Source organism: Brachionichthys hirsutus, chromosome 11 (assembly GCF_040956055.1).
Source record: "Brachionichthys hirsutus isolate HB-005 chromosome 11, CSIRO-AGI_Bhir_v1, whole genome shotgun sequence".
NCBI classification, from domain to species: Eukaryota; Metazoa; Chordata; class Actinopteri; order Lophiiformes; family Brachionichthyidae; genus Brachionichthys; species Brachionichthys hirsutus.
This window is the reverse complement of record NC_090907.1, coordinates 12,520,747-12,664,213: the sequence shown is the minus strand read 5'-3', so window position 1 is coordinate 12,664,213 and position 143,467 is coordinate 12,520,747. Positions and strand designations below refer to the sequence as shown.

Genomic DNA, 143,467 nt, shown 5'->3' with positions numbered 1-143,467 from the left:
TTTTTTTATGGTTAGTGGACCGTCCATATTTTAATTATTAAAAAAAAAATTAAACCCGCAAAAGCCTGTTTTCGAACGTAAGCGACAATGGTGAGTTCAGGGGCCATCACAAATTTACAGTCATTAGATTTATGCCTGTAAACAGGTTTACAATAAAGTCAGTTCAACTTCGGAAAAAAATATATAATAGTGAGTATAATCTCTTCTTCTTTTGTCTGTGTTGGTGTAACTAACACTACAACACAACACTTAATGTACTGTACAGTACTATATATATATATATTTAAATTTGAATTGATTTTGATTTTGTAAAGCTGCTACCTTAGCCAGGTCTCTCTTGTAAAAGAGAGTTATAATCTCTATGGGTCTTCCCATAGATAAAGATAAACAATTAAATAAAAATATCACAAAATCTTTTCTGTGAGGACTGTATCTGAATACTCTAATCAACCATTCTGCTTTCTAGTACAACTTTACTTGTAAAAATTACGGATATTGTGACACAGACTCCCCATTTATGATCTAAGAGACACAAAATAAAGTGTACACATTTTAAAGTATTTGGTTTTAATATTAACCACCCTGCGTGTGTTCCTGAAAGCACCATCGATCGTCGACTGAACTAACAGGACAGAAAAGATGGCGGCCTGCGCGCTGCGCCGAGGGTTGTTGAGCAGTGTCACTAAGTACAGCAATAAACACACGCACAGATTACTGCGCGTCGCTGACAGCAGCAGTTTGTTTGAGGTCAGCAGACCGCAGTCACAATGCCGAGTCTGCGGGGTGCCTGGCGGTGTTCAGCAGAGAAGGTTCATGTCGTCGCGGTAAGAAACTTCGCCAGTGTCCGACACTACCAATGCTAGCTAGCTAGCTAGCTAAAGTCCTTAGCTGTCAAGATGGCGCCGTCAATACGCCGGCGTGGGAGTTGCTGAGCGGACGGATCCGTGCAGAAAGGCTGCATTGTGAACACGGTGTGCATTAATGACCTGATATTTAGTTATCGAGAAAAAGTACCTCTATTTTCTGTTGTACGTTAGCGAATAGGCGTTCTGGAAAAAGTTGAGTCGTAATTACAAACCAACTTAAGAGTTGTTCAGACTGCTGGTCCTACGAATGCACGTTCTGGACATTAGCATTATTAGCATGTAGTATTAGCATGTATTATTAGCTTCTGTTATGCTAATAATAACTGTATGCGCACTGTTAATTGAAAGAGCTACTTTTTTGATCAGTGGATTCTGCAGAACATTATTAAAATGTTAAACAAGCTAACCACATTTCATGGTAAATATAATTTCTTTCCTCCCTGGTGACATTTAAAATAGATTATTAGTAATCCTCCGTTATCTCATGCTCTGTTAAAATGATGATTAACCTGCCAGTTTGTTGTAATCAGCAAAATTACATCCAAAATACATTTTGTGCTTAAATATTCACGTCAATCTGATAGGGTTTACATAAAATATTTTGTTTGTGAAGATGAAACTCCATTTGTAACAAGTCCATGCCAAATTTCAGCTCTACATTTGGTACTAAGTCAATTATCATTATTGCTGTGTCATGTTTACTCAACAAGTTGTGACTCAGCATTACCAAACCAAGATTAGTTTTTTCTCTCGGCTCTGGAATGTGATTGGAGCTCATCGGTGCCGTTGTGAGTAACATGGGGACTACATTGATTCTGTACATTTTAACAGTTTCATTGTGGTTACAATTCTGCAAAAGTATCAATTCAGACCAGAAAGTTGCTCTAAAATACGGACAGTTTTCTTAGATTTTAAACATTGCATCTGATCGACCAGAAAAAAGTCATTTTATTATGAAAGATCAGGGAAGTTCCTGTTCCTGTCTTAAACTGAACTCTCACAGTGAACTGGACTCCTAGAGCCTCTGTAAGAAAGTTAAAGTTCATGTACAGGAGGGTGTGGGTTCCAATGATGATAACATGGTGGCCAGTGTTGAATTGGCATTTAAGCAACATTTCTGTTTGAAAATGTTTCTGGATAATTTAAATTATAACTATATTAATTCAACAGCACGTCCACATACGTATGTAGTCCATGCGCATTAACATCTTGGACAGGAGTTTCAAATGACTTGCAGTGATTCCTTCTCTCCTTAGATGATGAAAGCTCTCACTTTCTGCCAAGTTGTCCCCAAAGTTGTCCCCAAACTCCACAAGCTCCAGCCACACCTGGGTGCAGCTCAATGAACGGCTTGCCCGAGGGGGTGGGGGGACAACTACCCTTCACTTTATGGATGCTCATGACTCCCGGGGAGCATTTCGGTCCTCTCTGAACCTACACAGACCATATTATGATGATGTGTCAGCCTCGGGTCTCAGTATTTTTTCTATTGAATTGAATTGGATTTTGTGATCACATGCTTGTCTTTTGATTGCTCCAAGTAGTTTTACACACAGAAAGTCCAGTGTGTAATGGTGATTCTGTATCTGCCAGGAACAGGCCCGAAGGGAAGATTTTAGAGACGGTGGGAGTGTTCGAGGCTGTGAAGCAACATGGCAAATATGAAACGGGGCAGGTAAGAATTGTCCACACGCATATTTAAGGTCACACGTACCTTTCACAAAGAGATTGTACAAAGGCACTGTAATAAAACCTGTTTGTTTGATTTATACTGCGTTTATTCAAATGTGGATTTGATGCTGATACCGGCTCAGAGGCGGAACAGTATCGAGCTTCATTACGCCTTTGTAATACAGTAGTCCCTCATTTTCCGTGGGGGTTACGTTCCAAAAACAACCCGCAATAAGTGAAATCCGCAATGTAGTCATCTTTATTTTTTTTAAATTATTATACATGTACATACATGTTTTAAGGCTGTAAAACCCCTCACCACACACTTTATACACGTTTAACAGTCAGGCATTAATCTAAATAGATTGTTTCAGTATTATAGAATGAAACCAAAGATTAAAACCTTTTCAGAACTAAACATTTGTTTGAGGAATATAAATATATAGTACGTACAGTAAACGTTTTCCTGTTAATAATGTTAAGGCGTGCAGGTCGAGGAAAGAGTCGCTCGGAGTGCAGAAGAACAAATATTCTACTCGTGCTGTCTTTAGCCTCTCATGCTGCTTTATTGGATAGCTTAGCACAGCGGAACGGCAGCGGCTACATGTATAAACAGGAAGAAACAAAACCCAAAAGGGACGTGACGTTTATGGTCCTACAAAATAAAAGCCTCTTTTTACACAGAGAATAAGAGCACTATAAAACAAACGCTTAAGAAATAAATAAGATAGCTTTTAGAAATAACTAATTTAATTTTAATGATCAACCTACGAGGTTGAACACATAAGAAGTTATTAATAGCAACTCGCTCGTATTTCACAGTTCCTCCGACCGCGCCGTTTCAAGACGCGTTCAAGTACAAAAAAATCTGAAATTGCAATAAAAAACTTCGGAACTGCGGAAGATGAACCGCATTATATCGAGGGACGACTGTATTTGTCTAGAATAGTGAGGCTTAATAAAGGCACCAGTCCTACCTTAAACGGTGTGTTTACAAATGGCTTGTTTCAGCTTCAAATGCTTGTTAGTTAATTATTTAGCTTACTTTCAGACTTTGAGTACACACGTACTGAACACAGAAGTGCTCTCCTGTGTTTGCGCTTATTTGTTAACACTTAAGCCTCAACTCAATTTGTCCCTGTTGTGTTCCCCTCAGCTGTTTCTCCACAGTGTGTTTGGATACAGAGGCATTGTCTTGTTCCCCTGGCATGCCAGACTCTACGACAGAGACATCACCCCACCTGTGTCTGACAGGTGAACTTTCATTTCTGGAAGCAGGACTGCACCAAACGGAGCCTTTTTGATTGACTTTGTCGGATCGGCTTGTATACTGGAGATCATTTTGTCCCTCCTGTTTCTGCAGCAAACCTGAAGCCCCAGGAGCCCATGGCTCCAAGGAGGTCAAAGGAAAGACCCACACCTATTACCAGGTTCTGATCGACACGAGGGACTGCCCTCACATTGTAGGTCAATTTACAGTGAATTTAGAATGTACTGAACCCGCCACTGATTTCTTGATTTTGTATGCTTAAATCAGCGGTCCCCAACCTTTTTCATGCCACGGACCGGTTTCATGGGGGGGGAGGGTAATAAAAAAAAAAGAGGAATATGATCTTACCAATAAACTTTATATTATGCACTTGCAATAACTATTAAACAAGTATTACACCAATATCTGCTCACCATAAGCCGTGGTCTCAATAAATTCCACATTCTTGTTTTTTAATCCAGGGTTCCTGGTCTCAATGTGCCGAAGCAGTTTTGAACCCTTCATTTCCTCGTTAACGAAGCCAGGCAGCTGTGGATAAACCGAGTTTTAAGTCTGACTCCTGGTTTGTCTGTTAAAAGACTTTTATTTTCTTGGAGGTCGTCGACTCCTCTCCTTCCTACTCAGTTGGACTTTTCCCTCTTAGCAAAGAAGCTCTCCAAAGATTTTTATTAATTTTCACGAGTTCACGTCTGTTTTTAGTAACGTGTCACGTACTCACCATACCATCAACATTTGTTTATTACTGGTTATATAAAAAAAACCTACAAAAATCTTAGCTTCTTCTCAACTGGGTCTGAGTTCTGTTTTAAATTATTTGCGCTATTATAAATAAAATGATGACGACCAATATGGACAATGAAAACAGTAGTGAAGTACTTGTACACCGTGATGCTCTCATACATTTGTGTGTTCTGAGATTAATAATACTCTGAAAAGCTCAAAATACAACTTCCTCCAGGTTGTTGGGGAAGAAATCCACGGTCAAGTCTTCCGTTGTTATTTATTTATTTGAAAGGATAAAACCATCTCGTTTTCAAGAGGGTCCTCAATCGAAACATTGGTTATTGGTTCTCGATCGGCCAGATCCCCGTTACCGGTCTTACGACAACTTTCATTTAATTTTATGACGTTCATAAATGTTAATGTGGACTTGTTTTGCAGTATTGTCTGAGGAAATCTACCCACTCATGATTGTTGGTGTTGTGCTTGACAGTCTCAGAGGTCGCAGACAGAGGCAGTGACGTTTTTAGCTAACCATGATGATAGCAGAGCGTTGTACGCCATCCCAGGTATGAAGCTACAGACTTGATGCCACTAGTCTGACCACAGATCCAGCTTTGAATGGGGCGTTAATGTTGGGCTCGGTTTCTTCCCTTTAGGTCTGGACTACGTGAGCCATGAAGACATCCTGCCCTATAACTCAACAGAGCAGGCCCCCATCCAGCATGAGCTGTTTGAGCGTTTCCTCATGTACAACTCTACCAAATGTAAGCACTCACCATCGCTTTACATACAAACCCACTTCATCAGAAAGCATTCTTACACTGAACCTACACTGACTTTTTATATGCCGTATTTTTTGGACTATAAAACGCACCTTATTTTTAGGCGTAACTTCATCGGGCGGTTCTATTTTTAGACATTACGCGCAGCGGGTTCTAAGGCGCATTAAACAGGCGGATAAGTCGGAACTTCATTCAACTTATTCTCAAGATGAAACTCGCCCGGCGTCGCCTCCCTGTCTTGGTGAACGTGTGTTCGCCGTCTGTAATCCGACGTTCCCACGCAGCTCGCAGTTTAACGTTGATTTTGAGCGCGGTGTACCACATCAAATCGGTTTGAGGTCAGTGGCCACAACCAGAATGAATACACAACGCGCACCGGCTATAAGGCGCAAGGTCGATTTTTATTTTAGAAAATTCAAGGATTTTAAGTGCGCCTTATGGTCCGAAAAATACGGTAACAGTTTACATCGGGTTGTGTCCTGTAGCAGTGGCAGGTTTTGATGTGTAATTAAATGTTTTTAGATTTAGTTGTCCTCCTTAAACCACTCACCGAATTCACAAAAGAATGAATTTCTCTGATGTGAAACAAGTTGTAGGTAGTGACCAGTGTCTCGTTGAAGTACAAGAACAGACCATTTTAACTGCATCTTGTGGTTTGCCCTCCTGCAGCTCCTCCATTCACAACCAGAGACACTCTGAAGGCGTGGCAGGAGAAGAACCACCCCTGGCTGGAGCTTTCAGACGTGCACAGAGAGACCACTGAGAACATCCGAGTCACCGTCATCCCCTTCTACATGGGCATGAGGGTAAAGGACCTGCACGGGCTCTTCCACCACAATGATGCTGCAGAAGTAGAAGCTGCGGCTCCAGATTCACACCAGCCTGAATGCCATCGACATTGAATTAGTGTCCTTGTGAATCTGCTACGAACAAAGTCAAAGAAACACAATTTATAAACGGGGCAGGAGACGAGGCGTGATCAAAACGGCATCGAAACAAAGAAACGAGGGGGGAAAAAAAGCTCTAATTGTTTTACGGTTCACGCCTCCGTGCCTCGTGATGTGGCCACCCAGAGTCCAAAACAACAGTCGGCTTTATCTCCAAGCCAAGATGGCGCTGCTGGAGTTCAGTTTTCATGTGCATAGTGGCGCCAAAGTGGCCGAATCTCCCGTCCCTCATGTGGTCTGTCCGTCCAAAGTTGGACATCCTAGTTGGCAAGCTGGACTATTTTTCTTGCTGCTGAAGTTATAATCTTTTTTTTTCCTCCCCTTATTTTCAGGAGGCCCAAAACTCACATGTTTACTGGGTGAGTATCAGGTTCTGTTTTTGTTCAGAAGGGTTCAGTCTCACTGGGTTCTTATTGATACTGATACTGATACAGATACTGTTTGTGTCTCCGTCTTCTACAGTGGCGGTACTGCATCCGTCTGGAGAACATGGGCAACGAGGTGGTTCAGCTGAGAGAGAGACACTGGAGGATCTTTAGTCTGTCAGGAACCCTGGAGACAGTTCGAGGACGAGGCGTCGTAGGCAGGGTTAGTAGGATTACTATGTCTTCTTTACTCCTTATGATAGTTGACTGTTGTTGCTGATAGTATAAAAGAAAAATCAATTACAGTGGAAGCTCGGGTGTCGAACGTAATTTGTTCCATAATACTGTTTGAAAACAGAAAGTATATTTCCCATAAGAAATAATGGAAACTTGATTAATGTGTTCCTAAGCACCATATAAGTGCCCAGTTACATGCCTACAGTTATATTATGTAGCCTAATGGGTAGTGCGGTTAGCAGGAGCTAACGTAGCATTGCCAGTTTCTCCCTTGTGCTATGCAAAAAGAAGTGTGCATATTTCTGGAGCTTTGCAGAATTCTCCTAAATAACTAAAGATTAGGATTTGTTTTGAAATACAAAAAAAGCTACTGAAAGAAATCAAATGGCTCCATAGCACTGTGACGACGTAATTTGTAACAATTCCGAAAGTTAAGATCACCTGAAGAAAAGTGACGCAGTGTCTGGTTTTGGACGCGTGTGTGTCCTGTCCCAGGAGCCGGTGTTGTCTAAGGAGCAGCCGGCCTTTCAGTACAGCAGCCACGTGTCTCTACAAGCTCCTAGTGGACATATGTGGTGAGTTTCTTCTGGTTGCTGTGGAAACCGACACATCTCTGCGGCCTAGTCTACTGCTTACATCTTCTGAGGGCCAAGCAAAACGATTCACCCGTAATCAGTCTGCTGTGCCATGTCATTAAATCAATTCTTTAATTTATTTTAAGGGGAACATTTCGGATTGAAAGGACCGACGGCTCCCACTTTGATGTTCGCATTCCCCCATTTTCCCTGGAGAGCAACAAAGATGACAAAGCGCCCCCTGCTGGCTACACGTTCTAACTGCGAGCAGCTGCCTCCCTTCCCTGAGGCCCTGGACACAGTCAATCCCGGCCCCTTCTTGCTGTCCAGAATTGTCTTCCTCCTGTTACTTTGCCGCCGCCTCTAAAAAGACTTGTGTGTATCAGGTTATTGGAAGCACAGTATTGTTTGAATGAAAGAAGGCTCATGTTAGGAATATGCCCTCGGATTAAATCACATCGGTGAGGAAACTGATTGGCGGTCCTGTGAGTCTTCACACCGTGTTGTGTTTTACAGAGAGAGGGAACATGGAGGTGGGGAGAGGAAGCGAGGGCTTTTTATAATCAAGTGGAACCTCTGTTGTCGAACACGAGTCTAAATACTGTTCAAATACTGAAGATATATTTACCATAAGAAATGACGAGAACTCGATTAATCCGTCCCCAAGCACCAGATCAATGGTTACAGTTACATTAATATGTAACTACGTGTATCTCAACCACAGATAACACAGAAAAGTGTAAACGGTACAAAAAAACAAAAGCATCATTTAAGTAAATGTAACTATTCTGTATCGTTTGCAAGCCTTTCAGGCTGCGCTTTCAGGAGGGAAGGGTTGTTCCTTTGAAAGGGAGTCCCCCCCCCCTCCATAAAATGACTGGGTAACTCTCCCCCTGGGTTTTTCCTCTTCTCTTTCTCTCGGTCAAATGAATCTTCCTCTGCAGTTGTTCCATCTTTTTTTATTTGAAGTCTAAATCATTTATTTCTCCATCCCGTACTGCAGCAAGACCCGAGACCCGGACGCCATTTTCATCTTCAACTTCTTCAGTTCAACAGTAGTTCTCACTACTTTCCTCTTTTGTTTTCCAGTACTTTTACTGCTGCCTTTCTTTGGATCCATGACAAAGGCCTAAACTAAGCGAATGAAGCGAAAAACGTGCACAAGAAGTGAAAAATCTGTACAGTCTTTCTTCTATGGCAGGTCGACTCAAACCGAACCTACTCGGGTAGGCTCCGCCTTCCTTTGCGTGTGTTCGGCTCCACTTCTGACAAAAGCAGTAGCATGAATTCTGAAGTGTTTTGGGCAATATTATCTGCTCACGTTAAGCCAAACGCTTCTAAACTCATTGGACAATGCGTCACAATTCAGATGGACAATGACCCAAAACATACTGCGAAGGCAACCAAAGAGTTTCTAAAGGCAAAAAACTGGAAATGGCCAAGTCAATCACGTGACCTGAATCCGATCGAGCATGCATGTCAGGACAAAACTGAAGGATAAACGGCCAAAGAAGAAGCAGGAACTGGAGACAGCTGCAGCAGAGGCGTGGCAGAGCATCAGCGTCTGGTGATGTCCATGGATTCAAGACTTCAGGCTGTGGTTGACTGCAAAGCATTAAAGAGTGACAATTTCATTTATGATTGTGGCTTTGTCCAATTACTTTTGGTCCCTTAAAACGTGGAAGGCACCTATAAAATGTGTTTTAATTCCTTTATCATTCAAATGATTTGGATGTAAATACTCTTAAATTAAATGTCGTGTGCACTTCAAGCCCGTTGTCATGTTGCACAGAGCTGGAATGCTGGAAATTATCCAAATATGTATTCTCCCGTACTCCTCCCTCCTCTTTAACGTTTGAATTTATGAAAACAAGCAACATGTTTTTACCCTGAATGTTTTTTTTGTTTCTTTTTCTGGTTGGTGACAATGAAGAGGTATTTGTTTGGCTGATTGATATCATTGAAACGCAGTTTGACACCGATCAAGTAAGGGGAGCTGCCATAAAGAAGCCTTTCCACACCACGATGCCGTTTTCAGCAGGATGTCTGACTCTCGCATCGCAGGTTCATTTCCGTTTAGCTCAGCAACGGCATCCTGGAACTCATTTTTGGCCTCAGTCTGCAGTTTTTAAGGATGGCTTTATCTTCATGTGGCTGCATTATGATGATCTTGTACATTGATACATCCTTATCAGTGTTGGTTACTATGGCCTGTCCTAACTTTGTGCCCAGGATTCGGTCATCTGCATTGCCAGATTGTGAAAAGCAGCATTTAGACATTATAGATATGTTGAACCCAGATATCACTTGATAATACCCCCAAAACACCTTTCTTATCTTCATCAGAATACTTTAATAATCCTTAACGCTGCTCTTGTTGAAATCCAGGTTTGACATATTTACACATTCTTCATTGTCATTGTTTAAACTTGAATGGGTTGCAGTTCTATTTTCTGGATCAGATTCTCTTCTCATTCTCATTCTGACTGATTCAAATGAAAACTCCACATGAAGCCAAAGGGGCCTGCGTGTGCGTACTTTCATTCAGCAGTGAACCGTGCGGCTGCCAAGGAAAGCAACCGCAAATGTGATTGTTGACGTACTGTAAATAACGATGTCATTAAAGGCAAAACACAAATGAATACATTTTGAGAAGTGCTCGGTATTTCTTTTGTAAGACCAGTGATGCACCTGTCAGGTAAGTTACAGGTGTTGTGTGAACATGAAAAAGAAGCAGGAAGCTTGATGTTCACTGAATCACGTGATTCTTGTCATTTCAAGTCTTCGGGAAACGCTTTCGTTGCTGTTAAATACACAATCCTTGGTTTTCGAGCTCGAACAGCCCAGCAGGGGTCAGTCGTGGTCTCTCTACCGGAACTACCGCGTGATCGTGACGGACTGACAGCTTTCCGGTTTGCCGTCATAAAATATCCTCGTCTGATTAAAACGCCAGAATAATCGATATTTATTTATATTATATTTTTATTTTTTATATATATTATATTATATATATATATATTTCTGTCTGGATATTCTTCTACTCAGAAAAGCGAACTATCCTAGAAAACAATATTTTTTCCTCACACCAAAATACATTTGTAAAATATATATATATATATACATCAATATATATATGTATAAACAGAGTAGCGTGAATCTGAATATTATCAATTTGGCAAGTGAAATGAAACTCGCTCAATTAGATTAAATATGCGGACGCGTTGAATCAGCCAGCAGCGCAGACTCCTGCTCGCGTGCACGCGCTGCGCGCCCCCCACAGTTGCAGGGTGTGTATGCATGATTCGGTCCCAGCTCGGGAACACCACCAGCCTCTCCGGGCAGGGGAGCTGCAGCCTCGGCGGACCTCGGCGGACCTCGGCGGACCTCGGCGCGGCGGATGATGAAGGCTCATCCTTGAAGAAGCGCGGATGCTGTTTTGCGGGATGTGCGTGACTTCCAGCGGCCGAGCGGCGTGCAGACAGGCAGCAGAGACGTAAACATTGCCATGCCCTGCTTCATGCACCAGCGCACATCCGCTTCCTCCTCCTCCTCCTCCTCTCCCTCTGCTCAAGGACAGCCCGCAGAGACCCACAGACTTCTGACGCCAGGCTGCGGTCGAAGGTAAATCTTTGATGAAGTTGCTCCGAGCTGTTGGGCATCCTGAATCCCGGCTTCGTTGCCACGCGACAGGCAGCATCTTCCGCCCTGTCTGGGATCAATACATTTCCAGAAGCAGAGCACTGGCACTCTTTCATCTTTGGACCATTGCCCCATTTTGTCAACGTGATGATGAGCGTTTTCATAAGCAGCACAAAAGTTTGCCGTTGCAGAGGCTCGTATTTTACCGGCGAACGATGAACTCGGCGCCGTGAGTCCACGATCTCCGTTCCAATGGGCGCCAAGCAGACCAAGGGCCGGGGGCCCGGAGGGGCCAGCCCTCAGCACACCTGGAAGCGGACCCCCACCAAGGAGCGGGGGGACATCTTGGCTTCTCTCATGCTGAAGTCAGGGGACCGATTCAGCCGTGGTGGGACGCCGCCGCCGCCCTACCAACGCCGCATCGGCATGATCCAGGAGATGATGCTGATGGCCAAGCAGGGGAAGCAAGACGAAGCCACAGAGATGCTCAAGACACTCCGACAGGTAGCTGCTGTGTGTGCGTGTGTGTGTGTGCGTGTGTGTGTGTGCGTGTGTGTGTGCGTGTGTGTGTGTGCGTGTGTGTGTGTGCGTGTGTGCACGTGTGTGTGTGCGTGTGTGTGCACGTGTGTGTGTGCGTATGTGTGTGTGTGTGTGTGTGCGCGCGCTAATCGTCTCTGCCCCCCCCCCCCCCTCCTCACATTTCGCTTTCTGTCTTGACTTTTGCGGCTCCTTGTTGCTGCTGATATCGATGTTGGTGTGAAACGAAGAAGCAGCAAAGTTAAAGTTGAATTGGGATATAGAAAGCTGAAAGACTTTAGCACAACTACTGCACTTCCTGCTTGTCCCCTGAGGGGTCGCCACAGCAAACCAACGTTCTCCACTTCACCCTGTCCTTTGCATCGTCCTCCCCAACACCAGCCACTCTCATGTCCTCCCTCACTACGTCCATGTCTCTTCTCCTGGGTCGTCCTCTAGCCCTGTTCCCTGGCAGTTCCATCCTCAGCGTCCTTCTACCGATATAGTCCCCGTCTCTCCTTCAGACCTTCCCTGCACTTCTCCATTGCTAGCCTCAACGCTAGCATTGCGTCTGTGGTACTCTTCCTCGGCATAAAGCCATACTGCTGCTCACAAATACTTTCTTCTGTCCTTAGTCGAGCCTCAATAACTTTTTCCCATAACGTCATCGTATGACTCATCAGCTTTATCCCTCTATAGTTTCCACAACTCTGTTTGTCTCCCTTCTTCTTGAAAATGGGCACCTGAACATCTCTTCCGTTCCTCTGGCACCTTCTTCCCCTCTAGGATTGTATTAAACAACCCCGTTATAAACTCTACAGCTTCCTCTCCTAGACACTTCCACACCTCCACAGGTATGTCATCCGGGCCAACTGCCTTCCCATTCTTCATCAACTTCATCGCCTTCCTAACTTCACTGATGCTACTCTTTCTCACTTCCTGGTCCACAACAGGTTCCTCTACTCCCCTTTGTTCTCTCTCTTTTTCCTCATCCATTCATTCCTCTAAATACTTCTTCACACTACTGGCCTCTGTCAACACCTTCCCATCTCTACCCTTCATCACTCTAACATGCTGAACATCCTTCCTGTCTCTGTTCCTCTGTCTGTCCAGCCTGTACAGATCCTTCTCTCCCTCTTTACTACCTAACCTGGAATACAGGTCATCATAGGCCCTCTGTTTAGCTTTTGCTAAGGGAGATGAGACGCAACGCAAAGGAGAGAAATTCTGAAAAGTAAAAGTCCAACAGAAAGGAGAAATAAATGGAAAGCAGCTGGAGCAGAGTGAAGGAGGAAATGGATTCATGTGCTCTTATCTTGTGGACAACATTGAACGGAATCAATACGCTACCAATGTTCACTGTTTATTAATAACCCCTTATGACTCAGAGCCTCCAGCTTCTCCATATGAACACACACACACACACACACAGCTTCCACGGTTCATTAGGCCCGAGCGCCTATCCTAGGCGTAAGGGGCTATTTGTTTTTGCTTTCTTTGGAGATTGATATAATGTCTGTGTAGTTTCTTCTGATGAAGCCCTTTAAAATTGATCATCCTTCAATCAATGGCAGAGCACAGCAGAGTAGGTCCACATATAACAGGTTCATTATACGTTTGGCTGGTTCCATTATCATGTGTAGGAGAAGGAGCAGTTCAAAGGAGGCTGGTGACTGTAAGGTCGTGGTAGGAGAGAGTGTAGCCAGCCAGCATAGGCTGCTGGTGAGGAAGATGACTCTAGTGGTGAAGAAGAGGAAGAGGACGAAGGCAGAGCAGAGGACAAAGTGGTGGAGAATAAAGAATGACGAGTGTCGTGTGGCTTTCAGGGAAGAGGTGAGACAGGCTCTGGGTCACTATCGCTAGCATTAGCATCTATAGCTTTATATACAGCTCTTTAGTCAGTATCTTGTTCAGCAGCCTCTATGCTACATTTTGTTTTTATCTGCTCCTGCTCTCTGTCTCTCAGCCCAGCCGGTCAGACAGATGGCCGTCCACCATGAGCCTAGGTTCTGTCCAAGGTTTCTGCCTGTTAAAGGGAGGTTTTTCCTTGCCTCCGTTGCCAGAGTTCTTGCTCTTGTGGGTCAAGTTGGGTTCTGTCTTTCCCTGCTACTCCTGTAAAGTGACTTGAGATGACTTTCTGTTACGATCTGGCGCTATAGAAATAAAATAAAATAAAATTGAATCGAATTGAATTGAAGACTTTGATAGAGGGTTCCGTCCTTTCCCACAAGGCATTGCAGGCAGGGGGTTGAGATAGATGTAGAACAGACAAGCTAGAAGGCTCCTTCGTGTTAAAGAACATGCCCAACATCACAAACACACAATGTGATTGGATAAAAAAAAGCATGCTTCCATCTTTGTTTCAACCGCAGAGGGGATCGTTTCACCCAGAGGCAGCTCAGGTGGAAGATCAGACAAAATCTCTTCATTTATAGAAGCAGCATCGGAAACGGTACAACTCAAAATACTGCATTAATATGCTGATAATTATGTGCAAATCATAAAAGTACGACAGCTCACCACTGGATCCAGATACAATCTCATCCCGTTTTCTCATCCTTCCCTTTACATGGTGAATCCCCAGGCCTGTTGCCTAACAACGGTGACAGCTGGAGATGATTAGCTGATGATTACTTATAGTTTACATTTTTCTGGTAACAGCTGTGCAGTAGAAATGACAAAATAAATGCTGTGTAGTAAACAGTAGTAGCGATACTAAAGAAATGTAATTAAAAGTACTGAAAGTACACAATGCTTGGAACAGAAACTGCGGCTTCAACTTCAGTCCTCGGCAACGCAGGGACCTCCTTCAGGCTGCTGTGACCGCTGTGAATGTTATGTCTGTGTATCAGCTGATCTTTGGTCCTTTGGTGTAATGAAAAAAACCACTTCCTGTTTCCCATGTGTTTGATATGTGGTGTATAAATTGACTGCCTTGCCTGCTTATACGAATGTTGCTTATATTAGTACTGTATGTACAATTTCCCAAGTGAAGACATGATGGTCTTATTTAACGTGTGTGTGTGTGTGTGTGTGTGTGCGTGTGTAGGACCTGGGCATGGAGTCAACATCTCTGGATGACGTATTGTACCGATACGCCAGCTTCAGAAACCTGGTTGACCCAATAACACACGACCTGATTATCAGCCTGGCACGATATGTCCATTGCCCCAAGACGGTAGGACACACACACACACACACACACACACACACACACACACGTGATCCCGCGTGAAGACTAAATGTTGCCGTTACTCACACGAGCTGCCGTGACTCCTGTCTGGCACGATAAGGCTACAGAATCACTTCAGCTGGTTCTAAGGCGGTTTGTGTGCTTGAGGGAAATTCCGTTCCGTGTTCCTTCACGAGGTCCAGTTTGTCGTTGAGGGAGCAAGAGAAGCGAAGCCTTATCGAGCCATACTAAATGAATAATGAATGACTGGAGCACGGTGGAACATGCTGAAACTGTTGTTACAACGCGAGCTGTGCTAAAAGGCTTATTTTAAACTGTCAACGGACAAATCCACGTCTGAGATGATAAAAAGTGTTCCCATGTGTTTACTGAACCATTTCATGAAACACCATCTTACCTTCGTAATTTGATCTGTTTAATGTGAAAACCTGGTGTTTCATTGATGTTTGCATATTAAAATACATTTTTGTGCATTTGATTCGACCAGTTTCAGCTACAATGCTGCCTCACGGGGAGCACGGGGAGGGAGGTCGGATAAATGCAGAGGGTTGCGTCAGGAATGACAGCCGGCGTAAAAATCTGTTAAATATGCAAATCAAAGTAAATAAGAAAGTCATACCAGATCGGTCGAGGCCGCGGGACGCTGCTAGAATTTGGATTACTGTGGGTCAAAGACAGAGATGAAGTGGAGGAAGACGGGTCCATCAGCAGAGAGAGAGAAGAGGGAATGGAAGAGTTTAGGACTGAGAGTAGTGACTTTGAATGTCGGGACGATGACGGGAAAAGCGAGAAGAGCTGGTGGACATGATGATGATGAGGAGGAAGGCTGATGTGTGTGTCCAGGAGACCAGGAGGAAAGGAAGCAAGGCTAGAAGCCTAGGAGCAGGATTCAAGTTGTTTTATAATGGAGGAGAGGAAAGAGGAATGGAGGAGGAGGAAGGAAGAGTTAGAGGAGGAGGAGGAGTTCTTACGCTCCACAGGTAGGAGGTGAGTTAGAGGAGAAGGAGAAGTTCTTACGCTCCACAGGTAGGAGGTGAGTTAGAGGAGAAGGAGAAGTTCTTACGCTCCACAGGTAGGAGGTGAGTTAGAGGAGGAGGAGGAGTTCTTACGCTCCACAGGTAGGAGGTGAGTTAGAGAAGGAGAAGTTCTTACGCTCCACAGGTAGGAGGTGAGTTAGAGGAGAAGGAGAAGTTCTTACGCTCCACAGGTAGGAGGTGAGTTAGAGGAGAAGGAGAAGTTCTTACGCTCCACAGGTAGGAGGTGAGTTAGAGGAGAAGGAGAAGTTCTTACGCTCCACAGGTAGGAGGTGAGTTAGAGGAGGAGGAGAAGTTCTTACGCTCCACAGGTAGGAGGTGAGTTAGAGGAGGAGGAGGAGTTCTTACGCTCCACAGGTAGGAGGTGAGTTAGAGGAGAAGGAGAAGTTCTTACGCTCCACAGGTAGGAGGTGAGTTAGAGGAGAAGGAGAAGTTCTTACGCTCCACAGGTAGGAGGTGAGTTAGAGGAGGAGGAGAAGTTCTTACGCTCCACAGGTAGGAAGTGAGTTGGAGGAGGAGAAGTTCTTACGCTCCACAGGTAGGAGGTGAGTTAGAGGAGAAGGAGAAGTTCTTACGCTCCACAGGTAGGAGGTGAGTTAGAGGAGAAGGAGAAGTTCTTACGCTCCACAGGTAGGAGGTGAGTTAGAGGAGGAGGAGAAGTTCTTACGCTCCACAGGTAGGAAGTGAGTTGGAGGAGGAGGAGAAGTTCTTACGCTCCACAGGTAGGAGGTGAGTTAGAGGAGAAGGAGAAGTTCTTACGCTCCACAGGTAGGAGGTGAGTTAGAGGAGAAGGAGAAGTTCTTACGCTCCACAGGTAGGAGGTGAGTTAGAGGAGGAGGAGGAGTTCTGGAGTGACTTGGATGAAGTGATAACACAATAATGCTGCTGTCCAGCACACTAGAGCAAACAGGATAGACTCGAGATCACAGACTCATAAAACATCTCCAGCATCGTCTGGCAGATGTTGGAGCTCCGTCTCTCTCTTCAGTTCTTCATGCTGTCGTCTCCAACGTCTCACCATCGATTCATTGATGACAAGCTCACGTTCAACAGCTTTTTCCTTCTTCGGTAGCCAGATCAATTGTCTTTAACTTGAAAGCTGCATCGTATAAATTTGTGAGCAGAGCTGCCGCTTATGTTTCTAGAACATTGTTTCTGTTTGGGACAGAAATGAGGGACGCTGTCCTGCAGCATCTGTTTGAGACAGAAATGATGGACGCTGTCCTGCAGCATCTGTTTGAGACAGAAATGAGGGACGCTGTCCTGCAGCATCTGTTTGAGACAGAAATGAGGGACGCTGTCCTGCAGCATCTGTTTGCTATTTTGACCAAAGACTGCCACAGATGCCTGAGAACTGCATTAACTTGTGTAAAAAGGGTTTAATATGGGACCTTTATATCAAAATGACAATGTTGTCAGCTTTTGTTGACTGAAAGTAATTAAATAAACAAACATTAGCTTAAGACTGAATTTATATGTAAATACTCTGTGTCAAACTATTTTATTTTATTTTGTCTCTATGGAACTATTTGAGATTTCCTGGGCTTTCATAAAACCGAAATGCAGTATCTATGAATTTGACACTTGTTGTTCAGCACAGTGACGCCAGCGTCACTGTGCTGTATTATGGAATTGTGTGCTGGGGTGGGACGTGAAGCGCCTGGACAAACTGGTCCACAGAGCTGGTTTGGTTGTTGGACTGAGTCTAGAACCAGCAGTGACTGCTAGTCCATTGGGAAGGCTCACCGGCCGCCCCCTGCAGGCTGCCTTCTCTAAGCAGCGGCGTTTGACGTGGCGAAAATGATTTAATAGAGAATCTGAGTCAAACAGAGTCGTCTTCCTCTAATTTTATTGAATTAATCAAAGCTTAGGTTGTGACAAGCAGCTGGCTGGGTGGGTGCGGTGCGTAACTGTGCATTCTTAAGGGGCGTGGTCACAACATAAGAGGGGAGGGGAGGGGTGTGAGAAGCGGTGAGGACCAGGAGAGAAAGAGCATCTATCCATCACTATATTAAATGGGAAATAAAACATGTCTCAAGGCTGTGGGGGGGGGGGGGGGGGGGAGCATCCCCGTTATCTCTCTGTGGAGTCGGGGCAAACAATAAATCAGAGAACCCCCTCTGATCCCAGGCACTATCACTGATGATGTGTTCATCACAAGATGCATGAGCGCTCTCTCTCTCTCTCTCTCTCTCGCTCAGGGATAAACACTTCTCTAGATTAGAGAGCAGATTAATAGATTGAAGTGTCTGTGCATCAGCAAAAATCTGTGTTAATCTTCACTTCAATCAATCAAGGGTGAAAAAAGAGAACAGTAAATATGTTTCATGCCTCAGACAGCAGCATAACATTGTCGTATCTAAAAATATATTTGGCTTTCAGTTATTTCAAATGTTCTCCTAAACATGCTTAAACATAGCCCATTGATAATGTTGCTCCAATCAATAAGAATACACGCTTATAGATAGTAATTAAATGATGGTAAAGTGAATTTAAGTGCTTCCCAAGAACAGCAAGGTCGGTATTGATGATATTGAATGCCATATATCTTATCTTTATACCTTTATCCAAAACAGCCCTGGTGAAAATAATCAATGATCTCCTTTTAGCAGCAGACTCAGGTCTCCTTTCCATTCTCATCCTCCTGGACCTCAGATTTCTGCTGATACCATCTCTCACTCAATTTTGCTTGAGCGTTTGGCTGCCGCTGGGGTCACAGCTGGAGGCGGAGGGAGGGAGGTCAGCAGTTCTCCAGAGACGGAATAGGTTCATAGATCTGGTCTGTATCAATAATAGAGGGAGGGAGGGAGATGAAAAATGATAAGCCAAGGTAAAGCTGGGAAAATGATAGCAAGAGAGAAAGAATGTGAGCTACAAAGGCCAAGCTGAAGGCTCCAACCTGCTCCTGCAGCGACTCATTACAATTCAATTCGTGCAGCTTTATCGACACACACAACGAGACCTGTGCAGCCCACAACAAGCCTCAATGTTTTATAGATGTAAAACCCTTAAAGGAAAACACAACCCATAACCCAGCAGAGGAGGGTGTGCCACCTCGTGGCGCTAGTGCAGACATCTGCAGACAAAGAACACATTGAATACTTCACTGATGTAACGAACCTGCTTTACCTGGTTCCTGTAGTGCCTCCCAGAGGAAAGGAGGGCAAACAGGTTGTGTAGGGGTTGAAGAGAGTCCGTAGACTCCATTTCGGATTGTTAGAATTCTCCCTCGGTTCTTTTATCTCGTTTTGGAGGAGTACAGTCAATAATGAGTCAGGATTACAGAACGAATCACGTTTACTGAGTGTTTTCAGTAATTACAAAGCTGGTAAGGAAATACAGCGCTGGACTCTCCAACAGACGCCGAGGCGAGGTAAGGTTATGTGATTGCCTTAAAACCCCATTTAAGGATTCAAAAATCTGTTAAAAATACACATCAACGCTGATTCACTTTTACTTTTCATGGTTGGTGTATAAAGACACTAAGAACAATCTAGAACCTTTTGATGATGATCCAGATCACCATGTGGACGGTGTAGATCCAGTTAGGAGGGGAACGAGCTGCTCGGCGGAGGTCTGCGCTCTCTGAGTGCTTTTCTAGTTATAACATTAATCCTTTTAATTTACCAGGTTAAGAAAACAAAATTACTCCATCAATCAACAGTCAAAAACAAATGTCTGCACACAGCTCTCGCGGGCCACAAAAAATGACCTGGCGGGCCACATTTGGCCCCCGGGCCATGAGTTTGACACCTGTGTTCTACGGCATTGATCTTTATAGTGGCCGTTCACACCCTCCTCCCGGGATGGGCCCTAACTTATTCCTACCGTGTATCAGTTAGATATGTGTGATGCAACGTATACAGTAATAAAGCAGCTACGAGTGTTGGTGTTGGTGTGGCCTACGCATTGTAAGCATGCATGCATCACTAAAATATCTAACTGTAATTTGGACATCAAAGAAAAAGTTCTAAATTCCTAATTTCTAAAACATATAAACGATTAAATTATGGCTGCTTTAGATTGGTTACCCTGAAACCTGCAAGCATGACTCACAACTTGAACAAATGCATTTCAACATGTATGGAAGCCGCACGCAGTGATGTATCGAGTCAGATGTGACGAGATGAAGCAGAGAGAGAACAATCATGGAGGCAGTCAGTTAAAGCACCATGAAGCAATTAATTCCCCAAAGTCTATGAATGTGTGTGTGTGTGTGTGTATGAATATCACCTGATCAGAGCCCTGCTTTCTCCTCTCAGTGACTAATAAGACTTGATAATCACACCACATGCAGTAGTACCTTGGCATACGAGTATAATTTTCTCCTCGACCGACCGTGTAGCTCAAATCACTCGGATATGTCAAATCAATTTTTCCCATATAAAATAACTGAAAACAAATGAATCCGTTCTGGCCGTCTAAAAACTCTCAAATCAACGCTAATAATAATAATTGCTATATAGATACACACACACACAATGATGTAATAAATGATATACAGTATTACTGTAATGTAAAATGTGGTTTTATTATCGACGATATCGCTCACAGCGGTGTGACGTGCAAGGAGAAGTTGGAGGGGGGGGAGGAGTTTAAAGGTACGTAGACACTTTATAGCATAATTTTACACTTACATGAACTTAGACATAAGAGTTCTGCCTTTGGGAGGCTTTGTTCTCTTAACAGCATCCTAGTTTTTGAGGATTGTACATATCGTCACTGTTCTCCTTCCGTACTGGCGTCCCAAGTCCCTCACGGACACCACGGTCACGCTGATCGATAATTTCATGCTTCATCTCCATCCTCACCACTCGCTTTCTTTGGACCCATCACTTACAAGGAATACTCAGAGATGCAGCCAAAACCACGTAAACAATGGAAACACAACACGGGAGACGAGGACGGAAGCTGGTGAAGCGTGCTCGGCCAGTTAGCGTTAGCATCTGGAAGCTGCTCGTATCTCAAATGTATGCTCATATCTCAAAGCAAAATATTGCTGGCAGGTTTGCGCGTGTCTTGGAACCACTCGTATGTCAAAATACTCATATGTCGAGGTACTACTGTACTACTTTGGGACCAGTGGCTCTAGCCAAAGAGTCGAATCCTTCCAGCGAGACACACCGGATGGGTTTGTCCCTCTGTCAAGGAGCTCATAGCTTGTGTGTCTCTGTGTCTCTACATCCAATAGGAGGGCGACTACCTCGGGGCAATGGAGAAGGTTTGTCGTCAGCTGACCTACCATCTCAGCCCCCACTCTCAGTGGAGGCGGCAGGGCCTGCTGAAGAGGAAGCCGCAGGCTTGGTGAGTGTCACCGTGTGCATATGCACCTCTCTGTGTGTCACCAACCTGTCATCTTCTGCTGCCCTTTGGGTGCCATGGAAAGATCCACTGGTGTCCGTTTGACCTCTGCGCCGTCTTCAGGGTCTCTCTTGATCAATAATCTAAGCTTCTGTTGTTGTCACAATGACGGACATGCAAAACAGTGGATTCAGCTTCCGTGAGGGTTCAAGGGTGTTAGGATGTGGGGGGGTTGGGGCCAGAATGATCACACATTAGACGACTAATAGGTTAGATGTTGTTGCGTTTGGCAACTGTAATTCTGCCTCTGTTCATTTGGTCACACGCTCACAACAACATCTATTACATATGACAGTCCTCACATGAAACGGAAGACTGGCAGCCTGATCACAATACAGCAGAGACAGCTGCTGATTACACCGATGTGCTGTGAGGCAGAGCTGGTGCATCGAACATGAAGAACAGCCAGCAACCATTATGCATATTCCTGATTTGTACATCACTTTAACGGAAAAAACCAAATACATGAGAAAGAAATAGAAAAAATGTGCAAATAAAGTCACAAGAGCAACTGCTCTCAATTTTAATGAAAGTTTATTACTTTCTTTAGCCATTTTTGAGACTTGTTTGCACACCTGAAAATAATTTAATGTCAGTGCAATTAGCATGTAGACCATGTCAGTAAGGAACAGTGAATTCATCGTTACCCGAGTTGATATTATGTAAAGATTTTGTATTTTTGACTAACACGTAGGGATACTTGAAATATATACTCGCATACTTATAACACACATAAACTTGACCATCTCCATTAAAATACTATTCTTATGTCTCTTATTTTGTGAGGTGTTACAAGGAGGATCATTACTTTTAATTAACAGTCATGTTAGTAATAGGATGACAGAATGCAGCTCCAACCATGACCCAAGAATGTTAGAATACCATATTTGAATCCATAAGACTTTATTCTAATGGATTGAAAATACTTCTTGTATTGTCATGACTTGCTGTCATTTTACAGCTGATCATTGTGATGTAATAAAACCTAAATCAGGACTTGCTGTGAAACACATTGTGGTGCAACCGAATGGTTGCAATGTCAATAATGTCCCTCGTCAACAGGGGATGTGAAGTCAACGTGATCCACGCAGGTCACACCATCCGCCCACTGTGCTGTCAATCAGAACACATTTTAAACCAGGGCGAAAAGGAACACAGGGGACTTGAATGGGGTTTTAATATATTGATATTTATGGATGGAAAGTTGATACTCTCTGGGGAAACAACATATCGATGCATATCGCCAAATCAAATTTTTTCTACACCCCTAATATATATGTATAAGTACGATGGCAAGCCGTTCAGGAAAGTATTTTATATATATATATACAGTAGTCCCTCATTTTCCGCGGGGGTTACGTTCCAAAAACAACCCGCAATAAGTGAAATCCGCAATGTAGTCATCTTTGTTTTTTTTTACAATTATTATACATGTACATAAATGTTTTAAGGCTGTAAAACCCCTCACCACACACTTTATACACGTTTAACAGTCAGGCATTAATCTAAATAGATTGTTTCAGTATTATAGAATGAAACCAAAGATTAAAACCTTTTCAGAACTAAACATTTGTTTGAGAAATAAAAATATATAGTACGTACAGTAAACGTTTTCCTGTTAATAATGTTAAGGCGTGCAGGTCGAGGAAAGAGCCGCTTGGAGTGCAGAAGAACAAATATTCTACTCGTGCTGTCTTTAGCCTCTCATGCTGCTTTATTGGATAGCTTAGCACAGCAGCGCGGCTACATGTATCAACAGGAAGTAGCGAGGCCCAAAAGGGACGTGATGTTTATGCTCCTACAAAATAAAAGCCTATTTTTACACAGAGAATAAGAGCGCTATTAAACAAACGCTTAACAAATAAACATGATAGCTTCTAGAAATAACAAATTTAATTTTAATGATCAACCTACGAGGTTGAACACATAAGAAGTTATTAATAGCAACTCGCGCGTATTTCACAGTTCCCCCGACCGCGCCCCTCCGTCTTGCGCCGTTCAAGTGCAAAAAAAACATCTGAAATTGCACTAAAAAACTCCGCGAAGCAGCGAAGTCGCGGAAAATGAACCGCATTATATCGAGGGACTACTGTATATATATATATAAAATGTGAAGTTTGAGAATATGGACCGAACGCTGATAGATATTGACCGAACGCTGATATATATTGAATGAACGCTGATATATACACTGGCAGTGTTTTCCCACAAAAATGTACGGATGCACGTGTCGACCAGACACGTGCGTGTTGTGTCACGATTGACCTACTAAATCATTCAATTCAATTCAGTTCAGTTTTATTTATATAGCGCCAGATCACAACATAAAGTTATCTCAAGGCACTTTACAGGATTAGCAGGGAAAGACCTACAGGGAAACACAGAACCCAACTTGACCCACAAGAGCAAGCACTCTGGCAACGGAGGCAAGGAAAAACTTCCCTTTAACGGGCAGAAACCTTGGACAGAACCTAGGCTCATGGTGGACGGCCATCTGTCTGACCGGCTGGGTTGAGAGAGAGAGAGAGAGAGAGAATGGCAGGTCGGAGACGAGTCAAAAACAAGGAGATGGATAGGGAAGCGATAGAGAGTGTAGGGTTTTACCAAACCCTCTTCCGGTTCTTGTTCTCCGTAGTGGGTGCGTATTCAATGAGGAGAATGTGGGTTAAGATTAAGACATTTATATAATTAACAGATCAGTACAAGTTAGTTCAGATATCAGCGCTGAGATTCCAACACAGCTCTCGTGCCCGCGCTTCGTTGGAATGAAGACGCTTCCTGCTTCGTCCTCACGTCATTCTGTCCCCTGAAAGTGGGACTTTGCTCCAGCCAATCTAAGCCCATGTTTATCTGTGTTGTGTGATGTCACTGTTGTGATGCGTTCAATTGAAATCAGTCATTACAATAACAAACTAAACGTGGTGTGTCCCTGTTGTTCTGTCGGCATGTAAACACGTTGTGGAATCCCATCTAAATACGGAAATTCCCTACAAGAGACAGAGCAGGAGCAGACAAAAACAAGATGTATAAGACTGGAAATGCTAATGCCGGCGAAGTGGACATAGGCGGTGAGGGCCACAGGTCCAGGTTCTGCAGCCCCACGGACAGAAGGACCTGAAAGAGAAAGAGGGACAAACAGAGGGAGAGCGAGCACAAGACTACAGGGAATAGAGACAGATTGCACACATATATTTATAACATGAATAACCAGATCAAGAGGGAAGAGCTCAGTGTGTCATGATGTTAAGCCACCAGTGCTGGCCCATGACAGTATATTGATTATATTGATTACTGCATCGATTAGTAATAAGCTTTGTTAAAAAGGAAAGTCTTTAATCTACTCTTGAACATAGAGGTGGTGTCTGTCTCACGAACCAAAACGGGGAGCCATTTTGGTTCGTGCGGGTGTGTTTTACGGAAAGTTCAATTGTCATCATGTGACCATGTCTTTGATGTGATGGTGGTCATGTGACCATGTCTTTGATGTAATGTGGTCATGTGACCATGTATTTGATGTAATGTGGTCATGTGACCATGTATTTGATGTGATGGTGGTCATGTGACGATGTCTTTGATGTGATGGTGGTCATGTGACCATGTCTTTGATGTGATGGTGGTCATGTGATGATGTCTTTGATGTAATGTGGTCATGTGACCATGTCTTTGATGTGATGGTGGTCATGTGACCATGTCTTTGATGTAATGTGGTCATGTGACCATGTCTTTGATGTGATGGTGGTCATGTGACCATGTCTTTGATGTAATGTGGTCATGTGACCATGTCTTTGATGTGATGGTGGTCATGTGACCATGTATTTGATGTAATGTGGTCATGTGACCATGTCTTTGATGTGATGGTGGTCATGTGATGATGTCTTTGATGTGATGGTGGTCATGTGACCATGTCTTTGATGTAATCTCCAATGTTTCAACTCAAAACTGTTTTCTTATCAATGAGTTACTCCTTATGAAGTAATTTACTTTTCAGTTTGTGTTTTGTTTCAAGTTTAATATTATTTGTACGATAAAGGATTGTATGCAACTGCTTGGAAAGCATACCAGCCGGCATTATTGCATGGGGGTCTGCATTCAAGAAATGTATACTGTATATGCATGCTCAAGATGTAAAATGAACAGTAAACACTGCTATTTTTTTCTTTTGTAAACTACAGCTAGGATATATAACTACAGATAGGATATAAATAAGTTATAAATAAGAAGTTAAGCTTCCACCTACCTCTTTGAGCAGAAAGTTTTTTTATAGTATAGTATAGTGTCTTGTTTTGTTATTAAGCTGCTCAATAAAAGGCTATCAATCAATCAATCAAAACCAGTCCAGTGCATGCCGTGTATACCCCAGAGAACAGCATTTCAGTCTAAGGAATACAACCGATTTGCACATACCTTAACTCATGGTTTCAAAGAAATTACTGTGCTAAGGTATTTGGAATATGGATTGAATGCATAGTTTTACATGTAATGGTTGTGGTTTGAGGGTTTCATAGGAACTGACGGGTTCCATTTTCTAGTTGATGCAAACTTGATGAATTCTTGGTCTTCCAAAAGGTTTTTCTCATAGTTGGTTTAGGAAAGGGAATAAACCGTACACCACCTCCCAGTCGTTCTGGATACCGGTTGTTTCTGTTACACCGTTACACAAGCCGTGACTACAATGTTTCACCGTATTCACACATTTTTTGCATTTGCATGACACGCCAATCAAAGCGGCAGCATGTTTGTTTGTCTGAGGCAGTGTTTTCCCACAAAAATGTACGGATGCACGTGTCGACCAGACACGTGCGTGTTGTGTCACGATTGACCTACTAAATCAGTCAATTCAATTCAGTTCAGTTTTATTTATATAGCGCCAGATCACAACATAAAGTCATCTCAAGGCACTTTACAGGATTAGCAGGGAAAGACCTGCAGGGAAACACAGAACCCAACTTGACCCACAAGAGCAAGCACTCTGGCAACGGTGGCAAGGAAAAACTTCCCTTTAACGGGCAGAAACCTTGGACAGAACCTAGGCTCATGGTGGACGGCCATCTGTCTGACCGGCTGGGTTGAGAGAGAGAGAGAGAATGGCAGGTCGGAGACGAGTCAAAAACAAGGAGATGGATAGGGAAGCGATAGAGAGACAGAGCAGGAGCAGACAAAAACAAGATGTATAAGACTGGAAATGCTAATGGCGGCGAAGTGGACATAGGCGGTGAGGGCCACAGGTCCAGGTTCTGCAGCACCACGGACAGAAGGACCTGAAAGAGAAAGAGGGACAAACAGAGGGAGAGCGAGCACAAGACTACAGGGAATAGAGACAGATTGCACACATATATTTATAACATGAATAACCAGATAAAGAGGGAAGAGCTCAGTGTGTCATGATGTTAAGCCACCAGTGCTGGCCCATGACAGCATATTGATTATATTGATTACTGCATCGATTAGTAATAAGCTTTGTTAAAAAGGAAAGTCTTTAATCTACTCTTGAACATAGAGGTGGTGTCTGTCTCACGAACCAAAACGGGGAGCCATTTTGGTTCGTGTGGGTGTGTTTTACGGAAAGGTCAATTGTCATCATGTGACCATGTCTTTGATGTGATGGTGGTCATGTGACCATGTCTTTGATGTGATGGTGGTCATGTGACCATGTCTTTGATGTGATGGTGGTCATGTGACCATTCTTTGATGTGATGGTGGTCATGTGACCATGTCTTTGATGTAATGTGGTCATGTGACCATGTCTTTGATGTGATGGTGGTCATGTGACCATGTCTTTGATGTAATGTGGTCATGTGACCATGTCTTTGATGTGATGGTGGTCATGTGACCATGTCTTTGATGTAATGTGGTCATGTGACCATGTATTTGATGTGATGGTGGTCATGTAATGATGTCTTTGATGTAATGTGGTCATGTGACCATGTCTTTGATGTGATGGTGGTCATGTGACCATGTCTTTGATGTGATGGTGGTCATGTGACCATGTCTTTGATGTAATGTGGTCATGTGACCATATCTTTAATGTGATGGTGGTCATGTGACCATGTCTTTGATGTAATGTGGTCATGTGACCATGTCTTTGATGTGATGGTGGTCATGTGATGATGTCTTTGATGTAATGTGGTCATGTGACCATGTCTTTGATGTGATGGTGGTCATGTGACCATGTCTTTGATGTAATGTGGTCATGTGACCATGTCTTTGATGTGATGGTGGTCATGTGACCATGTCTTTGATGTAATGTGGTCATGTGACCATGTCTTTGATGTAATGTGGTCATGTGACCATGTCTTTGATGTGATGGTGGTCATGTGACCATGTCTTTGATGTAATGTGGTCATGTGACCATGTCTTTGATGTGATGGTGGTCATGTGATCATGTCTTTGATGTAATGTGGTAATGTGACCATGTCTTTGATGTGATGGTGGTCATGTGATGATGTCTTTGATGTCTTTGATGTAATGTGGTCATGTGACCATGTCTTTGATGTGATGGTGGTCATGTGACCATGTCTTTGATGTAATGTGGTCATGTGACCATGTCTTTGATGTAATCTCCAATGTTTCAACTCAAAACTGTTTTCTTATCAATGAGTTACTCCTTATGAAGTAATTTACTTTTCAGTTTGTGTTTTGTTTCAAGTTTAATATTATTTGTACGATAAAGGATTGTATGCAACTGCTTGGAAAGCATACCAGCCGGCATTATTGCATGGGGGTCTGCATTCAAGAAATGTATACTGTATATGCATGCTCAAGATGTAAAATGAACAGTAAACACTGCTATTTTTTTCTTTTGTAAACTACAGTTAGGATATATAACTACAGATAGGATATAAATAAGTTATAAATAAGAAGTTAAGCTTCTACCTACCTCCTTGAGCAGAAAGTTCTTTTATAGTATAGTACAGTGTCTTGTTTTGTTATTAAGCTGCTCAATAAAAGGCTATCAATCAATCAATCAATCAAAACCAGTCCAGTGCATGCCGTGTATACCCCAGAGAACAGCATTTCAGTCTAAGGAATACAACCGATTTGCACATACCTTAACTCATGGTTCCAAAGAAATTACTGTGCTAAGGTATTTGGAATATGGATTGAATGCATAGTTTTACATGTAATGGTTGTGGTTTGAGGGTTTCATAGGAACTGACGGGTTCCATTTTCTAGTTGATGCAAACTTGATGAATTCTTGGTCTTCCAAAAGGTTTTTCTCATAGTTGGTTTAGGAAAGGGAATAAACCGTACACCACCTCCCAGTCGTTCTGGATACCGGTTGTTTCTGTTACACCGTTACACAAGCCGTGACTACAATGTTTCACCGTATTCACACATTTTTTGCATTTGCATGACACGCCAATCAAAGCGGCAGCATGTTTGTTTGTCTGAGGCAGTGTTTTCCCACAAAAATGTACGGATGCACGTGTCGACCAGACACGTGCGTCTTGTGTCACGATTGACCTACTAAATCAGTCAATTCAATTCAGTTCAGTTTTATTTATATAGCGCCAGATCACAACATAAAGTCATCTCAAGGCACTTTACAGGATTAGTAGGGAAAGACCTGCAGGGAAACACAGAACCCAACTTGACCCACAAGAGCAAGCACTCTGGCAACGGTGGCAAGGAAAAACTTCCCTTTAACGGGCAGAAACCTTGGACAGAACCTAGGCTCATGGTGGACGGCCATCTGTCTGACCGGCTGGGTTGAGAGAGAGAGAGAGAGAATGGCAGGTCGGAGACGAGTCAAAAACAAGGAGATGTATAGGGAAGCGATAGAGAGACAGAGCAGGAGCAGACAAAAACAAGATGTATAAGACTGGAAATGCTAATGCCGGCGAAGTGGACATAGGCGGTGTAAGAGCCAATGTGCGCACGCTGGGTGTGTGCGCGCGCTGGGTGCGTGCGCGTGCTGGGTGTGTGCGCATCCACGCCACGGTGATTGGGGCGTGGCACAGCTGGAGTGGAGGCTTTATTTGTGTGCGCACCTGTGCTGTGTTAGTGTTATGGTGGTGGGGTGAGCGTGAGGAGAAACTTTTTGTTGACCGCATTAAACGCAGGATATACGCAACACGGGAACAACGACGGATTGCACTGGCTCAACGAGGTATTTAACGTCAACCGATACGACAGCCAACGTAAGTCGTCAATCTGCTTTCTATGCGAGCTGGAGCAGAATAAATGCGTCAAGACCTGTGCAAGTACTGCGTGCGCGTCGTCAATGTTTTAACCCCTACGACTCAGCCCACCGTGGCGTTTGAATTCATTTATATACGCCGCAATATTTTGTCAACAAAAAAGTTTTTGAAGCTGTTGACGGTGAAGCGCTGTTTGTTCTGGGACGTTGGACGTTTATCCACAACTCTGCGTGATCAAGAGGGCGGGGTTTAGTGGTCCCGTGGATAAAAGGAATATAATTTAGAAAACTAAGGCGCTGTGCTTTTTGTGTGCACTGCAGATTTTGTAATTTATTGGTTATTTTGTGAATTAAATATGGATCCAGAACAGGACACCAGTTCGGATGTAGATGAAGCTGATGAAAGGAGCAGCACCATAAGCAGCAGGTCTGCTGTGTCCAGCATTGCGTCAATCAGATTAGTAGCAGAGGCTGAAGCCGCCGCTCTGATGGCTCGCCAGAAGCTACTGAAAGAGAAGCATGCTATGCAGGAACAACAGGAGCAGTTAAAGAGGAGAATGGAGGCAATGGATTTGAACATGGAATTGGTTGCTGCTATAAAGTGAACGTGTTAAGGGCCTCAGAAGGTTCTCATGTTTCTGTTAAATCAGATGGGATGAACTCTTATTTGAATAAGAACACAGACATTAAGTTAAGTACGGATGCTGCAGCGTTTGTGCCTGCATTCCCCACCCAGCCATCGGGGATGGAGGACACTGTGTCTTTAGGTTGTGCTGCTGTGAAACCTAAAACAAGTCACCAAACTGAGCCTCGTTCTGTTGTGTCTGGGGCCGGCCTACAAGCATTACCGGCAGATGAGTTTCACCCTGTTGCTTCCATCCAGTGTGATCTAACCGCACCTACAACAGCGAACACTTTTGATCAGCGTTTGATTACAGTGCTGGAGAAGCAGAATGAAATCACATCCTTAATGGTTCAGCAACAGTCACTTTTTCTTTTGCCTAACCTTGATCTACACGTTTTTGATGGAGATCCACTGCAATATCAAACCTTCATAAGAGCCTTCGAGCACAACATTGAAGACAGAACTCCGAGTCACAAGGACCGTTTGTACTACCTTGAGCAGTATACCAGAGGTCAGCCCCGGGATTTGGTCCGAAGCTGCCAGCACCTGCCACCTGCTTATGGATACAATAACGCGAAGGCTCTGTTACAAGAACATTTTGGAGATCCATTTAAAGTAGCCTCAGCTTACATGGACAAGGTGCTCTCGTGGCCTCTTTTAAAGGGTGAAGATCTCAAGGCATTACAAGCCTACAGTCTACTGCTGCGAGAGTGTTGTAACACTATGGGAGAATCTGTGGGTGACCTAAATGTGCCCACCAATATGCAAATTATTATGAGAAAGCTTCCCCATAAATTGCGAGATCAATGGAGAAGTGAGGCCTGTGACCTGCAGGGAAGGCTCCATCGTAGAGCAACCTTTCATGACATTGTGGAGTTTATTGAGAGGCAAGTTAAGATCGCAAGTGACCCTGTCTTTGGGGATATTCAAGATTCGCCTGTAACATCCCGGTCTGATACAAACCCTCGAGGTAGTAGTTTTGCCATCACTGTAGCACCTGTTGAAAGGAAAGTGGAGTCTGTAAACAGAAGAGAAAAGAACTTACCGGTACCTGAAAGGGCGTGCTTGTATTGTGGTGCTGGACATAATTTGGATGTTTGCCTTCTGTTGGATAAAAGGACGCAAGAGGAAAAGATGTCTTTTTTGAAGGAAAACAGGATGTGTTTTGGCTGTCTGTGCATTGGGCACATGAGCAGAGATTGCAGAAAACGTTTGATGTGTGGAATATGCAATCTGAAACACCCCACATTGTTGCATGTCCAGTCCAAATCAATGCAAACAAGTTCTACGCAGACTAATGGTGGCTACAAAGGGGCCAGAGTAGGTGCTGGGGTGTCTGTTCAGTCCAGTGGCTTAACTGGGGCCGGCAAACAGGACTGCGCACTGTCTATCCTGCCTGTGCAGGTGAAGAGCAAGAGAGGACATGAGACTCTGGTCACTTATGCGTTCTTGGATCCGGGAAGCACTGCTTCGTTTTGCACTGAACGTCTCATGAACCGGCTTAACCTCACCGGAAGGAAGACAGATTCTCCTCAAAACAATGGGGCAAGAGGAAGTTGTGGACAGCGACGTGTTAGTAGATTTGGAAGTAGCCGACCTGGAATCCAACCACTTTTGTGATTTGCCTGAGATCTTCACACAGAAGAGCATGCCTGTCCACCGAGGAAATATCCCACAAGCAAAAGACCTCGAACGCTGGCCGCATCTGAAGCACATACAGATACCTGCAGAGTTCAATGCGGATGTGGATCTACTCATTGGCACCAACGTACCTCAGGCGCTTGAGCCCTGGGAGGTGGTCCGTGGAGTGAATGGAGGCCCTTATGCTACCAAGACTATCCTGGGATGGACGGTGAATGGTCCCCTCAGAGGGGATTATAAGAGCGACAGAAATGGCACAGTGCTCAAAGGGACTTTGTTCCCGAGGACGTCATGATACTTGTGGATAAAATGGCACCCTCGTACCCATGGATTACAGGAAGAGTTCTGGATGCCGTATGGACATTTCTATTGACTGGACTCTGACAGCCTTATTATGTGTCAGTTTGTGCCCTTGGTATATGTTTTTTTTCTTTCTTCTGTAAGTTAATGGTGATGGGTAATTATTATCGCTTAATAATTAGGGGCCGGAATGTAAGAGCCAATGTGCGCACGCTGGGTGTGTGCGCGCGCTGGGTGTGTGCGCGCGCTGGGTGCGTGCGCGTGCTGGGTGTGTGCGCATCCACGCCACGGTGATTGGGGCGTGGCACAGCTGGAGTGGAGGCTTTATTTGTGTGCGCACCTGTGCTGTGTTAGTGTTATGGTGGTGGGGTGAGCGTGAGGAGAAACTTTTTGTTGACCGCATTAAACGCAGGATATACGCAACACGGGAACAACGACGGATTGCACTGGCTCAACAAGGTATTTATCGTCAACCGATACGACAGCCAACGTAAGTCGTCAATCTGCTTTCTATGCGAGCTGGAGCAGAATAAATGCGTCAAGACCTGTGCAAGTACTGCGTGCGCGTCGTCAATGTTTTAACCCCTACGACTCAGCCCACCGTGGCGTTTGAATTCATTTATATACGCCGCAATAGGCGGTGAGGGCCACAGGTCCAGGTTCTGCAGCACCACGGACAGAAGGACCTGAAAGAGAAAGAGGGACAAACAGAGGGAGAGCGAGCACAAGACTACAGGGAATAGAGACAGATTGCACACATATATTTATAACATGAATAACCAGATAAAGAGGGAAGAGCTCAGTGTGTCATGATGTTAAGCCACCAGTGCTGGCCCATGACAGTATATTGATTATATTGATTACTGCATCGATTAGTAATAAGCTTTGTTAAAAAGGAAAGTCTTTAATCTACTCTTGAACATAGAGGTGGTGTCTGTCTCACGAACCAAAACGGGGAGCCATTTTGGTTCGTGTGGGTGTGTTTTACGGAAAGGTCAATTGTCATCATGTGACCATGTCTTTGATGTGATGGTGGTCATGTGACCATGTCTTTGATGTGATGGTGGTCATGTGACCATTCTTTGATGTGATGGTGGTCATGTGACCATGTCTTTGATGTAATGTGGTCATGTGACCATGTCTTTGATGTGATGGTGGTCATGTGACCATGTCTTTGATGTAATCTCCAATGTTTCAACTCAAAACTGTTTTTTTATCAATGAGTTACTCCTTATGAAGTAATTTACTTTTCAGTTTGTGTTTTGTTTCAAGTTTAATATTATTTGTACGATAAAGGATTGTATGCAACTGCTTGGAAAGCATACCAGCCGGCATTATTGCATGGGGGTCTGCATTCAAGAAATGTATACTGTATATGCATGCTCAAGATGTAAAATGAACAGTAAACACTGCTATTTTTTTCTTTTGTAAACTACAGTTAGGATATATAACTACAGATAGGATATAAATAAGTTATAAATAAGAAGTTAAGCTTCTACCTACCTCTTTGAGCAGAAAGTTTTTTTATAGTATAGTACAGTGTCTTGTTTTATTAAGCTGCTCAATAAAAGGCTATCAATCAATCAATCAAAACCAGTCCAGTGCATGCCGTGTATACCCCAGAGAACGGCATTTCAGTCTAAGGAATACAACCGATTTGCACATACCTTAACTCATGGTTTCAAAGAAATTACTGTGCTAAGGTATTTGGAATATGGATTGAATGCATAGTTTTACATGTAATGGTTGTGGTTTGAGGGTTTCATAGGAACTGACGGGTTCCATTTTCTAGTTGATGCAAACTTGATGAATTCTTGGTCTTCCAAAAGGTTTTTCTCATAGTTGGTTTAGGAAAGGGAATAAACCGTACACCACCTCCCAGTTGTTCTGGATACCGGTTGTTTCTGTTACACCGTTACACAAGCCGTGACTACAATGTTTCACCGTATTCACACATTTTTTGCATTTGCATGACACGCCAATCAAAGCGGCAGCATGTTTGTTTGTCTGAGGCAGTGTTTTCCCACAAAAATGTACGGATGCACGTGTCGACCAGACACGTGCGTGTTGTGTCACGATTGACCTACTAAATCAGTCAATTCAATTCAGTTCAGTTTTATTTATATAGCGCCAGATCACAACATAAAGTCATCTCAAGGCACTTTACAGGATTAGCAGGGAAAGACCTGCAGGGAAACACAGAACCCAACTTGACCCACAAGAGCAAGCACTCTGGCAACGGTGGCAAGGAAAAACTTCCCTTTAACGGGCAGAAACCTTGGACAGAACCTAGGCTCATGGTGGACGGCCATCTGTCTGACCGGCTGGGTTGAGAGAGAGAGAGAGAATGGCAGGTCGGAGACGAGTCAAAAACAAGGAGATGGATAGGGAAGCGATAGAGAGACAGAGCAGGAGCAGACAAAAACAAGATGTATAAGACTGGAAATGCTAATGGAGGCGAAGTGGACATAGGCGGTGAGGGCCACAGGTCCAGGTTCTGCAGCACCACGGACAGAAGGACCTGAAAGAGAAAGAGGGACAAACAGAGGGAGAGCGAGCACAAGACTACAGGGAATAGAGACAGATTGCACACATATATTTATAACATGAATAACCAGATAAAGAGGGAAGAGCTCAGTGTGTCATGATGTTAAGCCACCAGTGCTGGCCCATGACAGTATATTGATTATATTGATTACTGCATCGATTAGTAATAAGCTTTGTTAAAAAGGAAAGTCTTTAATCTACTCTTGAACATAGAGGTGGTGTCTGTCTCACGAACCAAAACGGGGAGCCATTTTGGTTCGTGTGGGTGTGTTTTACGGAAAGGTCAATTGTCATCATGTGACCATGTCTTTGATGTGATGGTGGTCATGTGACCATGTCTTTGATGTAATGTGGTCATGTGACCATGTCTTTGATGTGATGGTGGTCATGTGACCATGTCTTTGATGTAATGTGGTCATGTGACCATGTCTTTGATGTGATGGTGGTCATGTGACCATGTCTTTGATGTAATGTGGTCATGTGACCATGTCTTTGATGTGATGGTGGTCATGTGACCATGTCTTTGATGTAATGTGGTCATGTGACCATGTATTTGATGTGATGGTGGTCATGTAATGATGTCTTTGATGTAATGTGGTCATGTGACCATGTCTTTGATGTGATGGTGGTCATGTGACCATGTCTTTGATGTGATGGTGGTCATGTGACCATGTCTTTGATGTGATGGTGGTCATGTGACCATGTCTTTGATGTAATGTGGTCATGTGACCATATCTTTGATGTGATGGTGGTCATGTGACCATGTCTTTGATGTGATCGTGGTCATGTGACGATGTCTTTGATGTAATGTGGTCATGTGACCATGTCTTTGACATGTTTTTGATCTATTGATGGATATAGTGAGCCTGACCCGGCTTTGTTAGACGGCCGGTGTCATGATGAGTCCAGGCTTTGAGCTGAAGCATAATAATAATAATAAATCTCCACTCTCTGTTTTGTGTTCTTCTAAGGAATAGAAAAATATTCACAGTAACTGAAGGATGAAGTATTTTTATTACTATAAACAGTCTTTACGATTTGTGTTTGGAACAGTGTCCTCAAACTATCTTATCATGGGCTAAATGGAATCACTCTCATACCAACAGTCCTCCACGATTTAAGTTAATGTCTTCTCAATGATGCGTGAATTCTGACTGAACTCCCAACATCTCAACTCCGACATTTTGGGCTGTAAAAATAAAGATGCACAAACAGGAAGTGAGATATTACGTAACAAGTCAGGTTATTTGTATGAGTGCAAGTGGGTGAAGATCTCTTTTAAGACCTAGAACTTGTTTTTACTCAGCTCTAAAATGCCAGCACAAGCAGAAGATGAAAATGTTGGTAGTGTTCCAGAAGAAATATAAACATATCAGAGTGATTTTAATCATTTAACACCTTTACATCGATGCTGCTCTAATTTGTCATTTGTGCCTTATATGTCCCTTAATTGTGTCTTGCGTGTCCGTTATATGTTGTGGAAAATGTGTGTATATGCTGTAAAACAAATTGCCCTCCGAGGGACAAATTCAATAAAAGTGAAGTGAAGTGAAGTAGGTATAAAAAATATATATTTCATACTCCCAGATTCAGAATTAAATAATTTCAGAGAAAGGTCAGGGAGGTGAATCAGAAACAGCTGGAAAAAGACGTTTTTCTTCTGGCTCAGATTTGTTTTCACCCTGATTAAAACTTACAGTGATTAAAATAGACACTTGTTTTGCTGCAGAGCTTTTACCATATATGAAATGGAAATCAACTGGCAAGCAGTTTTTCTATTCGAGTAGAGCAATTGTGACTGTGAATAACGGAAAACAAAGCAGGAATAATAAGGCTTACTGTTCATTGTCTGGCTGCTAACAACAACCCCTTTCAGCTCGACACGTCCACTCTGCGGTCTGAGATGAGGCAGCTGGATGTGTTAAACAGCCAGCAGGCCGCCTCTCTTTTCTGCTTTTTAGACGGCGTCTGCAGCCCCTGCTGAAGTGGAAAATATTCTCAGGACAGGGTGTCTTTCTTAGGAATGTAAGGATGTGATGTGTCCTCTAAAATACATTTTATTGATTTCATAATCACCTTTGTTTTAGTTGTACCCTCAAATCATAGACCAGGTATGAAGACCGAGCCAGAAGACAGCTAACATCTATTTTACTACTAATTGACCCAACGAAATAGTTGTCTGATTGAAATTTTTGAAATTGTTAATATAATATGTATTCCATCAATTTTCTGTGCTTGAAATGTCATAAACCATCACACTTATTTTGCTGCAATATCCAACCCCTATAATATCCACGTTACACTTACATAAATCACATACAACTATAAGCAGGAAACACAAATATGCAGAAGAGCATCAAGTCAAAGCAAACCTCCAGATTAGCTTTAATGATTGTCTGCAGTAGATTTAATTCAATCAAGACAGGTGACAGAGAAACATAAACAATACCAGAGACAAAAAAATAAAATAAAGATTGACCCTGGCCCCCCGTCAGAGAAGGGAAAAGGTTTGGGGACCCCTGGGATAAAGTCTAGTTGCATTTCACATCTTCCTCTCAACTGGTTGCAGTTCAGCTGTACAGCATCCCACCTTCAAATATTGAGGTTTTATTTTGTGGCATGCCATCCTTCCCATTGGAATGCCAAGCCCAAATTAATCTGGCATTACATTTTCATCAATTAAATCCTTTAAACTAAAAAAATCCACTTACTGACACCATGTATGATGTCACTTTCGAGAATAAATGTAGACAAATAGGTTTAAAGAAGGTATCATTTGACTAGCATGGACCAATCATCAAAGGGCTCAATATCAAAGCCGCAAATTCAAAACAGACATCAAAGGTCTCCTTGACATCAAATAGACCTTTGATGCTTTAATGATATCCGTCTATATAAATAACGTATTTCAGTAGGTGCCAGTCACTTCCAGAACAATGCAAAGCTCTGTGAACAAAGAAGGACCCGTCACGGGCAAGAAGTATTTTGCCAGGCTTCCTTCGGATGAAGACGATGATCCCAGCTGCATCTATCATGAGAAACTCACTAGGAATTCTCGGAGGAACATCAGACTGCTCCATATGCTACATGCCATACCACAAAAGAAAGAATGTTCTGCAGCCAAGGACCTGAATATGGCACATGAGATGTCAGAGGAGGGTCACAATATGAACTCTGTTGAAGGCAAGCTCCGTGACCTCCAGAGCAAATATGTCCAGGCCGTTTCAACCATGGACAAACTGCAGAAGACGCGGGCAGAGCTTGAGCTCCAAAGGAGAATCGGAGAGGAGCAGATTGCAGAACTTCACCAGAGCCTGCGCTCCCAGAAGGAAAGGGAGAAAAAGAACCTGCAGGAGCACAAAGACGAGGTGACCCATCTGAACAACCTCCTTGAGAACCAGGAGCAGCAGCTCGTCAAAGCCAACCGTCAAGCAGAGAATCTCGGGAAGGTATTGGACGAGCTGAATGACACCAACCAAGCTCTGGTAACAATCCAAGGTCAGCACCTCAGCGGTATCGAGAAAAACCGGCTGCTGAAGGAGACCATTGAGCATCAGAAGGAGGAGGCCTCTAAGATGGAGGAGCGTTTCACAGAAATGCTCCTCCAGAGGGAGGAGGCCTTCAAAAGAGAGATTGCTGAGCAGCGGGCATGGATGGAGCAGGAGCTTGAGAGAACCAGGGAGGGGCAGAAAAAGGCGGCACTCCGTTCCATCAAAGAGGACGACGCCCTGCCCCAGGAGATCCCGAAAAAGACATCCAGGAGGAAGAATCGCTTCTGGTCTCGTTTATTCTCTTGCCGAAGAGGAAAGACCTCCAGCCCTCCGGACTCGGGACCCCACCAACAATGATTCCTCTGGACCACTTTGGATCCGGAACCAACCAGACCTCTGCCGTGCAGCTTATTCCCCTCATAGTTATATTTTCATATCCACATGGTGATCTGGATCAGCACCAAAAGGTTTTCAATTGTTCTTGGTATATTGGCACGCCAACCATGAAAAGCAAAAGTCCACCATCTTCTCCACTGTTTTCTGGCTGTTCAGCTCCAGGTTGTTGTTGCTACACCGGACACCAGTAGGACCAGCAGGCCTCCACATTTGGCCCGGCCCCCTGAACCAATACCAGAGACAAAAAAATAAAAATAAAGATTGACCCTGGCCCCCCATCAGAGAAGGGAAAAGGTTTGGGGACCCCTGGGATAAAGTCTAGTTGCATCTTCACATCTTCCTCTCAACTGGTTGCAGTTCAGCTGTACAGCATCCCACCTTCAAATATTGAGGTTTTATTTTGTGGCATGCCATCCTTCCTATTGGAATGCCAAGCCCAAGTTAATCTGGCATTACATTTTCATCAATCAAATCCTTTAAACTAAAAATCCACTTACTGACACCATGTATGATGTCACTTTCGAGAATAAATGTAGACAAATAGGTTTAAAGAAGGTATCATGTGACTAGCATGGACCAATCATCAAAGGGCTCAATATCAAAGCCGCAAATTCAAAACAGACATCAAAGGTCTCCTTGACATCAAATAGACCTTTGATGCTTTAATGATATCCGTCTATATAAATAACGTATTTCAGTAGGTGCCAGTCACTTCCAGAACAATGCAAAGCTCTGTGAACAAAGAAGGACCCGTCACGGGCAAGAAGTATTTTGCCAGGCTTCCTTCGGATGAAGACGATGATCCCAGCTGCATCTATCATGAGAAACTCACTAGGAATTCTCGGAGGAACATCAGACTGCTCCATATGCTACATGCCATACCACAAAAGAAAGAATGTTCTGCAGCCAAGGACCTGAATATGGCACATGAGATGTCAGAGGAGGGTCACAATATGAACTCTGTTGAAGGCAAGCTCCGTGACCTCCAGAGCAAATATGTCCAGGCCGTTTCAACCATGGACAAACTGCAGAAGACGCGGGCAGAGCTTGAGCTCCAAAGGAGAATCGGAGAGGAGCAGATTGCAGAACTTCACCAGAGCCTGCGCTCCCAGAAGGAAAGGGAGAAAAAGAACCTGCAGGAGCACAAAGACGAGGTGACCCATCTGAACAACCTCCTTGAGAACCAGGAGCAGCAGCTCGTCAAAGCCAACCGTCAAGCAGAGAATCTCGGGAAGGTATTGGACGAGCTGAATGACACCAACCAAGCTCTGGTAACAATCCAAGGTCAGCACCTCAGCGGTATCGAGAAAAACCGGCTGCTGAAGGAGACCATTGAGCATCAGAAGGAGGAGGCCTCTAAGATGGAGGAGCGTTTCACAGAAATGCTCCTCCAGAGGGAGGAGGCCTTCAAAAGAGAGATTGCTGAGCAGCGGGCATGGATGGAGCAGGAGCTTGAGAGAACCAGGGAGGGGCAGAAAAAGGCGGCACTCCGTTCCATCAAAGAGGACGACGCCCTGCCCCAGGAGATCCCGAAAAAGACATCCAGGAGGAAGAATCGCTTCTGGTCTCGTTTATTCTCTTGCCGAAGAGGAAAGACCTCCAGCCCTCCGGACTCGGGACCCCACCAACAATGATTCCTCTGGACCACTTTGGATCCGGAACCAACCAGACCTCTGCCGTGCAGCTTATTCCCCTCATAGTTATATTTTCATATCCACATGGTGATCTGGATCAGCACCAAAAGGTTTTCAATTGTTCTTGGTATATTGGCACGCCAACCATGAAAAGCAAAAGTCCACCATCTTCTCCACTGTTTTCTGGCTGTTCAGCTCCAGGTTGTTGTTGCTACACCGGACACCAGTAGGACCAGCAGGCCTCCACATTTGGCCCGGCCCCCTGAACCAATACCAGAGACAAAAAAATAAAAATAAAGATTGACCCTGGCCCCCCATCAGAGAAGGGAAAAGGTTTGGGGACCCCTGGGATAAAGTCTAGTTGCATCTTCACATCTTCCTCTCAACTGGTTGCAGTTCAGCTGTACAGCATCCCACCTTCAAATATTGAGGTTTTATTTTGTGGCATGCCATCCTTCCTATTGGAATGCCAAGCCCAAGTTAATCTGGCATTACATTTTCATCAATCAAATCCTTTAAACTAAAAATCCACTTACTGACACCATGTATGATGTCACTTTCGAGAATAAATGTAGACAAATAGGTTTAAAGAAGGTATCATGTGACTAGCATGGACCAATCATCAAAGGGCTCAATATCAAAGCCGCAAATTCAAAACAGACATCAAAGGTCTCCTTGACATCAAATAGACCTTTGATGCTTTAATGATATCCGTCTATATAAATAACGTATTTCAGTAGGTGCCAGTCACTTCCAGAACAATGCAAAGCTCTGTGAACAAAGAAGGACCCGTCACGGGCAAGAAGTATTTTGCCAGGCTTCCTTCGGATGAAGACGATGATCCCAGCTGCATCTATCATGAGAAACTCACTAGGAATTCTCGGAGGAACATCAGACTGCTACATATGCTACATGCCATACCACAAAAGAAAGAATGTTCTGCAGCCAAGGACCTGAATATGGCACATGAGATGTCAGAGGAGGGTCACAATATGAACTCTGTTGAAGGCAAGCTCCGTGACCTCCAGAGCAAATATGTCCAGGCCGTTTCAACCATGGACAAACTGCAGAAGACGCAGGCAGAGCTTGAGCTCCAAAGGAGAATCGGAGAGGAGCAGATTGCAGAACTTCACCAGAGCCTGCGCTCCCAGAAGGAAAGGGAGAAAAAGAACCTGCAGGAGCACAAAGACGAGGTGACCCATCTGAACAACCTCCTTGAGAACCAGGAGCAGCAGCTCGTCAAAGCCAACCGTCAAGCAGAGAATCTCGGGAAGGTATTGGACGAGCTGAATGACACCAACCAAGCTCTGGTAACAATCCAAGGTCAGCACCTCAGCGGTATCGAGAAAAACCGGCTGCTGAAGGAGACCATTGAGCATCAGAAGGAGGAGGCCTCTAAGATGGAGGAGCGTTTCACAGAAATGCTCCTCCAGAGGGAGGAGGCCTTCAAAAGAGAGATTGCTGAGCAGCGGGCATGGATGGAGCAGGAGCTTGAGAGAACCAGGGAGGGGCAGAAAAAGGCGGCACTCCGTTCCATCAAAGAGGACGACGCCCTGCCCCAGGAGATCCCGAAAAAGACATCCAGGAGGAAGAATCGCTTCTGGTCTCGTTTATTCTCTTGCCGAAGAGGAAAGACCTCCAGCCCTCCGGACTCGGGACCCCACCAACAATGATTCCTCTGGACCACTTTGGATCCGGAACCAACCAGACCTCTGCCGTGCAGCTTATTCCCCTCATAGTTATATTTTCATATCCACATGGTGATCTGGATCAGCACCAAAAGGTTTTCAATTGTTCTTGGTATATTGGCACGCCAACCATGAAAAGCAAAAGTCCACCATCTTCTCCACTGTTTTCTGGCTGTTCAGCTCCAGGTTGTTGTTGCTACACCGGACACCAGTAGGACCAGCAGGCCTCCACATTTGGCCCGGCCCCCTGAACCAATACCAGAGACAAAAAAATAAAAATAAAGATTGACCCTGGCCCCCCATCAGAGAAGGGAAAAGGTTTGGGGACCCCTGGGATAAAGTCTAGTTGCATCTTCACATCTTCCTCTCAACTGGTTGCAGTTCAGCTGTACAGCATCCCACCTTCAAATATTGAGGTTTTATTTTGTGGCATGCCATCCTTCCTATTGGAATGCCAAGCCCAAGTTAATCTGGCATTACATTTTCATCAATCAAATCCTTTAAACTAAAAATCCACTTACTGACACCATGTATGATGTCACTTTCGAGAATAAATGTAGACAAATAGGTTTAAAGAAGGTATCATGTGACTAGCATGGACCAATCATCAAAGGGCTCAATATCAAAGCCGCAAATTCAAAACAGACATCAAAGGTCTCCTTGACATCAAATAGACCTTTGATGCTTTAATGATATCCGTCTATATAAATAACGTATTTCAGTAGGTGCCAGTCACTTCCAGAACAATGCAAAGCTCTGTGAACAAAGAAGGACCCGTCACGGGCAAGAAGTATTTTGCCAGGCTTCCTTCGGATGAAGACGATGATCCCAGCTGCATCTATCATGAGAAACTCACTAGGAATTCTCGGAGGAACATCAGACTGCTACATATGCTACATGCCATACCACAAAAGAAAGAATGTTCTGCAGCCAAGGACCTGAATATGGCACATGAGATGTCAGAGGAGGGTCACAATATGAACTCTGTTGAAGGCAAGCTCCGTGACCTCCAGAGCAAATATGTCCAGGCCGTTTCAACCATGGACAAACTGCAGAAGACGCAGGCAGAGCTTGAGCTCCAAAGGAGAATCGGAGAGGAGCAGATTGCAGAACTTCACCAGAGCCTGCGCTCCCAGAAGGAAAGGGAGAAAAAGAACCTGCAGGAGCACAAAGACGAGGTGACCCATCTGAACAACCTCCTTGAGAACCAGGAGCAGCAGCTCGTCAAAGCCAACCGTCAAGCAGAGAATCTCGGGAAGGTATTGGACGAGCTGAATGACACCAACCAAGCTCTGGTAACAATCCAAGGTCAGCACCTCAGCGGTATCGAGAAAAACCGGCTGCTGAAGGAGACCATTGAGCATCAGAAGGAGGAGGCCTCTAAGATGGAGGAGCGTTTCACAGAAATGCTCCTCCAGAGGGAGGAGGCCTTCAAAAGAGAGATTGCTGAGCAGCGGGCATGGATGGAGCAGGAGCTTGAGAGAACCAGGGAGGGGCAGAAAAAGGCGGCACTCCGTTCCATCAAAGAGGACGACGCCCTGCCCCAGGAGATCCCGAAAAAGACATCCAGGAGGAAGAATCGCTTCTGGTCTCGTTTATTCTCTTGCCGAAGAGGAAAGACCTCCAGCCCTCCGGACTCGGGACCCCACCAACAATGATTCCTCTGGACCACTTTGGATCCGGAACCAACCAACCATTCTCTCTGGGTCCAGCCCCACCACTTTGGACCCGGAACCAACCAACCATTCTCTCTGGGTCCGGCCCCACCACTTTGGACCCGGACCCCACCAACTCTGTCATCCTTTTGATGTTTATTCCACTTCGTGGTTTTTGTGTTTCTGTGAAGAATAAAAAATTAAAGGAAATAAAATGTATTATTATTATTATTATTATTATTATTATTATTATACAGACAATCAGCAAATTTCACACAATAACATTAACAATAACAGGTAAACATTATACTTAGTGCACTGGGATATTGTCAGAAAGGGAAAATGGTAAGGTTAGATGATTCGGAAATTGCAAAATTGGTCACAAACTAGGCCGTTCACACCAGGTAACTACTTCTGGTCGACCAACGAAGATTAGTGATCTTAATTCGATCTTTTGTTTCCTGAAAATAATATTGATAGAGGAGAATATATCAATATTCTGAAGAAAAGCATTCTTCCTTTTGGGCCAATCTTAATGATGATCACATCAGTTAATGTTCCATGAACCTTTCTTTCTGTGAAGAAATATTTGGCTATTTATTTCATTAATGGTGTTATTATTTATTTCCTGACTTTTTTTCTGTGACGGACCCGGAAAGGGATATTTGGTTATGTGTGGCTTTCTGGAAAACAATACATTTTTACATTTAGACACCCCCCCCCCGATCGTCACTCTTTTACAAACTGACCCCGGCACCCCATCAGGGAAGGTTATGTGGCCCTCACAGGAAAACGTTTGGGGGGACCCCTGATCTAAAGCATTCATGATGCAGTCTTCTAAATGTATCTTCGCTTGGGACCCGCACTCACGCTATCCTGGCACGTATCAACAGAGTCTACATTTGAGAAGAGATAACACTAATTGTTAAAAGTAAAATTAGTGCTAAAATTGTTCTAGAGTGGAATTGTGTCCGTCCCTGCTTGATGTATAGCTTCACCAGAGCAAGGTTTCCCTGATCGTATTTGGTGTTTCACAGTCCCCTACGCATTTTCAATGTGGACAGGTCTAAACTGCAAATAGACCACGCTATCGATAAAGAGGCAGAATTTGTTGGACTAATCAGGACATTCCTGGAAAAGACTTCCACTTGCACCGGAGTTGTAAAAATATTTTTTCAATGAACCTCTTATCTTTCTAACCATTTTTTTCCCCCAAGTCCCAATTATTTTATTGCTCCTGTCACAAATACTGTGAATCTGTTCCTTGCATCAAATTCCGACTCAGCTCATGCATACACCAGTAAAACAGATTCTTAGTAAGCATAACTGTTTACATTTTTAGTACTATTTTGTACTCCAAACCTAACTTGCATTTATGGCGTTTGTGGGTGAAAATCAATAGCCCTTGTGCATATTGTGCATTTAAACTACTGTCAACTTGAAAAATGAACCGCTCAAACCAGTCATCTCGCTCATCCTTTGTGTCTGGACCAGACCCCAGATTCACCCTTTGTCCTCGGCTCACTCAAGTCTCCAAATCCAGGCACCCCAATGGGTTTGGATGTAGCTTTGTCCATGTGGTTGGAAACTACACTATACATCATACATCCCTCGTGTGTGTTTACGTAAGTTGCATTAGCAGCCTAAAATTCATGTTTTATTTTCTCATTACCTCCTGCACTATGGGCTGGCCACCCAGCAACAAAGTTAATGAAAAATCAATAGTGGATTTAAAAGCTTTTAATGCCTCATGTGCTGTTTCTTCATAGTGCATGAACTGCAACAAAACAAGAAGAAAACATGGAAATAGAGGCATTAAAATGTTTGTTCTGTCTGCTAAAGTATGAAGTTGCAGATTTTATATAATTGGAGTTGACTGATGAGGCAAAATTTGAGTATGGAGAAGAAATAATCTAAAAATCTAGAAAAAACACACCAAGTTATTCAGATATATACCGGTAATTACATTAATAAAATATTAGCTGCAATGATCTTGATGTGGCTCTAAAAGCTATTTTGTGTCTGATATATCCTTTCATCCGTCCACAGCTTGAAGGCAGTGCTGTCAGCTCCTCTGTCCAGCGGCGCTCTCGATCTGTCTGGGATCCCTCTGACAGCCCGGGACATGGAACGTTTGTGTGCACACCTGCAGCGCCACTCGTCCACTGTGGTGAGCTTGGAGCTGGGCTTCACAGAGCTCACAGACGAGGCCTTTCTCCTGCTGCTGCCCACTTTGGCTGCCCTGCCTCGCTTAGAGACTCTGGCCTTGAATGGAAACCGGCTGACCAGAATTATTCTGAAGGAGCTGACTGATGCCCTGAAGGTCAGGTCACCCATCTTCTGAATGTTTTCATCTATTTTTCAAACATTACTACAATATAATATAAACATCTATATGTCTGTCTTTTATCTCTCTCTTGTAGAAGTACAGTCATTTTTGGAAAATCTCTTTACCTCACTCTTTTTGTATTTGAAATTAACCTCAAGTTATGCATTGTTAGAGATTTCGCTTTAAAGCTCTCTTCCGGTTCTTTTGTCTCTGTCAGAGGTGTATAGTCAATAACAAACACAATAGTAGATTAAGCAAATACTTAATGTACACAAATCAGGTACAAAGTTGGTGAGGATACGGTGCCGGGTTCTTCAACAGGAACTGCAGCAGGTTCCGAAGAAGAACAAAGTGTTTTGGAGTCGCAGCTTTTAAGTAGCTCTGGCTGTCTTATCTTGTATCAGTGGGATGTGTAAATGTTGCAAATGATACATTATTCCCTATGATTCATCATGATCAGTGATAAATAACAAACTAAATGTTTGTGCAAGCATGCGTTAGCAAGAAGAATTTCCATTAGTCATGGGCATATCTGACAACCGTGGAAATATCTTACAGCTGATTGGTTATTGAATCCACAAAATTCATGTTGGCAAGAGAAGTATCCAGCTAGCCTTGGCGTTGGATCAGCAAACATATTACCAAAATACTTCTCTTAGGCCTAATATGTCATTTTGAATTTTAGATATTTATGTAGTAGAACTAAAACAAATCTAACTGCTGCACTTTTGGCTTGTCCCATGAGGTTTCGCCACAGCAAATCATCCTTCCCCACTTCCCCACTTCACCCTGCCCTTTTAAACCATCAATATCTCGCATTTCTGACCTTATCTTCAAAATATCTCACCTTCACGCTCCCTCTTATTATCCCTCTTAATGCAGCCTCATGGGTAGAACGGGTAGTGCGGTTAGCAAGAGCTAGCGTAGCATTGCCATTGTCTCCCATTAGCCGGATCCAAGCCTGGATAAATGCAGAGGGTTGTGGCAGGAATGTCATCCGGCGAAAACATTTGCCAAAATTGAACATGCAAGACTGAGACTGAGGAAAAGACAGGAGGCGGAGCTAAAAGTGGTGGAGATGAAAATGCTGAGGTTCTTCTTGGGAGTGACCAAGTTGGGTAGGATAATTCCCTAAGGATTCATTCATCTTCCAAACCGCTTTATCCACAACTGGGTCACGGGTCGTGCTGGAGCCCATCCCAGCAGTCAACGGGCGAGAGGAAGGGTACACCCTGGACAAGCCGCCAGTTCTTTGCAGGGCCACACACACAGACAGACAATCATTCACACACACTCACAATAGTGCCTAATTTTGCATGTTTTTGGTGGTGGGAGGAAGCCGTAGAAAACCCATGCAGACATGGGGAGAACTTGCAAACTCTTCACTGAAAGGCCGCAAGTCGGATTTGAACCTGTGACCTTCTTGCAGTGACAGCGCTCACCACTGCACCACCGTGCTGCCCTATCCTAAGGAACTGCAACTGGGAATTAAAAAGTATAGTTTGTGGATAAGACCATAAATTCACCCCATGGGAGACCTGCCACACTATGATGGAAAGTATCTTCATCTGCTTGTAACCCCGATCTTGTGTCACGACCAAGAGCTCATGCCATTGGTAAGAGTAGGAATGTAGATTCACTATTAAATCAAGATTATTGCCTTACAGCTCAGCCCTGTCTTCCCCATAACAGACAATACAGTGGCTGCGTTCCTGCTGATGCCGCACTAAAACACCGATCCATCAAGGTCATGAATGCCCCAAGATACATAAACTCCCTCATTACCACAACTGGTTCTGACCTTACAGAAATACATGTGATTGATCATCTGTGACTCCTGTAGCCTCATCTAGTGTTTCTAATGCCATTTGAAAGAATTCATAGTGCCGGAAGCTAAACCTAGAATCAGAGTCAGGAGGAGTGTCTGATGGAGCCTCGACCCACCAAAGCCCCTCCCTGTAGAAGAAGGAGAAGAAGTGACCTACCAGGACTATGTGCATAACAGTTATTAATATTCACAGCTCCGATTGTAGAAAATAAATATACATCAAAAAGTATCTGCACTGTGAAAACAAGATGGCTCATTTTATTTTTCAATCGGTACATTACATCACTCAAAGTACATTATTCTTTGCCATAATAAAGAAAAACGTTTTTGTGTGTATTGCCGATATTTACATACAGCCATTAGAAAAGCAACTAAAATATGTAGCTGTGTTCACTCCGAGCTGACAGAAACACAGCTCCACCTGTCGTGGATGAAGGAACTTCTCCTTGTATGACGCTTGTGTCCAGGCTGGTAGCTGTGGATGGTCCTGACAGAGATTTAAACATTTTGCAGTCATTTATTTGATGATGATGATGTTTTTGATATTTTCAACCCTAGGATCCAGGCAGCTTCCCAAGTGTGACCTGGATTGACCTGGGCAACAATGTGGACATCTTCTCTCTGCCACAGCCTTTCCTGGTCAGCCTGAGGAAGCGCTGTCCCAAGCAGGGAAATCTGCCAACCATCCTGGAGTTTGGAGAGAGTCAGGCCAGCGACCCCCCAGAGAAGCTGAGAGGACTTGAGGAAGAGGAGGAGACGGATGACACCAACCGGACTGAGAGCATGGGAGAACTTCGGTCGGAGGTGGAGGAGGAGATGGATGGAGAGATGGAAATAGAGGAGATGATGGAGGAGCTGCTAGAATTGGACAGGGAGTTGCAGGGGAAGGAGGACGAGGACGAGAGCATGTGGACGCTGGACGACCAGAGGAAAGTGGGCAGGAGAGGTAGGAAGGAAGAGGAAGGAAGGGAGAAGGAGGCACAGAAGAAAGAGGAACTACTGGGAAGGATAGCAGCAATGGTGGGGGATGAGGAGGACACACAGAGCCACTCCTCCAGACTTTCCTGCTCCAGCCAGTCACAGCTCTCCTCTGGACCCATTGAGGCAATGAGAGCAGAGGGGGATGACTTTGACGAGGTGACTGACCAATCAGAACTTGTGACCTGATTGCTGCTCCCTGCTCTGTTTATGACTCCCCTCCTTTGTCAAGTGCAGGGTGGAAGGAAGGACAAATGGACTGCTATATTAATCGAGGCAATCTTATTGCACTCAAAGTAAAACAGGCTCCAACGACCCTCCGCTGATCTTATTTGCGATGGCCACTGCATCGTTCACATGCTTAACCCGCTTGAGTATTGGTGGCTGTAACATGAAGAGATAATCCCCTAAGGGAGAATGGTTTTTACTATTACTGTCTGTTGTTTCAAGTAAGAATAGACCTAATAAGAATAGATCCTAACCCAGAATAGCCTGACTCATTATATCACATGAGGCTTTTATGTATAGCATGTTCATTTTTATTCAGGTCCCTTTTTCCTGGCAACCCTGCTAATACCTATATGTGCCTGTGACAATTCTCACCATTGGTTAAGAATGTGTATTGAGAGATTAAAAGAAACCAAAAAAAAAACATGAAACCAAGTCAGAGCCCTTAAACCATTTGAAAACAGGATTTGCCAAAACTGGACATGAAAAGGCTTGCGTCTCTCCCACATCCATCATTAACAAATGGACCGTAGCCTAGTGCCTGAGGCGAGAGGGTCAAAGACTCCGTGTCCAGGGTGAGAAGGACCTTCACGCCTCCGAGTCCTGGAGACATACAGGTCCTGGAGCGATGGCAGCTTGCAGCCGACCACCTTCTCCGCAGCACGTACAATGCGCTGCAGTCTGTGTCTGTCCCTGGTGGTGGCAACCGCAATTCAGCCCTGAATACACCCCAGTCTGTTGTCCCCAGACACGTGCCAGATCTTAGTTGTGCTTGATACAGATTTAGCAAGTTTCAGTCTCTGTCTGTATGTGGGGATGAAATGGACTATAACGTGGTCTGATAGTCTGAGGGCGGTGCGGGGCACAGCGCGATAGGCGCTGCTTACAGTCGTGTAACAGTAATCCAAAGTGTTCTCAACAGCTGCCAGGATGAATAAATAGAATAGAATAGCAATCTTTTATTGTCATTGTACGTTGTACAACGAGATTAAAATAGCATACAATCCCTGGTAGCAAACATTCACTCATACATCCACAGAAGAGAAAATAAGATAATTTTAAAAAAAAGGAAAATGACAAGAGTACCGGTATACAATCATTTAAATCAAGCCTGTGCTGCATTCAGGGTCCTCACTGCCGTCGGATAGAAGCTGTTTTTTAGTCTGTTTGTCCGAGCTTTGATGCTCCTGGACCGTCTGCCTGACAACAACCATCAAATAGACTGTGGCCCTCTCCACACACTCCCCGTTAATGTCGAGTGGCAGCATGTCCGTTGTGTTCTTCCTGAAGTCAATGATAAGCTCCTTGTTCTGATATGTTTTTAGGAGCAGGTTGTTCTCCTTGCACCACACCGTCAGCTGCTCCACATCCTCCCTGTAGACAGATTCGCCCCCCCCCCCCCCTCAGAATGAGCCCCACCACCGTGGTGTCATCGGCAAACTTAACGATGGAGTTACTCTGGTGGGAGGCGAACTCACGCGGGGAGTAAAATGGCTTACAGTTTATGCAGAGATATTCCAGAGTAGGAGAACAGTGTCTTCAAGAATTATTAGCGAGGAGAAGTGCATTCAAGATTAAATCAGTCAAATGAAACCAGAATAAATAAACAACTGATGAAGAAAAATTCAACTCCTGATAAGGTAAAACAGTGCCCTCTTCTGGAAGGACAGGCTGTGGGGCCGAGTCATAGTGATTACAATTCAGCGTGAATTTCACATTATATTTACAAGAGTAAAGTCAAAACTGTACAAAAATAATACAATGATGAATTAAGATGTGATAGCATGATGAGGCTATCAACTATAGCCCTGCATCGACTACTGCAAGGTCCCCGTCACAAAAGAAGCTTTCTTCTTAGTGTGTCTGTTTCAGAATAGGTTTTATACAAAAACCTTTTCAGTCCTTATACAGGTACTTATAATAATGTGTCAAAATAATTTTCTAATTAGTTTGATAAACTGCTCCTCATTATTATTTTTGATCCTGGTGATGCTTTGGTGTTTTTTTATTTTATTTTACGGCCTAAAATGGCAACTTTGCTCTATTTGAAATGAGTGTCCTGGGTATCCTACAAATGTATTCTTGTCAGATCTCAACTCCATTCTCAATATCTCTGATTTTGTTAGCTCTAACTCTCTACTGGAGCAAAGTGCTGGGGTATCAAGTTGATAAATATTTGGTAACCTTTTCTTTTTTTTCTTCATGATCCAGGTCATGTTTTTCTCCATGTCACTGTACACATGCTTACACTGCTGTGTTTATATATAGGCCAAATATATGATCACATACATGTATGCTGTTTGCTGGGTTACCAGAACTTCTATTCTCATGCAGTATGTAGCCTTCACCCAGCTTTACATTGTGTCATCTATTGACCATGCAAAGCTTGAAGTATTTTTAGATGTACAGTATATAATTCTTCTGAGTGTGCAGGGAAATTTGCAGTAGATTAATTACTTAAAGAAGAGTACCACTTAGTTAATTGATCATATATGTCATTTCTGTTGTAGCAATATTGTAGATGAATATTAATGAGTACGGTTAAAACACCTCTATATTTGTGATACATATTCTGCAAAGAACTGAGTAGAAAGGTTCTGCTGAAACAGAAAGGGAGGTTTCATGGAATGTTTGTTGTGATGAAATGAAGAAGAAATCCTCATTCTAAAGCTGTTAACAATAAATAGATTCACAAGTGCTTTTCCCCAAGCACCAATGAATTAACTTCTGGAGATGTTAAAATGTGTAGCATCGCATATGAAGGCCTTTAGAGATATGGTGATGCTCACAGCTGCAACACATCATCTAAGCTCTTTATATTATATATATATATATATATATTCTGTAGAAAGACAGCTTTGTAGGGTTCTAGCTTTCTCATCATCTCTTATATTGTGAAGGAAGTACCTGTGATGCCCGGTGTACGGGACGCTTGCTTTGCCTCCTGCTCAGGGGTTCTTCATTTAAGATCTATATTTAATAGACAATATTTCAGAGGTGCACTTATTGCAAAACCTTTAAAGATCAGAAAACTGTTGTATAATTGTAATTATCAAAATAACCCTGACTTTCGATGTGACATGAGATTTAACTTTTTAACAAATAGCCTGCTCTACAAATTGAACCACGAGTTTTGATAGATGTGGTTTACCAGGCATTATACATTATTTGACATACAATATTGAGTTGTAAAATGCGACATATTATATATATAATTTATTCTTTGGTCCTTGACCCATACTATGAATTAAATCTCAGCCTGTTGCATTGATTATGATCTAATCTGTTTGACGTTCCATTTAAAAAGAGGAAATTGTTGCCTATGAAAGATATATATATTATCTTTTATATACAAATTGTAATTTCATATAATGTTTTTGCATTAAAATGTCTAAAAATGATTCCTGTGTTATCTATTTTGTTAGTTTAACCCAAATTATCCCAAATGTTTCCAATACTGGTCAAACCCGACAATCCATTATTTTGTCCAAGGTACATTTCATTCAGTTTCCTGACACTAGACATAGACATATGAACCTTTAAACATGACCTCTTCTATGGGCATATCTGCCTGAGTCAAGGCAAATACATCTATAAAAGTGGTTATTTAAAATTATTTCTCATTTTGTTATTTAGCATGATGACAGTTACTCACATGTTGCCCCAGTAAGTCTTTTGTTTTACTTTTATTGGATAGAAACTACATACTGAGAATCCAAAATGACAGTTGGGCAGTTCCATAGGACACAGCAAGGTGTATCCTTCTGTCTATATTTGACCCATAGACTCAGAATTTTATGAGTATGAAATAATAAATGCAAAGTAAAATAAATGTGGGAAAAATTAGAGATACAAAGAAAACAATCAAGTCTCTTACTCAAAAGAAGAAGTCAATGAAATAAATTCATATAATTTACATTTAGCTACTGATCCACTAAAACTAAGACAAACAACCATTTAAACCCAATTAACTTTTTTCAACATTATATATATATAATGTTACATACTATGAATGCCCCTATAACGTACTATCGATAGGGGCTACACAAAGTGTTACGCAAACACTACAGTAATAAATGAAACCACTCTGTGTAATCAGTTTGCATATTCATACCATAATTGTGAAAACAATATTCATCGTTGCCCAGGACAGCACGTCCTCTTCAATCTAGTTATTTCAACCCTCCTTGTATGGAATATGGCTGCCATTGAATCGCTGCTCAGTGGTAACGGAAGTGATGCTGTTGATTGTAGCCATGATATTTGAGAGCGCTCCATATAGCAATGATTTTTTTTAAATTTAAAATTTAAGATGAGCTTTTATTGTCATTGAATGCTGTTTGGTGAAGCAGACTTGGAACATCCCAGTGTCGCTCTTAACCGCATCTCTGTGGTGAAATTGGATGAACTATGGAAGCAGCAGTTTCAACCCGACTTCCCTGAATGCAGCCATGAAGAGCAACTGGGTCCATCAAGAGAGGATGGCATGTTTAGGGAAGTGGTGAAAGGCGCTGTTAAGATGGTGGATGGTCACTACACCATCAGTTTACCTCTAAATAAGGAAAGGTGAACATGCCGGACAACCGCAAGCTAGTAGAGCAACGCACATTGAGTTTGAAAAGAAGGTTCCAAAAGGATGCCTTATTCCACGCAGATTACACTACCTTTATGGACGACATCATGTCCAGTGGTTATGCCAAAAAGGTGCCTGTAGAGCAGGGGTGTCAAACTCATTTTCTCCGGGGGCCACATCAGCATTATGGTTGCCCTCAAAGGGCCAGTTGTAAATGTAACTAAACGTAATGTAATGTAAATAAAATGTAACTACTCCTTAACATGCTGCTAAATAACTGTATTTACTACTACATACTTAATTAAATTATTAATATTACATATGCAATTGCATAGTTCTAAAAATATATCGATACCTTACTGCTGTAAAAATATCCGCCGAGGTTATGTAATCGCCGGCGTCTGTCTGTAATTTGTTCTTCAATATCTCCATTGATTACTGACCGATATTTAGGGAATTTAACACAGTCATGTAGGGGGGGGGGCTCTATCTCACCACTGAATATCATCTGGGTCGGATCCAGAATGGAGTCAGCAACAAATATTTAATTTTAACATTAAAACCCCATTTACAGATTAAAAATCAGTTACAAATACACATCAACTCTGATTCACTTTTACTTTTCAGCATTTTACAAAAACAAATGTCTGCACGAAGCTCTTGCGGGCCACAAAAAATGACGTGGCGGGCCACATTGGCCCCCGGGCCTTGAGTTTGACACATATGCTGTAGAAGATCTGGTGTGTAACCATGGCATATATCATCCGCATAAGAAAAAGATCAGACTGGTGTTTTCCAAAGAGACGACGTGTACGCTGTGCGTAGACGTTCTGGAAAAGATGGACAAAGGAATATCTACCACAGCTTCATGAACGCCAAAAATGGAACAAGAACAAACGTAACTTTGTTCCAGGAGACATTGTACTTGCTGTGGATGACTCTGCACCCCGCGTCCCTTGGGTTATGGGGAAAGTCGTCGAGGTTGTTCAAGATACAAGAGGACTTGTTCGGTAAGCCAAGACCAAGACAAACTGTCTGGACAGGCCTGTCACCAAGTTGGGTCTCCTTCAGGAAGCTGAAGACATCCGATTGGATTACTTGTTTTTGACATGACTTGACTTTGAATATGACTTGTGACAAAGACCGAACGCTTGAAGACACCTGACGAGTCTGCTTGTTTCAAGGACATTGAAACAGAACTATTATATCTGTAAAAAAAAAAAAAAAGAGAGAGCTAGAGAGATAGAGGGGGGAGAGATAAAATGTTCAACCTTTTTGTTTTGGTGTATTTGCATTGAAATTTTTCATGTTACTACTATTGTTAGGTAATTATCATGTTATAATAATTAGGGGCCGGGATGCAGAGGCAGGAATTTGTTATCTCACTTTTCACTTTGGGTAGTGGTTGTGGCTGCATGTATGTGTGGGTGGAGTTGTGTGCGTGTGTGTGTGTTGGTGTATGGGTGTTGCCGAGTGATTGCAAGAGTGATTACCGTTTGCTTGATACAGAGAGAGGGTGAGGTGGAGTGACGATATTTCAAAAGCTACTAGGGTAAAATAAACACCGACAACTGCAGTAACGGCCTCATGTTTCATCTATGGACTCAGCGTGTCAGATAGAGCCCTGCTTTCTGTCTGAGCAATGTCGTTATCCCGATCAACTAAGGCACTTGTTTGTGAAGTGAACATGTTTAAATACTGCAAAAAACTGTAAAAACAGATAATTTACAAGTGATTTTATTGAAGAAGTGTTGGCACGTTGGTCTTGTATATTGTAAAGTGGCAAGTCTCATGAAAAAGGTTTCCGAGCCTTGGTCTAGATGTATTTGTTTGCCCTCCTTATGGAACAAAACGGCAAATGTATGTGTTAATGTTGTACGTGTTCATTATTACTGATCTAGAGTAATAATGACAAAAAAAAAAAAAAATTGGATTTCTCAAAAAAACTGACCCGAAGGTTGTTCGTCAAGTTAAACATTGAACAGGAAAAACAATTTGCTCACTTAATCTCCAAAATAAAGATTTTACAATGTAAGTTTTTGAAAAAGAAAATACATAATAAAGCATTTCATGGTAAAGGACACAATTCTAAAAAAAATGTGGTTCATGAAGTTTAATTGTTCCGTTTTTATGTGATAATGAAATGCTTGAAAGTAATATTGTAACGCTATTAACGGAAGATTTGGTTCCCGTTTTTGATTCTGACAAGTTTGACGCTGTGGCGTTTCGTGCACGTAATTATGACATCATATCCGGTGAGTGTTTTTTTTTTTTTTACGTATCCGCCATTTCAGTTTTTGAAGTTAGTTGTTATCTGACGATATATTTTAGCTGAAATTGTCTCTTTTTATAACGCACTGTTTGGTCGTGAGAATTCACCACCGGACGTACACCAAACAGAAGTCCATTTTGTTTCCGGTTGTGGTTCTCTGCTGGTGAATTCATGTCCGAACGGCTAACTGCGGATGTCGCCTTTTTACTAAACGTGCTCTAGGCGCTAAAGTTTCTGTATGAGTTGAAGGCTTTGCTTGCGGAAAACGGGAGGGAGAGAAGGAAAGGCCTGGTGAAGCCTCGGCTTTGGAGTGGTTACAATGGCCGGAAATTTTGACGCGGATGACCGTGGCAGCTGGTACTGGGGCCGGCTGAGCAGACAGGAGGCTGTCGCGCTTTTACAGGGGCAGAGGCACGGCGTGTTTCTGGTCCGGGACTCCATCACCAGCCCCGGCGACTACGTTCTGTCGGTATCGGAGAACTCCAAAGTCTCACATTACATCATTAACAGCATCAGCAACAACCGGCAATCCGGTCCAGGTAAGATAACGGGGTTTGGGGGGGGCCTCGGCATACGGAGATGCTGATGTGACCGTTCTTGCATGACTTGCACCAAAAGAGATGCGCAGTAGTGCTTTTTGCGTTCCCAAGTGTGACGAAGACGACGTGCGCGGCAATCTGACTGTGTTTTGGTTCAATCTAAACGTGATTAAATGAGAGATGAAGCACAGATCGTCTCAACACAAGCTCACAAGCTTAACTGCCATCTCACCCTGAAACAGTTGGACATCACCAATAGTTGGACGCACAGCCAATTTTGATAGACTTTGATCTGAACCTGTTATTTTTATTTGTAAAAAAAAAAAGAACAAAAGGAAAATACTTGTTTTATCATGTGTCTTCAATGGAAAGGAACAAAATAAAGGGAATTGCAATCTCCATGCTTCATTTTATAAATAGGATCTGTCACATTTGATGTCTGGCTCCTTTGTTCCACATCAAACCCTGTCATTTTTTCCCAACAGGTTTGACCCACCCAAGATTCCGTATTGGTGACCAAGAGTTTGATGCTCTCCCTGCTTTGCTAGAGTTTTATAAAATCCACTACTTGGACACCACCACTTTGATAGAACCCATCAACAAGTCCAAACACACCTCCTTCATTAATGTGGGCCCTGGTGGACCTCCACCGCGCCTGGAAGATGAGTATGTCCGAGCACTTTTCGATTTCCCTGGGAATGATGAAGAGGATCTCCCATTCAGGAAGAGCGATATTCTGAGAGTTCTTGAGAAGCCCGAGGAGCAGTGGTGGAATGCCCAGAACTCTGAAGGCCGAGCAGGTATGATCCCTGTGCCATATGTGGAGAAGTACCGACCGGCATCCCCAAGCTCAGTGGCGGGTCCTGGTGTTCCTGGGGGTCCACAGGGAAGCATAGGGGTGCTGGGGAACTCTGACAGTTCTGCAGCCCAATCTGGGACTCCACTACTTGGAGACCCCAGCCAGTATGCTCAACCCACCCCCCTCCCAAATCTCCAGAATGGACCGGTCTATGCTAGGGCCATACAAAAGAGGGTGCCCAATGCCTACGACAAGACTGCCCTGGCCTTAGAGGTAAATATGGACATGTTTGTTGTGTTTTTGACTCCAAGCCCACTTTTAATGTGTGCCAGGAGAAAAGCAGACAGGGAATAATAATTTAGCACCGATCCCGTTAGTTGTACTTGTAATTGTGTATTCCACTGTGAATGAAGCAGGTGGGGCGAGGAATCGATACCAGAATATGTAGTTCTAGACAGAGGTGTAGTTTTCCAGATAACCCACGGTAGTTGTTTTTTTGCTTTTGTTTTTTTACTATTTTTTTTAGTAAACATCAGGTGTCATCTTTCAGGATAAGACCTTACCAGTAGATTTTTTTACATAGTTTATTCAAGTATTTCACCAAGCTGTCTCACATGGCGGCTGGGCTTTTTGACTGTCCGGAAGCTCGAGCGGGGCTCCCACGGAGCAGGTCGTTGAGCGAAGGAAATGGCTTGTGTTTGGGAACAGGACCGTTTCCTCTGGTCTCTGTGAAGTCAGGAGTCAAGCTGAGCCAGGAGTGAGACTCGGCTACACACTTTTCAAGAGTATGTTTCTCGTGCCCTGTTGAACCAGTGATACCAATACCGATCCATCATTGGACTCCTCAAAGCTCTACCCTTCTTTTGATTTTTGTCTAGAATAGATAAAGAAGATGGCTGGATGGATGTAAAAACATAAGTCTGCTGGTTGGGTTTGTTTTCTCCAGCTCATGTGTCAGCTAATGACAGACAGATCCTTCGTATGAGTTTGTTTCTGCCTCTTCTACCTGTGTTCGACTCTTCATGCTTTGAACTGATCGAGTCTGCTGTCGTTGGTGAGGTGACTCAGCAAGGTGCCACTGCAAAGTTAATTATTAGCTCTTGTTTCCTTGTCTTGCTGTCTTCAGAAAGCCTGCTTGCCACAAAGATCAATCTTCCTTGAATGAAATAAATGAAAAATAATGTGTCATTCTGTTGCAGCTGTATCTTAACAATTGCATCTACCTTGACCTCCTTTGATATCTACCGACGTCGGTTAGACCTCATCTGTGATTTTTCAGGCTATGATGCGTTGACGCGTATATCGCCTCATTGTTGGCACAAGATACAACAGCAAGTTGTCTCTTTCTGTTCCAGTTTTTCAAAGCTTGTGTAGTAAGCTGTTCACACAGCCAGTGTAGTGGCCAGATTTTTAAAGATAATTGAATCTTTACATTCACACTTCAGCCACTCATTAGTGTTGCAACAACATTTTTGTATATTTAACGAACCCCCACTGTATTGTGTGCACAATCATAGTTCCTAGAACGGAGTTTTTAACACATTTATAAAGTCTTACTTCAGACTAGGTACTTTCCCAGCACAAGAGGAACCTTAAGGGATGTAAATATGAGCTAATGTGGCACGAAATCCACTTTTCAAACTGAAAAGTGGATTTTGGAAAACCTGAAATATTAGCCACATAAACAAGAACTTGTAATAGTAGCCTTAAAATTGTATTTGCATGTCGTGTTGTTAGACAAACCACTGATTTACACGACGAGCAGAAAACGTGAACAGATCAGAGACTCAAAGTGGGCTTTGACTGGTTGGGGAGAAAGAGAACTTGGGAGATAGATATTTTTGGAGGAGGAGGAGGGGTTTCTTAGAACAATAAAAATATTTCCCCACATTAACACAAGAAGGGTTGGCGTCAATGGCAACAAGTTATCACACTAAGAATATGAGCCCATCCATGTAACTCCTGCCTATTTAGTCTTCACTCGCGTTGACTTGAACTTTGGAACAGTCGTTTAGTTCTTGTTTGCTCAGGTTCAATGACACAGGAACAGCCACTCCTCTTCCTGTCCAGGTCAACTGTAGACACGCTTGCCACCATCCAAAAAGGAGGGATGCAAAGTTGTTTCTTTCATTTTCTTGAATCTGTTAATGATTTATTAATTCCCATAAATCAGGGTCCTGTTTTCAAATTGCTGCTCCAAATGTTATTCTTAAATCCTAAGATAGTTTGCAGCGATGTGAAACAGAAAAGAGCAGTAGTTCCTCATCTTTGGGAATATGGATTCAGTGGATATTTGCCTTTTTTAATTGATAAATATCTGAAGTTGTTAAATCATTATCAGACATGTAATTTGTTTTATGTGTTTCAGCTTTTCCTGGCAGTAAAAGGATTTGAAAGTCATTATACTCTTTAATAAGATTTTTTGTCTCTCCTCCCGCTACAGGTGGGAGACATGGTGAGGGTGACCAAAATAAACGTGAACGGCCAGTGGGAGGGTGAATGTAACGGCAAACGGGGCCATTTCCCCTTCACACACGTCAAACTCCTGGACCAGCACAACGCCGAAGATGAACTCAGCTGAGAGCGGACAGCCGAGTCACAACCCGGACGCTAATGTTGGACCCTTCCTCACCCACGACCGCCAAGTACAGTTACATAGAATGACTGGGAACAATACATTCAGGTCATCATAATGCACACCCAATCTATCACCCTCTGCTCTACCTGAATGATGGACATAAAAATGGGTCATGTGGTCTACAATACTGTAAATTGAACATCCTGTTCCCACATTATCCCAATCTTAGCTTCTCCCATTGTCCTCACTGTGGCTCATTATCGAAATCCACTCCGCAGGAGATTTCTCCCCACGATTCGGCCACGTCCTCTTCCTGTGTTGGAGACGGTAGATAACGGCTGATCTTCACTCACTCGTCACCGTTGTTCCAGCATCGTAGGGTCATGTCAGCTGTGATTACCGTGACGTGTGGAAGAGTTATGACACTTCGTGTGATTTGTCTTGTTTAACATTTTGTCAACAGGTTGACATTTTTACAAGCATTTACAAAAGGAGCAATACAATCAATTTTTGATTATTGTTTTTGTTTTGAGTCAGTTGACATAATTCGAACTTCTCTCAAATCTCTACTGTAAGTGCAAAGCTACCACCAGTAGCTGTTTAGATTAGCTTGAAATAACTTGCGCTTGATGCAGAGGCAAAAAGCTGGTCTATATTTATGAAAAGGTAAAACAATCTACTTCCTTTTTTTAAGTTTACTAACTAAAGTAGCTTTTATGATTAACCCATGCAAAAACCCTTGTTTAAAATACCATTCAGTTTTATGCACATTACTGTATGCAGAAACTGGGTAAACTAAATCTTGAGTTGCATGCACATAAATAAAGCATGATCTTTTCAGCCTGTCATTTTGGGAGATGATAGTTTCCATTTCAGTCTCTTGCTGGTAGGGAAACAAGGTGGAAAGCTAAAGGCTAGCTAGCCCCTCCGAGCCTTTATAATAAGCTAAGCTAGAACTTCCTGGTGGTAGCTTTTCATTTAGCGAGCTATGAGAGAATTGTATCAATATTATTTATCTTATGAAAGCAAATCAGCACATTTCCCTGCTGGTCTGATCGGTTTGATTCACACTGACAAAATGCTCAGACATCACTTAGACATGCCGTGGCAGCGTTATTTATTGCTACATTATCCCAAACCTATCTTCTCGATATGCTAATCACTCAAAGACATGGGAGTGCTGACTAATACACCATTCTAACATGTTGTGAAAACTTCCACAAGACCTTCACAGCATTAGGTCAGCGTGAGCCACGGCTGTGAAAGGGAGTAGCAGGGATGCTTAGATACAGTTGCAACATTTTGTCAGAGAGAAAAAGGAAAAGACGAGTCAAATGGAGGTGTACAGTGTCATGGTGATTAACACAACTGGGTTGAGACCAGCAGTTGTGAGCATCTTCATGTGCAGGCCGCAGCTATGAACCTGATGAACGCCAAGGCTGTTAGATACAAAAATAAAGACACTACATTCAGCATCTCACCTGCCACCTTGCCCCATCAGCCCTATCCACCCACCTACTATGACAAAGAACCACCAAGTAGTCTTTTGTAAGGAAGAGAAGGACATATTGTTGTGTAATTATGTACTATGTGATCATCATTACATGCTAAAGTATTGTCTTTTGTTTAATTTGTTGTTTCCATGTTGATTTTGTGCGGAACAAACTGTTTTGATGAACTTTTTACTGCTGCATTTTGGGAGGCAGTGATGGGTCGGAGTGGGTAAACGGACTCCGTGAGGGGTCATCTGTTGGATCCTGACCCTCACAAGTCTTCATGTTCTCTTGCATCGATGTACATGAATGAAGTTGAACGGCGTGAATGTAGACTGTCCACCATGTTAGATCGTACTCTCCTCTCGCATTAGAATTCATTCTGCAGAAAGCTCTGATTATACCTTAACAAAGCAGAGTGCTCCATGCTCACAATTGATCAGCATTGTCAAAGAGAAGAAAATGGTATGACTGGGTACCTGCCCTTCAATTTCTCCATTTTAATGACCTTGTTGTGACCTTGAACCTTTTGTTCTTTTAATCCTCTGGACTTACCTGCCTGCTTTCTTTGTATTCCCAGAAATTAATTCTGAACTACTTTTATTCCAAACCTTGTCCTTTCATGATGCACCAGCCAGCATGACATTTTAATATTATTGTTAGCCTTGACCTACCACGATGTCGATACTGCCAAGGACTCAGACAACAAGATTGTCTCCTGTTGAGGTTGAATTGATCTTTTTTTTTTACATCTGACAATCATCACTTTCATGTATCAAAGCAGACTGGTTTGTATTGAAGTAGGCTGGGTATGTAACGTAGACCATGTTCAATGCTTAGAATTTAAGCAGTCAGATCTTGCTCTTATAAGAGGCATCCTTTGAGTTGTTGTACAGTGCACCGTCCCACCTGTAGGTGGCACTGTCTTCATTCACAGACATTAGTTCCGAGTGGAGACTTGATTTTGCCAGTGCTTGAGATATTAAAGTTGATGGATTTGATTTTTTTTTCTTCATTAAGGTTTTTAAATTATCCTTGGTCGGTTCCACAGATTGTTTTCATGGCATTGTAGCTTTGCCTGACCAGTTCGGGAATCGTTGCACATTTCATTTTCCAAACCGACGTTTAAATTTTGACAATTTAAAAAGACTGACTACTTGGAAACATCTTATTAGTTGAAGTGTGTTCACTGCCAGCTTTTGACACAGTCCATTTTTTTAACCTGTGTGCTTTTAATCAAATCAAGCTTCTTTGCCATTCGTGCTGCACATGGACAAATATTTGTATACATTTGTTAACAATGAGACCATCAAGATGCTTTTTTGTTAAGTAGCTCTGCATAAGTCATTCATTTCCTTTTCACTAAAAGGAAGGGGTGGAAAATTCCAGCAGAAATTGTGATGATATGAAAATGTGCCATTTTATTATAACACTATTCTTTGAAGACAATTGAAAATACCTGTTTATTTTCTGTAGTATGTAATGTGTTACTATGCTAGTAAATAAAGTCACCCACGACAAATGATTTGTTTGATGTATGGACTTTTGTATGAGAGTGGAAACAGTCTTGTGAATTGGAAAGCTTCCTCATTGTTTCGCAACCATTGCACATTTTAATCCCTAGTTTCTGGTCATTTTTTATTTTATTTTCATGGTTACAAGTTAGATATGGATTTTTTTCTGGTGGTTTTCTCAGATAATTTCTGGGACATAATTCAAACTCAATATTATATAAATGTACATATTTCCTATGGACTGGAGAGGTTTCCGTTAAAATTCTGGGAATTTTATACTTTCTTTATTTTGAAACGTGACAAAGTTAACAAAAACAGCAAATAGGGACAATTTAAATGACATTTGAAGCCTTCATTAGATACTCCTACAGTGGGGGATCCTGAGTAATGCATTTTTGTCAGAGTTATTTAAAATTACAGTGTTACAATTATAAAAACTTGAAATGTAATTTCTTGTGCTCCACCCCTCCCCTCAAATTTAATAGTAGTAGTAGTTTATTGCCAGTAATACCTGTGATTCTCTGCTGTCGTTGTACTTGGCTTATTATTTTGGAGTCAATTGAAAACGTAAGTATTAATTCCTGAAAAGTTAATGTTAGGGTGGTCTGTGTGTGATGTCATCTCACATTTAAATATTTTAATAGTTATTTTAAATACTTTGAATATCCTCTCACAGATCTTCTACTATTGAAAGACTATCAATCAACACTGCAGATTTTTTCTATTTATTTTTTTTATCAACGTAACAAAATGCATTTACTCGTAATTAACAAACTATCATACCAAATGAAACGTACAGAAGTGCTTGCTGTCTCTGCACAAACACAGCGACCACCCGGGGGTCGTGTCAGAGCTGGTGACTCGTGTCGTGTGTCTCTGCTCGACGCGGATGAGGGTAGTCGCCATCTTTACTACATCCCAGCACACGAGCTGCCGGTGGGGCGGAACAGCACTCATCGACCCGCTTGATTTCGAGGAACCAGCCAGACCTGACAGTCTTTCGCCGAAGAATTAGCGTTTGAGTTCCTCGTTCGCGTCGCCGTACCTGCGTCTCACTACACAATGGGGGAGCGAGAAGACCTCGTTTATCAGGCAAAACTTGCCGAGCAGGCAGAGAGATATGACGGTAAGCTACACGCAGAGGGCTTGTTCGGAATGGGGCATATTAGCCGCAGGGTTGCTCTCTAATAGCTAACTAGCCGACGGTAACTGAGAATCATTCAGCTAGCAGTTAGCTTAATATTAGCTATGGCTACCAAGAGAGCAGACGATGCTGCCACAGCTACCTTTTTAGTTGGCATGATAATTGTTCCTTTTTGGGGGAGAAACTACTTCCGTATCAATCAAAAGCTAGTTCCAGGGATTCGCTGTCGTTTCTAAAGTTGTGAGAATGTGACGAAAAGTGGCTAACGTTAGCGAAGGTGCTACAACAAAATGGCGGATTATTGGAGCGTGAGCTGTCAGGGGTTACCTCCCCTGCACCATGCTAGTCCTCTCGGCTAACGCTGGGGCCGCTCTCAGAATAATGCCGTGTCATGCTGCTGTCTCTGCAGCTAGCTAATGTGTGAAGCGTTTGCTGAATTGTGTTACTAACCGCCTTTGAGTACGACTGCGGCGGGAGCCACTTTGAGCCTGCTGCGTGTTAACAGTCAGTGGCTTGGGAGGGCAGTTGTTCACTGGGGGGGGGGGGGGTATTCTGCTGAAAGCAGGCTCTGCGGATCGATTGGTGAAGATGACGCCCTCTTCCTCTCTGGAACACTCTGTAAGACTATCATATCATTAGAGGCTGTTTTTAGACCTCTGCCTTTGCCACCGATACATGCCTTGCCCAGTAACACAAAGTGAATGTGCTATGACTCATTCACGGAATTTGGACCGAGTGTATTTATTGGGTGACGTGTGATTGACTGGATAGATGGTAAATTACTGGAATGTAATCAAATTAAATGTGATATTGTGATTATCAAACGTTAACTAGATTAATTCCTGGAGGGCTTCATTAGCAGGAGTCGGTGACGTTCCATCATGCTTTCATCTGAGCAGCGTTACACTCGGAAGGGAGAAGTTGCTGTCCTGTAGCCTGATTACATTTCTCAGAATCTGTTCCTTATTTATAAATAATGATTCAGAAAAGTTTTATATATATATATATATATGTGTACGTGCTTGTTTGGATCTGCAACCTTTTTTTTGGTCTGGGCACAATTTGCATGTTGCAAATTTGTCGTTCTAAAAAGGTTTTTTGAAGTCAAGCCATACTGGGCTACTTTGCTTAACGTTCCTAACCTGTCATGAGAGGGTTGTCCTATGATCGAGAGGTTGGCGGTTCGATTCCAGGCTCGTGCACATGTGTACACTGTTGTTGTGTCCTTAGGCAAGACACTTCACCCACATTGCCTGTGTGAATGTAGTGAGCGAGTGAATGTCGGTGGGGTCAGGAGGACTGATGGCTCAGATTGGCAGCCTCGCCCCTGTCATCTTGCCAAGTATGGAGTGAATGAATAATGCACATACCATGTAAAGCGTCTTTGAGTATCTAGAAAAGCGCGATATAAAATCAATGCATTATTATTATTATTATTATTATTATTATTATTATTATTATCTAGGGAGGCACCGATTTAAAAAGCCTGACCTGCCGATACAACACAACCTAAATCACCAATAAGGTGTCCATGGTTTTAGGTTTTCTTTAGTGTAGTGCAAAAATAAAAAATGACCAAAAATATTCCACAGAAAATAGTGCAGCGTGTGTAACATGTTCATCAATCAATGAGTAACACGAATTAACATGGTGCAGGTCATTGTACATTAATGGCAGTTTTTATTTTGATGAACTAAAGCACTTCTGATTTTTCACCAGACAGGCAAAGTCTTTTCTCATCTACATGTCCAGCCAAGCTAAACAGACGCTCGCTTTCACTACAGCAGGGGGCGGAGCCATCGGCAGGGCTGTCAGTGATCTCATTCTGTCGCTATTCTTATCCGCCATGACCATGTCGGTGTCGTTGATAACGGCACCCGAAAGTATGGTTATTTGTTGTAGCTACCTCAAACCTTGTCATTTCCTTTCGTTTGTAGAAGCAAAATACTGCTGTGCACTTTATTTTTGGTGAGAGGCTCAAAACGGGACTGCAGTGTAACCTGCTGCACAAGTTATGTTTATTTTCAATCAAATAGGATTGGAACATTGCAGGTGTGTGCTGTCATCATATCCTTGATCTGTTATGTTATTGGTTCTCACTGACAAAGCAGACCTCAGTGAAATGTACACATCCTTGAGTAATCATTTGGTGTTTTCCCAATGATGTCAAAGTTTCCGCTGCGGAGTTTTTACAGGCGTGTTATATGTGTCTCCTCAACAGAGATGGTGGGTTCCATGAAGAATGTGGCAAGCATGGATGTAGAGCTCACAGTTGAGGAGCGGAATCTCCTATCGGTGGCTTACAAGAACGTGATCGGAGCTCGGAGAGCCTCCTGGAGGATAATCAGCAGTATTGAGCAGAGGGACGAGAGCAAGGGTGGAGAAGAGAAGATGAAGATGACCCGAGAATACAGGCAAAAGGTGAGGCAGTCGATGTCACCTCATTAATAAGCTTATTTGTATTTAGACACAACCTGGGTTCAGTGTCCCAAATATGTTCTAGACAAAGATAGATGGATACATATAACCATGTGTTTGTGTATGTATATATATTTCCATAGAAGGGTAGATAACATCCAGAATAAGGTTACCGAAACATTTATATTTGTAAGTCCTCGATGTCTGGTTTCTGGTTTGGCTGCAGTTGGAAGTTCTACGCTTCCTCTTGTGCACAGTGGCAGGTGACAAACTTGGATTGGCATAGGCATCCAGGGGGGGAAATGTAATCTAAATTCAACGACTGAAGATGTGTTTCTATTGTTCATTTTGTTTGGCAGGTTGAGGATGAGCTGAAGTCCATCTGTAATGACATTCTGGAGGTGCTGGATAAGCACCTACTCTGTTGTGCCACTTCTGGAGAATCTAAGGTTTTCTACAACAAAATGTAAGAGCACTGTGCTCTGAATGTTAATTAATACATAGACAAATTAACTCTATCTGGTTCCTAGGCAAAGTAATGACAATTGTTTGTCGGGTTGTAACGGTTCACGTAACGGTTCTGCATGTTCGGTTCGGTCTACTTGCCTACCGTTTCAATTTTCTGCATATTTTCTCATTACATTTAATACTAGCGTGATTTAAGCGCTCCGTGCGGAACTCAAGTCCTGTGCGAGTTTCCGCATGGACACCTCTGAGTGTCGGACACTGTTCCCTGACTGGGAGGTGCACTGGAAGATCACGGGCGTGCAAGTTAGTAGTACTAGTAGTAGTAGCAGTAGCATCTGTCATATACAGGCTGTTGCTGCTCAAAGTGTTCAAAGTTTACAGTTTTAACTTATTAATAATTTTATTAAGATTTTTAAATTGTTACAATACAATAGTTTCAAAAATCTGTCTAATTTATTTGAAATATCACCCAAATGGGTCGCTTTTATTTATTTATACAAATTCTATTGTTTGCATTTTTAAACCGAGCACCTCAGGAAATCAAACCGAGCCGAAATTAAATTTTAGCGTACCGTTAGACCCCTAATCGTTTGTGCTTATGTGTTTGACATGATCCTGGGGTTTAAATATGGAACATTTACAGGACTGGAGGAACCTTTATAGCATTTAACAAATGGAACAGTTTTAGGAATATTAATTTCAAATCTAACTCTACCATAACATCCCATAACAGAAATTCATCCACAATAACACTGTAATTGTCAGAGTGAATTTTGAGAGGACTTGTTTTTTCCACCCTTTCAGGAAGGGTGACTACCATAGGTATCTGGCTGAGTTTGCCACTGGTAACAACAGAAAGGAGGCAGCAGAGAATAGCCTTTTGGCTTACAAAGCTGCGACCGATCTAGCCGCGTTGGATCTGTGTCCCACACACCCCATTCGACTTGGCCTCGCCCTCAACTTCTCCGTCTTCTACTACGAGATCCTCAGCTCGTCTGACCGCGCTTGCAGGTTAGTCTCGCTGCAGTTTGTCTGGACGTGTATTATAATCTTGTGGTTGCATAGCTCTGGCACAAACGTGATTGTGTTTGAATACTGATCAGGGTTGTGTGAGTCCTGACTAACTAACCAAGGTACCAGCTCTCAATCCTCTAAGGTGACAAGAACACTGTAACTAAGTAACTAACTACCTTTTGCCCTGCTTTGGTCATTGTGAATCATGAGACTGAAACTATAGAGCCTTACTTCATTGTTAGAGGTACTCTTTGTTCTTGCTGGTCGCCAGGAGAGGTGCAGCAGGAGAGAGCGAGGGAGCGACGCTCCAAAGAAAATGACGTACCGATGTGTTAAAACATTTATGTGAACAATTTGTACTCGATACTCGCGATTTCGTTCATTTCATACATCTCATGTGGAGCAACCCGCGATACATCCAGTATATTTGATATATCGTCCAGCTCTAATATATTCTATCAATATGTATGTATAATTTGTAGTAATATATGGTGTTAATGTGATGTGCACCACACTCCTACTCGAGTTTGCTAACTACTTCTCAGGTTGGCAAAGGCTGCGTTTGATGACGCCATCGCAGAACTGGACTCCCTGAATGAAGACAGTTACAAGGACTCTACACTTATCATGCAGTTGTTACGTGACAACCTGACACTATGGACTTCAGATATGCAGGGAGAGGGTAAGATAGCACGGCTCCCACATTCTTAACTCTTATCTAGCCTATTGTAGTCCAATTCAACTTTATCTGCAATGTTTGTCAGAGCTCGATACACTTTTGTTTTTTGCAGGACAAAGTAATCCATACATGTGACTAATGATTGTATATTTGTCACTACATTGTGTGACATGCCATCATTCGAGGAGTAACAGCAGCAATCGTCTATAGGACTGCTCAAAATCTGCTGGATTCCATCTTGCTTAAGTCTCTAACAATCCCCGAGTTGTATCCGCCCAAAAACCACGATGACCAAGGTGTTGTCTTCATGGATGCAAAAGGAAAAGGCAGTTTTTGATGGTCAGGATTTCTGTAAAAAGCTGAAATTGATCTTAATGAGTTAATTTTCAACGCTGTCCACGCACTTTCTTCACCTCTGTTCGTTTCGTCATCACCGTTCTTGAGAAAAATAACGAGACACAATACATTTCACTCGGCTTCCAACACCGAGACGACATTTAGTGTTCAGGATATCTATCCTTTCTCTTGTTTCTAGACCTTAATTAGGGCATTGCAGATTCCAATTTGAAAAAGGCAACCCACGTTGTCCCTCAAAATGCATGTGCCACTCTTGTAAGAATATTTTCAAAGCAAATTAACAGTTATTATTTGAAATATGTTTGCGTTCATTGACTTTCCAAAACTGCACAGCTGAATGACGGTAGCAAACGTTGATGCTGTTTTCTCTCCACCAGGTGAAGAACAGAACAAAGAGGTACTGCAAGATGTTGAAGACGAGGCCCAGTGAGACGATGCCACCAACAACTTGAGATCCTCCCCTCCCCTTCTCACACTCCTCCCCCCTGCGCCTACTCTTTGCTTTCTGTGATTCACCTTCCTCTCCTTTTCCCCGTTTTCTTCCGCCCCAGCAGGGATAGGGAGTTAGCAAGATTATTTGTCCTCTTCTTTTTTTATTTTTATATTAACCCTCACATCATTCAACTAAATATCACTTAATTGAGATGGGAAATCAAATGCTTGAAAGCTGAAGAAAGAGTCCCTGGAATGTCCCCCCTCCCCCCTTTTGTCCTGGTACAAGCAGTTTTGAAATTGTTTTCTTTATTTTCATTATTGTGTTTTTTTTTGTTTTTTTTTGCTTCAATATTTTTATCAGTTGCTGGATGTATTGAGATTTTCTTTTCTTAATGTAATTACAGAAATTAACTTTTATTACTGATAATGTTGACTATTAAAAGAGCAAATTATCTTGTTTTTCCGTGAGATGTCATTGAATCATTTTACCTTTTTTTAATGGGCAATTTGGAAAATTACAAGTGCCCTTATTAGTTTAGGTTTTCAGAGAATGTTGGCGTAATATGACATCCATGTGGGGCAGAGAATTGCTTAACTTTTACACCACTGATTTGGTTTTTAAGTTTCTGTCGTTACTTTAGTACTGTACTTATTGCTGACATACTATAACTGCAAAACATATTGCATCTCTAAAGGTTGATTTATCGGTGCCTGGTTTTATTTGAAACGTGGGAGGTGTAAAAGTCAAGTCTCTGTTTGGCCCCACACCTCCAAAGAGCGCTGAAATCTAAATAATCAGTGCTTGCATGTTGTAATAAATACTTTTCTGCTCTGTCCCCCTCTTACTAACGTTTTCTTTCTTAGCTTTGCTTCTCTTCTTTGCATCATTCTGTGTAACTTGGAGCTGATTTGTACTACTGGATATCTGACTGGAGCCGCAAACAGGGAATCTGTATTGTTCTTATTGAAAAACAGCATGGAATTAACAATAAAAACCTAAATTAAACATTACAAATGGTCTTGACACATTTCTAATTCTGTGTGACTCCATCTGTTGAACTTCAGGATTGTCAAACTGTCTTTTTAGAAAGCAGAAGTGATTGTAAATGAAAGTGACGAGTGCAATGGAGAGGCAATAGAAAGGCGAGACCCCCGAAGAAGTCAGGAACAGACTCCATGGGGGTGAAAGATAAATGGCGGTCCGACTGCATGTAAACCGGATGTGATGGGGTGCTGCTGCATGATGCTGTGGTCGCCATGCTGGTTCGGTGTGTCTTCAACAGTGTCACACGCTAACCCCCCCCCCCCCCCACACACACACACACACACCTCCATGCTTCACAGTGGGGACATGCATGAAGAGACCATCCATCCACCTTTTCATCAGACCAAAGCGCAGGTCACGGGTCTGATGTCCTGGTTTTTCTTGATCCGAGCAGTTCTCTTCTTGTCTAATCTCAGGCTGAGGCTGGTGATGAACTCATCCCCAGCAGCGAAGGCGACCCTTGGTCTTCTGTTCCCAGGGCGGTCCTCATGAGGGGCCGCTTTCATCATAGCTTATGATGGTTTTTGCAACTGCACTCGAAGACGTGTTAAACGCTCTTGAAATGTTCCAGACTGGCTTGACTTTTATGTCTCAGTAATGACGGACTGTTGTTTCCATAATGTGAATGTTGTTGAATGTTTTGTCTTTATTTTTTATTTTTTTTTCCTGATGCAAAAAAGACTGAACAGACCTTTAAAGAAGACATATTTTATTAATGTAATTGGGTTTTTTTGTCTGATAATAACATTACCGGTAATAGTTATTGAAACTAACAGTCCAACATGGAGAAACAGAAGTGATGGACGGTATGTAAAACAGTAGAAAATAAAAAGTAACTAAAGTGGTGTGAACAGATTAGCTGTAACCAGATGACTCTAGTCAGATCCTCTAGTTCCCTCTGCGGGTCAGGTTAACAGACACGTTCCCACTGATCACCTCATAGCTTTCGCTAACAGGTATTTTTATGATGCTCTTTAGAACTGGTGAGAACTCAGTCCACTGTTCATCCGACTGTGACTGGCAGGTCATAGTTACGGAAGTATATCCCAATTAGAATCTTTTTTTAGTCATAAATGACAGTGAAGTAATCAATTTATTAATCAGGTTATAGCATTAAAAAAAAGTAACTACTGATTTGTGTGTGTAAAATGAAGTTAAACTAAGGCTAATGTCGAGCTGAGTGGAAGCACCAAAAACATAAAGCATTTCCTGGTGACAGTGAAGTACCACAAAATACTCAGTGTATATGCAATGGACAAATAGCTGACGAGTCCTGAAATAATAAACTGGTATAATATAAACTGAATAGTTGAGATCTCTGACAGTTTTAGTGGCTAGAGTTACAATCTAGAAGAAATACTGGAGCGCTTCTCACTTTGGTGTTTCAAATAGTGACATGTCAGATGATGGTGGAGAGTTAGATGAATCAACAGTATAAACACAGTGCAGTCATAGATAAAGAAACGATACTTGAAACGCAAAAGAAGGTTGCAATGATGCGTTGTACCATTTAACTGATTACATGACATCAAAAGGTTTTGGATCCTGGTAGAAGACATTCTGACAGAACTCTTCACTACATGCAAGTAGAGGAGAGTCTGCTTATTCAAGATAGGATGCAGGATCTCAGTCAGTGGTACAAAAACTGACACTACGGGACTAGACATGTAGCTACAGTATACATCCTGCTGTAATCTGAAACCTCCAGAGGGCAGCAAATTCCATCTAATCTGAAAGACATCGCTCACTCAAAGACGATGTCCATATTTCCCTGCCCGTGCTGTGAGATAGCATAGCAGCAGCTGTGCGTCCCATTCATGATGTTTGACCCCCTACAGCCGAACCCCCGTCCTCAAGCTTCCCTCCTGTGGAAACTGGCAGTTTTTTGTTGTCAGAGCAAGATTGCTGTTTGCAGAGTACGACCCAGAGTTTTAAACGTCAAAGGAATATTATAAACTTCCTTTTGTGCTGCTGAGAGAATGGCTTTAAATAGCCAGGGTTATTTTAAGGCACCACTACCGAGCCCAGGTCCGATCTGGTTACAGGACTACTCTGTCCAGCGCCACACCCTTTAAACATACACTTATCATACAATTACTTTGACATTGAGTGTTTGAGTGTAACTGCGTGAGTGCACGGTTACGCACACGCAGGCAGAATGAGAGCCCGTCAGGTGCTGAAGTCTCTCTTCATCACGTCACACAGTGTCCTGGCTTCAACTTAATGTCTCATTGATTTAAAGTGAATAATAATTCACTAAATTGGCTGATTCTACAACATATAAAGTCAAATTGAAAGTGATTGCATCGGTTTGGTCACGGCCAAGAATTTGCCTATTTTGGCATTTTTATGTATACATTTTGGATCCTGGTTGATTTTCATACACTTCTATGATAGAGGTTATTGATTACCTCCATTGAAGTTGTCATAGAGCACAAACTATTAAACTATTAGTTGTCCCTCAAAGTGTCAAAATTTCAAAATGACCATTCTGTTGTCTTTGTTGAAGCATAGAGCATAAAGTGAAACGATGTTTTTTAAACGCATGTTTTGCCACTGCCGAGTTGTTTCCTGACTCATCCTTCGTCTTCTCATCCTGAATTATACTTGAAGGGAAGGAAACACACAATAACACACACACACTCACACACATGGAAATGTAATATGAGATTCCTTTGTCCTGCAGCCTGATGAAGGAACTCCTGGTATTTGACCTGTCATCCATTAATCCTCAGAGATACTCGTCAAACACAATAGAAAACCAAGATAAAGAAGCGGCGTCTCCACAATCTCACCCAAACATGTGGATCTGGGTAGGAAAGCAGCAAACAAATGTTTTCAGAACACTACTGACATCAATTTAAAGTAATCAACATTTAGACTCCTCAAAGTTGAGATCAGGTCAGTAGCTTTCATCGCTTTACCTCTAAATAATTAAAAAAACATTAAAATTAACTAAAATATGAAAAAATACAGACAAATACAAAGGTTGCCTCCCCTTGTGCTACACTGCAAATGTACAGCAGCAGAAATGGCGTGCTTATCTTTTAATGATTATTGGACGTCTTCTTGCTGTGGAGCGAGGAAGAGGAGGGTCTGCTACGGCGAGTGAGAGTCTGTGCTTGTGTTTGAGTGAGTGGGTGTTTTTCAGGGCTGCAGGCTTCCTGTTGATGCCAGGGGTCAGAGGTGAAAGGATGCATGCCACTCACTTACCCCCTCTCTCAGCAGCAGCCTGTGATGTACAGTGGGGGGCAATAAGTATTGATCACATCACCAGTACTGAGTAAATACCGTAAATTCCGGACTATAAGCCGCAACTTTTTTCCCATGCTATGAACCTTGCGGCTTATATACCGGTGCGCTCTATAGTCCGGAATTTACGGTATATTTACTTAAATAAGTAAATAGAAGTTCTAATTAGGGCTGTCAAAAATAACGCGTTAGCCCAACAGGACTTGACAACTGCACTAGAGAGGCGGTTTGGGGAACGGCCGGCCAACCGGCGCCGCCGGGAAGGAGAGGACCTGGGCACCGTCGCTGCAGACGTGCAGCTGCGTGCCCAGCAGGGCTACCCACACGCCGACGCAGCTGTTCAGGGGGAACTAGCCCGCCGCGCCTTCCTGTGGACGCCAACGACACCAAGCTGATGACAGTGACGGGGGAAACAGTTGTCATGGGGGGGCTGCTGACAGTGGGGGTCGGAGACCAGGAGGTGATCCATGAGTTCTGGCTCGCCAACATCCGGGTCAGTGTATCACCGGCCTGGACCTGCTGAGCCGCTGGGGAGCCCAGTGTGTTGTCGTGCTAGAAATGAGTTTGCAGTAAATTGGGGGGTATTAACTTTGCCGGGGTATTTCCGCTTTGTGTGAATCGGGTTGGACTTCACTCGGGGGTTGCAGGCAATAAATAATAACATGAAATAGTGGCGTCTCTCATTGTTAAATAAATCAATAGTGTAAACCTTCCTCTTCGTTCTTCTCCCGGTAACACAAATTAGGCTAAACACAAAAATGAACTTGAAAAACACTGAGAGAGCGCAGACCTCCGGAGCAGCTCGTTCCCCTCATGATTGGATGTACACCGTCCACATGGTGAATCTGGATCATCACCAAAAGGTTCTAAACTGTTCTTGGTATCTTTATACACCAACCATGAAAGGTAAAAGTGAGTTGGAGTTGATGTCTATTTGTAACAGATTTTTGAACCTGTAAATGGAGTTTTTAATGTTAAAATGTAATATATTTACCTAACGTCATTCTGGGTCCGATCCAGATGAAATTCTGTGGTGAGGTAGAGGCCCCCTCCTCACTGAGATAAGGTCACTGAGATGAGTGGTCAATTGTGTGGTAGCAATGAGACGGTTAGAAGCAGCCAGCTCGGTTTCATTTTCTTTTCCTTGTGAAGAAGTTATTTTTTTCTTCAAACGGCAGATGACTTGACTCCTTTGATCCCATTAATCTTTAGAGCATTACATTATCTTGCGACCCCTGAAGGAGCTTTTAAACTCGACTTTACAGCTGTCTTTTATTTTGCCTTTCATTGTTTGGCCTGACCGTATTTCTCTTCAGAGACTGTGATGAAATGCTCAAATGAAGACACAATGCTGAGCAACGAGGTCACAAAGGTTATCCAAATATTGCATGTTTTTGTCCATTGGAGTAAAAAAATCCATCAGTTCTGCCATCAGAATACAAAAGTGTGACTATAGCGTCATATTATACTCCATCGCCATGGAAACCACCTTTATGCGGTTGTTTGTGTGTGTGTTTGACCAAAGGCCATGGTTTGTGTTGTCCTTGGAGACAGGAAGATCACCGCTATGAGAAAGTGGATGTGTGTCATATAAATACACATTTAATCTACTGGGTGGGTACTGAGAATGTCTAAAGCAGGATGCTGAGTCCAGGAGGAACCCCTGTTCAGGGCGGCCCAGGTTCTATGTGTGTTTCTGCGAGATTAAAAACACAAAGTGGCATCGAGACGCTAAGAAGAACCAACAAAATGAAATCGACCAGCACCAGTTGAATACGCTGAAGGACTGCAGAGTATTTGAGCAAATCTGGAAAAGATACTGAAGATGAAAACTAGCCAAGAAGCACAGAGAAAAATCTGAAAATCAAATATTATCTTAAAGCAATGAAAGAAAACTATTTATAAAGGTAACAAAAACAAACGGTTATGAACAAATAGTGAAAAGGTTAAACGTAATGATGTTTAACTAGCATGATGGATTAAAGTTCAAAGTAATGGTTAAATAGACCGCTAAAGTGTTATTTGAAGGTAACGGTCCAGCAAGGTAAAAGGTAATGGAGAAAAGACAAGTCAAAATTCACCGTTAAATATAGTTATCTCAAATGGATGGATGAGGCTGACAGTTCACTTCAATGAAAAACTGGCTTTAACAAGTAGAACTTTTATAGAATTGATCTGTGCAATCCAGTTTAAGAGCAGCACAAATGGGAATATTTACCTGAGTTCACATGAGAAGGTGCATCTAGCAAGCGAGATTGGAAACCAATTAATAAAGTGACTCCATTATTAATATTCTGGGATGAAAAAGAACATCATTGTAAAATCTCAAATGATACATTTGACAAATATAATTTTCTTCAACAAATACATTTGTTTCCTGCTCTCCATGAACTCACATGCTGCAGCTCGACAAAAGACACGCATCCTCGACACGTGACATCCGTCTCAGGACGGCCGGCGCTCCATATCCTTTTCCAGGATCGGCTCCCTCAGCCTGAAAGCCAACATCCTTTGGCTGTAGCGAGGGGAAGCCGGCGTCAGTGTGACTCCGGCTCCCCAACAGGGAACACCCCAACTCAAGATCCCTGTGCCAACGGTTGAAGGACTGCTTCACTCTTTTTGATCTTTGGCACGGGAAATGTTTCTATAAGGTAAGAGCTTCGTTTGAGAATAAGGCACGTATAAACTAACGCATGTTGCCGAGAGATTCACGATACGCTTGCACAGATTGCTGCTAAAACTAAAGCTTGCTATTTGTTTTCTGGTCTTCTAGGTTCAAACTTTTTCCTTCCTGACCTACTAATTTGCCATCGGACCAGAGGGAAGACTTACAACACGTTTCCTCTGACTGCACCAACAAGGACTTTGATCTTTCAGATCAAAAATTAAGAAACAGGAGAAAAGGCAGCAATGATGGAATTGAGGATCCAGCTTATCCCAACAGGGGAAATCATCCTTCCTCCAGGGAAGAATGGAGAAAGCTACTGCAACAAGTGCAAGGTCAGTTCGCACGCTGTCGCCACGTCTGTCAGAGCTGGACTTTGAGTTTTCCCATTTTCCTTCATTCCGATTGAGTTTTGTGTATTTCAGTGGGTAGAAATTGAATTCTGAAACAGAATAGAAGTCTCATTTACTTAATGGATTTTTCTAAAACTATTATTTTCTTTGCAATGCAACTTGCGTTAAAATAAATCAGACCAGCTTTGGCTAAGAAATGCTCTCAGAGGTAATTGGTATTAATTACACATGCGCAAATAGGCATGTGCAATTAATTGACTAACTAATGCAAAGTCAAAAGTCTATGCAATGTAGCTAGAGTTGTGACTGCACGTATGTAGAATCTGTAAGTAAAAAATGAACTGTTTATATAGCTAACGAAAGAAAAGGTTATGAACAACTGGTGAAAAGTAATAATAATAATGACGTTTAACTAGAATAAAATGTATTACGGTAAATGTCAAAGTAAGGGTTAATGGACCTCTTAAGTATTGTGTGAAGAGAAAGAGGCCTGTGATTTAGTAAAAACGCTTTATGAAACAATTAAAAGTTAATAACACAGTACATATAGTACATTTAGAATGTAATCTCTGAATGATAGATATGACATTCTAGATAAATAGTGATAAAGATGGATACTTGTTGGCCTACTGGATGAATCAGGCATTAACAATAGTGACTGAAGGCTGGAGTTTATTCATAGAAATAGTGGGAAAAGTGGAATAAATAGTTTCCGAAAAGAGGAATGTAGGATAGGTCTCATCGAAAAATATTTTTTCTTAAACTCAGACTACGGAAGCTTATTACGGAAGCTTATTACGGAAGCTTATTGCATTCACTGAAGAATTTCTTTTCCCGGTTTTTCTGAATTTATGAGATAAAGAAAAAACTCGAAAACAAATTACCTCTAAAAACTGAAAAAAATTACCTCTAAAAACCGGAAAGAAAATTACCTCTAAAAACAGAAAAGAATACCTCTAATAACATTAAAAAAATATATTTATCATAAATTTATCTCATTATTTCAGAAAAACAGAAGAAAATACCTCTAAAAACAGGAAAGAAATGATTTATCTCATTAATTCAGAAAATCAGGAAAACCGAAACTTGTTTTTCTTCAGTGAATGCAATAAGCTTCCGTAGAAAACAGTTATACTATAACAGTTATACAAACGGTGCTGTATGTCGAGTCTAAGAAAAGAGTGCTGTCATCAGATTATCTCAGAAACCACAATGGGCTTCAGGATGTCTTCAATTTAACTGGATCCAACTTTTTTTTAAAATCTGTGTGACATGTCTACGCAAAAGAAGCAACACTTTAAAGTGAGGATTAAACACGAGACGGTTCACGGCTCATCTTAGAAATAAATGCACTGACTGCAGTGTTCATCTTGCAAGGTCCCGTCTATGAAATTAAGAAGAGACACATTGCTCTAAAACCCTTTGACATAAAAAGTATAGAAGGACACATACAATTCTACCTTCTCCGTTTAAATGGAATCCAAAGTGAGGGCTGACGCGGGACTCCAGTCTATAGGAGGGGGGATGTGGGGCGGTTAATTCCCTCTGCTGTGTGACGGACAGTGATGATAGGAAAAGTGTGGAATGTACCGTATCCTGGACAGGAGGACGTGACAAAGACATTCCAGGTCGCAGATTCATTTTTACCCCGTCCACATTCCTCCAGGGTCAAACCTAACTTGTGTGTCTGAACGTGTGTGAAAGGTGTGTGTGTGTGTGTGTGTGTGTGTGTGCTAATGTTCTAGCAGTGTTCTGTTCTTTCCCTTGATCCCAAAGAGCTAGTCTAGAGAGGGTGATGGATGAGGAGCAGAGGAATATCCGTCCGTCTTTGTCAACAGGATACAGCCTGTGTGCGTGTGTGTGTGTGTGTGTGTGTGTGTGTGTGTGTGTGTGTAAAGTCTTGGGCTGATCTGGGATGATTCGTTAACGCCCCTCTCTGGCCGAGAAGCTGCATTGCAGTCTAGCTGGGTGGCTGGTCGAGGTCACCTTCTCACCTTCTAACACTGCCCAGAAGTACAGAGAGCCTGCTGTGGAATGTTGGCATGCCACAGACAGGACACTGAAACAGATGCACCCCCCCCCCCCCCCACCAGGGAACTGCTGATGTCACCACTTCAGGGTTTTTAGCTTTAAGGTACGGTCTAGTTTATTCTTTTGAAACTGGACCCGGTCTTTTATATTTCACCATCCTGGCTAAATAAAGATGAAATAAAACCGGATTAAAACTCATTGTCTGCTCATATGTCAAGTGAAGATGCAATTTGTTTCGTTAATCAAAATGAAACCAAAACCATACACACAAATATGTTTTTGAATATAAAGCTCATATTCCAGGTAACAAGTACTCACTGAGGGCGGCTCGGTGGCGCAGTGGTTAGCACTGTTGCCTTCAAATGCACGGTGATGCACTGAAATTTAATTTTGACTGAGTTACTGATGTTCGGTTTTATTTATTTGTTTTGATTTGGTGGGAGGCCAAGTGTCTGTCCACCATTATGTTTCCTGAGTTTATGTGTTTATGATTTGGTGAGAGGCCTCGTGCCTACTCACCCTTATGTTTTGCTATGTTTATGGTTTTATGATTTCGGTGCCGGTTTGGAGCACGCATGAGTATGTATGTATGGACTGCTGCCACCCGTTTTTATCACTGTATATATTGTAAATTTGTAAATAATATGACATTTTTGATAATAAAAGATAAAAAAAAAAAAGCACTGTTGCCTCACAGCGAGATGGTCGCAGGTTCGTCTCCGGCTTGTGGCCATTCTGTGAGGAGTTTGCATGTTCTCCCCGTGTCTGCGTGGGTTCTCTCCGGGTTCTCCGGCTTCCTCCCACCTCCAAAGACATGCAGCCTAGGCTGATTGGTGACACTAAATTGCCCGTAGGTGTGAGTGTGTGTGTGGCTGGTTGTCTGTCTCTGTGTTGCCCTGCGATGAACTGGCGGCTTGTCCAGGGTGTCCCCTGCCTCTCGCCCATTGACTGCTGGGATTGGCTCCAGCTTGGCCCGCGACCCGATAACGGATTAAGCGGTTAGAAAATGAAAATGAAAGTATTCACTGAAGTATGCGGAAGTTCTTTTTCGGTGTCATCGAGTACTCACTCGTGCTCTGACACTGCCAAGGTATATATTACAAGGAAAATCCTTTAAACGGCGCAAATAATGTCCTTTGGGATCAATCTGGAAGCTCTGGACTTCTGGAAACCAACTTTATGAGACAACGTTAAACTTTTGTGACGCTCTGTAAAAGTACACTGCTGCCAAAGTCTATTTATTTGTTTGCCTGATGGCTATCTGAATGATCAGTGCAACTTTATGGCATGTTTGGTCATGTCATAATAAAACGGAATCTTTTCCATTTCAGAGTGGACCCGGAAATAGGGTATTTCAAATTAATAATCAATATAATAACAATGCATTGATTTTATATACCGCTTTTCAAGGCACCCAAAGACGCTTCACATTGTACATTCACACAGGCAATGTGGGTGAAGTGTCTTGCCCAAGGACACAACAACAGTGGACACATGTGCCGGAGCCGGGAATCGAACCGCCGACCTCTTGTTCATAGGATGACTCGCCCTCGTATTATTATTATATATGTAATACATTATAATGTAATAATAATAATGTAGTTATAATAATAATACTAGTAATAAGAATCACAATAATAAGAATAATCAATGTTTATTGTCAGATTTTCAGAGTCCAGTTGAAATTAACAAATAAAACAGTAAGTAAATGACACAAACACAACTCACCTCAAAGTTAACCGTTATTATTATTATTATTATTATTTTTCCTAACATCATTCTGGATCTGATCCAGGTGGAATTCTGTGCTGCCTCCAGACGTCAAACAGTCCAACTCAAGTGAAGTAACAAACTGTTCGGATTCATTCAGGGAGTAATCGGATTACTCTCAAAGATGTCCCGTTTTACAGTTTATTCAGGTGAAGGCGGAGGGCGGGACATCAAAAGGAGACATGGAGGAGATTTAAAGCAAAAACTACGGCGACAGGGCGCGCGGCTGCGCTGACGTCACGCAGCACGCGGGATGGGTTCTCGCTCACTTCCTGGTATTTCAAGACTGCAAGAAAAGGAAGGGGGGGGGCGTCCACTCCCACGGGGGCTTGGTGGGACGTCAGAGTGACACATCCAGAACTCTGGTTCTGTGAGGGTTCTGCTGAGCCGCGAGAGGGCGTGGCTCCACGCAGCCCACAGTGGGAGTGGGCAGGACTCGAGCAGAACGGCACCGACCCGACCGGGACTCGAACCGACCATCTCCACCCGCGTGGGTCCGACCGAGAGGAGAACCCATCTCACCGCCGCGGCGTTCAAAGGTATTTGCGTTCAGTTCGGGGGGGGCGCCGCCTGATGACGACCCTCGAACCGGATTAAGCGACGTTCGCACGGGCTCGGCCGTCGCCCGGTTCCGGTTCTGTGGCGGGATTTGAACCTCCAGATTCACCGGTAACTACTTTCACGGTGCCCGTGCTGTGGAAGCTAAGCTAGCTAAGCGCTGCGGTTTAAAGACTCTGGCTAATAGCTAATGGCTAATGGCTTCTGTTTATCCTGAAAACACAAACTTACACGCACACACAGAAACGCGTCGTGAACTTTAGAGTCCGTGTCCTCGATGACCGACGGTCCCTGAAGGCGGCGCCGCGGGACGCGTTTGGTTTCCGCAACTTTAAATCCGCCAGACAGACGCAGATTAAGATGGGTTAAACGCACGACCCGCAAAGCTGCGGGGGAAGGTGCGTCTCCTCGTCTGTGGTTAAACGCACGACCCGCAAAGCTGCGGGGGGAGGTGCGTCTCCTCGTCTGTGGTTAAACGCACGACCCGCAAAGCTGCGGGGGAAGGTGCGTCTCCTCGTCTGTGATTAAACGCACGACCCGCAAAGCTGCGGGGGAAGGTGCGTCTCCTCGTCTGTGATTAAACGCACGACCCGCAGAGCTGCGGGGGAAGGTGCGTCTCCTCGTCTGTGGTTAAACGCACGACCCGCAAAGCTGCGGGGGAAGGTGCGTCTCCTCGTCTGTGGTTAAACGCACGACCCGCAAAGCTGCGGGGGGAAGGTGCGTCTCCTCGTCTGTGGTTAAACGCACGACCCGCAAAGCTGCGGGGGGAGGTGCGTCTCCTCGTCTGTGGTTAAACGCACGACCCGCAGAGCTGCGGGGGAAGGTGCGTCTCCTCGACCCGACACAGATCAAAGTTTCTCTGCTGCTAAAAATATTCTTCCAGCTGCCTCCCCAAGTCCGGAGAGACAGAGTCTGCAATGGATGCTTTGCGAAAGTGCTGGACCACCTGTTAGTGTGTGTGTTTGTTTAGGTGTGTGTGTGTGTGCGTGCGCGTGCGTGTGCGTGTGCGTCATGGCCTTGCTCCTGCTTTGAACACGCTGGAATTCAACAGAAACTCATTCATGCCAAGGAAATAAACAGAAATAAACATTCTCCCCCATAAAGTGGGGGAGAATCTGAGGACTGAGTCCTCCCAGCTAAGGGGGACACTTCAGGGACAGTTTAGGGACAGTTTGGCCCTTTTAAAAGGACTTGGACTACCGTCCGTGTCATTAGAGCGACTCCGGATAAGCCACATTTGATGATTTATTCCACTCCTTCACCATCGACCTTGACCGTCCTTCAAGCGACTGATGGAACACGCATCAATATGGTTCTACAAAGCAGCCCCCTCCCCACTTGTTCTGGATTCCCCATGGAGTTTTCTTAACCCCCCCCCCTTTGAATGGGGGTTTCTGCCGGTGTTTCTGGTTTAGTTTCGGGTTAGAACGAGGCCGCGCCCTAGATGTCAGATCAATCATTTATCATTGGCTCTCCTTCCTTCTGTAAGCAAACAAACATGGCTGCTCAATGGTTCGTGTGTGTTGTGCATAAATGAGCATCAAACACAGACATTGATGCGGGTGTTTGGGGCTTTCAGGTTTAAGGGGGTGTTTGGTTCGTTTGCCTTTGCATGCTGGTTGGGGGGTTTATCTGATCAAACACCAGCCTGGCGTTGCCCCTGTTGTCGTGCTAATCGGTAGATTCTTTCATGCCAGGGTCCTCGTACGGAATATTAAACCACTTCAGGATTATTTTGAAGTTGTGGACCATTTAAGTTAATTTTGGTGCAGTTGAAGGCTCTAAACTAAGGATCTATTGAGCTTCCTCTGGTCGGCCAATGAGAACCGGCACTTTCTGTTTTTGAAGTTTTGAGCTCCACTTTTATAACACTTTTTGTGTTAATCTGCACAGCTGTAAACGTCATTTATTGCAGCTCTAAAAGCACTTTAATAAAATAAATACAACAAACTCTTTTGCCGTCACTGCAGAAACTGAGATTGAGTTTTTACGAAGAGAATATTATTTGATTTTTGGGAAGCCAGTGAAGAATCTTGAATTTGCCACCGAGCAAGGCACTCCTACCGTTATTATTGCACCTAAGCACCAAACGGAGCAGCACTTTCTATTCTATTATTGTAAATGCATTTAGTTTGCACTGCAGAAGTTCATTCCCTACTCCTTGTAAATGCGCCGTTTTAGCGCAGCGAGGAGCGTCAGAAAATTCAGACGCAAGGGAAAAGGACTAAATGTAGATTTGCTCAACTCCATGTAAGGTCAGGAATGGCTTTCGCAGATGTTCCTTGTCAGACATTAAGATCGACAGGACTCATTTAAAAGATGGCATCTATGAATACAACATGAAGCCTCGCATTGAGACGCTTTGGGGCGTGTTTCTCTGATAACATTGACGACAGATATCAGCGGAGGCTGAGAGGTGGGGCTCAAAGTGGATTCATGGACTTTGTACTAATTTCTTAACACACAGTTATTGAGAGGGGGGGGGGGGGGTTATACGACATTATTTGTCAGCCTTTTGGTGAATGGTTGATGGACAGGAAGTGCCAGTCAAAGTTTAATTTGAAAGGCCAAAAGCCAGTTGAAGACAGAGCTGAATACATGTATGTCTGTTTATTTCTGAGTGGGACCTGAAAGCTAAGCTTTCTGGGTAAAGACGTGGGTCCTGCTTCCCTTCAGTTTGACTGTGGGACTGAAAACCCACCTGGAACTGAGTCAAAAGCGAAGTCATCCTGTGAAGGAGCTGGGAAGTGTTCAAAGTCTGCAGGAATCCAAAGTTTCGGTGGAGCACAAACATTAAAAACGGTGGAAGTTGAGCAGCAAATAAATAAATTCAGTCGAGGGAGAATTCGATTCCTCGGCCTTCTCAGTGAGCGTCATCGTAATAGCTGGAGGACGGCTTTATTCCACTTCACTGCGTTTCTTTGAATCAATTCATCCCTCGCTCTCGTCTGACAGTATTCCTGTGCCGTTACCACATTGCTGACTACCTCACTTCCTAATCCTGTTGCATTCTACACTCTTACCCCCCCCCCCCACACACACACACACAGAGATTAACCAGATAATCCAAGATACATGGTAATCCAATGTCACTTGCCCTTGCACACCCTCTGGATGGACTTTGTGTGTTGGTGCGATGAACTATCCAAGTTGCGACCTGTGTGATTTACGACCACCCGTACTTACGACTGGTACCGATCTGTGAGACATTTGTTACCGGGCCGCACAAAAAGAATCAATCATTTTTGATTGATTATTACAGTCTGACAGGTGTTTTACTTTGAAATACGCCGGACTTTCTTCAACGTAACAATCGCCTGTGAATCTTCTTGGTCACGTGATACGTTACTCCAAATAAGCATGTAAACCATTGGAAATTAGTAAAACAGAAACAAAAACGTCTTTGGAGGGCTTCTTTACTGAGGAGAAAAGGGCAAGTGAGGAGGCGGAAGAGGAGCTGATGACCTCCAAGAACAGAAAGTTCCTGTAACAGAGTCCGACTTAAAACACGGGTTTATCTACGGGTGACTCCACAACAAGTCCGCTCTGCGTGATATGTGGAGACAAGCTAGAAAACGAGGCAACGGAGCCTTCAAAACTGCTGCAGCACATGGAGACCAAGAACCGGGATTAAAAGACAAAACCAGGAAGGACAGAAGCAAATATTGAGACCACAACTTCAACAAATATGCATGAGTAGATATTTGTGTAATAATCGCTTAATAGTTATTACAAGTTGTGGGGCGGCACAACTAACACTGCTAACCACTACCTCTGGTGTAGTGGTTAGCGCTGCCACGTCACAGCAAGAAGGTACCGGGACAAATCTATCTGCGGCATGACGTCACTTCCTGTGACGCTATTGGTCGAATGCTATAATGTTTGCAGTACCAGAACTGAGAGAGCTAGCTTTCCTTTAGTGAAGACAGCGGGCTGTCTGTTTTTTTAGTTTCTTGTGTGTGTGCGTGTGTGTGTGTGTGTGCGTGTGTGTGTGTGTGTGTGTGTGTGTGTGTGTGAGGTCATCGTGGTCCTGTCCTGCTTCATTACTGTCTTCATGTCAGCTCCTGTGATGAGTACACTCTAATTATCCAGCCCCATTCTGACTATCCCACTGGTGTCGTTCCACGCCCACTCCTGCTGCGATATGATCCCAAATGCGAAGCTCTGGCGTTGAAGCGAGGCTTCCTCCCTTTCGTCACGGTGTGTTCGTATCGGTTCGGTGTGATATTCTCACACTTGGAACACTCGTCTGAAGTTCTCCTCTCCAACACATTCAAAGGTTGAAACCGTTTCAACGTGTTTTTGACCTTTGACTTGTGTCATAATTCATAATCATAAGTCATAATTTAAAACCTGATAAAGCAGCATGAGAACACACGGCGGGGATCACTAACCGCATGAATTCACAATGTCTGGTGTGGAAAAAGAGCACTAGAACTTTACAGGCAGGAACTCGGTGCTGCTTTATTGGACACCGTTTCTGGCATGAACTCGTCTTCACCAGTCGTCCACAGATCTGTCCCAACACGGCCAAATGTCCTGTCTTTGTTCCCATCTATAGTTTTTGTTGGAATGCAGTCGGTACGGTCTCCTTATAAGGAAAGCCAAACACTTCTCTGTGTTTTCTCCAAAGCCTCGTCTTTGGCAACGATCACGAAGGCTTTCTATGCCACTCGGTAGAACTTGTTAACCTTTAACCACACCCTCCCACGAGGCAGAGCCGGCCCGACCTTGGATCTGGATGGGAGAGCTACGGGTGGGATGTGAAGGGGGGGGGAGCGAGGAGGAGGAGGTAGAATGTGAGGATTGGCAGAGAGGTGTTATAAATAGCTTGGGTGCTGTTCGGTTTAGGAAGGGAAGCCAGATGTGGTGCAAATTCACGGCTATCAGAAAGAAAAGAACGACGAGAGCAGCCAATAGAATGCAGCGATGCAAACACCGTTTACAAACGACGTGACACAAGCATCAGGCGCACATTCTGGGAAAGGGAGCAGCCCACAGATTTATACCGGTGTAGAGGAGGTGTCAAAGGAAACCCGTATCAGGCTGCTCCAACCTGTTATCATAAACCTGAAGTCCATGTGTGGACAGATAACATTTATCGGCCCCGTCTGTATCAGGGCCTTCCATGTAGGTTAGAAAAGAGCCCGTTTCCTACAAGGAGTCCGTTTCAGATTCTAATACACACACACACACACACATTCCTCTATTCTTTCTTACATTACATTTAGCCAACAATAGAACACTGATAATACTGTATGACGAGTGCGTCACTATTTATTTTGGAAATTTAGTGCAATTTGTGTCTTCATAGATGCTCTCAACACGTGTGGGTTTGAGCCGTGACTGCACTGGGGCGGGTGTCTGTGTGTGTGTGTGTGTCTGTGTGTCTGTGTGTGTCTCTGTGTGTGTGTGTGTGTTGTCTCAGCTGCCCAACCCATGGCAATAAATCTCGAAGTAGAAGATTCCAGAAATGCTGCAATGGGCTCTCCTCTTGCGTTTGGTCTGTGTTAACTTAGCTCGAGACACTTGCATGAATCCTGTCCATTTGTCAGGTTTAAAGTTGGTGCCTGCTGAAATGTCAACAGCACTTTAACGAGAAGCTGTCGGCCTCCGAGGAGCCGTGTCTCTCCCCAGTGGCTGCATGTGCATGATGCGGACGCTGCTGCCATGTTGCGTGTGAGCGGAACACTGAAAGATGATCGATGAATTTGAGCTGAAAAGTAAAGACATGAAATGAGAAAATGAGAGGTAGAATTGTTCCTAAATGATAATAAATAAATATATGTAGTAAGTCTGTTTGTTCTTATTGTCATGCTTTGTTATTATACACTTTGTTATTAACGTTCGACACCAAACAGGAAATGCTTGAAGTAAACAGGAAGTTCAGTGTTTGGAAAATATATCTTTGCTTTGTGCTGGACACATTTTGATTGGTCCATATTTCTTAAAAGTCAGTCGACTGTTTCGATATGTCCTATGTGACTTTGTGCAATTAAAATATGATTGGTCAAAGTGTTTGTGGCTGCGCCGACTGGTTTATATAGTGAAGACAGAATGGATGGTAGGAGTCAAGTAGTGCGTTGCTTTTGTTCAGGGTAAGACGCCCTTTTTAAATAGTCCACGGTGCAAGTGCAATTAAAATGTGTCAAACTCCTTTAGGAGATAAATATGGACAGCATATTTCTACTATTAATTGATTACTTTGAGCTTTTTGGTGCTAAACCAAATCAGTAGGGGCGGGCGTGGTTTCCTCTGCGTGAAAGCAATGCAGCCGGAGCATCATCCTGACAGATGGAGCCAGATACTGGGAAGTATGCCAGGAATGTCTCAGCGCTGTATAGTCCTGATTTTATTATGACTCGGAGGCAACGCTCAAAGATAAAACTATTACTGCTGCATTTGAACGCAACATTTGTGTGTGCTTTACATGCAAGTCTGAACACTTGGCAGTAGAAGTGATTCCACTGAGGCAGTCCGCCTGTCAGTAAAGGCTGCAAGAGCAAGCATTTTATAAATGATCGACATTTAGAAGTTCAGAGAATTATCACAAATTGACCTAAAGAGCCTCAGAGAAGCAGGAGTTGTGATGTGAAAGAGGAGCGGCAAGATCGCTACGCACCACTGGAGGTAGAGGACGGTGGGAATGGAAGTTACGGATCCAGAATGTTCCCAATGTTATGAGTTCTTTCTCTACAAGTCGCCACCTGCCCCGCTGAATGGGAGGACCCGATGTGCGTTTCGTTTGGAGCTCCGTGTCTGCATCAGGGCCTTCCGTTTCCCACAACGAGTTAGTTTCAGATTTGAAGTTTACACCAACTAGCCATTCTAAATGCTCGATTGAGAAATATTTCTAATATTGATGCCGCCCAATCCGAGTCTCTCAGGTCTCCTGAAGGGCTTTACCTGAGCAGGCAGTGTTGAGGACGGTGCATATTCTTGTAGATGTTGATTGCAAGCACCTGAATTACATTGTTCTTATATATATAAGAACCCTTTTTTTTTATTGCTTTAGGTTTTCCCACAATGACATGACATGTCAGAAATGGGTCCATCTCACAGTATGTATGTCTATAAAATAGTTTTGTGCATTAATAATGGCGGTTCTATTGGTTAAAATCAGGCTCAGGTTTCCAGAGCTGAGCAAGAAGCTTTCATTTCACAGAAATCACTGGAAAAGTTCTGACTTTACGGAAGACGAGAGACTTCAGGAAACGCCTGCATGGCCAAAGTGCTGCCACAGTGGAAAAGAGGGTGTGTGTCTGTGTAAGCTGTAAAAAGCCTGCTTGACTTTCCTGTAGTCACACCCCCAACACACACACACACACACGCACTGATGTGATTGAATGCACCGAGAATGACTGGTTCTTGTCCCTGGGAACCCTCCTAATGGCAACATGAGGTGACAAACTGGTAGTTATGTCAGAAAAACAGGCAGTCATCCCCTCGCCCACCTTCCTACCTGATTATTCCTCCTTGCTTGTGACGCTTTCAGCGTAGGTCACCAGATTCCTGCCGCTCTCTCTCTCTCTCTCTTCTGCCCTCTTGTCTGCGTTTGCCACCCACATGGTTCACACACAGCCATTTATTTATTCAGTCTTATTTTTTTTATTTCTTTAAACATAGACAGAATGATCCAGCTGGTCTGATTTAAAGGATGACACAACTGTAAGGAAAACAATCTCAGTTCCTCTTAGTAAGCCTGCCCCTTGTCTTTTAGATGCCCCCCACTTTTGTACTTGCCCCTCAGTAGAGTAACAAGGGGCAGAGGTTGGCATCGTTATGCTAGAAATGGGACGACACTTGCCATGAGTAGAAAAGTTATTTTATGATGAAGATAGTTTTTCAACATGGCACCCACAATTAGGTTAGGTGCCTTGTTTGTTGTCAGGTGTCCCATGAAGACATGAAAGTATTGCAGTACTATACACTATAGTACTATGTACTATACTATACTTAAGATTGCTGTTCGTTGCCCGATTAGCTGGTCTCTTCTTCCGCAGAATTGTTCTAAGGGTATTCATTGATACTTCAGGGTATATTGAACACACGGATAACTTCTTTCTGAGAACTTACCTTCTTCAGCTTCGATGTGGCGCGTTAGATTGTGATGTCATACTGTGCTGCAACTTTTTTTTTTTGCCTTGGGCACAATTTACATGTTGCAAATTTGTCGTTCTTATCAGGTAAAGCCATACTTTTCGTCACGTTCTTACCCGCCATGCCCACCCTTGTTATTGTAGACGACAAAAAACCGAAAGTCCGGTTATTTGTACATAAGCTCGGTTGTCACTTTCGGGTTTTTTTTATACAACCGGGACGGAGTTGGTTTTTCTGTCAACCGGTGTGATTTACTACTTTGAGAACACATTTCATGTTCAGTTTAATTGTTCTTTATTGTTTGATTTTTGCAAGCGAGTTAGGGTTTGAATCCCACTGACAGTTGTGTTCCACAGCAGAGAAAGGCCAGACGTTCACAGAGTATTTATTGTTAAAGCCATTGCAATGGCCTGTATGAGTACCGATTACAAAGGCGTCTGCGCTGTGGAGGAAGCTGTGGAGTGTCGGGGAAAAGCCAGGCCTGCTGTGGCGCAACAATAAATAGAAACAGCAAGAGAACCTTTTTTTTACCACCCATCCTGCTTTCACATTGGAGGATCAGCCATCGAGGCAGGCTCGAGTTTTGGTTTTCCCACACTTTTAATCATTGTAAGCTACATGTTTTGGGTGAGTTTTAGTGTTATTCTTGGTTCAGTTACTTTAGGACTGGAAATAAATGTTAAAGGTAGACCAGTAATCAGAAGTGGGCAGTGAACAGCAGTAAAGAGAGATACAGGGATAGTTTAAAATATATAACTGTATTAAGCATCAAACAGTTCAACTCAATAATACAAGGCAGGGCATCTGGTTTGTCTCTCAAATAGATTAAAAGGAGCAAAACATCATCCATCCATTTTCCCCTGCTTTGTGGGTCATGGGAGTCGCTGGAGCATATCCCAGCTTGCCATGGCCAAGAGGTGGGATACACCTTGGATGCGTCGCCAGCGCAGAGACAGACGACCATATTTAAAAAAAAATATATACCGGTATTTTAAATGAAAGCCATATATATTAGGGATGGGAATCTCTGGTCTCTGTCCGATTCGATTTTTTACATGAGGACAGAATATCTAGTGATAGACTCTTCCCCTCTTTTATGAGTAAATGGTTTTTATTCATAGACATTGAAATAGACTTGGTCTGGTGGAAATTGATTAAGAATAAAGCACGGACGGCAGACTGAACGTTTCCGTGTTAACTCATGGCATGGCACATGCTGAAAAGGGGAAATCCCATCAGTGGGCAGTTTACTCTGATGACACATTTTGTGATACAATATTTAGGACACAGGAGTAATTAGTATGAGGAGAGGCCCTGCTTCCTAACTTTGGACTCCCACAGATCAGTGCTCTACCAGGTCAAGACGAGTCTTGAGGGATACATGTGTTACAGGGAGGCGTCCGGGAGACATCCTGAATGGATGCCCGATCCACCTCCTCTGGCTGCTCTCGTCGCGGAGGAGCGGCTCTACTCTGAGCTCCTCGCGGATGACCAAGCTTCTCACCCTATCTCTAAGGCAGTGGTCCCCAACCACCGGGCCGCGGCCCGGTACCGGTCCGTCAGGCATTTGTTACCGGGCCGCACAGAAAGAATAACTAATGTATACAATTTCCATAAAAGTTATGAACAGAATCGGTGGCAAAGGGCAGCCCTCGTTTTCCATGGCCTCACCAAACTCCTCCCACGCCCGGGTTTTTGCCTCAGCAACCGCGGTAGCTGCTCCCCGGTTGGTCTGTCAGTACCTGTCTGCTGCCCCCGGAGTCCCACAGGCCAAAAAGGCCTGATAGGACTCCTTCTTCAGCTTGACGGCATCCCTCCCCACCGGTGTACACCAAGAGGTTTGGGAATTGCCGCCACGACAGGCACCGACCACCTTACGGCCACAGCACCGATCGGCCTCTTTACAATGGAGGCACCAAACATGGTCCACTCGGACTCAATGTCCCCTGCCTCCCCCGGTACATGCTCGAAGCTCTCCCGGAGGCGGGAGTTAAAACAACTTCTGACAGGAGACTGTGCCAGACGTTCCTAACAGACACTCACAATGCGTTTTGGCATGCCAGGTCTGTCCGGCATCTTCCCCCACCATCGGAGTTGACTCATCACCAGGTGGTGATTGGTTATCTTTTTCATAACATGTCCCCTTTAACAACTAGGAATAAAACCAAAGTACTCAGGTCTTGAACTATAACTTATTAACCTGAAATGCCTGTACTTGAACTTACAAATCATTAAGAGACTAGATGACATGGAGTAATAAAGGAAAGATTGCACATTGCAGTGGCTAAAGCTGCAAGAAACTTTGCACAGCTTTGCGGTCATTATTTGCTATTAGCCTTCGGTAAATATGGCAGAATGGTTTAGCAGGATAAGACATGATGACACATTCTCAAGCCCTATTTTTGGGCCATATGGGCAATCGACAGTGGAAAATATACAAGATCACAGTGGACATACTTTGCTGGAGAGGAAGTGAGACTGGAATGATCATTTAAGGGGAGGGCAGAGCAGGAGGGGAAAGTCAAGTTTCCATTTCTGATTTCCCATGGAGGTGAGGTCGTGTGTGTTTCCATGGAAGTGGTCGGTGGGAGTTGAGACTTTTTCTTCTTCTTTGCCCTCAGTCTAAACATCATGATATTTAAGTTGATGTTTTCCCCAAAAGTGTGTGTGATACGAAGGAAGCAGATCTGTTAAGATGATAATACGCGAACAAACACAGACCTAAACACACTCATTAATGTTTGCAGTACTTAGTAATCCCTGCAATCATCACATTTTCATTGACTGAATTATATCTTCTAACTTCACAGTAAGTAAGGCAATAATATAATAATAAAATGGTAGATTTGGTGGAACTGCTTTGGCTTTGCTGGTGGTAACGCGTTACGAGAGCCTGAATCAGAGCCTGAATGTCCTCCACTGGCCAAATGGCACTTTTAATACAATGTTTGCATTGACTTTAAACCATTCCTGTTCCTTTTATGACATATCATTTTGTCAGAGATATATATATAACATAGTCATTGTGCGGAGTATAATCTAAAGTGTGGAAATATCCTCTGTTCTGACTGTCTGAATACTTTAATCAACCATTGTGCTGTGTGTGAAAGTGTGATGTTAGTGCTGGCATAAACCAATGAATGGGAAGTAAATATAGTATGCCCATTAATCAAGTGAGGTACATCAAGTTTAATCTGTCTGAGTGAATTTTGGTCACATAGTTAATTTCAGGCAAACAAACAAAATTCTAATGGCTCTTGACTGGGTGTCTGGGATAGAGTTGACCAGTAGAGGGCAGTGTCGAGGGAAATGCAGTCTTGAATAAGAGGTGAAGGTTGTCTCTGGATGACTGCAGTGAAACATGATGTGATCGTACTCCAATTATACGGCTTCTTTATAGCTTTATGGTTTTGTCAGTGACAAACATAAATATATATTTTTCTCTAAGTTTTATAGCTCCAAAGGAGTATGAATAAAACATTGAATAGAATGTAATATGAGCTCTGTGAATCATGCCCTCCCTCCCTTACATTTTCTTTCTTCCCTCATTTCTGATGTTTCCCATGAGCTGCATTCCCATTTTTAAGAGTATTGAGCGCCACGTCTCGTGCTTTATGGTGCTATTCTCTTGGATGAACGGGAAGGAGTGACTCATCCTAATGAGCACTATAAACCCTGGCTTTCCTGCTGTTGCTTTGCTCTTTGAAGCTTCAATTTGTGCAGCAACAGACCTTTTATGTCTCCTTCATGTCTGAAACCTGTGTAAAATGTCAGTCCAAAATAACTAGATGTAGTTTCTATCATAGATTTCCATCTCATGCACTCACTTTGGCAAAGTACCTGATAAAGTGCACTAACTTTTTATGAAATGACTCTAATTGCTCTCTTAAATAAAACTCATAGAAGGAGGTAATCATGAAGTAACCTGGAAGCTATATATTCCATCTTCACCAGATATTACACATTTACACATGAGTAGTGCTGCAGTCATCAAATTCAAAAATATAAAAAAATATTTAAAATGACCTTTTACAAAAGAGTATGAACTCACTGCTGCAGCTCGTTGTCCGTGGGTGTGGCAAGATGGCCAATCGCTCTTAGGTCGTTTTCACACTGTCGCTGTTTTGTCCGTTTAAAACTGCCCAGAGTACGTTCCCTCGGATGGCCCACTTTGTTTGGGCAGGTGTGAAAGCTCGTCCGAACTCTGGTGCGGATCAAACAAGCGAACTCTGGCCAGGTCCGCCTGAAAACATGGTTCTCGGATCACTTGCAAGAGAACCCTGGTTCATTTTGTTAGTTTCGTTAGCAGTGTGAAAGCTCACCGGACCAAACACAGGACCAAATGTACGTAGTAACGCTACGCAGTGCATCTCCGGTAGAGGAAGTACAGCGCTCACTCCAAGTTCCTCTGCAGGGGAAGTTCAGCTTCCAAAAAACAGAAAGTGGTGACATATGTACTGCTGTGTGTAGATTTCATGAACTAAATATGTGCTATAATACTTTAATCTTTTGTTCAGAACCAGCTACTTATCACCGGTAACTGACACGACTTATCCCCGCAGCGCCACGACACAATCAAGCGCTGAGCGTCGAGTGGGCTGTTCCACAGCCCGAATCTGTACTGTCATTGGATAAATGCTGGGCTTTGTCCCGCCCATCAGTGTCTCTGGGGCATGATGATTTGATGATCTGTCTGAGGCGGAATCCCTTTTTGATTGACAGTGAAATAAGCAAATCAGCGATCTTGAAGTATAAAGTTTTTCCTTCCGTTGTTGTGAACTGATCCGGAGACTTTAGCGATCCCCAGCGACTTAAACATGAACCTCTTGCACAAGTTTACTGTGTTCAATAAAATAAGATTGAAACATTGAAGGCGTTGCTGTCAGTTATTGAAAAATTAGGTCTCGGCCAAAATCGTGATCGACAGGTCAGGCTTTTTAAAGATCGTCTGTACCAAATGACAGGAAATGGTTTAATGGTTAGTCAGAGAGACAAAGAGGGCAAAAACGAGAGGAATATTTTTTGAGCTGCAGGATTGAGTTTAGAGAACAAGAGAAAAATGGAAGAGAAATGGAAGCAATCATAACGGAGGGGGTAATATGTCACCAAACGCAGGGACTATTTCCTCTGGAGGGAGTGGAAAATAAAGTGGTTGAATGTGTGGCGAGCATGAGAGACAGGGCGAGGTGTGTACGAGGAGCAGTGAGAGGAGAAGCCATGGCAGCTGGGCCTCAGGTCGAAGGGGAGAACCTCTAAACATACTATTGGCTGATCAGTGCTCGAGGCCGCGTTCTTAGAGCTGGTTGGACAGGAAACCCTGTCCAGTCAAGTCGAGAAGAGAAGAGAGCAGGAGCCATGAAGTACAGACCGTTGGTAAGAAAGCCAGAAAAAAGGTCAATCAGGACGTGCAGAATGTGAACGCCTTTTCATGGCTGAATGCAAGTTGAGGAGTTTCGTGCACACATGCAAGTTTGTATTGAAGCGTTTGAAGTGTGTAACGTGGGCTCATGTTTAGTCGGGCTCCTGTCGCGGGGGATGGAGTTTGAGTAGCGGAGGTTTGCAGGCGCTGCCTGCAGTGGCGTCTCAAACTTAAGAACGAAAAGCTGTTTACCTGAACATGTCGCACGCTTGCTTTCCTGGAAGTCTCTCCTCAAACGTTGCATGTTTCCCGTGTTGTATTCCTCACTGCGTAGAATGATGAATGGAAGTTTGTAAATAAGTGATTTAAGTAATGGTACTTTATGTGTTTTACATGTGAAACCATTTTTAATAATTGTATTAATTAATTTTAATAAGGGAGCAGGAATGGGATTTTGATTTGCTGACCTTTAGTCTGTTTTTTTTTCTCTGCATCCTTCACCTTTACGCTGCTTTACCATGCCGATGTCAGAGCTGGTTGAGTTGTGTGTGTGTGTGTGTGTGTGTGTCTGTGTGTGACGTGAAAAGCCGAGCCCTCGTCCCTGCCTGTGTGTTTGCATTCACACCTCCCCAAGGTGTGGCTTGACTTTCACTGAGTAAAAGTGAGCGTTGCTGAAACATCTGGAACATATTAGCTCCTTTTCTGTTACTAATAATATGCTGGAACACTTCATCATAACTTGCACAGATAAACGTGAATGAAACTATTCAACCTCACATTGCTGCTCCTGCATAGGCAGCCGTCGGGATTGGATAGATTTGCTTAATTCTCTCCTGCAACAACGCATGTCCATGAACTCGGGTTCGTACGCTGGGCTGAGATTCCCGTCGTTGCCGCCTGCAGGGCTCGCGTCCTGAGCTCAGTGTTTATGTTGGGCTCGCCTCCTTCTTCTCAGGCTGTCTGCATTGTTCATTCTCTAGATGACGTAAAAAGTGAAAGTTCTAAGGAAGTTCGACAAATGAGTTTCTGTAAGGTTCCATAAACTAGCCCATGATGTACGTGAAATGCAAACCTCATAACTCAAACCTCAATCTCCATGGACCATCGCTCCCACTTATTCCGATGTTTCGGTACAAGCCGTCTTTACTGCGCACGTCTGTGACGTCAGCGTTACGCACTTCTGCTATTCCCGGAAGCTAGTTGAAGCAGAGCGAGCGAAAGACAGAACTGATCAATATCTGAGACAAACATGTTGCCGGAGACATTAAAGGAGGAAAGTAACAGAGCAAACGGGGAAAACGCGGGAAATAATGCTGAGGTTTCAAGCAGAAAGGGGCGGAGCCATTTTTTGTTTACAACGGAAGTCGCTACGACTTCTTCTACTATTTCCGGTATTATTGGTATAAATTGCGCATGTCAAAATTTATTACGATCGAAAGTGTGATGCATGAACACGCAAGTCCTAATCGGATCATTATTTTTAGGGTCCGTGAACACAGTGCATCCGATCATAACTTTACTCAGAACTCTGATCAGATTAAATACATGTTGTCCATGTAAACGCAGCCAGTAATTCAGATACACAACAGGATAAAGAACATACCTGGGATGCTGAATGGGCAGAATTAGCATAACAAGTGTGAAGTGTGTGTGAACACACACACAGCTGCAGTTTCTTTGCTTTCTGTAGAAATGTACTAAATCTGCAAAATATATTTCTATATTGACATTTTTTCTTTTTTCTTTTGGGAACTTCACTTTGAAGTTCGAGATCCCAACCAGAGCAGACGGGATATTTAACGGCTTCAGGTTCACACGTTCCTGCTGTTGTTTCGGGTTCTATGCTGTAACTTCCCGGTACACTACGACAAACACTGCGAGCTTCCTTTGACATCCAGGATCAAAGATCGGGCATACTTGTTGTGCCTGCGTGTGGGTTTTGGTTGTTTTGGTGAAAAGACGAGTGAATTCCTGTCGTGTGTTTTCTCGAGTGGAATTTCAGGGACTACTTTTCCTGCTTAAATGAACCAGCGAGAGCCACAGCCTGTTAATAATCTCCCGTCCGTGTTTTTCCCTCCTGGCTCTCACCCGGCACTCATTAATGCATTCTCTCCTCCCTCGAGTGTCCTTCCTTCTCTCTCCCTCTCTTCTCTGTGGCCTCTGGGGGGGGGGGGCAACTTTATCTCTTAACACAACAACACCTGCTGTACTGAATGTGTTGTCTCTGCCCGTCCCTGGCTCCACTCTCCAGCGCTGCCCTCCTCGGTGCATGTTAAACATGGACGTGGCTGACATTCGCAAACTTATGCATAAAACTCAGGCCTCTATTTTGGAAAATGGCTTGCTGGAATTCAATGATCTGAAACATGTGAGTGATCACTTCTACTCCTAAATCTGTGCTTTACGTTTTTCAGCCTACTTCACTTTGCTTGAAGTGATGCGTCTTTCCACATTTTGTTTTGGTTTTCTCTCAGTTAGTGGAGGTGACTGTGAAGAATGTGACCTTGAGAGCTTGGTTGGACCTTGGGAAGGGTCAAAGATCTCTGAGCAAAGATTTAGTTCAGTATTCAGAAGGCTTATTGAGTTGATGACAAAGTCTAATTTTTGATTAGACTCAGTGATGTCATTGAGAAATACAATCGAGTTGAGGAGGTTCTTCTCGCTGACAAAGCAGGGTTACAATTAGGAATAATACAAATACAAATATTAGGTTGTATTTTACAATATTTTTCCCGCCCGTCTTCTGAATCTCATCATGAAATGATAGCGTTTGTGATGTGCAGCTTTTGCTCCTTTCTCTCTGCTCTCCCTGCTCGTCCTCCTCGAGGCGGTGGCCAGTGACGGGGTGCGGGCGATGATGGAGTCGGCCCTGACAGCCAGAGACCGGGTGGGCGTCCAGGACTTTGTCCTGCTGGAGAACTACACCAGCGAGGCCGCCTTCATCGAGAACCTGAGGAAACGCTTCAAGGAGAACCTCATCTACGTGAGTGACAAAGCGGGGGGGCGGAGGGGTTGGTGGTTTTTCACGTTGAATCCTGCCTAAGAGGAGCGTTTCTAAAAAGCCCTTGCGGTCTTGTTTCCGTTGGAAGTCCTTTGTAAATAAATCATCGACATTTGATAATACCAATAAAATAAATTACTCCGTAGATGCAAAATAACAATAAATTAAAAAGACACATAATATGTACAACGTACCGGTAGGTGGACAAAAAACGGGGTGGGGGTGGGGGGGTGTTGATCCGGAGAGAGTCGTGATGACTATCTCCGTTTCTGCCCCCCTGAAAGCTGAATTTTTAGGGCCGTTTTGAAGGAGGCCATCGAGGTGCATGTTTTGTTGATTTTTTTGTCCTTAAACTGGCCATTTTGAAGTGGACCAGAGATTTTTACAATGAAACTCGCATTGTCTTCGACACGCATCGTGACTCGTGTTCTTTTTCCAACAGACCTACATCGGTTCCGTGCTCGTCTCCGTTAACCCGTACAGAGAACTGGAGATCTACACCAAGAACCACATGGATCGATACCGTGGCGTCAATTTCTACGAGGTCTCCCCTCACCTGTGAGAAAACAACCTGCAGGCTTGGAACACATCGTTACCGGCGGACGCCATGCTTGTCGGCTTGTTCTGTCTCTCTGGGGACTGGAGTGTTGATACCTGCTTCTTGGCGCAGCATGGGTGCCACAATATTTGTCCAGTCACAGAGTCCACATTCTATGTAATGCTACAATGGTCTGACTGTTCATTTGTCACGGACGCTGCTGGCACGCTGTTACGGCACGAGGCGGTTTAATTGAAAGGCTGCCACAGGAATGGCGAGGGGAATCTTTGGGAAAGCCGCCCTGCCCCACAGGGCGGCTACACAACAATCAAGGGCATTATGGAGACTTGAAGGGGCATCAGTGAGTGACTCTTTCTCACTCCACTTTACATGCTGGTTGCCCCCCCCCAGTTCCAAACGCTCTCTCTACCTCTGAGTGGGGCGATAGTTGGATTGAAGATGTTTCGCCTCTCATCCAAGAGGCGAAACATGAGGAAATAAATCTTTGCGTGATCCTGTCCTTGTGTGATTGTGGGTTACGTTGCAGGAGGGGGACGGACACAGCAGAGCGTCAGGCCAGCCTGAGATAAAGTTTGAACGACTCGGTGCATTTATGGTGAAATTCTCTCTGGGATTGTGCTGAGCGTCATGTTCAGAGACAAAATTAATAATTCATGGTATGGAGTATCACAGAAAAACACAAGATATGTCCAAGGTCATCGGTGACACAGGACAGGGATTCACAAATCACATGATTAACATGTAGTAATTAGTAATTTCCCATAACAGTCAAATTATGGTTAGCGCAAAATGTCTGTGTGATTCTCAGGCGTCCAGGACGTGGTTAGATCTGTGAAATAGCTGAAGGTCAACTCGAGCTGGAGGAAAAGCTGGAAGTTCAGTTTTGAAAGGCTGTTGGGGAGTTCCAGATATGACAGAGCTTCTAAGGGAGAGCCCAGCCCCCCTACGGAGGAAGCTCATTTCAGCCGCTTGAACCCGCGACCTTGTTCTTTGGGTCAGTCCCCAAAGCTCGTTACCACAGGTGAGGGTCGCAACGGAGATCGACCGGTAAATGGAGAGCTTTGCCTTTTAGCTCAGCTACCTGGTCACCATGACGGTGAAGAGAGCGCAGACACAGGGACGCATGTGCACGAACATCACGTGCACGTTCCCCCGGCTTGACGTCAAGGATTTCTCCCAGACGTGTTTCCGGAGGGGATTACAGACCTACCCAAACTACGAAGGATTGACTGGACGGTTTATTTTTCTGTTTTTGGGTTGATCAGGACCCAACATCACCAGAATAGTGTAGAAACATGGGGAAAGGGAGTTTATCATAATATGGGACCTTTAACGGATCGTTTCCTCTTCTGTGTCACGGACATAGAGGGACCCACACGTGCAGCTTTCTTTCTCAGCACTCTATTTTCTTAATATTTTACATTTGCAGTGAAAATCCCTTCTTTTTTTGTCCCTATTGCTTCAAAATCCATCCTGCTGATGGCACATCTCTCTCCACTCCTCTAGCTATGCTGTGGCAGACAATTCCTACCGTTCCTTGAGGACGGAGAGGAAGGACCAGTGCATCCTCATTTCAGGGGAGAGCGGTGCCGGAAAGACGGAGGCGTCGAAGAAGGTCCTGCAGTACTACGCCATCACTTGTCCAGCCAGCGACAGGGTGCAGACTGTTAAAGACCGCCTGCTGCAATCTAACCCTGTGCTGGAGGTGAGCTGCAAATGGACCTTTCTAATCATGTCCTACCTGTGGGCTACTCTGAGGAGCTTATTGACGCGTTACATTTTGTTACACAGCTAAACTGTGCTACCGAAATGTGGGATAATGTCAAAAGAAGGATGATGAACATGGGTTGATTTTAGTCACTTATCAATAGTCGGTCTAAATGTAAAGTGACCCACGTGGGTCAGACCGGACAGGTTGGTAAAGAGCTCGTGGTTTTTAGTTGCACTCTTTTAACTCATTGAGTGGCAGCCATTTTCAGCTCAGCTTTATGCCGAGTGCCCCAGTTTTCACGTGTTTTTCCCCGATTTCCCAAGCCCCACAGAATGTTCTGTAACAATAACTATTCACACAATGAACCAAATGAACAATTAATGTCCCTTCCTTCATCAGAAAAAGAAAGTGTGTTCCTACCATCTTTCCTTCCGGAGTTATTGGCCGTTGAAGAGAAGCAGATTTCAATGTCGGGGTTTCAAATAAACGTCTTTAGACGTGAATGGCACTCAAAGAGTTAACATCATGGGAATATTTGACTCATAATAAATACATCTTCAGAAAAAAACTAAAGCAAAGAATGTTGGTGTGACTTTCACGGTGACTGCATTTTATTGTAACTCAATCGCAGTACTTGTATTTGTATTCCACCTTCATTCAAACGCTGGCAGCAGCAAACTGGGTGCGTATTTTGATGCACACATAGAACACATTTCGGCAGCGTTAGCCTGTCTGGCTCCAACTTGAAATATTCCGTCAGAACAAAGAAGTGGTTCCTTTTTTATGTCTGGGGTGTCCCTGCCAGATGCTTTCCAGATGTGCATGCTACTGTCTGAGATCAACACTGCAGAGATGTTAACGCCTGTGTTTTTTTCCCGTCTTGTTTTATTGCCCCCTCCCCATCGGTAATCTTCATCTCGTTTTCTCTCTCGCTTCTTATCACTCCTTTCCTCTCTTCTGTCCTGATTCCATTCGATCCGCTCCTCAGGCCTTTGGCAATGCTAAAACATTGCGGAATGACAACTCGAGCCGCTTCGGCAAGTACATGGACATTCAGTTTGATTTCAAGGTAAGCAGAAGTCTAAATACTAGTCAGCGATAATACATTGCAATACTCGAGTAAATCAATATTTTGCTACACCTATTTAATTAGATACATCATTTGTATCAGCACTCTGTGTTTTTGTATTTATCTTATTTAGTGTAATTAATCCCACAGCTGATCCACCCGTAACCCTTTTTCACGAGTACATGAAGAATACTACGGACTAGAAATCCATCTCCACTAACCTGCCCCCCCTCTCCCTGTCCTTTGTCCCGTCGACAGGGTGCTCCAGTCGGAGGCCACATTATCAACTACCTCCTGGAAAAGTCCCGTGTGGTCCACCAGAACCACGGGGAGAGGAACTTCCACATTTTCTATCAACTGATTGAGGGGGGGGAGGAGGACTTGCTGAGACGCCTGGGCCTGGAGAAGAACCTTCAGCAATACCAGTATCTGGTCAAAGTAAGGCCGTTTCCACACCGGACCAAGCGGACTCGGTTCGATTGGGGAGCTGAAAGGCGCAACATTGTTGCATTTATGATTCGTTGAAAGGTCTGCGTTCACACTGTGGTTTCTAACGCGAAGCGAACTTTCTGAGCAGCATCACGTGGTTTGAAAAGGGCGCTCATCGATTGGACAAAGTAGAAAGGGAAGTCCCTCCCTCCCCCATGTTTGTTTTGGTCTGGAGTGCTGGAAGCTCATTTTGTTCTGGCCTACATCATAAATGTAGTGCTGATCTTGAGAATGTGTTGAAACGAGATGTTGCACAGAAAGTAAAAGCAAGCTTTACAAATGTAGAATAAATTCATAGAAATTGAAATATAAGACACTGGAGTGAGTTTGGTTGGACTTAATTTATACAATATTGGAATTGCTCAAGGAGTAATTGCTGTCTGATAAATATTGCATCTGAAATCGTATATGTTCATGATTCATTCTGTAATGCTAATTCTCACAGACGACTCTCAATAAAGTAATTTGCACCTTGACTCTGGAGAAGAATATAAGATGCTAATGCTGCTACCATGCTAGCTCTCTCTCTCTCCTGTCATAAGTTGTTGGTATGTGGCGCCTTTGTGTCCCAGTGGGAGTTCTGGATAATGGGCTCTCAGTCGGCTCGCAGGGCCTCAGTCTGTAGTTTTCCTCAAGGGGGAAATTTGCCTGAAGGCACAAGATGAACCCTCCCCTTTATGAACAAGCACACACACACACACACACACACACACCAACAATTACTGAAGAAAAACAATGTGTGTGTGTTTGTGCAAGTAGGTGTTGACATCCTGTAAAAAAAAGGTGTTTATTGCACATGTAAACACTTTTCTTCACATGATCTATTTAGTAATGTAGTGGGATGTTCAGAAGAAGCTGACGTACACATGTGATTATTGATTTGTGGTCATTGTTCCATAGGGTAACTGTCCCAAAGTGAGCTCCATCAATGATCGTAACGAGTGGAAGGTGGTGAAGAAAGCCTTGACTGTGATTGGCTTCAGTGAGGATGAGGTGGAGGTAAGCAACAACTCCGTGTGGTGGCCTGTAGGCCAAGCAGGTCATGACCTCTAGGACACTTCTGGAGACTCTCAGTGAAGCAGCTGTTGAGAAGCGTTCTCAATAAATGACACCAAACAGCTTCTCCAGCCTGATCCAAGACTGAAGATCCTCATCTGAGGATGTTGCACCAACTTGAATGATGTTCTAATGTCAGATGGGGGCGCTCCCAAAGTTTACCAGTTGTTCAGGAGAATGTCGCAATGTGGTTTTTGACACGATCATCCAAAAATGTGTTGTTTTTTTCTTGTATTTTCCCCCTACCTTTCCATCCCAACGGGAGTGAGAAGATAATTACTAACTTTATTTTTGAGTAAACACTTCCTTTAAGTTAACAGAGCAAATATAACATTGCTTTCGACCTGGAAAAAGCTTCAACGCGTTGGGAATGTACCGGTAGTGTGTTTGAGTTGAAGTTGAGGTTTACTGCTGAATATTCTAACCCTAACAACCTCAGATAATTAAGTATGATAAGTAAAGTATGCACCTTGAACTTTTACTTTTTCTCACCCCCCCCCCCTCCCTTCAATCCCTCTGTGTTTTGTCTGCATAGGAGCTGTTGAACATAATTGCCAGTGTGCTCCACCTGGGGAACGTGCAGTACAGCGAGGAGGAAGGAGATGCGTGCATCACTTCTGATACACAGATTAAGTACCTGGCCAGGGTAAGATGATGCAGCAAGGAGGTTCATAAAGTACCCTTACAGGTGCAGGACTGGGCTCATGTTTTGTGAGTGCCAGCAATGCAAGCTTTTATGAAGCTTCCCACGCCCCACAGGAGTAAATGTTAAATGGAGAAAACTCTTCCGAGATAACTCCTCCTCCATTCCTCTTTCCTCTCCTCCGTTATAAACAACTTGAATCCTGCTCCTCACCTTCTAGCCTTGCTTCCTTTCCTCCTGGTCTCCTGAACACACAACACATCAACCTTCATCCTCATCATCATCATGTCCACCAGCTCTCTAGCTTTTCCCGTCATCGTCCCGACATTCAAAGTCCCTACTCTGTCCTAAACTCTTCCATTCCCTCTTCTCTCGCTGCTGATGGACCCGTCTTCCTCCTCTTCTTCGTCTCTTTCTTCAACCCACAGTAATCCACTTTCCAGCAGCGTCCCGTGGGTTAGCAATCCAGTTTAACTTTCTTATTTACGTTGATTTGCGTGTTCAATTTGCCCAATTTTTACATCTTTACTTCTAATTTGTATTATCTTTCCTCTACAAACTATATCTAAATTTTAGTTTGAGACACTGTTGGATAAATCTGTGAATGTGTTTATCATTAATTCACCAATGAGTAGCATTAGTTATGTCATGGTTCTTTTAATGCCATTTATAATCATTTCTTTCATAATCAATACTCAATATAATCATAAAGTATGTGACAATCGTATGTCTGTTATATGCTGACTAGACTGAAGAAGTGAACACTTTGTGTTGTCTGGAAGAGCTATCTGCTCAAGGTTGGAGTCTTCATGTCTGGGTGATTTACGCATCTACACATTCTTATCTGTTAATAAAACCAGCAGGGGGAGCTGTTTCTCTGAGAATCGAGGGCGAAGCTAGCAGCAGCCACTCTCCCTTGCTGAAAGAAAGAATACTAGTCTCGTTTCTTGCCGGAAGTCAAACATATGTTATTGGTGTGAATCTTTGGGGCTTGGTTCTGATTGTCTCTCTTTAACAAACCTGACTGACACCAGATACTATACCGAGGACATCGGTGCGTCTGAGCGGCATGACATCTGTCTGTTCAGGATAGCATGCATTCATCCTGTTGTTGTGCTTTTCCAGTTGTTGGGAGTGCACGGGTCGGTGCTGACAGAGGCCCTCACACACAAGAAGTTAATAGCCAAGGGAGAGGAGGTAAGTTGATGCCCCCTCTCACTGCCGTGTGTGTGTGTGTGTGTGTGTGTGTGTGATGTCTGGTCTTGACCAGTGTAAATATATTATAACTTGTCCCTGCCGAACTGTTGCTGCCTGCCTTCTCCTGTATTTAACGTGTGTGTGTGTGTGTGTGTGTGTGTGTGATGTCTGGTCTTGACCAGTGTAAATATATTATAACTTGTCCCTGCCGAACTGTTGCTGCCTGCCTTCTCCTGTATTTAACGTGTGTGTGTGTGTGTGTGTGTGTGTGCGTGTGTGTGTGCGTGTGTGTGCGTGTGTGTGTGTGTGTGTGTGTGTGTGTGTGTGTGTTTCTTCATCAGCTGATGAGCCCGTTGAACCTAGAGCAAGCATCAGCAGCTCGTGATGCTTTGTCCAAAGCAGTGTATGGACGCACCTTCACTTGGCTGGTTAACAAGATCAATGCTTCGCTGGCATACACAGTAATCCAAGAAACACTCAGTAACTGTAAACACGAGTACATATTATGTGTTTTTGCTCCTCGAGTTATTCATGGTCAATAAACAGCATTGTAATCTGCTGATTCCAGGTTTAGCGTTTCTATCACAAAAATAACTTTTACGTTTTACGTTCCCTATTTCACCTGTTTCTGTGAAAACACCTTGAAATAACAATCTCGAGGTAAATGATAGAAATGTTCTTTTCTATTCAGGTGTAGTAGTAACCTGGGTTAAATACGGCGTAGGGACAGTGTCTCTGAGGAAAAGACAGGAGGCGGAGCTAGAAGAGGTTGAGATGAAGATGCTGAGGTTCTCCTTGGGAGGGACCAGGTTGGACAGGATTAGAAATGAGACAATAAGAGGGACAGTGAAGGTCAGACATTTTGGAGACAAGGTCAGAGAGACCAAACTTTGATGGTTTGGACATGTCCAGAGGAGAGACAGGGACTATATCGGTAGAAGGATGCTGAGGATGGAACTGCCAGGGAACAGGGCTAGAGGACGACCCAGGAGGAGACACACGGACGTAGTGAGGGAGGACATGAGAGTGGCTGGTGTTGGGGAGGACGATGCAAAGGACAGGACTAGAGGACGACCCAGGAGAAGACACATGGACGTAGTGAGGGAGGACATGAGAGTGGCTGGTGTTGGGGAGGACGATGCAAAGGACAGGGTGAAGTGGAGAACATTGATTTGCTGTGGCGACCCCTCAGCCGAAACAGTTACAGTACAGCTCCACCTTGTGGACATCCATGATCGTGCAATGCAGCATAAATGAATATTAATAGCATTTGTATTGTGATAGTGGTATTACAGTCTGTATTAACGTGCCAGTGAGACATCAGCCTACTCAGAATATACTCCTAATGTTCTCTGAATACTTTATTTTTAGACTCCACTAATGGAAAATCAGTCGATATTTGCATTGAATCATTTTTGTCTGTTGCATATTTTATTTTCCTACTCCATCCTTGTTCCTCACGATCTTTGTTTTCAGGCGTCTCCCTTCAAAGAGATGTGCTGACGGACTTGTTGTCTTTTACAGGATGAGTCCTGCAAGAACTTCTCCGTCATTGGCCTGTTGGACATTTATGGTTTTGAAGTCTTCCAGAACAACAGGTGCAGCATTCAAAATAATAAATAGCCGTACTTTTGTGTGCTTCATTCAACCATTAGCTTTCATTATAGATCCCTTCATTCGTTGCTCGGTTTTGCTCAAATTTTCCCCAAGTTACAGTAATTTTATCAAATCAAAATGTCTTGTTTTCCACTTTTTAATTTGTTGTACTCGCTACAGAGAAACACACAAACTTCTTTCATTAAACCATCCTTCTGCCACAGGACATAACTATTTCATCGGTATCTCTTACATTGTTGTAGATAGCAATACCTCATCAGTAGCGTAGTTAGAGGACAGGAAAATATTCATAAAGCTAACTGTTCCTACTTCATCAATGTTGGTACCTATAGGGCAAATTAACCACATGGGTTAATCGAAAAATCCCCTAATCTGTTTGGGAATGTCGTATTTATACATCGCATGACGATGAAACCGTATTGGTGTCGAGCAAATGAGGTATCTGCTGAAAAGCACATGTGTGGCTGTGGCTTGTTTTTGTCATTCAGCTGTTGTCTCTTCTTGTGTGCTGCAGCTTTGAGCAGTTCTGCATCAACTACTGCAACGAGACGCTCCAGCAGCTCTTCATCGAGCTCACCCTCAAGTCGGAGCAAGAGGAGTATGAGGCCGAAGGCATCACGGTCAGACATAGTTCTTCCCTCCCTCAGGGTCCCACATCTCATCAGATGTCCTCCAGATGTTAATGCACCTTAGGTCTCTTGGATTAGGTGGACGAGTGCACGACTTTCTTTTGGATCCACTCCCTAGCATTGTTTTAATTTTACACTCTTCCCCCAATCGAGCCACTAGGTGCGTTTACATGGACAACATTTCTTTAATCCGATCAGAGTTCGGAGTTAAATTGTGATCGGATAAACTGTGATCATGGACCCTAAAAATATTGATCCGATTAGGACTTGCGTGTTCATGCATCACACTTTCGACAAGTTGCCGTAGCGACTTCCGCTGTAAACAAAACATGGCTCTGCCCTTTTCTCTAATTCCTCCTTTACTATCTCCGGCAACATGTTTGTCTCAGATATTGATCAGTTCTGTCTTTCGCTCGCTCTGCTTCAGCTAGCTTCAGGGAATAACAGAAGCGCGTTTAGCTGACGTCACAGACCTGCGTAGTAAAGACGGCTTGTACCGAAACATGGGAATAAGTGTTTTCATGCGCCCTGATCGGATCATCAATCGGTATAAACCACCCCTCTCGATCGGATTGAGCTTGATTGGGTCAGACTAATCCGATTTGGGTGTGTCCATGTAAACGCACCTACTGTCTGTTCTCTCCATGCTCATCTCTATGCCCCCCCCCCATAGGAAAACATTCTTTTCAAAGGCCTTTATTATGACTATGGTTACATTTGTGTCTTTCATTGCATAATTGTTAATTTATTGTTAAAGTGCACACACATTGATGAAGATGCTGCCTCGTTTGGAATGAAACCTTTAACTCTGAAATTGTTTAAGTCATGATTTCCTCCACCTGAGCCAGTACGAGCTGCTTTGTTTGTCTGTTAGCAAGATAACTCAAATAGTTGCGGACGGATCTTGAGGGAATTATAGATTGGATTCTGGATTTTGGATCATTTTGACATTTTCTGTAACATTGCCGTCAATGGATTCTCAAAATGATTTACTCAACATTTCGGTTGATTAGTGACCCAGGCTTATGGAATGTGACACAATCATGTAGGGTGGGGGCCTCTATCTTACCACCAAATTTCATCCTGATTGGATCCGGAATGCGGATGCTGAACACTGTCTGGATTTTTCCATTTTCTTTTAATGGAGGCTTAAAAAAAAAAAGAATATCTAGTAAAATATGCATTCAGTTCATTCACCAAAGATCACGGTCATAAAGAGGTCCGACATGCACCATCATGCAAAATGTCTTCTTGCTCTGACGAGGTTAGGAACAAAATCTGAAAGGTTAACATTAAAACTCCATTTGTGAGGGTTGCTATGGCGACTTTTGCTGCAGGTTGATTTCTGCCCCTGCACAGCTGCGATGGCATCGTTGACCTGAACGAGGCGCACCTGGGCAGTTGTCTGCCAGAGTCGTGGGCCGTCTCAGTGGAAACGATGCGGCTCTAAATGCTAACGTAGCGCAACGTCTTAGACGATGGAGCTGGGCTTGTGTGTCTGTCCGTGAAGCATTTCTGTCTGCCGCGATTCTTCAGATGATTGAATTCACTGTCAATAATATTTGTAAGTACAGTATGTCCAGGGTTAGACTGATAAACTCGTTTATTTGTGTTCATTACACTGGGAAAGACTGAAGTAATGCCCATGATGGGGTTTGTGTTGTCATGACGTCTGACCTGAAGAAGGCTCGTGTCTTTTGCAGTGGGAGCCGGTGCAGTACTTCAACAACAAGATCATCTGTGACCTCGTAGAGGAGAAGTTTAAAGGCATCATCTCCATTCTGGTGAGGAAACGCTGAATCTCTGTCAGACAGGCTTGAAATCTAAGCATTAAATCACAACATTTGCATCTGAAACAGACGAGTTACAATAGTGACATTTAAAGGGGCTCGTTGGCATTTAAGCTAAACTGAGAACGCATTATTACCGGTAACAACGATACAGTCTTTTTGCTTCATGTGTATACAGTAATACCTCGACGTACGAGCGTTCCGGGATGCGAGCAAACCTGCGAGCAGTTTAGCTTTGAGATACGAGCAGCTTCCAGATGCTAATGCTAAATGGCCGAGCGCTGCGAGCGTGCTTCACTCGTTCAGTTCAGGTATTCACCAGGTTCCGTCCTCGTCTCCTGCGCCTCCCGTGTTGAGTTTCCTTTGTTTACGTGATTCTGGCTGTATCTGTGAGTATTCCTGATAAGTGATGGGTCTGTGACCGTGGTCTCCGCGAGTACGAGCGAAGCACACCGACGATACGTACAATCCTCAAACGGAAGGATGCTATCAAGAACACAAAGCCTTCCAGAGGCAGAACTATTACGTCTAAGTTCATGTAAGAGTACGTGTAAAGTACAATTTCTCCCTTCCTTCTACTCGTTAGCCGCTGTCGTCTGTCTCGAAGGTAAAACTCCTGATAAAACCACCTTTTATATTACAGTAATACTGTATATATCCTTTATAGCATCATGTGTTCGTCTATATGGAAATTAAAAATGTTTTTTCCATTATTAGCGTTGATTCAAGTGTTTTTAAACGGCCAAAACGGATTAAATTGTTTTCAATTATTTTATATGGGAAACATTTATTTGACCTACGAGTGATTTTGAGTTACAAGCTCGGTCCAGGAATGAATTCTACGCGTCTGTCAAGGTATTACTGTATTATAACAGAATCAAGTTTATGTCGAGACGAGATGCAATACTACGTGGTAGAGCTGTCATCTACTTATCAGATGGTTGGTGGTTCAATCCCCTGCAGCCCACATGTCAAAGTATCCTTGAGCATGATGCTGACTCCCGAATGGCTGGCTACTCCTCCTAAAGAGCAGGAGGTGTCTGTTACCACCACTGTGTGAATGTTGGGGTGAATGCTGGCTAGTATTGTAAAGTCAGACGACAACAGTCCACCTTTTTAAGCCAATGACTGTTCGTGGCTCTTTTTGTCGCCCTCTTGCAGGACGAGGAGTGTCTCAGACCTGGAGACGCCAGCGACTTCACCTTCCTGGAGAAGTTGGAGGACACTGTTGGAGGACACCCTCACTTTGTCACGTTAGTTTTGTTCCTACTGCTGTCTTGTATAAATACTGTAACATCAGAAATGAGCGGACACGAGTTTGGACTTATGGTACTTAACGGTCTGATTCTTCATTGGTTTGTGGTGCCAGACATAAGAAAATAAGATGAAGCAACAATGTGCCCAGTTTCCGTTCTCATATAATCATGTTGTGATTTTTTCCTGCAGCCACAAACTGGCTGATGCAAAGACCAGGAAGGTGATGGGCCGTGAAGAATTCCGACTGCTGCACTATGCTGGAGAGGTCAACTACAATGTCAACGGTGTGTGTGTGCTGCAGTAAACGAGGCCTGTGTGTGTGTGTGTGTGGGGGGGGGGGGGGGGGGGGGGCGGCGGGGGCGGCATTACAGTGTCAATGTACAGAGACAACCGTCCAGAGATGTAATAAAATAAAATAAATGTACACAAAGGACAATTCTAGAGTTTAGAATGAAGTAGTTCTATCTCACTGAAATACTGCAGCCAAAGTAGTAATCCACAGGAACTTTACATTTAACTCTTTGAGTGCCATTTACATCTAAAGACGTTTTTTGGAACCCAAACATTCACTGAGACAGAAACTTGTGGAAAACGGGTAGAATGTGTCTCCTTTAAGACTTTCCTGGGTACAGCGAGTAAAGAGTGTTACTGTGGGACCCTCGGTGAGAATGATCAGATGATATTTGTTCCTGAAGTCAATTTCTATCTTCTTTCACTCAGGATTTTTGGACAAGAATAATGACCTCCTCTTCAGAAACTTAAAAGAAGTGAGTTTAAAAGTGAATTTTGCTCATATCCTAATACATTTGTTTCCTGGTTTAGATGCTTCTGAACTTGAAAGAGCTTGATTTGTGTTAAATGTTTGTTTGTTTTTTCTTAAATCTTTTATAGTTTTTTTTTTTTTAGTTCAAATAAAATAAAATAACTAAATTAAACTAATCGTGGCCTTCGTGTTTGCAGGTTATGTGTATGTCAGAGAACAAGATTCTGACGCAGTGTTTTGAAAAGGAGGAGCTGAGTGACAAGAAACGCCCAGACACGGTGAGACGTGTGCGTGTGTGCGTGTGTGCGTGTGTGTGCGTGTGTGCGTGTGTGCGTGTGTGTGTGTGTGCGTGTGTGCGTGTGTGCGTGTGTGTGTGTGTGTGTGTGTGTGTGCGTGTGTGCGTGTGTGCGTGTGTGTGCGTGTGTGCGCGTGTGTGTGTGTGTGTGTGTGTGTGTGTGTGTGCGTGTGTGTGTGTGTGTGTGTGTGTGTTTCGAGGTTGTCTCTGCCTGTCTTTTACATTCTTGTAAATCAAACTCTTGTTCATCCCAACATACTTTCCCACAGCTAAACAAACAGATGTGTGTTTCCACTCCTGTTGAGTGGGTCGGGGGGGGGGGGTTCTCCGCTGCCCCCCACTCACTGAGGAATGCCCTGACACACACACACACAGTTGAACCGGGGGCTGTTACTGACCGGTCTTGTTCCCTCGCTCCTGCAGCAGCTCCTCCTTCCTCGTCACCGTCTCACATTGTCATCCTTGAGTTCTACCTGTTGGTCACTGACCAGCTCCTCTTCATCCCTTTCTGTCCTCTTCTGTTTCCGTGCTGGTCCTTCTAGGCAGCCACCCAGTTCAAAGCCAGCCTGGCCAAACTCATGGAGATCCTCATGTCGAAGGAGCCCTCGTATATCCGATGCATCAAGCCCAACGACTCCAAGCAAGCAGGTCTGAATCTTTCCTCCTCTCTCGTTGCTCGGTGCGGAGCGGCATAGGAAGCTAGCAGACTTAGCGTGAAGAGCTCGAATCAAGTTGATGACAGTATAAAAATGGGTGTGATTTAAACTAACATTCAGATCCATGTTACCGATCGTTGTTGGAGAGTATAACCGATGGAGCGCCAACATCTGATTGCTTTCGCCTGCATTGATTGTGTGTGGGTAAAGTTTAATGGTTTGAGCTCAGCTTTATGTAAAAGCTCTTCAGCAGTGTTGAAGCAGTTTTCCCAGAAGGGTTCATTTCATCTCTGACTCGGCCAATATGAACCAAAAGCAGTTTGTTTTCCAGATGCAAATGCGACCGTGGATGTCGGCGTATCAGGCCGGCGTCTCTCGACAACGGGCTTCTTGTTTCTTTCACATCGTTTCTCTGTCCTCTGTCACTCCCACTGCGCCTGTTTAGCATTTACTGCTTTGCTCTTGTTCATTCTGCCCAATATTTTTTCTCTTTCTATCCCCCCTCTCTGCTTTTGACCCCTCTCCTGCTCCCCCAGTTCGGTTTGACGATGTGCTGATCCGTCACCAAGTCAAGTATCTTGGGCTTATGGAGAATCTCAGGGTGAGGAGAGCTGGCTTCGCTTACAGACGTCGCTACGAGGTCTTCCTTCAGAGGTGATCAACCTTTCTTCTGTTTTTTTTCCAGTCGCGATGTCGAGAATAATCAAGTATGTTTGCTCTTCCTGTGTTCGAGTAAACAACCACGCAGTGAGAAGAACAAATGGAAGGGGTTCAGCTCTGATTTCCGTGTGAATGGCTTTAATGTTAATTACGTGTTTAGGCTCTCTGACCCCCTACCCCCCCCCCCCCCCCAGACCTTGACTGTGGCCCATTTGGCTGAAAGGATGGTTAAACGTTGAGCTTTATTCCTGAACCAGAGCTTGTGTGTTTAGGTACAAGTCCTTATGTCCAGACACGTGGCCTAACTGGCAGGGGAAACTGTCTGACGGAGTCGCCACGTTGGTCAAACATCTGGGATACAAGCCTGAGGAATACAAACTGGGCAGGTCGGTGGCACGCACGCACACACACACACACACGCGCACACACACAGATGTATTTGAGTGTACTGTTAACTTTCGTCATTTTAAACTTATTCAACTATTGTGTTTTAAAAGCTTTTTTGCACTTCATGATGCGTTCATCTTCCTTCTTCTTCTGCTTGACTGTGCTTTTAAGCCATGCACAGGAGGGGAGGGGCTTCTCTTTTATTCTGTTATAATCAGAATACCGCATTGATCGCAGAGGGAAATCATGTGTTGTAATAACCAGCTTTGTAGAATCCATGTTTTATTTGAAACTCCATCTTGTAGATCCAAAATCTTCATCCGTTTCCCAAAGACCTTGTTTGCCACCGAGGAGGCGCTCGAGACCAGGAAACACGGTCTGGGTGAGTGTCCGCCCAGGGCCGGTCCTAGCCAGCTTCATTTGGGTGGGCTGGTGAGACACAATAGGTGGTGAACGTGAACGATACGCAGCACAGAGGTTAGAGACGAGCAGCCTGAAAGCCTGATCCAGAGAGACCAGGGCCAATAGAATGAGAAAACGAGTTAAAGCAGTGAATGAATGAATAAAGTGAAAGTGAAAGAAAGCCTTTATTTCTGTAATGGCTGCAACTCTTAAGCTGCAAACCCACAACGAAATGTCATTTACACCCGAGTGCAACGGGCCCCTTGAAACAGCCACACACATGCATATATGCATCGGGTAGAGTGAAGGCGCCGACCATGGAGCGGTTGGGGGGGGGGGGGGGGTGCTTTGCTCAAGGGCACCTCGGCAGTACTCTGGAGGTGGACTGGCCCCCTCTCCAGCCACCGGCACACACATTTTATCTGAGCCGGTGGACTCCAACACTACATTGGATAAAAAACACAACAGCTGTATTAGAGCCCTCTGTGGGGGGTAGGACAGGCTTAGCGGGGGCGGGGGGGGGGCACTCGCAAACAGAGGCAGCTCAGGAGGAAAACATTGCAACGATGTTAACTGTTTTGCGTGTCGGAGAGCTTCCCCTCTTTCCAAAGCAGATTGATTTCCAATAAGACCTTCGTTCATATTTGAACATTCGACTCTATAATCGTAATTTTTCTTTGAATGAACTTAGTTCCCAAATAAAAGTAAAACCTGATCTCGTCATACTTCTCGCCACAGCTAGTATTTACAAAATGTAAAGGTAGACTTCTTCAAACTCCAACATAAAATGGACAAAGGAATCCTCAAATCAACTACAAATATAAAAACAAGTATCAGTAATGCGTGGTTAAAATATAATAGAAAATCATTTGTGTTTTTCCTGTCAGTCTGTCTGAAGCTCCGCCCCTTAGGGTGACAGAAAAACCCTCCTCAGCAGGAGGGGGACTCTGCAGCTGTTTGGCCAATGGCTGATCCCATATATGAATGAATGTCTTTTTTCATAGTAAACATGGCGCCCCCTTCTGGGAGAAAAGAAAAGCAAAGAGCCCACAGACATCACTTTAATGGTCTGATGGAAATTTGAAATGAAAATTTAATTTTTTTTTTTTTTTTACAACTAACTGAAATGTAGAATGTAATTTTCTTTATAGCTTCACTTTTTCTTTTGCATTAAAGATTACATATTATACTCTTTTTACACAAGTTATCGCAGTTCCCAGAAACTTATATGAAATATCTGTAAAGGTTTTTGTCGAAATAGCAAACAGCTGCTGCAGAGCAGCATCCCTCATTTCTGTCTCAAACAGCTCGGTCAGAAACGCCTCTGAAAATGAAGCTGAAACTAAGTTCATTTTGTGCATGTGCACGCACATCTTGCGCACGTTCGCCCTCTGACATCACAGGGGGCGAGATTTCTGGCAGACGCATTTCAGTAGGTGATTACAGAACTACGCAGGATTCACTGGACGGTTTATTTTGTTGTTTTTGGGTTAATAATGACCCAAAACCACCAGAATAGTGTAGAAACGTGGGAAAAGTGAGTTTTTCATAATACGGGACCTTTAAATCATGTTTGCTGTAATTGGAAATGGCACTGGATCATGGATTGAATCTGCCTCAGTTCATACTTTTGTCTTTTGTTTTAATCTCAATCAAGCAACCAAGCTGCAGGCGGGATGGAGAGGCTATAAACAGAGGTCTAAATACCAGAAAATGAGAGCCTCAGGTCAGGATGCCATTGTAGTTTCTCTTTCTGATAAGCTTGTTAAAAGCCTTTTAAATTGGAAGGAGTTTATTTACTTTCTATGTAATGTACTCTACAGCCATATTCATCCAATCGTGGTGGCGAGGGATCCTGGCCCGGAGGAGGGCCCAGCGCAGACGACAAGCTGCTAACACTATCCGCAGGTACGCAAACCACACACGGGACAATGCACTCACCGTGTGAGAAGCGCATCGCCCTCAGGCAGCTAATGTTCGCCAACATCATTTCTTTCCACATGTCTTAGATTCATCAAAGGCTTCATTTACCGCCACAAAGAACGCTGTCCAGAGAATGAATATTTCCTGGATTATGTGCGATACTCCTTCCTAATGAACCTGCACAGGAACCTGCCAAAGAATGTCCTGGACAAAAGCTGGCCTACACCTCCTGCTGCTCTCACTGAGGTGGGAGTAAAACACACCCAAATGCACATTCTCATATATACTGCTCCAAAAAATAACAAAAGGGAACGCTTCAACAGCACAATGTAACTCCAAGTCAATCGCACCTCTGTGAAATCAAACTGTCCGCTTAGGAAGCAACAATAATCGAGTTTTGACCCTGCAAGATGAACCTCATGTGGCTGGAGTGTGTCAGACGAAGGCATCGATGCCCGATCCACAGACCTGAATCCAATTGACCTTTCCGTCAAATGCCTGTCGTGTTTATGTTCACTTCATCAGTGTTGTAAACCGAGTAATGTGCTCAGTACTAGGGATGTCCCGATCAGGTCTTTTGGCCCGCCCGAGTCCGAGTCATTGGATTTTGAACCGATACCGAGTCCCCATCCGATACTTATTTAATACATAAAGAAATAAAGACGAGTGAAAAACGGATCCAGGATGTCCCTTATTGTGTATTTTAATCATCTTATTTCAACATTTAACTCTCAAACTGAGCACTTTTGTGGCGCAGCTTGAACATTGTAGTAATAAATAAAATACTTTGTTCACTTTGGACTTAGACTAAAATGAACAGCACCTCAATCGGCAGGTTTTTCTCACCCACTTCAAAATACTTCCACAACGCAGACACGCTCGTGCGACGAGCTTCAAGCTGTTTCCGTCTTTAGCCAGCATTCAACCAATAGGGTCACAGGAAGTGATGTCATGCCGCACTCTGTCTGTAGTCGAGAGGTCTCACTCTGTGCCACAGCGTAACTCCAGATCTGATAAAAAGTAATGAAAAAAGCGATCCATATTTATCCGAGTCCTGATCGGGAGTCCCGATCGGGAGATAACGTCCGATTCCGATCGAGACCACAATCTCGTGATCGGGCACGATTTCCGATCACAAGATCGGATCGGGACGTCTCTAATCAGTACTGAACATATTATGTATTCATGTTATTAATCTTATTAAAATGTCCAGTTTTGTTGTCATTATCAGAAATAAAGATAATTTACTGAACTTGATGTCACTTTGCTGCAATTCCTTCTATATGTGTCTACAGGCATCGGAGCTTTTACGTAAGCTATGCATGCAAAACATGGTGTGGAGCTACTGCAAGAAGATCAGCCCCGAGTGGAAACACCAGGTGAAAGTTGTTCCACCATTGTTATAAATGCACAGCCTTTATTTCAGTGCCAGCCTCTTTACTTCACTGCAATCTAATCTGTGAATAGATGGAGCAGAAGATGACCGCCAGCAAGATCTTCAAGGACAAGAAGGACAACTACCCACAGAGTGTGCCTAAACTGTTTGTCGGCACACGACTCGGTAAGACGGGCCTTTTCACTCGGTGTGCGAAAGTGGTTTTACTCGCTGTTGGACTGTTCTACCGGCGTGTCTCCGCCCGTCTCCAGATGGCGAGGACATTAACCCCAAGGCGCTGCAGATTCTGGGCAGTGAGAAGATGAAGGTTAGTCGCACAGACTCATGAGGGTTATGAAAATGCTGATTGTAAATCTGTTCGTCTCCTGTTTCTACCCTCGTCCGTCTGTTCCCAGTATGCCGTGCCAGTCACCAAGTATGACAGGAAGGGCTACAAGGCTCGGCCTCGTCAGCTGCTGCTCACGTCTAACAGTGCTATCATCGTAGAGGAAGCCAAACTCAAGCAACGCATTGACTATGGAGCACTGAAAGGTCAGAGGTCAGCTAGTTTCATTCAGGTGTGGGCAGACTGGAGGTCAGCACTCATTGAAACGGTCCTTGCCCTGCAGGAATCTCGGTCAGCTCTCTCAGCGACGGCTTGTTTGTTCTGCACGTGCCCAGCGCCGACAACAAGCAGAAGGTGAGACGAGGAAAGATGTTCAAAGGAATCAGAAAACGCTTTTCACTGCGAGATTCGACGGTTTCTGCTTGACCGTTTCGTCACAGGGAGATGTGGTTCTGCAAAGCGACCATGTGATTGAGACCTTGACCAAGATTGCGATCTGTGCCAACAAAATAAACAACGTCAACATCAACCAGGGCAGGTGAGGCGCAGACACACACGAGATGTTGACTTTCACTGGCCATGCTCATACGGTAATTTTAAACTAAATTGAAACTTTTTTTGTGTTGCTGTCCTTTGTTCCGCCACCAGCATAATGTTTGCAATGGGGCAGGGGAAAGAGGGAACCATAGACTTCACACCTGGGTCAGAACTACTGATTGCCAAGGCTAAGAACGGACACTTGTCTGTGGTGAGTGTCCTACCTTTAAATATATGTTAATACCTTGGCCTTTCTTTCACGTTAAAGTATTCAGTCTTAAGTGGATGAAGAGTAGAATTTTGTCATTGAAGGCTAAAGCAAATAATAAACCCACTTCTTTACATGGATCTCGACCAGAATGTATTGGGTTCTTTCTTGACTATATCCTGACGTGTAAATATTTAAATGGTTGAAAACAAGCTCCATAGAGGTCAAATTAATCATATTAGCTGTAATATAAAGGAGAGAAGGTACTAACTACTAGAGGTCATGAGTGAAAGATTCCCTGTAGTTTGGCAGTGCATAGAGACCTCTGATCAAACGTATTTACCTTAATAATCTCAATATACACAACCTTCAAAAGTGTTAGCAGCTTCCTGCTGAACGTAGCGGAGAATTCAGCAAGTTAAGAGTCTGATATTTTCCATAGAGGTTGATGGAGACCAAATGAAAGTCTGTCATGTGAAATAATGAGAACTTGTTGCCCTAATAATAATAATAATAATAGTCATGACGTTGGGCTTGTTGTTTTAGCAGGTCCATAAAGAACAATGAAAATGAGTCACTCACTTTGACAGGTTAATATATTTGAGTTACAGATTGTGGTCATTGTTGCAGGACGAGTGAAGTCTCTGTCCATCTATTGATCTCGTTTTTCACACACCTCTGACTCCGTCGTGTTTTTCTTCCAGACGGCTCCCAGACTGAACTCCAGATGATGGCCTCTCTGACCACGCACAGAACCACAGAACCCCAGAACCAGAACCTAAGTACTCCTGACCCCTCCCATCCGCCAAACACACGCCTGCAAATCCCGCTCTGCCTAAGCCAATCAGAACCCAGCTGCCACTGCAGGAGTGGCATGTTTGCAGTCCAGCAAAACTAACTGATATATTTATGATTGTATTCTACATTTTTGGGATTGATACTGTTGCTGTTGAAATAATTAGATTTTATAATATGAAGGCATGGAATAACAAATATTGTGGTGCATTTTTTTTTGCACTGTTTGTGTGTGTGTAATGTGTATTGTGCTTTATTTTGGGAACATGATCAAGAAAATGAGGGAAGAGCCGGACAACATTGACAAGAAAGGGGAGTGATGAAAAGAAGGGTTAGATGTTGCTTTTTGCCTTTTTACATTTGCTGCTTGCTGATATCACTGATCTCAGGACCGGAGTGCACGGCTGGTTATCAAAGTATGTAGGTGTGAGGAACACGGTTAACTGTGTGCAGGACAGCTGTTTGAGGTTTAGGGAAGAGGGAAAACGACTTTCAGGGCTAATGGACACGTCTCTGAACAAGTACTGTGAGTGTGCACTAAATCAGGATAAATAGTGGAATGTACTACTGAAAATCTGTTTGTAGTGTTAGAATAAGAGGGAAGATCATCAAAGCTAAATGTTAAAAAAAAAAAGTTAATTATTAGAAGATTCAATGAGCAGATGGGTGCTTGTGCCTTTTTCCTTGAGCAATTCATCAGTAAAGCATTTCTCCGGCTCTATATTGACGTATGAGCACTAGGGGTGTACCGGTACACTAAAATGTCAGTTCGGTTAATTTTCGGTACTAAAAAGGCAGAAAAAAATAACTTGAATGCTTTTATTAAAAGAAACAAAAAAACGATCGAATTTGTATAAAATAAATAAAAGCGACCGATTTGGGTAATATTTCAAATAAATTAGACTGAGTTTTTAAAACCATTGTATTGTAACAATTCAAAAATCTTAATAAAATTAAAAACAAACAAGTTAAAACTGTAAATGTTGAACACTGAGCAGCAACAGCCTGAATATAACAAATGTAACTGTTCAAGCTTAAAGTTTTTGGCCAGAAAGATTAACTTCTCAGCACCTAACTTTGGATTTCTCCACTTGCCTTAGTCCGTCGGTAACTTGAAGAGGGAAGCCAAAGTGTTTCCGAACAGGAGACCGTAGCGAGATGGGCGGGGCTTCCAGCACACATCTTCACATCTTCCATTGGTACACTCACATTTTCATTTGAATGTACTATTTATGGTTTTATATGATTGAAAAAGTCAAATTCAAATTATTCCATTAAACCAAACATTCTATTGACAATTTCGCTGTTTTCACGGTAGAAAAATGTGTTGTTCAGATTCAACCTTAAAACGCACAACAGCAAAAGCGTTTCTGACCTTCCTCTCTGGTAACGATCGATCTAACCTGAACTCTGACCAAAGACGGATCCTGAGAATAGTTCTTAAAACATTTTAAAATGTTCCAAATAAAAAGAAATTCATTTATAAACGTATTTTTTCGCTGTGTGGCATCGGTTGGCGAGGCGGGGAGGCGGGGAGCAAGCTGCTGATGCCAAACGCTGCGACTGCACATGAAGTCAAGTAGCCAAAGACGCTGTCGCTCTGTAATGATTCTGCGTTGTATGATTTACTATGATGTTAGTTCTGGATGTGATTTAGTTTGTTCATACGGGAGGTCTGTGTGTGTGTTTATAAATGGGAGCGTCAAACATTTATGAAACAAAGCTTCTTGGGTTTCTTTTGTTTCTTTTTTTGTTTTTGTTCATGTTCCTTGTTGAATAGCAATACAATAACAGATTTGTGTGGAATGTTCATAGAAATACTTAATTGACGAGAGATGACTCTTTTTAAAGATTTCTGAGGAGCACCTCAATGTCGCCGTCTGTTCGCTTTATTCATACCAAATACTAAATGTATTGATTTACAGATGCACTCCTGCTATCAGTCCTGACTTACTCTATGCACCGCACCAATGTATAACTCTGCCAACACACTAAAATTTGATATTAAATATTTTAAAAATAAATTTGAATAGTAAATGCATATTGGTGAATGGCTTTTATTCAAACATTCTTACTTGCCTTTGCCGTCTTTGCCTTTGCCTGTGAGGCTCGGGGGGGTGGGGGGGGGGGGATGATGGAAAATAAAGGTTTCCATCATATCTCCATCATATTTAAAAAAAGTTTGGGAAGGGTCTGTATACCCAGGAATAGTACTGAGCTGGAGGCCTTTGCCCGTAAGGAATGGCATAAGAGGAGGAATGCTGCCAGAAGCTGATGCATCACATTTGCAGCAGGTCCATCGCGTCTAAAGGGTCTCTGTAAAGTACTAGAAGTACTACCGGTACTCATTTTGAGACTTCTACAGTCGGTAAAATTAGTGTTTGTGTGAGTTTGTTAATGCAAACTTCCATGCTGAGGATGGAACTGCCAGAGGACAGGGCTAGAGGACGACCCAGGAGAAGACACATGGACGTAGTGAGGGAGGACATGAGAGTGGCTGGTGTTGGGGAGGACGATGCAAAGGACAGGACTAGAGGACGACCCAGGAGAAGACACATGGACGTAGTGAGGGAGGACATGAGAGTGGCTGGTGTTGGGGAGGACGATGCAAAGGACAGGACTAGAGGACGACCCAGGAGAAGACACATGGACGTAGTGAGGGAGGACATGAGAGTGGCTGGTGTTAGGGAGGACGATGCAAAGGACAGGGTGAAGTGGAGAACATTGATTTGCTGTGGCGACTCCTAAAGGGACAAGAAGAAGGTACAGTAGTACTAGTAGTAGTAGTAGTAGTACAGTAGTAGTAGTAGTAGTAGTACTAGTAGTGGTAGTAGTTGCATATCAGCCACTAGAGTGGACACTTGCATCTCATACACTGAAACCCTGGTATTGATTTTATATTGGTACATACATTGGTACATATACATCATCACTACAAATCACAAGTTACAGTTTTACTGCAGTTCTTGAACATTCTTTCCAGAACTGTAGAGAAATCAACTTGTTTCTTTTTTTTAATGCTAAACGTTTAAATACGTTTCCCTCATCGTTCCAGGATGAAGCTGCCACTAGGTGTCGCCTTCGGTGTGGACATGTTTGTAGTTTTCATCATGGATGAGGTGAACCCTCCTCCCCTCCTGTATTAGCAGCAGCATGGCGTAAACAGCGGCTCACTTTCAGGTGCTGATGGGAGGATTTATAGCTTCCAAGTATTAGTGTGACTCACACGCAGTACTGGCGTACGAAAACAGGGATTAGTAGGAGTTTAATTTCCACGTGTTGTCAAATCAGCAAGAAGCCACTGACTCAGACCAAACAGGCTGGAGAAAGAACATCCCCGTTTCTGTCATCTCGGTATTGTGCAAGCCAACATGACATGAGTTAGTCGTTAATGTCACGGTGAGCGACGCAGGAAGCATCACAGCATCGTTGCATCTTTATAAATGTACTTCTGTAATATTCTTTATTCTAAAGGTTAGTTTGCTCCCTGTTCTTGTCAACAGTGTGCTTCTCGTGTTTTGGCTCAGGGCGCTCTGATTGGCTCCGGCTCGTCTCTAGCTCAGCTGCGGGCCAATGGGGAGGCAGGGTTGTTTGTTCGTTGCTCACACGCTGCTATAAATCAGCAGCGATGTTGGATGAGTGCAGGAATAGTTATTCTCCGAGACCAAGGGGACTGTCCGTGTGTCTTTGTCTCTGAGGGACATCTGGGGTTTCTGCAGGGACACATCTGACAGAGGACGGAGCGGCTTGTTGTCTCAGGTAGGTCGTCGGTCCCGAGGATGCGCCGCACTGGCGCGCTGACTCGCTTCACCGGGGGGGGGGACTAGTCTATCTAACTAGGATAAGTCTTCTTTATTTCAGCCCCTTCCTGTCTGTCCTTTGCGTAATGGCTGCAGACGCGAATAGCTTTAACATTCTGTCAAGGTTTTCATTTCACTGCCTTCCACCGATCATTCTGTACGTTATATAATATATACAGTTATATAATATATAATATATACACTGGTCGGGATTGAGGTGATGTCTTGGATGCTGCTTGACCGACCGCTTCCTTTATGCCCTTTTTATTTTAGCTCTTATGAAAGTTATAATTTAGTCTGAGGCTCAGTTGAGCTCCTTAATCTGAAATCTCTTAATTCGCTGTCTTTGTTTCGTGACGGTACTTCCCGGTGCTGCTGTTGATACCGAACAGCTGAGCGGCGCTTGCGTAGAGTTTATACAATTACTGTTAAGCGGAGCTGTGAGGTTCCGGAAAGAGGTTGCACTTCCCTTCAAGTTAAAGGCATTAAAATATGTTCACAAGTGCAGAACTTCCTTTCTCCCTTCCCTCCGGTGTCGGCAGGTGGAGTTAAGGCATCTCGGGATACTCTTGTTCAGGAGTTGAGGGCATGATGGAGCAGGATCGGGGGGGGGGGGGATTATATAATCCGCTGCGTTGCTATTTGACGCTTATTATTAAGTTTGCTGTTTGTTTTACGAACCATTTATTCTTGATTAGAACTTACTTTAAAGTAGGACTTGCTGCCAGAAGAGGATTTGCCACCCTGCGTCGGAACTGCTCGTTGACCTTTATTTTGAAAGGAAAACCGGAAGCTTTCATGCTTTCTACCTCTTAACGTGACTCAGCGGTGAGAGTGAGACGCGGGGGGGGACTTGGGTCCAGTTCAGACCAGTTTCCAGCGTTGCTCGTTATTCACTGTGTTAACACCCCCCCCCCAGGTTATAAACATCGTCTATTATGGAGATTCAATCGGCTAATAGTGAAACGTTTTGCGTGTAAAATCTGAAAGAGGAAAACTTTCCACAATAAAAGTATTTGTTCGCGTGGTATCAATACTATGTATTTGTAGTAACTTCAGGCTCATGTATTAAACGCGTATTTTTAGTTAGCCTCACTTAGACTTTAACTTTTCTGTTGATTATTTTTGAACATTTGTTTTCGTCCAGAGATTCGTTTGTTCTTATTTTATACTGTTGCAGCTTTTTCTTCGTTTAAGAACAATTGATGTTCAGATGATCAAACAGTCCAGTGGCGCGAGGGACTCCAGTCAAAGACACCAAAGACGGCCTCGCGCTCACGTTGCGTTCAAGGACAGTGGGATTCTACGGCTTCACTCGGCGCTGGAAGCTGTGATACGTTCGGCAGTACTTAGTTATTGAAAGTTTTTAGTGCGCAAACAAACAAAATACATTTTATAAATTGATCCAAATGATTTCAGCGAGAACATCGAAGCCAAACTGTTGTTGTTAATCATCGATCGAGTATCCTGCCCGACATAATGAATGTAACTTAAATCCTCTCGCCCAGCGCGATGTCAGTAGCAGCCAATAGGAAGAGACCACTGAAACTTTCAAGCCAATTAAATACGTGCAGGGGCGGGATAGGAGGAGGGGTTTGCGCGTCAAGGGCGTCAGCTGTTTACTGTTTGAGAGGCCTCCTCTCCATCAGAAGAACAAAGACGTGCTGGAGGCCCCCCCAAGGCCGCTGCAGGGAAATCCTACCTCTAGCACAATCAACCGAAGCGAGCTAACTTATTTTGCATGATGACTTAGTACGGTCTGCATAAATGCACGATGTAAAATAATATAAAGGAGTGTAAAGCCACCCTAAAAAGGCAGACTCACTAAATCCCAAATGCTTCACTACCAAAAACTACTGAACGGTGAGGTGAAGTAAAGGAACCTTATTTTCTGCGACCGATTATCACTCCACGACACACAGAAAGACACATCTAGTCTCACCTGCAGTCGTGCTTTCAGTTCATTTATAGTCACCAAGTCATCTCTAGTGCATATTTCTGGTGGAGGTGGGGAGTCAGATTAGCCAGAGGGAATATAAATATAAATATAAACCCAAATGACTCTTTTGATTCTCCACACGAATGTCATGAAGAGAATGAATCACACAAAAGACAAGTGTAACCTGCAAGATGGTCTTAACAGTAATACGACCCATTTGCTTGCCTTCCAGGCTCCAACAGCCTCCCTTCCTTGCAGTCAGTGAAGTGCAGCATCCGACCCATCCGACCCATCCGACATGGCACCAACACTGGCCACGGCCTTTTCCCGCCGGTGGTGGATGGCAGTGACGGCGGTCGTGGAGAACTTGCTTTTCTCTGCTGTGCTGCTGGGCTGGGGGTCGCTGCTCATCATGCTCAAATCAGAGGGCTTCTACTCTTACCAGTGTAAAGCAGCAGGTGAGTCCGATTTCCATGGCAACCATATTTAGTAAGGGATGGGTGAATGTCAGCTGTTTCACACGAGGGAGAGAACTCATAGCATTTGCTCAGGTACATTTTATAAGTGACAGTGGAAGCTCGGTTCTCGAACATAATTCATTATGTAATACTGTTCGGAAACCGAAACTTTATTTCCCATAAGAAATAATGGAAACTAGATGAATCCGTTCCTACGCAGATTAATGCCCAGTTACATGCCGACAGTTCTATTAATATGTAACTACGTGCATCTAAACAACAGAAAACACATAAAAGTGGAAATAGTACGAAAAACAAAAGCATCATTTAAGTAAATGTAACTATTCTGTATCATTTGCAAGCCTTTCGTTTTACTCCTGACTAAGGCCTAAAGAGAACAAAGCGGGAAAAAAACACGGCAGGTCGTCTCAAACTGAACCGACTCGACTAGACTCCGCCTTCGTTCGTGTGTCTTCCGTTCACCTCGGCTCCACTCGTGTGTTTGAACTCCGAAATCTGTTTGACTTCCCAGGCGCTTTAAACTCCTCCTTTGTCCAATCAGCGAGCGCCCCTTTCGACTACGTGACGCTGCTCAGAAAGTTTGGTGCGCTTTAAAGAAATCAGTGTGAAAGCAGGACCGAAACAAGTACTTCAGCTCCCCAATCAAACCGAGTCCGCTTGGTCAGGTGTGAAAACAGCCCAGCTAGTGACGACCTGCTAATGAGCACATTTACAAGGTTTTTACTGACTCAGCAGTTTGAAAATGAAAATGAAGTCAATTTGGCACCAGGCAGGCCTCAGAAGCAGCCACGAAGTGGCGGCTTGTCCAGGGTGTACCCGCCTCTCTCCACAGTCATTGTTATAAAGGTGGTCTTGCATGTCCATCTCTTTCATCCTCTGATTGTGTCTCTGTCTGTGGATGTCTCTCTTTATGTCCCACAGAGGAGCAGTGATGAAAGCCTCCCCGGTCTCATTATTGTACCTTTTCATCCGTCTCACAGTCCTGCCTATTATACTTGTTGGGAGTATTGAGTACACTGTTGTCTTCGGTGCTTCTGTACTTGTTCAAACATTAAAAATATTCAGTCTTGATAATAAATGGTCAGCATTAAAGCAGACGTGGCTCGGATTAACTCACCTCCTACCTGTGGAGCGTAAGAACTTCTCCTCCTCCTCTAACTCACCTCCTACCTGTGGAGCGTAAGAACTTCTCCTTCTCCTCTAATTCACCTCCTACCTGTGGAGCGTAAGAACTTCTCCTCCTCCTCTAACTCACCTCCTCTCCTTTCTTCATCTTCTATCAGTCGGTTATTGTAATGTGCAGATCATCAGGCTGAATTGTGTTTCTGCGTGACGGCCCCGGTTGGACAATTTTGAAACCGAGGAAACAAAGCTAATACCTTGTTTTAATCATTAAACCAGTAGCATCTGTAGGACGTGAGTGTGTCTTACATCTTTTCTTTATATTAGATCATTACCGAATGCATAAATAAAGAGAAATGGACTTTAGTGAAACCTCTAATAGAAATGAAGCTGAAAGACAGCAGATACGAGGTGAACACACAGTATAGCATGATTCTTGAGGAGGAAGCTAGCCGGTATATGGTTTAACCCGAGTGCATGCATTTGCTTGTGTGTTGGGGCTCTGCCATTATTGACTCAGGTCATTTGATTACTCAGCAGCCGAGTCAACTGTAGCCCACACAAGCTGCTGTTTGTCTCGTCCCCTTCCTCCAGACATTAAACATCGAGTCGATGCTTAGTCTGCCTCCGTTGTTTCTCTGCCAGTTCAACACTGTTTTCCTCCCCTTTGTCCCGACTGTCTGTTGATGCTACTGACACCAGCTCTCTAGCTTCTCCCGTCATCGTCCCAACATTCAAAGTCCCTACTCTTACCTCTAGAATGAGGTTGTTTGGGTGATCATGGAGCATAACAGATACCCACAGGTTAAAGTACCGGTATTTGTGATGAGCATTCCAAGTGTCAGAGGAAGTGTTGTACATGTCTGTCTGTCTGTCTATCTATTTATAGGGTGGTGTAGTGGGTAGCGATGTGGCCTTCATAGCAAGATGATTTCGGGTTTGATTCCTATCTGTGCAGAGTTTGTATGTTCTCCCCGTATCTGCGCAGGTTCTCTCCGGGGTTCTCTGGTTCCCTCCTCCCTCTAAAAATATGCAGCTTATGTGAATTGATCACTCCAAATTGCCCGCAGAGTACGAGTGAGTGGCTGCCTGTGTGCCCTGGTGACACGCCTCGGGTGTACCCCGCGCTGCATTAAAGTATTATTATACCTTTGACTTTTGATTTGCAGTAAAGATAAAAGGAACAATATTACGCAGTGCTCTGATCTGAGTCTTCTGTCTCTGCTGTGATTTGTCTGGCCATCCAGGAAACACATCAAGCTTCAACCTCTCCAACGCCTCTCAGCCATCTGGAGAGTACCTCGAAATGAACGGCTGGCCCGTCTGTAAGGACCAGGAAGAGATGCTGAACCTGGCCTTCACCGTGGGCTCCTTCCTGCTGTCTGCCATCACCCTGCCCATGGGCATCGTCATGGATAAATATGGTCCTCGTAAGCTGCGGCTTCTTGGCAGGTAAGTTTGACATTTTTTGACCGTGACCTCTTTTGGTATGTCTGTAAGTTCATAGACTTATTATATTAATTGCTTTGTCTTGCAGTGCCTGTTTCGCTTTGTCCTGCCTACTCATGGCTTATGGCGCCAGTGATCCCAACAGTAAGCATGCATGCCATCTCGCATACATGATTTTAGCATGTTCACACAGGAGGTACACTGCCTCTCACACTGACCTCCGCCATGTTGCTATTCGGGCTGCAGCATTTCACACAGAAGAGCAACATAAATCGTATCGATGCACATGTGACATGATCATAATCAAAATCTCGTTCTCCTTCAGATCTGTCGGTCCTGATCTTCTTTGCTTTGGCCATGAATGGCTTTGGAGGAATGTGCATGACCTTCACTTCTCTGACAGTGAGTAGCAAAGCTTTTGACTGTCACATGGTTTGGTCATCATAATGATTGCGGCGCACTGCTAAAAACGTTGGAAATGAAATTTTCGGAAATGCTGGCAAGAAAGAATGAGAAGAGAAGAATGTGAAAAGATATAATTATATAAACATTATATAAGAGAATCATTCGTTCCTGGGCCGAGTTCGTGAATCAATTTGCTCGTATCGCCATCACATTTTTCCTATATAAAATAGCTGAAAAAATATTTAATCTGCTCCAACCACTCTAAAAAGACCCACATCAATGCTAATAACAATGGAAAAAATGTTTTTATTTGCTATATAGACATACACACAAAAAATGATATAATAAATGGCATACAGTATTACTGTACTATAAAATGAAACGTTGTTTTATTATGTTACCTTCGAGACAGATGATAGCGGCTAATGGCGGGTACAGTGTGGAGGAGTTGGACGATACATAGACACTTTATACCGTACCGTAATTGTACCTTACACAAATACTTACATAAATGTAAAATTAACTTCACTGAATAATAGTGATGCCTTTGGAAGGCATTGTGTTCTTGATAGCATCCTTCGACTTAAGGATTGCACATATTGTCGATGTGCTCCGCTCGTTCTGGCCGACCAAATCCCTTACGCAGACACCACGATCATGTTTATGTAATTTATGCTTCATTGCCATCATCATCATTGAGCGTCTTTTCTTCTCACTGCCATCCTTACCGCTCGCTTTCTTTGGACCCATCACTTATTATAAAGAATATTCACAGATAGAGTGAAAATCACTGAATGAGTGAAGTACTGTATCTCAATTTAATGCTCGTATCTTAATGCAAAATATTGCTCGCAGGAATGCTCGTAGGTTAAAGCGCTCGTATGTCGAGGTATTACTATATCTAGCTTGTCCTTGTTTTTATACGGTGGGGCTTTAATAAAACATTATACTTAGGGATGTCCAGATCCGATCACATGATTGGAAATCGTGCCCAATCACGAGCTTGCAGGCTCGATCGAAATTAGACATTAGCTCCCGATCAGTACTCTGATATATATGGATAGTTATTTTCATTACGTTTAATAAAATCTGGAGTTACGAAGTGGTACAGATTGAGCCCTCTCTACTCCACACAGAAATGGCAACGCGTGCAGCGTGACGTCACTTCCTGTGACACTATTGGTTGAATGCCGTTAAGCGGGCCAAAACACGGAAGCAGCTTGAAGCTAGGCGCAAGTGTATCTGCCGTGTGGAAGTATTTTGACGTGGATGAGAAAAAACGTGCGATTGAGGTTCTGTTCATTTTATTTTATTTTAAATATTTGTATTTAATATTTCCTGTTGCATTAGTCCAAGTCCAAAGTTTATTTTCTTTATTATTTATTACTTGAATGTTCAAGCTATGCCACATAAGTGCTCTGTTTAAGAGTTAAATGTTGAAATAAGATTATAAAATAAAAGATAAGGGACATCCTGGGTCCGTTACTTCACTCTTCTTTAATAAAAACAAGTATTGTAGAAGTATTCTAATTAAGACATATGGACGGATATGTTTTAGTTACTATGTATGCTTCAGTAACTAACAATCCATTGTCTTTGGGATTGGTTGTCACATACAACTGATTTCGAATCTTATATTTATTGTATTGTTCTTGCAATGCTCTTTTTGCTGTTGTATTTATACCCTCAACATAAAAATGACAGTGGCATATATTAGTCACTATGGCCATCTGTTTGCCTGACCACAGTGAGGACTATTTTTATTTACACTATATCTCATGAACTGCTTGAAGGGGACATATTATGAAAAAGAAATACTGTTTACACGTTTCTACACTTATATTTGGTGGTTTGGGGTCATTACCGACCCAAAAACTACAAAATTGGAGAATTGGAGTAGTTTGCATAGTTCTGCAATCATGTATTGAAACATGTCTGGCATCAATCTCCCCCTTTGTGACGTCAAATCGGGGGCACAAGATGTGTGCGCACTCTCCCCGTGTCTGTGCTCCGCACGTCTACGCTCTACCTGTGGCTCGTGCATGAATTGAAGAAGAACAGAGTGGATAAAGTTTATTTTTGGTGATAATGTTCCAGCAAAAAGTAGCACGAATGTTTTAATGTGTGCTAAAAAAGTCACCTCGCGGGTTACCATGGTAGCGTGCAGCTGGTGCTTGGCTATGGATTTAGTTTCGGTTTCATTTTTAGAGGCGTTAATGACAGAGCTGTTTAAGACAGAAAAGAGGGACGCTGTCCTGCAGCATCTGATTGAGACAGAAAAGAGGGACGCTGTCCTGCAGCATCTGTTTGAGACAGAAAAGAGGGACGCTGTCCTGCAGCATCTGATTGAGACAGAAAAGAGGGACGCTGTCCTGCAGCATCTGATTGAGACAGAAAAGAGGGACGCTGTCCTGCAGCATCAGATTGAGACAGAAAAGAGGGACGCTGTCCTGCAGCATCTGTTTGAGACAGAAAAGAGGGACGCTGTCCTGCAGCATCTGTTTGAGACAGAAAAGAGGGACGCTGTCCTGCAGCATCTGTTTGAGACAGAAATGAGGGACGCTGTCCTGCACCATCTGTTTGAGACAGAAAAGAGGGACGCTGTCCTGCAGCATCTGTTTGAGACAGAAAAGAGGGACGCTGTCCTGCAGCATCTGTTTGAGACAGAAATGAGGGACGCTGTCCTGCACCATCTGTTTGCTATTTTGACCAATAGCAAACAGATATATAAGCGTTTGGGAACTGCATTAACTTGTGTAAAAAGGGTAGAATATGAGACCTTTAAAGTGTCACAATTCATTCATGCAATATAGAAAATTAACAGAATTAACAGAGTGGAGCGGCTTGGAGCACTGAGCAGGAATTAAAAAGCCCCCGAATTGTGTTCTAGTCACAGCTTCTTCCCACCTCCAAAAACATGCAATTTAGGTGAATTGATCCAGATTGTCCGTAGTGTGTGCTGGCGACATATCCGAGGTGTACCCCACCTCTCGCCCGTAGTCGGCTGGGATAGGCTCCAGCAGACCTGTGACCCGCAAGGTGGTTAAAGCTGCTGTAATCAAGATAATTGAGGTAATCTCAATCTAAAAATGATCAATTACCCATCCATTGATAAGACCACATGCTTAGTTTAATTATTTGAAAAAAGTCCAATTACACACACACAGTGTCTCAAATTACACCATTAAACACAATCTCAAAAGGGTCCTAGTTAAAGAAGAAAAACCCTCCTTGATAACAGAAACCCGAGTTTGTAACAAATGACAAAGCTTGAGCAGTGATGTATGGACAACAGGAGACGGGGATGAGGAAGACCAGCGGATGAGATGACCTCATCAGATAAAGTGCTGCATCACCAGAGCAGTGAGAGTGGATGAAGGAGAGCGAGTCTGCATTAGCAATTTATTATTCAGCACTCGGCTGCGGCTGTAGCTGTGAGCCTCGCCTCGTTAATATTTCATCCGCAGATAGACATCTCTAGCATGTGTATGTAAATGATTGTGTCTGTTTGACACATCTACAGATCAATAGTGTCAAAAAAAAGAAGAAGAGAATGGTAACTATGATAAATACATAATGCACCGTTTACTTCAGGGGCGGATTGGTAATTATTTGTGTCGTGCATTTAATGCTGCACGTTTTTTAACAATGCAGTCTCAAGAGTCTGCTGCTTCACCACAAAAACACTGATAGGAGGGGCAGGCAGCCGCTGAAGAGACAAACAGGAAGCAGCTATGTGGGATCTTTGGGTACGGCATGTACCCTTGCACAAAAGCAGACAACCCCCCCCCACCCCCACCCCACACAAATACAGAAGTTGCTCAGCCGCTTTTACCCCATGAAGTCCCTCTGACGTCCCCAGCTTGTAGTCTCAGCCTGGTTGTTTTTGTCTTCTCTAGTTTCGCCTGCGCTCCCTCAGTAAGATCAAACCTGTACACATCAGTCCGTTTGCTCCGATGTCTCGTGTACCGGTATATGCTGGGGTGACATGACAGTTGTGTAAGTCGTTTTACCTGTGGAGAACCTCTAACCTGCAGTAGGAACCTCCCTGCAGGCTGGTTTTCTTTGTACTGCTGTATTTGTGTTTTGGCAGGTTTATGTGAGTGTGTGTGTGTGTGTGTGTGTGTGTGTGTGTGCGCGCGCGCGCACGCTTCTCTCTCGGTGAAGGCTTGTTACTGCGCTTTTTCCAACATTTACTTCTGATGGGATACAGAACTCTGACTCAGCAGCTTCTTTAAAAGTTAGAGCGACCCACCTTGATGTGTGCGTTTCAGTCATTTAGGACTCTCCTTCTCTGCTTCTTCCTCTTTTATTTACAATCTATAAGGAGATCAAAGTAGAAGGATTTCACTCCAGTATTTTGTCTCCTTAAATGTTGTTGCTCAAATGTCTTCCTGTGGATGTACTCTTAACATTTCCAGAAATAGAAAGTAGGGAAAGGAAGAGGAGGAGGCGTGTTCACTCCCGATCCAATCTGTTCTCGGAAACAGCTTCATGTTTCACAGTTGCACTCCCCTTTTTCTTTTGTTGTTTCCAAACAGACCCCGTCTATTCACATATATTCAGTCCATGCTGTGTATTAACGGCACAGACAAGACATAAAGCATGTCCTCCTGGTCTGAGTCTTGTTCATATGCAGGTCTGTCTTAAGTCCTCCAAACTGAAGCTCTATTTGCTGCTCTAATAAAATAAAATAAAAAAATCTCATGGCATGAAATAAGTATTTCCGGTTCTCTGTCCCTTTTCTTCTGTGATATTATCCTGAGTTTATTCAAACAGGCTCGCTGATCGTGTGTCTGACAGATTCGCTGCACGCATGTCACTGGATTTTGACATGATTTCATTTGACAAATGGAAGCAAACGGCACGTCATTCTGCCACTGAGATCATTTGTAAGCTGTTTTGAGTGGGAGATGCCGAGTGAATTTCTGTTCTAGTTGATTTCTGGGTTAGGTAATTCACTTACTCTACAGAAACTGTGAAAGGATATGCCACAACTAAAAAGTACAACTACTTTACATTTTTAAAAGGCATCTAGAAGCTACTTGATATATTTATGACAGATTAATATAAGTTTATACATTTCATTTAAAAATCCATGTGCTTTTACTTTGTTATTGGTTTATAAACAGAAAACATTACTCAATAAAGGCAGAGTAATAAAATATAATACGAGCAAAATAAAATTACTGCTGGGGTGGTGCTTTTACGCCCCAACGAGAAAACCCATGTTTCAAGACGTGGCTGTATGGAGTATGCATGTCCCCTCCAGGCAATTCCCCCCCCTAAAATATATTATCTACAGCCTTAAAAAATATTGAACCGTAATGGGAGGGAGCAAACGATGTTGTCGGGTCAATGGAGGTATGCTGTCTGGTGTGTTTGCTAATCTTACCGCCCACTTGGCTGCTCTTTATGATCCTATCATGTCCCATCAGGACAGGACCGGACCAGTCAGAGCTGGTTCTCCATTGTTCAGCTGAAGTTTCCACTTACTGCAGCAAACCCTCTTCCTCCTTTCGTTTCTCGCTCCTTTCCTCTCAAACATCTCTGTGGAGTTTTCACTTTTCACCCACCTGAATGTAGGCTCAGCAGTTTTCTCCACAGGTTTCTGCCATTTCCATTTCTACTGTTTGGCACAGCGATATAAAGTGACTAACAAAATAAGTATAGGATGGTTCAAACATGTACCGGTAAGTATTTTATGAATTAAAGTCCATTCACAAAGAAGTGCAACAAAATAGTTGTGGTCCGATGCTTCTACACTCATGTCTTATGGCCTTTGAATAGATTCACATATTATGTTCACAATGTTTGCAATGCAGAGAAGAGAGAGAGAAAGACTGTAGACTCCTATAATTAGTAAATGGCTTATCTATAATGATCTAGAATAGTTAGAGTGGGTCACATGTTGTCCTGTGGACACAGCATTCATTTCCTTTACGCACACTGATAACGTTCAGCGCCCTCACCCAGACAAGTCAGGCACAGCCAAACAGAAAAATTGCTCAAGTTACAAACCTGCCGGACACTGAGCAACAGCAACAGAACGTAATTTGCTTATCACCAAGATGAAGAATGTCTCAAAGAAGTAATTAATTCCAAGTGTGGAAGAGCCCTCAGAATCCTTGCTTGAACAACACCAAAGTGAAAAAAGTAAATCTTTTGGATTGGGCCACAGTGAGCGCCATATTGCTGAGGCGCTCAGCCTTAGCAAAAATAAATAAAAAGTGCTTCAGAAAAAAGCTGTCAATTTAGGCAGGTTTCCTAAATACTCTAATGTAAAAACGTACACGGTCAGAAGGGTTTACGTAAACCAAGAAAGTCAGAGTAAAGTAAATCACCCACTGACTGAAAGATTTTCAAGCACAAAATAGGTAGATTTTTCTCGTAAATACTATTTACCGCTACTATAAGGTCGAAAGGTTGGAGTCGCATCTCGAGTAGACAGTCGCCAAGATGTGTAAGTGGTATAATTATTTGGAGATTCATAAGAATCATATCATTTATGAACAATGTTGTTACTTCCGTGCAGGTAGAAATGAAGAATGAACTTGCTGCATTACATAATTATCATTTTCTTATACACACAGGATTTAAATGTAAAAAATAAATAAATACACTTCAATAAATTGGAAATTGTCTTGTTGAAGTTTCTGAAGCATCACACTGCAAAGTTAACTCCTCAGTCTGGTCATAATATTTCAGTTGTGGTGCATCAGTTATTTTATCTTTCAGTCTCTTAAATGTCCCGTATTATGATAAACTCACTTTTCCCATGTTTCTACACTATTCTGGTGTTTTTGGGTCCTTATCAACCCAAAAACAGCAAAACAAACCATCCAGTTAATCCTGCGTAGTTTTGGGTAGGTCTGTAATCACCTCCAAGTCCCTTGCTGTGGTCAAGACGGCTAAACGGCTCATGCAGAAAGCTGCAGCAGCAGGACAGGATTCATACTTGGCTATACTGGATCATTGTAATACTCCAAGCCAAGGACTCAACACAAGCCTGGCGCAGAGATCAATACTTGTAATTCGCGAACAGCAAAAACAAAGAATCAACTCGACTTGTTCAAGTTTTGACTTGGCATTTCACCTCTGATCCAAGAGGCTTCTTTATTTATAAATGACTGGTAGAGAGTCCAGATACTTATACTTCTGTTGGAGTATAAGTACGTGTTAATGTCAATTACTTGGGTGAAAGAGTTGTTGTGATGTAGTATACTTCAGGAAGATCTTTTGTTTTTCGTTCTAAAGCAAATGTTCTTGGCCAGGTGATGCATTGAACAGTTTATTTTAACTCTCACACACTAATGTCATCGTATTTAAGGCTGAGATTGTCCACTCTCTTTTCAGTGAATCTTTCGACGTTGGTCTGTACTTGTATAAAGTTTCCCAAAAAGCAATGTGTTATTTCTGCCCTCTTCATAGCTTCCTAACATGTTTGGAGATCTGAGGTCGACCTTCATTGCTCTGATGATTGGATCTTATGCCTCCTCTGCCGTGACTTTCCCTGGCATCAAGGTAAAAATTGACAGGCGTTGTCAGTGAATCACTTAATTAATGATTTAAGCCAAAACTTTAATGAATTTGCCCCTTTTCTTCTAAAATGAATTACCCTGAGCAGAACACCGAGTCTCCTGTATGATATTATAGTACCTTCTGTCTGCCTATAGGTGATCTATGATCTGGGGGCCACCTTCGTGACCATACTTATGGTTTGGGCTGGCTGTGCTGGCCTCGTTTTCCTCAACTGCTTTGTCAACTGGCCTCTAGAACCCTTCCCAGGGCCAGAGGACATGGACTTCACGTAAGGAATATATGTTATATTCCTGCTCACACAATATAACATAAGGAATATATGTTATATTCCTGCTCACACAAAGGCAATCATTTCCCTCTACCTTCGCTGTCATTATTAAGCAGCTGTTGTAATGCTTTTAACTATCCTGAGTCTACTCCCACTGTAAGGGATTCTCACTGCCTGTTTTTTCCACAGAGATTGCTACATTACTGCGTATAAACGTGTACAAAGTCCTGCACGCTCTCACTTAGGTTTCAGGAAATCCCTGTGTAAAGCAGCGCAGGTTAAAGACAGGAAATATAAAGCCAGACGATCAGGGGGCTTTGCTTTTACTCAGCTCAGTCCTTTCTTTCCCATCCAATTTTCCCTTCCTTTGACAGTTAAAGGTTTTACTCCTATTTTCTTTTGACTTTCATTTGATGCTTCCAAGTATTCTGTGACCACAATAACCATTCTATTTGTCTTGTTCTTATGTCATTCCATCAGGGTGAAGATCAAGTTCAGCTGGCTGGGCTTTGACCACAAGATCACTGGGAAGCAGTTTCATCGACAGGTCACCACCGTGGGGCGCCGTCTTAGTGTCGGCAACTCCATAAAGCAGCACCAGCAGCCACCCAAAGACCTGAGCATGCAGGAAGCCAACAAGCTCTGCCTGTCCACCATCGACCTGGAGGTGAAGTGCAAGGAGAAGGAGTGTAAGTGACAAAATAGGTCCAACTCAAAATGATAGGAATCTCCAGTAAAATAATGGGGATTGACGATCTGACCAAAAATAGTAAATCCTTGACATGCCACCGAGAGATTATCGTTGATATCTGTGAGAGTAATTCAACTAGTGAAATCCGGGACAAGTCAAAATAAGTGTTCTTTAGCCTCCAATTATCCAAATTAAGAACATTCATCTGATCAGCGAAACAACAGTGTACAGCCAAAGGTCCTGAGGAGGAGGAATGTATACTTAATAAAAGTTATCTTTGAAGTTGTACTTGCATAGATACTTGCATAGGGCTTGCTTGATCTTGTGGGTCAAGTTGGGTTCTGTCTTTCCCTGCAGGTCTTAGATTTTGTTCCTGGATTATTGTATTTACTTAAATGTGACTCCGGGGCGTTACAAGTAGATTTGCAGGTGTAATTGTGGTGTTGCCAAGCAAACTGTTAGGTAGAGGTACAAGCGACATTACACGCTCCAAATGGCTGCCGCGCATGATGACCTGCGTTATGTGCACCCCTGTACACATGAGCACTCCGCTTACCTCTGTTCCACTACAACGTCTTCAGTTCCTCCCAGCTCTCCCACACTGGGGTTAGGAACTCCCAGTTTACTTTCCAATGAACCATGACCTCCGTGTCTTAGTTTGGCATGTTAATTATATTTTGTGTCATCCCCGGTGATAAGCAAAGGTCTTTGTAGAGTTATTGTTTTCAATTCAATTCAATTGTATTTATAGAAAGCACCAGATCACAACAGAAAGTCTTCTCAAGGCACTTTACAGGATTAGCAGGGAAAGACAGAACCCAAGTTGACCCACAAGAGCAAGCACTTTGGAAATGGAGGCAAGGAAAAACTTCCCTTTAACAGGCAGAAACCTTGAACAGAACCTAAGGCTCATGGTGGACGGCCATCTGTCTGACCGGCTGGGTTGAGAGAGAGAGAGAGAGAGAATGGCAGGTCGGAGACGAGTCAAAAACGAGGAGATGGATAGGGAAGCGATAGAGAGACAGAGCAGGAGCAGACAAAAACAAGATGTATAAGACTGGAAATGCTAATGCTAGCGATATGGACATCAGTGTTGAGGGCCACAGGTCCAGGTTCTGCAGCACCACGGACAGAAGGAGCTGCAGACAGAGACAGAAAGAGGGACAAACAGAGGGAGAGCGAGCAAAAGACTACGGGGCTAGTGGCATGTAGCCCACACCATTCATATTCTAGCATCAGAGAATACCTTGAGCCACCAAAACATTCTCTTCATTTAGCCTCAGCTGTATATCATTTGGGTAATAAAGCCATCTGCTCCATCTGTGCACCGACAATTAATTGGTTTTCCCAGTGCTTCAACATTTGGACCACTGTGTCCAGTTTCCTTTTACATTCACTATTTAGATCAATGATCAACTTTTCCTGGAACCCATCTTCCTTAGAACCCCCCCCCCCCCCCCCCCCCATCATACTCCGCTTGTCACGCAGAACACATGTTACCACGGTACCCAGGGGTCAGTGGGAATATTTAGATGACAGCGGTCCCTCCATCTTTACAGTGTACTTAACCCAGGCAGGGAGACAAATATTTTAACACCAAACAAAACAATAGTTTTCCGTCCAATAAAAAGCGATCAGAATGTGAAGAGACACAGAAATACTTCTGAAAACCTGCAGACTGTGGTGGCGTGGCGTCGAGGTCCTGTGATGTGTTCGCAAACTGTCAAGACGGTCTCACATTTAATTTCCTGTGCAGCTCCGTCCTTCATGAAGAGTATCTTCAGTCCCATCTTTCTGCTGAGCCTCATCACCATGTGCGTGACCCAGCTGCGCCTCATCTTCTACATGGGAGCCATGAACACCATCCTGGAGTCCCTGACGGAGGGAGACCTCGGCTCAGGTCTGTGTTTCTGCTCGGTGACCAGAGCTCGGTGATCACAGCTGTGTTGTTTTGGGCATTCACACTCGGCAGTCCTCCGTCAGCTGCTTTCTGCTCAGCCAAACTGCCTCGTTGATGGTTGCTAACACGGCTCTGTCGTTCCTTTTCTTCCTGCACTCTATTGTTTTTTATCTTTTCCTTGTCCTGCTGGCTTCATGCTGCTGCTGCTGCAGTTGAGAAGATGCAAGTGGGTAAGAAACCTCAGGCTAAACTCCAGCCGATCGAACCATCAACCCTCTAGAGCAGGGGTGTCAAACTCATTTTCTCCGGGGGCCACATCAGCATTACGGCTGCCCTCAAAGGGCCAGTTGTAAATTGTGTAAATGTAACTAAATGTAATGTAATGTAAATAAAATGTAACTACTCCTTAACATGCTGCTAAATAACTGTATTTACTACTACATACTTAATTAAATTATTAATATTACATATGCAATTGCATAGTTCTAAAAATATATCGATACTTTACTGCTGTAAAAATATCCGCCGAGGTTATGTAATCGCCGGCGTCTGTCTGTAATTTGTTCTTCAATATCTCCATTGATTATTGACCGATATTTAGGGAATTTAACACAGTCATGTAGGGGGGGGGCTCTATCTCACCACTGAATATCATCTGGGTCGGATCCAGAATGAAGTCAGCAACAAATATTTAGTTTTAACATTAAAACCTCATTTACAGATTAAAAATCAGTTACAAATACACATCAACTCTGATTCACTTTTACTTTTCAGCATTTTACAAAAACAAATGTCTGCACAAAGCTCTTGCGGGCTACAAAAAATGACGTGGCGGGCCACATTGGCCCCCGGGCCTTGAGTTTGACACATATGCTCTAGTCATTCTCCTCTTCTGTCTGTCTACTTTGTGTTTGCTACTTCGCCCCAAACTATTCATATAAATGTTGTGTTCCAAGAGGCTTGAAATATTTCTCGCGTGCGTTAACATTTGCTCGTTTCTCTACTGTTATGTCTCTCAGTGAGTGTTTACACATCCATCTTTGGTGTGCTTCAACTTCTGTGTTTGGTCACCTCTCCTGTGATTGGCTACGTCATGGACTGGAGACTCAAAGATTGCGAGGATGCGAATGAGAAGAGTTCCAACAGGTGAGGATGCATGCATACGTAAAAGAAAAGGAGCCCAAAACCGAAAAAGAAGCTGTAAAAACCCTTAAGAAGTTTAATGTATTTCATATTTTCCATTCCATTAGGGAGCCTGGTCAGCCCCGTCGTCCTGACAGACAGATTCAGAAAATCATTAATGCCACTCGAGCCTTCATCTTCACCAACCTCCTGCTGGTTGGCTTTGGAGTTACCTGCCTCATCCCTAGCCTGCCCCTTCAGGTGCATAAACACACGCCGGATAAATATTTATGTTGTGTTGCTGAAGCTCTGCTCCGAGAGATCGCTGCAGTGAAAGAGGGAGCAACTTGAGAAAGTACACGGTGTTCTGACCCATTTTCATGCCAATCCTGCTAATTCATAGTACTTTAGTGGCATCTACTGCCCAGAGGAGTCATTGCATGTTCTTGAGTCATTGTGAATCTCATTTATTAAACATGAAAACCATCTCCCACTGTGGACAGCTGTATGATTAAACACGGTACTACCTGTATGTTGTTATTTTTATCCTCTTCAGATTCTGTCCTTCGTCCTGCACACGATTGTCAGAGGGTTCATCCACTCTGCAGTCGGGGGTCTCTATGCTGCCGTGTAAGTGTGGCGTTCAAAAGATAACAGGATGACAGGGCTCAATCATCGTGTTACACACCATACCATATGCCACACACACTACATGGTAAAATGCATTTGGGCTTCTGTGTTGAAGGACGAGTTCACACAATAAATAAATTATTCTTGGTGGGGAAACATCACAGTTTGATTTATTGCTAAAACGTGAAGGTATTGGAAACAAATCTCTTTTTCGTTCAATAATTAACAATTATTTTATTTTAAATTCCTGTTCCCAACATGTATCAGATTGCAGTGAATTCTACGGGCGCTTCACTACTCGCCCAGAAGGGGCCGCCATTTTGTTGTCGCACCTAAAGCGAACAGTCGCGACTTGAGCCGATCCCAGAGGTTGTTTGGGGCGATGAGAAAATCTTTCCTTCAGAGATTGATTTAAAAATGATTTGTGGCTAATTTTAATGTTATTCATTTATATCTTGAATCAGCAATTTGTTCAACAGCTACACAATCGCACCTGCAGAGGGTGATAGTTCTGTCGCCCCGAGTGTTTCGTGTGTTGCTGTGTGACTCCGGGGAGGACGGGGCCCTGGTGTTCTCTGTTGACCAGCCACCTGCAAATAAATCTGTCAAAAAGATAAATGGCATTTAATCATATCATGTGAAAACTAATCAATGTCAATTTTGATCAGTTCATACAGCAGAGCAACCATGATGCATCTGTATTACAGACAAAGACAGATCTGTATGCAAGCAAACACCAACAGCTATTTAAAAAAAAAAAACAAGTCCTAAAAGGGCTATAGAAAAATAACTTTGGTTTTGATTCTGAGTTCGTCCGGCAGGTTTGTAGCCACAGGTTCCTCAGACTCACAGACCTCACACTGCTCATCATATAATGTTAGAGTAAGGTCATGTAAACTGTAACGGCCATTGTTTAAGGAAATTATCATTGAAATAAATTGTACACAAAGCATTTAGAGAATACACAGCGGCACCGAAACCAATGTGATTAGAGCTGGAGACGCTTGATTTGAATCTTCAGAGTCGCAGGTTTGATACGAAACCGTTTCACTTTCGCCACCTGAGACGTGACTTTGTGTCTCGTTTGCACAGCTACCCGTCCTCTCAGTTTGGCAGCTTGACAGGCATGCAATCCCTGATCAGCGCTCTGTTCGCCCTGCTTCAACAGCCTCTCTTCATGGCCATGGTGGGACCCCTGGATGGAGACCCACTATGGGTGAGACCATGTGCACATGAGCATAAATTAGTAAACGAACAAGTACTGGACTTTTATGCTGATATTTATCTTCAGGTCAACGTGGGCCTATTGGCGCTGAGCATGCTGGGATTCTGCCTGCCCCTCTACCTGCTGTGCCACAGCTGCCACCTTCAAAGCCTCAGAGAGGAGCGTGACGAGGATCCCAAGATCTACGTCAAGATCAACAACGGCAGCAAGCCTGAGGCCTTCATCTAGACTGGGACGTAGAACAGAGTGGAAGATGGTCTAAAATCCAGTCTGGAGGGGCAATTCTACAGAAAGAAATGGACGGGGAGAGGAGGGGGGGGGGGGCGCATGCCATGTGCTTTATAGTCCTTCAGCCTCGCCACCCTGACACTAGAGCGCCTCTTCAGTTCATCGTTCAGACAACATCGACACCTCACATTCCACGTCACGGTCACTCACCGTTTACTGCCGGTCACTTCTGGTCAAATGTGACACTGTGACACCCGTTTCCACGGAGACCAACATCACACACTCTGACTGATGGGAGAAAGAAGCCATGGCGTGCTTTTTTGTTTTGTGTTTTGTCACCATCGTTTTCTCCACACATCTGCACTCTTGTTATTTTTACTGTTTAGTCTCTCACATCTCTGCCAAAGACAAGAGAAGGTGAAGACGGTGACGGCCAATGGAATGCCACATGCTACTGAAAGAGATGGACAAATGGAAACAAACATTCTCTGTGATAATATTGTGTTTTCAAAGTCGTCTCACAGAAACTGATTTGTGTCGTGTGTATGTTGTATGTTGGTCTCTGCCTCCTCCTGGTCCACAACATGCCGGCCCGTCACTCAGTGGGAACGCACACACGCACACACGCACACACGCATCACTGACAGTCTTGGCACCTTTATTTTGCGCTCCTTTGATTGTAATGAAAATCCCCAGATTTCAGTGAAGGTGCGACATATTTTTAAGCAAGTAAAGAAAACAATGGCATCTGGGGCGACATACTGCACAGCAGAGACGGCCGTACTACTGTTAATAACGTTTCCCAGTGTGATTTAATTTTACTCATGAAATCACTTGTTTGTGTTTGGAAAATGAATTGTTTAGATTTTTGAATATATTTACTTGCGATATATTTGTTACATATTTGTTCCCTGCGCATGTTTTTAACAATGATGAGAACTTTTGCTTAGAGGTAGACGGGACATCGATGTTACTGCATTCAGTGTGTTTTGGTCGCTGTTGGCTTTTTCCTACTTGCAACACAATTGATGTGTGGTTTGATGCAATAATCACGCACAGACCAGTGGACATGCCCGTTTCACAGCCTGTGTTTCTTTATCAAATGGTGCTGGAATATGCATTTTTGCTTTAGGCAGCCAACTCTATTTCCTTTTCAATACCTGTTTCCTTTTGCTGGTCTCCGTTGAAATTGAAAGTGCAGCCCCGGGAAACTTTGCTTCTATAAACATAAAGGGAGTTTTTCTTGAAGGCAGCTCTGTGGAACTCCTCAGATGTTTTCTGAGTAACTCAAAGAGGCACTTCCAAAGATAGCCCTGACCCTCAGAGTGCCTCGCCGTGTGTACAGATGATAGGAAGAGTGGATCCAAACGGGATGTTGTGTGTTTTGTCCATCAACCTCTATCATCTATCGCCTTCATCCAGCCATGCCTTGAAAAGTTTTGAAATGCTGAATGATGAAAGTGACAGAAGTGAGAGGCAAGACTCTGCTGCAAAGAGATGAGTGACTGGGTGTGAAAGGAACGGCACATGATGCACTTTACACCGCGAGTGTATGGCTGCATACTGGAATAATGTATCGCCACAGCTTCAGGTGCAGATTTTTAAAAATCAGAACGGGGGAAGAAAATAAATCATATTTTTTTACAATCACAGAAAAACATCCTTCAAATGTTCACTAGTTTACGTTGATGTGCTTTGACAGTGTGGCAGAGTCTTGTCTTTCAGTCCTCTCAAAGCTCGGACAAACCCAGAACACTATAGAATTTATCCCTTTCAGTACAGCGTGAGTGTGTTCATGGTAAAGAAGGAAAGGAGAGTCAAATTGGTGCAGCAATTATGTAACCACATTATATTTGTTATTAAATGTTTGAATAGTCAGGCGATGTGCATTTTTACTTCAAGGTTTTGTAAAAAAAAAAGTATATTTCCATACAGGTCAAATTACAAAAAGACAGAAAGCTGTGGGAGGGGAGACTCAACCATTTCAATAGATCTTTATCTAGACCGATATCTTTGTCAGATACCAGCGTCCTCGCCAACCTATTACAAAGCATTCGATAAAGCTGGAGTGATAAAAGCCGGCCTTCTTATTTTTCAAAATAAAAATAAAACACATTGTTTACATGAAAAACTGGTAGAATGAAAGAGCTCTCAATCCAACCATTGCTTTATCTGCCTCTCGGCTGTGGTTGCAGGAGGGCCAGGCCACATACCTAATGAGGATACGAACGTATAGAATTATGAATTTGTTAATCATTTGTATGTTGTTGGCAAACCGCTGGTTTTCCTCACGCTGTTATTGCTTGAAATGTTTTATAATTGAGAGATATGACTGTGAATTTCTGCATCGAAACTTCTAAATGTATATTAATTTGTTTCCCCACATTTGCAAGTCTGTCTTTAATTTTAAACAGACTCAGCTTTACTTTGGCTTTGTTGTATTTTATTACATTCATTTTTTTCCTCAAATGTTTACCAGAATGTGTATTTTCTTGGTTTATATTTCTTTTATCTTGTATCACATTATTGCCACTGTGATTGATGGTTCATGCTGTTTAAAAGAAAGGAAAGATCAATATACAAAGCAAAACAAACCCAATAATTTGGATAAATGTGTCTCTTATTTTAAATGGTAGAAATAATCGCCGTGCACAATTCTGTGATCTTGCAAAGTTGTGTTTCTCAGCACAAGGTCCTGGAAGAGGTTCCAGTTTGTCATTTTTAGCATTTGTTTCAAGTTTTCTGTGACCAAACATTTACAATTAAAGGAATTCCCATTCCCTAACCAAATAGCACTTAATATTTATTTCAAGATTTTATCTAATTATTTTTCAATATTATTAATTGTGATAAAACAAATAAAAAGCAGAATTGGATCGGATTATTATTATCATTGGATTTGGATCATGGGACAAAATAAAACTCCTGAAAATAATGATCAGGACTTTAACTATGCTAATGTTTCATGATAAAGTTATCAAACTGCAGTTTGCTTGACTTTCAAATGTTGCATTTATGTGTTAAAACAATTAAGAAAAAAAGTCAGAAGTAAAAAAACATTTCTGAAATTGCACTACCTGATTGCACGCAGCCAACTTTTTGAAGTATAAGAATTTTTTTGAGGACATAAAGTAACATTTTCTGTTTCTCTGGGATGAGATGCATGTTTATCGTTGCTGTTTCCGTCCAGCAGCCACACTTGCACAATCTCTGCCAGAGACGCAGAA

The 143,467-nt window shown here is 43.3% G+C and overlaps 6 protein-coding genes across 7 annotated transcripts; all 6 read left to right on the top strand.

The window, feature by feature from the left end:
• Positions 1 to 639: 639 nt before the first annotated feature.
• poldip2 (polymerase (DNA-directed), delta interacting protein 2) lies at positions 640 to 10,082 on the top strand. The gene is made up of 11 exons (XM_068745879.1): positions 640 to 824; positions 2,460 to 2,541; positions 3,694 to 3,791; positions 3,901 to 4,000; positions 5,021 to 5,096; positions 5,187 to 5,294; positions 5,982 to 6,118; positions 6,592 to 6,618; positions 6,722 to 6,847; positions 7,357 to 7,436; positions 7,583 to 10,082. The coding sequence occupies exons 1-11, from the start codon at positions 640 to 642 to the stop codon at positions 7,695 to 7,697; spliced, it is 1,134 nt and encodes a 377-aa protein (XP_068601980.1). The 3' UTR covers positions 7,698 to 10,082.
• Positions 10,083 to 11,327: 1,245 nt separating this feature from the next.
• lrrc75a (leucine rich repeat containing 75A) lies at positions 11,328 to 48,620 on the top strand. Its single transcript, XM_068745877.1, has 5 exons — positions 11,328 to 11,579; positions 14,641 to 14,769; positions 21,010 to 21,122; positions 45,346 to 45,619; positions 48,012 to 48,620. Exons 1-5 carry the CDS (start codon positions 11,328 to 11,330, stop codon positions 48,618 to 48,620), a joined length of 1,377 nt encoding a protein of 458 aa, XP_068601978.1.
• A 7,203-nt stretch (positions 48,621 to 55,823) lies between these two features.
• crk (v-crk avian sarcoma virus CT10 oncogene homolog) lies at positions 55,824 to 59,423 on the top strand. The gene is made up of 3 exons (XM_068745882.1): positions 55,824 to 56,043; positions 56,529 to 57,115; positions 59,286 to 59,423. The coding sequence occupies exons 1-3, from the start codon at positions 55,824 to 55,826 to the stop codon at positions 59,421 to 59,423; spliced, it is 945 nt and encodes a 314-aa protein (XP_068601983.1).
• A 3,858-nt stretch (positions 59,424 to 63,281) lies between these two features.
• ywhae1 (tyrosine 3-monooxygenase/tryptophan 5-monooxygenase activation protein, epsilon polypeptide 1) lies at positions 63,282 to 69,401 on the top strand. 2 transcript variants are annotated; one of them, XM_068745886.1, is made up of 6 exons: positions 63,282 to 63,553; positions 65,793 to 65,992; positions 66,349 to 66,455; positions 67,262 to 67,468; positions 68,017 to 68,153; positions 68,891 to 69,401. In XM_068745886.1, exons 1-6 carry the CDS (start codon positions 63,490 to 63,492, stop codon positions 68,935 to 68,937), a joined length of 762 nt encoding a protein of 253 aa, XP_068601987.1. In that variant the 5' UTR covers positions 63,282 to 63,489; the 3' UTR covers positions 68,938 to 69,401. The 2 variants fall into 2 exon arrangements, with proteins under 2 accessions (XP_068601987.1, XP_068601986.1); XM_068745885.1 differs by having other exon boundaries at positions 63,287 to 63,553; positions 68,885 to 69,401.
• Positions 69,402 to 76,146: 6,745 nt separating this feature from the next.
• Positions 76,147 to 119,475, top strand: LOC137901820 (unconventional myosin-Ic-like). Its single transcript, XM_068745860.1, has 32 exons — positions 76,147 to 76,239; positions 96,903 to 97,058; positions 97,519 to 97,634; positions 99,142 to 99,340; positions 100,335 to 100,415; positions 100,674 to 100,853; positions 101,805 to 101,903; positions 102,496 to 102,606; positions 103,729 to 103,800; positions 104,142 to 104,261; positions 105,325 to 105,398; positions 105,932 to 106,037; positions 107,750 to 107,830; positions 108,998 to 109,089; positions 109,283 to 109,377; positions 109,814 to 109,860; positions 110,054 to 110,134; positions 110,694 to 110,799; positions 111,344 to 111,461; positions 111,740 to 111,853; positions 112,160 to 112,236; positions 113,914 to 113,982; positions 114,080 to 114,164; positions 114,266 to 114,425; positions 115,475 to 115,558; positions 115,647 to 115,740; positions 115,827 to 115,882; positions 115,971 to 116,106; positions 116,184 to 116,254; positions 116,341 to 116,438; positions 116,549 to 116,648; positions 117,350 to 119,475. Exons 1-32 carry the CDS (start codon positions 76,150 to 76,152, stop codon positions 117,374 to 117,376), a joined length of 3,195 nt encoding a protein of 1,064 aa, XP_068601961.1. The 5' UTR covers positions 76,147 to 76,149; the 3' UTR covers positions 117,377 to 119,475.
• A 1,625-nt stretch (positions 119,476 to 121,100) lies between these two features.
• On the top strand, positions 121,101 to 143,030 carry LOC137901827 (large neutral amino acids transporter small subunit 4-like). The gene is made up of 14 exons (XM_068745870.1): positions 121,101 to 121,199; positions 123,412 to 123,637; positions 126,028 to 126,232; positions 126,318 to 126,373; positions 126,555 to 126,631; positions 134,066 to 134,158; positions 134,311 to 134,444; positions 134,925 to 135,133; positions 136,892 to 137,035; positions 138,055 to 138,181; positions 138,286 to 138,418; positions 138,714 to 138,787; positions 139,880 to 140,003; positions 140,079 to 143,030. The coding sequence occupies exons 2-14, from the start codon at positions 123,478 to 123,480 to the stop codon at positions 140,238 to 140,240; spliced, it is 1,698 nt and encodes a 565-aa protein (XP_068601971.1). The 5' UTR covers positions 121,101 to 121,199; positions 123,412 to 123,477; the 3' UTR covers positions 140,241 to 143,030.
• The last annotated feature ends 437 nt before the right edge of the window (positions 143,031 to 143,467 follow it).

Bases quoted from the DNA above. Each gene is read 5' to 3' on its own strand.
- poldip2 (XM_068745879.1), top strand. From the start codon at position 640: ATGGCGGCCTGCGCGCTGCGCCGAGGGTTGTTGAGCAGTGTCACTAAG. The intron at 5,295-5,981 runs GTAAGCACTCAC...GCCCTCCTGCAG, and splicing joins CATGTACAACTCTACCAAAT to CTCCTCCATTCACAACCAGA. The intron at 6,119-6,591 runs GTAAAGGACCTG...CCTTATTTTCAG, and splicing joins CCTTCTACATGGGCATGAGG to GAGGCCCAAAACTCACATGT.
- lrrc75a (XM_068745877.1), top strand. From the start codon at position 11,328: ATGGGCGCCAAGCAGACCAAGGGCCGGGGGCCCGGAGGGGCCAGCCCT. The intron at 14,770-21,009 runs GTAGGACACACA...TACATCCAATAG, and splicing joins ATGTCCATTGCCCCAAGACG to GAGGGCGACTACCTCGGGGC. The intron at 45,620-48,011 runs GTCAGGTCACCC...TTTCAACCCTAG, and splicing joins AGCTGACTGATGCCCTGAAG to GATCCAGGCAGCTTCCCAAG.
- crk (XM_068745882.1), top strand. From the start codon at position 55,824: ATGGCCGGAAATTTTGACGCGGATGACCGTGGCAGCTGGTACTGGGGC. The intron at 56,044-56,528 runs GTAAGATAACGG...TTTTCCCAACAG, and splicing joins CAACCGGCAATCCGGTCCAG to GTTTGACCCACCCAAGATTC. The intron at 57,116-59,285 runs GTAAATATGGAC...CTCCCGCTACAG, and splicing joins AGACTGCCCTGGCCTTAGAG to GTGGGAGACATGGTGAGGGT.
- ywhae1 (XM_068745885.1), top strand. From the start codon at position 63,490: ATGGGGGAGCGAGAAGACCTCGTTTATCAGGCAAAACTTGCCGAGCAG. The intron at 63,554-65,792 runs GTAAGCTACACG...TCTCCTCAACAG, and splicing joins GCAGGCAGAGAGATATGACG to AGATGGTGGGTTCCATGAAG. The intron at 66,456-67,261 runs GTAAGAGCACTG...CCACCCTTTCAG, and splicing joins AAGGTTTTCTACAACAAAAT to GAAGGGTGACTACCATAGGT.
- LOC137901820 (XM_068745860.1), top strand. From the start codon at position 76,150: ATGATGGAATTGAGGATCCAGCTTATCCCAACAGGGGAAATCATCCTT. The intron at 109,090-109,282 runs GTTAGTTTTGTT...TTTTTCCTGCAG, and splicing joins GGACACCCTCACTTTGTCAC to CCACAAACTGGCTGATGCAA. The intron at 112,237-113,913 runs GTGAGTGTCCGC...ATCTCAATCAAG, and splicing joins GACCAGGAAACACGGTCTGG to CAACCAAGCTGCAGGCGGGA.
- LOC137901827 (XM_068745870.1), top strand. From the start codon at position 123,478: ATGGCACCAACACTGGCCACGGCCTTTTCCCGCCGGTGGTGGATGGCA. The intron at 138,182-138,285 runs GTGAGGATGCAT...CCATTCCATTAG, and splicing joins AATGAGAAGAGTTCCAACAG to GGAGCCTGGTCAGCCCCGTC. The intron at 138,419-138,713 runs GTGCATAAACAC...TATCCTCTTCAG, and splicing joins TCCCTAGCCTGCCCCTTCAG to ATTCTGTCCTTCGTCCTGCA.